Here is a 132,480-nt window from a genome sequence, read left to right as displayed (position 1 = left end):
GATCTCGACTCTCATATGAAAATTCTTCTGTTCCTTTCTTCTTAAACCGAATAGATAAAAGCAGTCCATGCTAATTTCAAAATGATGAAGATTTACCCTTCCATTCCAAAACAGCCCAATTAATCCTGGATTCCCAAGTGTTGTGTATGTTAATCAAGAAGTAAGACTCAAGATGTGTTCCACAGTAAAGTAACATAAGTACAGTGCACAAACAAATGGTTTTCTGTTTTCAGGAATCTCATTACATAAGATATATACTCATCAGAAGCAATCCCTATTTTAATAAGCCTATTCCGTGTTGGAAGTCTGTCAAGAATGGCCATCCAAGAGATAATACTGAGTTTAGGTATGGAGAGGGAACCAGACTATTCTGTGCCAAGGAACCTTAGTTTTTTGTGAACTCTCAGTTCCTCACTAAATCCCTTGCCCTCATTAAACTAGAATTAAGAAGAAGGGGCGAAGCTTCACTCCTTAGTCTGATAAGTTTCCTAAAACACCAGCTATAAGATGGACATTCATTAATCTCATTGAAGTTTTACTTTTAATGACAAACAGTGAATCAATGCTACCCCAAGATCTCTGACCAACAAGTAATTTCAGATTAGATGAACCATGAAAGTTTTGTTCCAAGAGCTAATATTTTTTAACCCTAGTCCACTTTCCGATTTAGGACAACAGATTTTGTCCCAACTGATTCTTGCACCTGAAGCTGCTATATCAGAACCTTTCCAATTGTTCAAGACGTTTAATAACTTTTTGGGGAAGGATAAATTGCCTACACCAGAAGTTGACAACACTGTATAAAACATTTTAATAAGCTCTAGTCTTCCAGCATAACTCAAGAATTTTCCAGCCCAATTATGAGTATTTGCTTAATGTTGTCAATAAGTGGCAAGCATATTTTTCATTTAATTTCCTAGTGACAAGAGGTACTCCAAGATATCTAACAGGTAAAAACCATGCTTGAACCTAGTAGCAAATTTAATAAGATCCATATTCCTAGCAGATATACCAGCAGAATAAAATTCAGTTTTGCTAACATTTAGCTTAAGGCCAGACAAATCATAAAAGTGATTAAGCATAGTCATGACTCCAACAATAGATTCCATATTGCCTTTACAGAAAATTAGAAGGTCATCTGCAAAAGATAAATGGGTAATCAATTTTTTTTACATTTAGGATGGTACCCAAATAATCCTCTAGCAGCAGCAATGTTAAGTAAATTAGAAAGAATGTTCATTGCTATCACAAATACTTGGTGATAATGGATCACCTTGTCTAATACCTCTCTGACCTTTAAAGTAACCTATCAAACTTCCATTAAAAGAATGGAGTATCTAGCTTCTCTGAAACAAGCTTCAGTCCACTTTATTAAGATAAATGTCAATCCAATAGCATGAAGAATAAATAATAAGAAATCCCATGAAGAGAGTCAAAGGCTTTTTGAAGGTCAATCTTAAGAGCACATCTTGGAGAAATAATTTTCCTACCATAATCTTTCACTAATTCTTAAGCCAGCAAGGTGTTGTCATGATATCTTCCTTTCACAAAAGTTTTTTGGTTAAGAAATAAGATTGGCAGTAGAACAGTTAACCTTTTGACAAGAATTTTAGTGATAGAATTGTACACCACAGAATAACAAGAAATAGGCCTATAATCCTTGACTTTGCTTGGGTTTTGAATTTTTGGAATTAATGCTATTATGGTGGAGTTGAAAGCTGGTAAAATATGAGACTCTTGAAGAAAATTTGATAACATTAGTAACTCTTCACCAACCACAGACCATGCTTTATTAAAAAATAGAAGGGCGTAGGTATTAGGGCCAGGGGCTTTGTCATTCCCTTGGTTAAATAAAGCTTACTTGATCTCTTCATTGGTGATAGGTTTAATAAGGTCCAGCAACTTCAGTAGGAAGGTTATAGTTCAAAGGCTCTTAAGGTAATCAGGATCAGAGGAGATAACCTTAGGGTCAGGAGAACCTAGTTGATCTTGAAATAATCAATGATTTCAGAAGTCATTTCAGCATAAGACTCAAGCCTTTTACCTTCATTGTTAACAAGAATTCTGATAGTATCTCTTTTATTTTTGAAGCAATGGCAGAATGGAAAAGTTTGGAGCATTATCACCTTCTTTAATCCACTGAATTTTGGCTTTCTGTTTTAGGAACAGGTATTCAGAGGCCTCAAGATCAATCAGTTCCTTCTGAGTTAAGAATTCATTTTTCATAGAGGAAATACCATAAAGGGTGTCAATCTGAATTTTTTCTAACTCAGTTTTTTCTAACTTTAGCAGAAATATCACTAAAGTGATTTTTATTTAAGTCCTTCAAGCTAGGTTTAAGAAGTTTGAGCTTGGTGAATAAATTCTGCATAGGATTGCCATAACAAGGCTGCTGTCAGAAATTAACAACTTCAAGAAAGTTAGAGTGAGAAGCCCAAAAGTTGAAAAATTTAAAAGGTTTTGGTCTTTTGGTATGAATCTCTTTATTGATCTAAACCAGACCCATACAGTGATCAGAAGGTCCTGGGGCAGTGAATTCAACAAATGAATTCTGAAAAGTGGTAGCCCAAGGGAATTTATAAGAATTCTATCAAGTTTTCTTGCAAGGAATGAGTATTTTTGTTTGTTGCTCCAAGTGAATGTTGGGCCAAATAAGGGTGGTCTTGCAGGAAAAGGTCTTGAATTCATATCAGATGAGAGGTAAGGTCCAAGGAGATCAAAATCAGAGCTTTCTTTGGAGTTAAGGAAAATGTTGAAATCTCCACCAAGAATCCAATGAGAGAAGCCAAAAAGAGGATCAATATCTCTGAGAGTTTGCCAAAGAAGTCTTCTAGTAGAACCACAATTGCTACCATAGATAACAGTGATGAAAAGGGGGAATCATTAAAATAACACTTAGCAGATATACATTGAGCTGAAGAATGGCAGAAAGAAAGATCAATTCCTTTCTTCCAAAGAAGACATATTCTACCATTGAGGGCAAAGTCATAGTTAGTGATAGCATTCTAATCCCTAAAATTAAATTTAGAATTTTTTGAGAGTTTTTAGCTTTGACCCTAGTTTCTAACAAGCATAAGACATCAACATTATACAGTCGAGCTCTGTTTAAAACTTTTTTTTCTTTTGAGGATTATTAAATCCTCTTATATTCCAGAAGCAGATAATCATTGAAGAAGGGAGGAGGATGAATCCTCTGAAGCTCTTTCTGAGGTACAAGTGAACTTAGTTAATTGATCTTTATTTTTGACTTAAGTTCCTTAATTAATTTGGCAACTCCAGAAGCTGCAGGCCTAGGCTTTTTTAATTGAACCTCGGTTGATGGAGAGTCCTCATCAACTTTGGTTAGAATCTCAAAACGATTAGCTGAGCCTCTCATCACTGCTTTGTTTTTAACCTTGAGTGGTCTGCCCCTGCCTCGCTTAGGAAAAGGAGGGTCCCATTATCATTTGAAGCATGAGATAGAACAGACTTGGATCTTTTATCAGAATTAGCACTAGGGACTAAGTCCTGATCCTTAGTGATTTCCTCAGAATTAAGAATGGGAAGAGGATTTGGAGGATCAACTTTAGAAGAGTCCTTAGAGACAACGATTTCACTGGAAACTAAGCTCTGAACCATAGAAATAGTATCACTATTAATGGGAAGGAGATTTGAAGGTTGTTCTTCAGAAGAGTGGCCTAAAGAGGATTTAGGAATTGAAGTAACTCATAAGTCAGTCTCTAAATCTTTGGGAATAATGCTTTCTTTAGATGAAGAAGCTTCAGGCAGTGGAGCTTCTACAACTTCAGTAGATTTAGCTTCAGGGATCTGAGAAGAAGAAGTTTTCTTTCTCCAAAATTTTGAAGTTTGTGGAGCAGTTGAAGTATTAATAAAACAACCTTTATCAGTATGGCCAAAGGTTTGGCATTTGCTACATCTAGGATGATACCAAGGAACTTCAACATAAACAATGGTAGATAAGCCATTTGCCAGAATAACTTCAATAGATTCATGGATTTTCTCTTTAGCACCTATCTCTATGCATACTTTAGCAAAGTGAAGTCGGGTTTTAGCAGCATATAAGAGTCCATAGTTAGTGGCATCCCTATTGCACTTGCTATGTAACTAAGTCATTCTTTAGAGAACAATTCTAAAGGCACATTAAACAAGTGAACCCAGATAGACATACGAGATAAATCCAACTCAAGTATTTGCATGTTTGGTTCCCACTTTCTAAGTATAAGAGGGTTGTTAACAACATGCCATGGTCCATTTTCAAGGATCCAATCACGAGCAGAATCATTATTGAAAGAACAAATGTACAAATTGTTGCTTGCGAGACTTACTTGAACCCTAACCCCTTTCGAAGGTTGTTCCACAGGTTCTCTATGATTCTTTGCAGAGTGATGAAGTTTGGAGCAACCCCCAAGAACTGATCAGGAAACGTTAATCCTGCTAACGTGCGCCCAGAGAAAACGTAACGTGCGCCCCCAGCTAGATAGAGAAATGATAATATACACAGACAAAGAAATGAGAGAAAAATGATTAAATGGGGGAAATTAGTGGAAAACCTCATTTAAAAAAAAATTAAACTACCTGTCTGTTAATTTTAATAGTTTAAAAAAATGATATTTTTAATCAGTTTTAACTTTAAAAATGAAAATAAAAATTTGAAAGAAAAAAAAAAGCAACTGGATGCAGCCACTACAACTGCCGAGTTTTAAACATGTTTATGAAATTCAGGGATTTCCGAATTTCGTAATGTTTTTTTCTTCTATTATTACTTCAAGGAATTCTTGTTTCTCTATTTATTTCAAAGAGACTGATAATGGTGGTTGGTTATTGGTTGGAGGGTGCAGTGTCACCTACTAGATCTTCCATACATCCAAATTCATAGCCGAATCCTATATCTATGAATTATATTATTATTTGAATGATGATGATGATATTCTTTGTCATAACTAATTATAATTATAATTTTATTATTATTATTATTTATTTTTTTATTAATCTGATAAGAAGATTATTGTTCGTCGAAAAATTTTCATTCACATTTTAAACCTCTTTCTATTTTCTGTTGTTTCTTCTTTATTTTCTTGTTCCTTTGATCTTGTTTGTTTGTGTTTTTTCATGAAAGTCACACCATCCATTTGAATTCTTTATTTCAGACGATAAATTATAACAGTTTTTATTTATAAATTAAAAGATATTTAATATTTAAATATATTTAATTTTATATCTTATTGTGTATGATATAGATGATATATCAATTGAATTAAATTTAATTAGTATATTTTTATATATTATATTTATATTGTGTTTTTATAGCTATAGTTACCACAAGGACACGCATAATATTTTATGAGATTGTATTTCTTCTTAAATTTCTGTAAAGATTGGTTTAAAGGTCAAGCTGAAGTGTAAACCTACCCATTGGAATTTTGAAGGAATGATTGCAACGTTGTAGTTTCTGGTATAAGTATTTGAGAGGTCCAATCTAAAATGAAATATTCATTTTTGTCCCCTATATTTCAATTTTGATCAATTGAATCCTCCACTTTCAAATTTGGATAATATCAAGAACTAAAATGTTTTTGACATGTAATTGAATACCTTTTGAGTTTCTTTTACTCATTTCAAATCAATTGTAATGGCATTTTAAAATTTATAGTAGAAAGTTACCTGTGAATTCTAACCCATCACAATGTACTCCTATGATGTTACTTATTGTAACTGTTGTGATTAAAATTAACATATAATTAAAAAGAAGGATTGAAATGAACAATTAAATTTAATTTAGACAATTGTAACGGAATTTAAGCAATTGTTAGCCAACGCCTATAAAAATTTATACCTTCTCGCTTATTCGTCAAAGATTTCCTTGGTCTTGCCTATCAATCACTATCTCCAAAAACGACCGTTTAAAAGAATTTGACATTACCAACAACTTCGTCTACTGAGATGAGTTATTAATTTTTTTTTAAGTAAAGTCAGTGGTTCGAACTTTGAATTTTACGAATGAGCAAATTGAGTTGGGAGGGTCACCTCTATCATAAACCTCTACAAAATCCAATCTTGATTAATCGGTCAATAGATCAAAACTAATGATTAATTAAAAAATGAATTTGGTATTTTTTAATTGTAATTTTTTCACCATTTTCAATAATTATAAGATACATATATTCAAATATTCTTTTAATATTTACTCAAATTCTAAATCTTTTGAGAGAACAACTCTTCTCTTAATATTAATTATTAAGGAGACTAACTTGTTACTTTAACCGTGGTTATGTTAATATAAGAAAATACAATTATCCGTATCCGACTCAGTGGAGTGTAAGTTTTATATTTATTGAATTAGGTCGGGTAACGGCGGTACGTACACAGCTCCGAGTCTTTCAAACTTGGAAAATGGTTCACTTTCTTTCCTTTACCAATGAAAGAGCATCAAGAATAACAAACCAATGTGCACTTTTTGTTCTTTCTTTCCACCTCTCATTTTCCCATTATTCCTTTCCCAGCTATTTGTTTAATCTCTGAAAAAGACGAATTGTGAATGTAAAACTAGTTTGCTTGGCGCCTCTTTACGATCACCAAAAATACTAACAAAAAAAGTTGAATTGATTCAGTCAAATACACCTTGCATTGATGGAACAACTTCAAAAAGCCTTAAACCGTCCTTTACAAGGCCGTTGTTAAAAAAAAGGTGACGGTACCTCATTCAATGGAGATACTCAGCTTAACCATTCTTTTTGGTTCCACACTTTATTGACAGAATATTTTGACAGTCCTTTAAATAAACTTATATTATACAAAGGGAGCTTGCGACTATCGACCTTATGCCCCGTAGTCTCCCAGGAACATCCTTCCACGTTCACAATGAGACACTTCTGTCTCCTTCTCGTTGTATTGGCCATGCTTGTTCTTTCTGAATCGGCTTCTTTCGATTGTTGTAGGCCTCTTCAGTCGACGGAAACAGTCGGGGATGCAACCGGAGAAGCTGTTCGTGGTGTTAAAGTTGTTCGGGTCTTGGTTGAAGATGGGAGGGGTCGGGTTTTAGAAGAGAAGCAAGTGGCAACTATGGCTTCTAGTGCTGGGCCTAGTAGAAAAGGCCCTGGTCATTAGTGATTTATCCGACAGATTCATGTTCATTTTTCCATAGTTCTTGTGGTTTGTAATTGGTGAGGGATGTGGTGTGTATATGTAAGTTCTGAATTTATGTGTACAGTTTTATAAGATTTATTGATTGTTGTCGCGACCGCCTTTCGGGTGGGCCTGAAATTTGGCTTCGACTTAAAATAAAATATTAGAGTCGCCATCGATCATTTAAAAAATATTTAGGTTGATCGGATATCATCTTACATGATCTGCGTTTTACCAAAAATATGTCAGTTACAGTCAATGAATGATTAGCACCCTTGAACTACCCTTTCGGTACCATTTAATTTATCGGTTGTCTTAATTGCAAAAATTAAAATTAAAATTAAAATTTAAAATTTCGATCATAATTATTTACTTTTTTGATCAATTAAAATTATCTCTAAAAATCATAAATAAAGTAAAAAAATAAAACCAACAAAGACAAAGAGTTAGTATTAAAAGATAAAATATAAAATAGGTAAATAAATAAATAAAAGGGAGTGAAAGAGAATTTCTATAAAAAAAAAAAAAATTAGAAATAATTAAAATTCACGGATCGAATTAATTATAGGAATGAGCTGCAAGAGAAAAAACAGAAACTTAATAGATTAAATAGCAAAAAATAAAGTACTAAATAGCACAAACAGAAAATTAAAGGATTAAAGTAAAAGGACCTAATAATAAATATGAACAAATAAGATCCTCAACAATCAATTTAAAATAAATACATGAGCCTAAATTGTAATAAAATCTAATTATGTTTACTAAAATGTAATGAAACATAAAATAATAGCTAAATAAAAATAAACAAGGATCCGAATAAAAAATTAAAATAAAAGTGGCTAAATTCGAAGATTATTAAAATCAATATTTATTTTCTAAACACATAACAAAATATATGACCAGAGTGCAAAAGATATTAAAATAAAGGAGCTTAAAAGTGATTTTACCCTGTTAAGACCAAAGAATAAAACACACTAAACATGAGGTCCTTATGCGTGATTTAATCATTAATATATGAACAAAATATAAAGCTCCTAAAAATTAGTGGCCTGACAAATGATTTAATCAAAATGTTTTAAAGCTTAATATCTTTTCCTTTCTTCCTTCTCTACACGTGAACCAGATTAGTTTTTTTATTTCTAGTCTTTTTGTTTTCTTTTCCTTCACAGAGCAACCATGGCAACCCAAATTTTCAGTGAACTCGAGATCCACACCGACCACTCAACTCTAGACCCGATGACGACGACACCCCTACTCCAACGTACTGAAACAAGGTAATTTAACTCTCTATCTCTATTTTAATTATTTTTTTTTAAACTCATGAATTTTACATTAACTACGAACAAAATTACAAACTAAAATTCTTATTATTAGTTGCATTCGAATTGAACAAATAAATTAAAGAAAACTGAAATATAAACTGAACTACCTTAGGATTGCTGAAAAAAAACTGTATTTTATTGCTATCCCCTTCTGAAAAACGAGAGTAATCCCCTTACAATTGTTTCTCTTCGTTTCTGTTTCCCCCCCTCCTTCTTACATTTTCATTCGGGTTTTATAACCCCTATTTTACATAACTTCCTTCTTACATTTTCATTCGGGTTTTATAACCCCTATTTTACATAACTTTTCAATAAAATAATACAACTTGTGATGTGATCATAATTTGGATTGGATTTCACATGCATCTTTATCTTTGTGAGTTGGCAATGGTAGAAAATATGTGCTCTGGGGCAACTTGGTGTAATACTAGGATGAGGATAAAATCTGGGATCTACAATTGTGCATGGTAAATACCATAGAAAATGTCTCAAAGAATTTGTAGGGTTTTCTAGGGATGTATTTTTCATGTTAAAAAGAGATTAATTATTTTTCCTAATTATAGAGTAACATACAAGTCTCAAATACCGTTTTCATGTGTTTTTGGGTTTGTTATTCCCTTTCCAACTTCAAAATAGGCTATGATTCTTATATTCTCTGTAAATTACAGAACAGACGTCAGGGCTCCATGATTTATGGCATTGCTAAATGAAGTAAAGCATAATGAATCAGATTGGATCTTCAAACGAGCGATCAACGTAGACACCACACTTCGTCCTCTTTTACTATCGGTCCAAAATCGGGCCTGAGCTAGGCCCAAATTAACCCAGCTACACTAAAACCCGGGTCAAACTCACTTCTCTCATGTTTCGGTCGGCCTTTGGTTAGAGTCGTTGGTACATAACATGGCACAAAAAAAATAATCCGATGATCTCTTCCAAGATCTATGTATGATTGATGAATACAATAAGAAGGATATAGAATATTATATTATTTCATTTAAGAATAGAACATTAACTATATACCTGCAAATTACAATCCACTTTGATAGTTGTTGATTATCTACAACATAAAATGAACATAAAACTTTTAATCTTTTGATTTATAATTTTTTTAGATCGCCCTTACTCCGTCCATCTTCGACTGAAACAGTCATTCTCTTTTACAATAGACGTATCATCACTATGAAATTGAGCAGCCATTGAAGGCAATCGTTGGATAACGAGCAACAACAACATTGGACCTGCTGTCCTCTAGTACAACTGCAGTTTGCTGAAGTTGCAAAGCATATTCCAAGTCCCATGCCACATCACGCATGGCAGGCCTATCAACGGCGTCTTCTTGCAAACATTTCTCAGCTATGTCTGCAAATTTTCTTAACGAGCTGGGATTGATATGAGGTTTTATGGACCGCTCTAGCAGTCTTTTTTTCTTGCACAACACTCTCGGTTCGGATAGGTTGATTTGTTCTCTGGGATGTGTACTCACGTTTGTTCATATTCTTTTTAAATATTTTAATTTCAACATTTCATTTTGAGACAAAATATCTCTGATTGGATGAAAATCGTTAATTAATTAATAATTAACGCATGTTATTGATATAGGACTCTTACACGTCCAAAGTGATAACGTGGTGCATGTCACGTGTCTAAATTAATTATGTGGTACTTAGCATATGTTAAAAAGTGATGAAATTGTACATGTTACATTTAGAAAGTAATGATGTGATACACGTTACGTGTCGAAATGGATGATGTGGTGCATACCATGTGTCAAAAGTGATAATATGACACGTCATGTGTCAGAAGTGTTGATATATCAATTTTAATTCAGTAATAAACATTGATTGTTAGTAACTAACGATTTTCATCCAACCAAAACTATTTTATCCCAAAATCAAATGTTAGAAACCAAAATAATCGAAAAATATATATATCACAATATTTATTTTATCAAACGTATGCATATATTTTAATATTATACAATAATTAAAATAGAAAAACAATACGCCAGTGACAACTTATAAAAAAACCACAATGATCATTTAGAGTTCAAGTTAGCTACTTTGGTTTATAGTCACTTTTCAAAACCATAAAGTAAATCAGATGATATAAAAAAATAAAACAAGCGAGAGAGAGCAAAACAACAGCTTGGTGCAGCTCTGTTCCATGGTTAATGTCACATGGAAGCTCCAGAACCGTAGACCATATAAAGTGACTTTAATTTAAGGCTGCATTAATATAAATAGTGAGTCAACTCACAGAGAGCGTTTCTACCATCTCCGTATAGCTAAATGATTATTAAGCAATTTGCCTTGAGATTGAAAACCCAATGCTTTCGTTATCTGTTTGGGGTTTATTTGACACTGCTCGAATTATGAGTTTAGCAGTGCAGTAGTGAAAGTTATAAGGTAACTGTATACGCCAATATTTTCGACAAATGGATACACTACGAAGATACTGTTTTTTCATGCAACAAAAGATACATTCACATTCAACGTCAATACAGTGATAGAGTTGTCACTAAGAAGGCAAATTTTACCAGCTGAATGCAACTATCTGCCACCATCAATCCTCAGCTGGGAGAATACACCACTTTCTGTAGTGTCTGAACCATCATCTTTTACCATGGCCACATCATCTTTTTCGACTGGGTAATTGTTCGAAGGCAACCGCTGAAAAGGTCTCGACGACATGTTGAAAGAAGCATCGATGGCGCTGTCCTCATGCGGCTCTTGGTGCACCGCAGTTTGCTGTAGCTGCAATGTGTATTCCAAGTCCCAGCAGATGTCGAGCATTGTGGGCCTGCTGGCTCCAGTTGGCTTCAAGCATTTCTCAACTATTTCACTGAATTTTCTCAATGAATTGGGATTAATCTCGGAAGCCATTGAAGGATCAATGATCTTTTCAAGTTCTGCCTTGCTTAACCAAATCATTCCCCACTCGGCTAAGTTTATCTCCTCCTTCCTCTGCGAGTTAATGATAGCTGGCCTAGCACAGAGCACTTCAAGAAGTACAACACCGAAAGAATAAACATCGGATTTTTCGGTAAACTGAAGGCATCTAAAATATTCAGGGTCGAGATACCCGAAGCTGCCTTTGACACCGGTGCTGAACCCATCTGGATCAAGAAGGCCAGATTTTGAAAGTCCAAAATCTGCAACTTTTGCTACATATTCTTCATCAATCAAGATGTTTGTGGACTTAACATCACGGTGAATGATTCCTCCATCTGAACCTGTGTGAAGATAGTGAAGACCCTTTGCAGCACCGATACAAATTTCAAGCCTTTGCCTCCATGTCAATAAAGATAAAGAGGATGGTCTCTCTGGATTCCCTTGCAACTTGTAAAGATGATCCCTGAGAGTCCCTTTCTCCATGAATTCATAAACCAGTATCATTTCGGACCCATCATCGCAATATCCGATCAGGGACACTAGATGGCGATGTCGAATCTTGGATAGAATCATGACCTCAGTTTGGAATTCTGGAAGACCCTGGCCATGTTTGGACTCACTTCTTTTGACTGCAACTTTGAGACCATTTCTTAGAATCCCTTTGTAGACTTTACCAAAGCCTCCTTCCCCAATCAGTAATTTAACATCGAAATTTTTGGTTGCCTCCAATATTTCAGCAAAAGGCATCTTTAACTTCAGATTTAAGTTCGGAAAAGGAGAGTGATTGACAGATTTTGAGCTCATGCCGATATAAGGGCTCACTCCTCCGAAAGGAAGGGTACCGTATGAAGCCATTGGTTCCAAAGCTTTAGCTTTTCTTTGTTTCCTGGACAACAAGAAAGCCACCAACAAAGAACAACAGATAACAACAAACCCAGCGACTGAACCAACTGTGATATACACTAAATTCTTCCTTTTTGGTCCACTAATCTCTGGCTCCAAACCTGGTTCGCTGATGAACTCCATGATCTCGAGTCCATTCAGGTAGGCAAAATGATCTACGTTTGAGTTCGCCCAAGGAACAACACCAACACTAAGGAAATCAGATTCACCCGAGTCAACCACGAAATCCAAATAGAATGGAACGGCCAAGTTGACAGTGTACAGGTAAGGATTGATTTGCTGGCTGTAGTTATTGTATATAAAGAGACCGAATTGGACTGTGTTGGCTGATATACTAAGGATGTCGCAGAAATGGACTCGAACAAAATGCCGAGCGCTCTTACTTACATTGAAATGCCAAGTAATGTTACGAGAATTTGATGTCTGATTATCATTTAAGCTTACTTCTTTGCAAGTCCTATAGACACCATCGGGGATAAAGTTTTGAGAGGCTGCATTATAATTTTCAGTACCTAGTAATATTCATCATCATAGCGTAGCGTAATAGTTGGTTGATAAGAACAATTTCTTGCCCAATTTCCAACAACTATGTAGTCACCATCAGTTGCCCATTCTGATGCAACTACCGCTGGGTCACTAATGGATTGGGGTTGGCTTCCAAAAGCAACTCTATGAATTGTTCTAAGTAACTGAGAGGGCAAACCCTGGTAAAGACCCATTCTTCCTGCAGGACTCAGATGAGTTCGATTATCCTTAAGGTTTGGAACATGGAAAACTTCTATGGCGTTTACAAAGGCCAAAGATGATTGATGTGCAGGGCTGAAATTGATTTTGAACTTGGATGAATTGATAGGCACTAAGAAATCTTTAATCACAGGGAAAGAAATACTGTTTCTGACACTGAAATTGGATAGCAGAGACTTACTTGAAGCTGTGACATTGAACAAGGCATCCCCTAGTTGAGCAAAAGGAAAGAAATGGAGGCGAACCACATGTAGGCCCTTGTCAGTGATGTCGAGTTGATAGGAAAAATGGTCACTTGAAAACCTTGCTGTTTGATAAAGAATCCAGTCTGATGATGACAGCTGCGTTGTGTTTTTGATTGGTTTGCCATTGACAACGGAGAAGGAATTTGGGTTTTTGTCCCCAACAAATTTCCTAACTCCTTGTTGTGTGTAGGGAGAATCTGACCCACAGTTGATAAAGTATTTTTCTGGGAAAACATAGGGTTCTGAGAGAATCAAAACAGGGTACAGCTGGAGAAGAAACAAATGAAAAAAAACTGAGTTAAGCAACAGCAGATTTCCCATTGCGATGCGAGGGCGACTAAGAACCAGGTTTAGTGAACAACAATAATGGCTAAAAAGGAAGACTGTGGTTGACGACCTGACTATGATTCATGTTCTATCGTATATATTTCACTCGAAAAGATAAAACGATTCAGGCCGGCTAGTATTGGCAAGAGAAATAGTATTGTCCAAAGGAAATATCTCTTATTTCTCGGCATGTCACTTCTGATCACGGCATTAACAGACACCCATTTGTTTTACCCGTTGATCAGCAGCAGTTAGATAGTTGACAATGAATTTATTAATCACGAGGGTTGATGGTTTCTTGTCGCTTTAAACAATGTATTTTTTTATATTTCTTGCCGCCTTTGATTAAGCAGTAAATCCATTGCATATTTGCATTCCGTCGTCTAATTTTCAGTCATACTACTTCCAAAATCTACAGTTGAAATTTCATTTTATAATGCGTTGGAAAATCTGATGAGTAAGAGGTGGCAAGTTCCGATATTTAAAACATGGACAGAAATATGTAATGTTGGAAATTGGCAAATCCTCAAACCTAAGTTAAACTCAGACGATTATTAGATATAAATTATATACCAGTGGTTGTTGAAGCTCGTTCGTGGAATTATATATGGGAATAGCATTAGTTGTAGTAGTGGGACAGTGAGATGATAAAATATGCCAAGTTTTGCATCATGAAAGTGACTTTCGGATAAATATATTATTTATTTAAGCACCTACTGCATCAATTTTCCCTTTTTTTATTGAGCTGATGTAATTATATAGATTAAAGTTGAAAAAAATTCAAATCCTCAGGAAAAATAAAAAAAATAGTTTATATTTTTTATGTTTTGTTTTATATTTATATTTGAAACCATTGTTCTATATTTTAATAAGAGTAATTTTGAATTTTGTTTTTAAGTTATATTATACTCTTCAAACTTATCATTCTTCTAACAATTAAAGTTTCTGGAATAAGAAGAGATCTTTACCCAAATCAGAAGAGATAAACTGACTATAGTGTTCACAATTCAAATATTACAACTAAAAAAAATCTTATGTTTATTAATTTATTTTAATTATAAATTTTACATGATACTAATAATAATATATATGATGACAATTATTTATAAAATAAAAAAGTATAATAAACATCGATTTTTTTTCTCACTTCTGAAAAACAACAAAGTACGAATTCATAATTGATGGCTAAAATATACAAATATTTAACAACTAGGTGGTATCACTGACCTTGATCAAGGTTCGAGAACTGGTAAAGTGGAAATTGGAAAATTAAAGTGTTTAACTAACAACTATCACTGATTTTGTCAAGGTTGGAGAACTGGTCTAAAGTGGGAACTGGAAAATTGAAGTGTTCAACAGCCAGGTTAATGATAGCAATAAATATATAGTTTTTTTCCCCTCGTCTTCACCTACTATATTCTTACAGTGATTTTGTTTTGTCTGAACCCTGAAATGCATTGTCTTATTGATGACAGACAGGAAGTGGATTATAAAGAGTGATGAAAGGAGGAGGTGAAGGAACTGACTGTGGCATTCAACTGGGATGGGATATGGCCAGGGTGCTGGAAATTCAACCAATCCAAAAGCAAACCATCAACAAATGACGGGACTTCCGCCCTCGAAGAAGATCGAGTATTCATTTAGGGCTTATCTTAATCAAATAGAAGAGTTAAATTTCAATGATCGTCGAGACAAGCTTGCTTGTGTATACGATCACATCTTTGTTTCTTCCGAGCCTAATCGAATTGAGGGTTGTTAGATCAATTGTTACCAACTTCGCTTAAACTATAGTTGTTTTATACCCCTGGAAATAAAAGAGAGATTGGAATGGTGTAAACATTTGAGTTACTACTTATCCATATTCGACATTGTTCTGTAAAACCAGATTTCCAGCACAAGATAATGAAGAACACAGCCATGAATAACGTTCTTTATGAGGAATTACAGAAGGAGAAAAATCCCAAAACAATTTCAGAAACTAAGCAAGCAGCTTCTTCCCGAGCTGTCTTGCCTACACGTGGCTTCTAATGGTTCAAGTTTGGGCATAGTGAGCCCTTGCCTTTCGGTCATGTCGATTATCTTCTCACCCACCCTTTCCCACTCAAAACACTGAATCAGTGGCCCCAATGTCGACCACAACACATGTTGAGCTAATACCATTCCAGGGCAAGCTCTTCTTCCTAACCCGAATGGCATCAACTTATAAATCAGATCACTCGTCTCTTTGCCTTGTTCGAACCTCTCTGGCTTAGAACTTGTCGGATCATCCCATAACTCAGGGTCTCTTTGAATAGCCCAAGCATTCACCATCAAAATTGCATCTTTGGGTATTCGTACCCTCCGATGCTGCAGTTTTCAGATGTCCAACGTGGAGCCAACAGTGGAGCTGCCGGGTATAGCCGAAGAATCTCGGAGATTATGCATTGTAAGGTAATTTTGCGAAATCGTCTTCTTCCACCAGCTTTTCTTGACCTATGTGTTTGTATTGTTCAGCTCTAGCTGTTATCAGCACTTGGGGATTGTTCAGCAGATTAGTCATTGCCCATTCCAATGTTAGTGCTGTTGTGTTGTATCAGTTCCAGCAATTACAATGATCTGCAAAATTTAATTTCAAGCTTATAAAATTGGGTAATCCAAGCGTTATCTTTTTAAACAATCATCGCCATTATGTGAGATAAATAATTGAAAAATACATTTTTATTAAATAAGATGATAATTTGCCTTTAATGTTTATAGTTATTTATTTTGAAATATTTTGATCTCGATATTTCACTTTGGGGTAAAATATCCCTAGTTAGTTAAAAATTGTTAAAGTAAAATACTCCAGTTAGATAGAAACTGTTAATTAATTAATGATCAATGTTTGTCGTTGACGTAATAAGTCATATGTATTCAAAGTGAAGAAATAATATGTACCACGTTATCACTTATGTATACATGACATTATCACACCATCATTAATATACATATTTGTATCACGTCATCACTTTGAATATATATCATGCATCACATCGTCACTTATATACATGTGAAATGTTTCACATTATCACTTATGTATACGTAGAATGTGTTATATCATCACTTTAGATATATATAACTTACAACGTCAACGACAAACGTTGGTCATTAATCAATTAGAGATTTTTTTTGACAAATTCTAAATTTAATCATAATCTCTTACTTAGAGAAGAGGGGAAGAGGGACTCTAGAAGAAGAAACGAGAGTACTCTTAGTAGATCTAGAATCAATGACCTAATCCTAATCAGGCCAAATGTATTTGCTCTAATCAATTAACGATTTTCATTTAATTAATAATCATTTTATTCTACTATAAAAAAATAGAGATAAAAATATTTTAAAAACAAAAATAATATTTTAATTAGTTATTAAAAGTATATTTTATCATTATATCTCAAGAATATTATCCTTCACTATAATATATTAAACTTATTTTATAACTCAATATGTAAAATTTTCGTTAGAGAGCCGTACCTAAGTCTAAATTCAGAATTTATACCACAAAAGTTTAAAAAAATGTCGCACTCTGTATTTAACACAACAATAATAGTCATTAATAGAAAAATAATATGGAATAGAAGAAAAGATCTAATTTTTTGCCGCCGAAGTTGAATTGTTCAATCCTTACTCTAATGATTTCCAGATCCTGAAAAAGCATTTAAATATTTTATGGAGAAGTGATAAAATAATGAAGTTGAAAGTTCCGGCTGACCTGAAAAAGTCCTTTTATGACTATGTTGTATAATACTCGGGTTGTGATTCTTGCAAAGATAACAAATGAGTGATCAGTAATCAACCAACTGCAATACTGGCAAGAAATTGTTGTGAAGTTGAGAGTTAGTTAGCAAGTTTGTTAATTAGTTAGCAGTTGGTTAGAAGTCAGTTAATATGTTAGCTGATGTAATTGAATTGCATATAAATGTAGTGTATTGAAATGGTTAATAAGAATAAGATTTGAGGTATTTTTCCACACGTGTTTTACATGGTATCAGAGGAAGGTATCGTGTGGCTTGACCTTTCTGATTTTTTGCCCTTTTCTTCACTGATTCATTTTCTTTTTTCTCTCCGTTTCTATGGAATCGATCAATTTCACGCACCCTCTCTACCTTCATCCGTCGAATACGCATGGAACTATACTGGTTTCGCATCAACTAACATGAATTGAGAATTACAATCTCTGGAGCCGCTCGATTCGAATCGCGTTATTGGAAAAGAATAAGTTAGGGTTTATCGACGGTGATTATGCTCGGGATGATTTTGTTGAACTCTTGCAATCACAGTGGGATCGGTGTAACACAATCGTTCTTTCGTGGGTTTTGAACACTGTAAGTGCTGACCTCTCTGCAGGATTAGTGTTCGCTTCCACTGCAATACTTGTTTAGAAAGATCTGAAGGAACGCTTCAGCAAGGTTGATGGATCACAAATCTTCTTCTTACATCGAGAGATTGCTCTCTTTACTCAAGGTGATTCATCCGTTTCCACCTATTATTCGTGTCTGAAGTTGCTTTGGGATGAGTACAGTGCATTAGTTCATGTATCTTCCTATAATTGCGTTGATTCTTCGCAAGCCTTGAATCATGTTCTTCAACAACGATTATTTCAGTTTTTAATGGGACTGAATAAGACATATTCTGCAATTCGGAGCCAGATTCTTCTTCTGGATCCGCTCCCTTCGGTTAATCGGGCGTATTTGATGGTGGTTCAGGAGGAGTCACAGAGATATCTATCTTCAGGTGTTTCACCTCTTTCTGATGCGACGACGATGTACTCCAATTCCTCTAATCCTCGTTGTGGCAGGTTTAATAGAGTCTGTGACTTTTGTAAAATTCGTGGCCATAAACGTGAGCAATGTTATAGGCTTAATGGCTTCCCTCTGAGTTCAAGTTCACAAAGGCAAAGAAGTCTTCTTCTGCCATGGTGGTTAACTCTTATCAGAATAATACTCATTCTAAGTCTTCTCCTTTGACTGCTCATTTAGCGCCAATGTTTACGACGAACCAGTATAACCGTCTGCTAGAGCTCCTCAACAAGGACGTTCATGATTCTGGTGATGTTGTTGCTGCCAACTTTGCAGGTATGATTCATAATGGTTTACCTGCTTCTAAACGTAATTCAATTACCTGGATTCTTGACACTGGAGCTACTGACCATATGTTGTCTAGTTTTGAATGCTTGAGTAATCCTGTTGCATGTACCTCACGATTTGTTCATCTTCTGAATGGTAAAACCCTGCCTATAATGCATATTGGTTCCTATTGGTTTGATTCTTCTCATTGTTTACAAAATGTACTATATGTCCATTCCTTCACTCATAATTTGTTATCTGTTTCCAAACTGACAATTGACTTAAATTGTGTTGTTCAGTTTTATCCTGATTTTTGTGTCTTTCAGGATCTCTTCAATGGCAAGATGCTGGGGATTGGTAAGAAACAAGGGGGCTTGTACATTCTTCATTCTTTTGGTGCTTTTCTTAGTATTGCTTCTAAGGTGCCTTTCAATGTTCAAACTCATTGTATGTCCTCTGTTACTAATAAAACTTCTATTTGGCATGCTCGATTAGGACATGCTTATTTCTCAAATTACATCATATGTCTTTGGGTGACTGTAAATTGGATTCCTCTGTAATTCATTCTTGCTTGGTTTGTCCTTTAGCCAAACAAGCTCGGTTGCCTTTCCCGATTAGTCAGTCTCGGTATAGTCGCCCTTTTCATATGATTCATATGGACTTGTAGGGTCCATACAAAATTTCTACTCATAGTGGTCATAGGTTTTTTCCGACAATTGTTGATTGTACAAGAATGACATGGGTCTATTTACTGAAACTAAAGTCAGATGCCATTGATTCTTTAAGGAAGTTTTTTTCTTTGGTCCTTACACAATTTGATGCTTCTATAAAAATCATTTGTAGTGATAATGGGTCTGAATTTTTCAGCAAAGAATGTTATTCTTTTTTCTCTTCTTTTGGTGTTATTCATCAGTCCTCTTGTGTTTATACTCCTCAGCAAATGGGGTAGTTGAAAGGAAGCATAAACATTTATTAGAAGTAGCTCGTGTACTTCATTTTCAATCTCGGGTGCCTATTAAGTTTTGGGGAGAGTGTGTCTTAACTGCTTGTTACTTAATAAATAAGCTTCCTTCTGCTGTTCTTAATTGGAAATCTCCATATGAAATGTTTCATAATAAGCCTCCTTCTTTGTTACATTTAAAGGTCTTTGGTTGCTCGGGTTATGCTACTGAAACTAAGCCTCGTGATAAAATTTTCCCTATAGCTATTCTTTCGGTTTTTATGGGATACTTGGATACTCAAAAGGATTATTTGATGTTCAGTCTTGTTTCTAAAACTTTTTTTGTTAGTAGGGATGTTAGGTTTCATGAGAATTCTTTTCCTTTTCATTCACCTGAATTGTCGTACAGGTTATTTCCTTTTCAACCTGTCATACCTGATTCAGAGTTTTTTGTCACTGACTTGACTATGAAAGATATGTCTTCAGCTCATAATAGTCATTCCAATTTATCTTCTCAGCAGTCTCAATCTAGTCCTAGTGTTGGTAATCAAGTGTTTCCTACATCTGTTACTTCTCATTCTTCTAATGTTCCTATTTATTCGGTTTTCAAGAGGTCTTCCAGAGTGTCCAAGCCTCCATTGTGGTTAAATGAGTATGTTTTTTGCCAATCATCCACTTCTAGCAATTATCCCATTTCAAATCATATTTCTTATTCTCATCTTCCATTTTCTACTCAATATTTCCTTTCTTCCACTTCTATTATTGAGCCTACTAGTTATAGTGATGCTATTAAAGATCCTTTATGGGTCACTGCCATGCAAGAGATCCAAGCATTAGAATTAAACAATACTTGGTATGTAGTTCCGTTGCCATCGGGTAAGGTTCCCATTGGATGCAAGTGGGTGTATAAGGTCAAGTTTCAGTCCAATGGTGAGATTGAACGCTACAAGGCGCGTTTGGTTGCGAAGGGGTACAATCAGCGGGAAAGTGTGGATTTTGTTGAAACCTTCTCACCTGTTGCTAAACTTGTCATGGTACGAACAATTTTGGCGCTTGATTCTTTACAATATTGGTCCATGTTTCAAATGGATGTAAATAATACGTTTCTTCAAGGCAATTTGTTTGAGGAGGTCTATATGCAGCTGCCTCAAGGATTCTGCAGCCAGGGGAGAACATGGTGTGTAGGCTGCAGAAGTCTATTTATGGCCTTAAACAAGCATCTAGGCAGTGGAATATGAGGTTGACTGAAGCCTTGGCTGCTGCTGGATATATTCAAAGTAAGTTTGATTACTCACTTTTTACAAAGAGAGAATGAACAAATATAGTGGTCATGCTTATATATGTTGATAATATATTGATTACTGAAAATAATGCTGCCATGATAGAAGAGTTGAAAGCAATCTTGCATGCTAGTTTCAGATTGAATGATATAGGGGAACTTAAATATTTTCTTGGTTTTGAGATACTTAGATCTAGTGAAGGAATTTTGTTGAACCAAAGGAAATATGCACTAGAGTTAATAGAATAACATGATTAGGAGGTGCTAAACCAGTTTTCACTCCTATGGAACAGAATGTAAAGCTTACTTCTACTAGTTATGATTCTGGATTGATTGAAAATGGTAAAGAGAAGTTAGATGATGAAGTGTTGCAGGGTGATAAAGAAGTTTTCCAGAGATTAATAGGAAAGTTGATCTATCTTACTCATACAAGACCAGATATTACCTTTTTGGTACATCATTTGAGTCAGCTCATGCAACAACCAAAAAGATCACACTTGGAAGCTGCCCTTCGAGTGGTTAAGTATATTAAAAAGAATCATGGTCAAGGAATTTTGTTGTCTTCTGCAGGACAATGTCAGTTAACAGCCTTTTGTGATACTGATTGGGCAACTTGTTTGATGACAAGGAGATCAGTTACTGGTTTTTATGTTAAACTAGGCGATTCCTTAATTTCTTGGAAGTCAAAAAAAAATACTATAGCAAAGTCATCAGCAGAGGCAAAGTACAAAAGTATGGCAATGGTGGCAGCTGAAATTGTGTGGCTAAGAGGTCTGTTAATAGAGCTGGGTGTAAAGGATCTACAACCAGCCAGACTTTACTATGATAACAAGGCAGCACTGCAAATAACAGCAAACCCAGTCTTCCATGAGTGGACAAAGCATATATAAATAGATTGCCATTTCATCTGAGAAAAATACAAGAAGGGATGATCAACACAACTTATGTACCATCAGCAAATCAATTAGCAGATGTTTTAACTAAAGCCTTAGGAGCTCAACAACATGAGTATTTAATTTCCAAGTTGGGAGTCAAATATGTCTTTCGACTACCAACTTGAGGGGGAGTGTTGTGAAGTTGAGAGTTAGTTAGCAAGTTTGTTAATTAGTTAGCAGTTGGTTAGAAGTCAATTAATATGTTAGATGATGTAATTGAATTATATATAAATGTAGTGTACTGAAATGGTTAATAAGAATAAGATTTGAGGTATTTTTTCCACACGTGTTTTATAGAAATCTCCTAGATACGAAGACACCGCCAATTCAGAAAGCTCTCTAATCATCTCCCTGAACCGCCTCCCTTACTTAGAATTCTGGGCAACATCGTCACCAAAATACCGTTTCCCGCCATCATTCTCACGATTATATTAAACATCAGCTCCAAAAAAATTGATTGCAAATCCACCTTGGCGAACCCATCGGCGGAAACACGGTACAATTGGTGCAGCAAATGATTGATTTCGTCTCTTCGAATGTTTAAAGACATGTTCAGACGAGTCGAGGAGAAGATCACGATGGTTGCTAGTTTATGGAGGTTGCGCCAATGGTCCAAACCGAGATTGGTGTAGTTGTAGCTGACGTACTTGCCCATAACGAAGCGAGGGCGGTTGGCTAAGACGATATCGTTCTTGGTGAAACATTGTTGGACGGCGGAGGGTGAGGAGACCACGATGAGGAAACAAGAGCCGAGCTTGAGAGAGAAGATGGGGTCGTGTTTTTGTGAGATGAAAAAGTGTTCGATGGAGGGATTCCTTGAGGAGATGAAGGTGGCCCAGAATTGGAAGAGCCAATGGACTCGGTGGAAGATTTTTGCGTCTTGTGATGATTACATTGGTAGCCAGCTATAGAAAAATAGCTGAAAGCGCGAGTATATAACGATTTCTTCCATTTTCATTGCTCAAAACTAAGATTTGCTGGAAATTATAGTCATATATGCAATATAAGAGGGAGATTGAAGCCGTACAACATTTATTTCTCCAATGAGAATGACGCCCAGATCTAACTGAAAAGACAAAACTCCATTATCACGTTTTGAACTGTCATCAGCAGTGATAATAATACCTATATATTTACTATAATGTTCCTGAATTAGGGTATAACAGCTACTTTGAGTGAAAGATTCTATAAATACTTAAAGTTAACATAAGGTATAATTTGGACACTTACTTTTATATTAATCTTTCAACAAATCAGAATGTTTTGAATAGTTTGTCATGTCCCCGCAAAATGTTGTGTACTTCTCATATAGATCACCAGTAATCCTCGCAAGAACATGAACCATTCGCAAAATGGTGGAACCGATTCCGATCCCTCATTACAATTTTACGGCCAATGGTTTCTTCTGTTTTTGGGTGTTTCAAGTCTCCAGTAAGGAACTCATAAACCCTATTATTCACTTCGATCGAGCTACATCCAGGCTCCTTCTGCACCCCACTGTCTTTCATCAAAGTCCTTATCTTTGCTACTTATTCCCAATTGCCTTTCGCAGCATACATTTTCGAAGCATACATTTTCGAAAGAATAATATAAGTCCCTGAATTAACAAGATTGTGGCTGACAAGATACTCTGCTATTTTCTCTCCCAATTCAATATTACCATCTAATCTACATGCCCTAAGCAATGCTCCCCACAAGATGGGATCAGGCTCTACCTTTATGTTTTTCACAAGCTCATACGCATCTACTAATCGACCAGGCAGGACCGAGAAGGTTTATCATACATCCATAATGTTCAATCTTCGGTTCAATATCATGTTCATCTCTCATTGCATTAAAAAAACTCCATCCCTCTTTGACCAAACCGGAGTGACCACATACACCCAAGACACCGATGAATGTAATATTAGTAGGGCGCAATCCGATCCTACACATTGTTAGAAATTAAACTTGCTTTTTAACAGATTTTGAAAAGTCAAAGGCACTAGAATGATCATAACTAGCAACATGGAAAACTAAAGTGTCGGCAGCACAACAGTACAAAGATTTTTTAAGGAATAAATGAAACACCTGGAATTGTGTAGAATTGGATGTGGCAGCACCTAACTAAAATAATGCTAACCGACATATGTATGCTTAATTATTATGCATATTAAACGTGAATCAAGGAAGTATCTAGCCCTAAATATGTCGGTTTATTACAACTATATATATGTATGAAAGCTATATGAAAAATACAAGTGAGAAGTGAGGAAAAATATGTGAGTAACGAGTGAGAGAAAGAAAAATAAAGAGAATTAAGAGAGTTTAGCAAAGCTATATTTGTGAGTTTGTAAACTAGCCACAACTAGTGTCATAGTATTGTAATATTAAGGTAGTGTTGTTTTAAAGTATTTTGTTTCGTATCAATAAAAATAAGTTCGAGTTATAAATTATCGTGAGCCCATTTACGCTTCCAACAAGTGGCCTCAGAGCTTGGTTCGAGTTCAACGTGGTGGAGAAGATGGCCAATATGATTCAACCACAAATTCCGAGATTAACAAAGACGAATTACGGTAATTGGAGCATTCAAATGAAGGCGTTATTAGGCTCCCAAGATTGTTGGGATATCATCGAGGATGGTTACACCGAGCCTGAAAATGCAGCAGAAGCAGCCCTGGCAAATGAAGAAAAGAAGGTTTTGAAAGAATCCCGGAGAAAAGATAAAAGAGCATTGTTCTTTATTTTTCAAGGAGTAGACGAATCTACCTTTGAAAAAATTTCTGATGCGAAGACTGCAAAACAAGCGTTGGAGATTTTACAAAAATATCTACAAGGTGTCGAAAAAACAAAGAAGGTACAATTACAAACTCTCAGAGCTAAGTTTGAGATGTTAAAAATGAAAATATAGAAACCATCGTTGATTATATTAGCCGTGTGAAAGCGGTCGTAAATGAAATGAAAAGAAATGGTGAATCACTCGATGAGGTTAGAGTGATGGAAAAAATTTTGCGGTCATTAACAAGAAAATTTGATTATGTGGTTGTGGTAATCGAAGAATTGAAAGATTTATCTCAAATATCGATCGATGAGTTTGTGGGTTCACTTCAAGCCCATGAGCAGAAAATGAAACAAAATGAAGATTCTGAAAATTTGGAGCAAGCTCTACAAAGCAAGATGAATGTCAACGAATGAGAAACTAACAACTGATATATACGAGGTCGAGAAAATCGTGGTGGTTATCGTGGAAGATACAGAGGAGGACGAGGAACTCGGGGACGTGGTGGTCGATCATATAGCACCGATCAAATAAGTGAAAGCAATCCAACATTAGGTCGTGGACGAGGATTCAAAGGCCGAGGTAAAGACAGATATCAACAAGGAAATAAATCCCAGGTACAATGTTATAATTGCAATAAGTATGGTCATTATAGTTATGACTGTAGATCTGCTCCTAAACAAGAAGAAAGAAATAACGTAGCAGCAGCTCAAGAAGAAAAAATTGAAAAATCTCATGTATTTCTCACTTATAAAGGAAATGAAGATTCAAGAAAAATATTTGGTATCTTGATAATTGTGCCAGTAACCATATGTGTGGTCAAAGGGAATTGTTTGTGAACTTAGATGAAACAGTCTATGGACGAGTAACTTTTAGAGATGACTCACACGCAGAACTAAAAGGAAAAGGCGAAGTGATGATTACTCAGAGAAATGGAGAAAAGAAATACATTTCAGATGTTTATTATGTACCTGCTTTGAAAATCAATATCATCAGTCTTGGTTAACTCCTGGAAAAAGGATATGAAGTGCAGATGAAGAACCGCTCGCTTGTCATCAAAAACAAAGAAGGAGAATTGATAGCCCAAGTCGATATGACTCGAAATCGTCTATTTACAATTGATATCGAGTCGGGAGAAGTCAAGTGCATGAAGACCGCGATTAAAGATGATTCATGGCTGTGGCATCTAAGATATGGACATCTTGGATTTTCTGGTTTGAAGCTGTTATAAAAAAACAAGCATGGTGAAAGGACTACCAGAGATCAACCCTCCAAATCAAATATGAGGCTTGCATCAAAGGAAAACAACATAGACAAAGCTTTGAAGTTGGTAGATCCTGGTGTGCCCGAAGACCGTTGGAGATAGTACACACAGATATAGTCGGTCCTTTTGACATACCATCTCTTGGAGGTAACAGGTACTACCTAACTTTCATTGATGATTTTAGTAGAAAATGTTGGATTTATATCTTGAAAAAAAGTCATAAGCGCTGGAAAAATTAAAAGAATTCAAAGCAATGACGGAAAACAAAGCGGTCAATATTTGAAGATACTCAGATCAGATAGAGGGGGTGAATATATATCAAAGTTATTTGAAGAATTCTGCAAAGAGCATGACATCATCCATCAGCTGACAGCCAGATACACGCCACAACAAAATGGAGTTGCAGAAAGAAAGAATCACACAATTCTGGACGTGGAAAGAAGCATGATAAAAGGCAAGCAACTACCGAGAAATTTTTGGGCCGAAGCATTTCGATGTGCATTTTACCTATTGGACAGATGTCCAACAAAAAGTGTGAAGTATATGACGCCAAACGAAGCATGGAGTAGTCAAAAACCAGGATTTGGACACTTCAGGATTTTTGGATATGCATTGGATATGCTTACATATTATATAATCCTCTTACCAAGAAGGTAATAATTTCAAGAGATGTCGAGTTCGATGAAGCAGACTATTGGAGGTGGAGCAAAGAGGAAAAGAAAGTTGAATGACTATTTTTTAATGAAGATAAAGATGATGAACAAGCTGATGATCAAGGTCCTCAACAAAATGTACCATCGTCGTCAAGCAGCAGCAGCGATACCAACAACATAATAGAAGATTCTGAAGCACCTCCCACAGAAGTTCAAAGATCCACAAGAGAGAAGAATGCCAGAAAGGTACAACGATTATGAACTAAATAATGTTTCACTTTTCTGCTTACTTGTGAACAATGATCCAATAACACACAAAAAGCGATTGAAGATGACAAATGGAGGAATGCAATGAATGAAGAAATTGCATCAATAGAAAGAAATGATACATGGGAGCTAACAAGACAACTAGAAGGTCATAACCCAATTGGAGTAAAATGGGTTTACAAGACAAAGACCAATAAAGAAGGAAAGGTCGAGAAGCACAAAGCGAGGCTAGTTGTCAAAGGCTATAAGCAAAGACAAGGAATAGATTATGATGAAGTGTTTGCTCCAGTAGCAAGGATCGAGACCATCAGATTTCTCACAGCAGTTGCATCACAAAAAGCTCGGAATGAAAAATCAAGTTTGAGGGAGAGTGTTAGAAATCAAACTTGCTTTTTAACAGACTTTGAAAAGTCAAAGGCACTAGAATGATCATAACTAGCAACGTGGAAAACTAAAGTGTCGGCAGCACAACAGTAAGATTTTTAAAGGAAGAAATGAAACACCTGGAATTGTGTAGAATTGGATGTGGCAGCACCTAACTAAAATAATGCTAACCGACATGTATGCTTAATTATTAAGCATATTAAACGTGAATCAAGGAAGTATCTAGCCCCAAATATGTCGGTTTATTACAACTATATATGTATGAAAGCTATATGAAAAATACAAGTGAGAAGTGAGGAAAAATATATGAGTAACGAGTGAGAAAAAGAAAAATAGAGAGAATTGAGAGAGCTTAGCAAAGCTATAATTGTGAGTTTGTAAACTAGCCGCAACTAGTGTTGTAGTATTGTAATATTGAGGTAGTGTTGTTGTAAAGTATTTTGTTTCGTATCAATAAAAATAAGTTCGAGTTATAAATTATCGTGACCCCATCTACGCTTCCAACATTTCATTAAACAACTCTAACGCAACTTGGCTTAATCCATGCAACGCATACCCTAAAATCATTGAATTCCATCCAACAACATCCTTATCGGAAATCTTATCGAACACTAATCTTGCATCCTCCAAGCTCCCACATTTGTTGTACATATCAATCAAAGCAGTAGCAAGACGAACATTCACTTGAATATCGTTATTATCTACATACGAATGAAGCCATCTACCAGACTCCAATGCTCCAAGCTGCCCACAAGCTGATAGAACAGCTAGTATAGTGATTTCGTTAGGCCTAGTTTTGGCTGCTAGCATTCACCATAAAAGCACCAATGCTTCATTAGGCATTCCATGTTGAGCATACCCATCGATCATCACATTCCAACATACCACATCCTTCTTCACCATTCCATCAAACAGAGACCTTGCTTCCTTGAGCTCCCAGTGTTTCGCGTAACAAGTTAGCATCGTGGTCAAAGAAACTAAACTCTTTTCCGGCATTCTCTCAAACGTGAGACGGGCAGACCCGACGTCACCCCGTCTAGCGTAAACATCAACTAGACCCGTCTTTACATACAAATCCGAATCAAACCCGAGTTTGATAACTTGATAATGAAGCATTTTTCCATGTTCAAGAGAACAAGATTTCAGTATAGATGAGAAAGTAAACTAATTAGGCTGAACACCTTCATATAGCATTTGGATGATAAACAGAGCTTCATGGGAGAGACCACGAAGGGCGTGGCCATTAATGATAGAAGTCTAGAAAAATATATTGGGATTGAGAGTTCGGTTGAAGAGAGCGAGAGAGTAGTCGAGACGGCCTTGCGAAGGGTAAGAGCGTTGAAGCTTGAAATTGAGGATGGGGTGTTGATGAAGGACGTGGCGGAGGAGAGCTGCGTGGATTTGGAGTAAGTGATGAATGGAGTTGGATTTATCTAAAGAGAATAGCTAGCTTGTCTGATGAAGGTGGGAAGTTGGTGACGGCACCGGCGGCGGCGGCGAATGAGAGAGTGCTACGGTTTATGAAGGGTGTTGACAGTGGTGGGATAGTGAAAGGCATGGTTGAGGACATGCTTGAAGGAAGCAAATTCTCAAAAATTCAGGCGCTCACGGAGCTTCTGCTAGACATTTTTATTACAGAGTATATATTCAATAGATTTGCTTCCTTTGTAGTTTTACCTTATCCAACATAGATTTCGAAGAGACACGAGTTGAGTGAAGCCTTTTAATCTGAAAATCTGTTTGCATATATAATTAAGGGTAAACTATTCTCACCGTCATTTAACTATTAATTAAATTATATTTCGGTCACTAACTAGCAAAATTACTTTTTCGTCATTTGGTTAATTTTTTAACCTTAAAACGATGTTGAATTTTATTGAAACAAAAGAAGATACAATCTTAATTATATAATCAATTTAAAAGATAATTTAGGGGCATGTCCACCAAATAACTTCAACATAAAATAAATAAATTGAAATAATAAAATCAAAAGTCGTAATAATTATCAAAACCTTATTTTGAATTTGATGTTCATCATTCATAGTAACCTAGTAATCGTAAATAGTACTCTTTTGTCTTTATCCAATTACATGCTTCAGAGTTGATGAACTCTCTATAGTGGAGAGATCATTTTGTAACTTTTAATTGTTCAATACTCAACAAAAAAGTATTCTATAGTCAGTGGACCATAGTGTACTTTAGCCTAAAAATATTAATTTAATTATTTTTAAAATAGGCATAATATAAAAATTAGTGCCCAACTATACCAATTTTCTCAAAGTGGTGCCTAAACTTTTTTTTTTGTCAATCTAAGTGCCTAACGTACAAATATCATTTTAGGCGCCTCGACCATAACGACCATTAAATAACATCGTTAAATGACACATGTCATATTTATATTATTTTAAAAATTTATTTAAAAACCCTACCAGTTCGCACGAACCAAACGACCTTGACGATAAATGAATTATTGTTATTCTTTGAGGTCTCGGGTTTGAGCACCATTAATACTAGGGGTATGAACGTATAATGTCATATGGTTGAAATTTATTTTTAGATAAATACTACCTTATACTTACCTCAGATTTATCAACAACAAAAAAATCTACTAGCTCCCTCACTGACCACGTCCACTGGCTTCGTCACCTCCTTTGTTAACTGTCATAGCCCATGTCGTCGTGGTTCCATTGGAGACGCGTGGGTGTCGCGATTTGTAAAGTTTTTTTCGGTTGTCGGGTTACGTGGGAGGAGGTGGGTTCTGGGTTTTGGGTGTCATGTCGGGTTCTTCATGTTGCCGGGTGGTTGTTCGGTCCGATGGAGGTTTGGTCGACAACTAACGGCGGCGGCAAACGTAGGTATAGGGATTAAAATTAGGGTTTTTTTAGATTTGAGAAACTTTTGGGTTTTAAAAAATTATTTAATTTTTTTAAAATAAAATTTTCAAAATTATCTGAACGCGACACATGTCACTTAACGGTGAAATTTAATGTCTGTTACGGACTAGGCACATAAGTGGTATCGTTATGCATCTAGATTGACAGGAAAAAAGTTTAAGCACCGCTTTGAAAAAAATATATTTTGAATACTTATTTTTATATTAAAATTTTAAAATATTAAGACATTTTCAATTCAAATGTTAAATTTAACTAAATAAATAATAAATAAAATGACAAAATCTATAAACATTAACAATCAAAATTATCTTCTATACCTATTTTCCTCATTTTTATATTTCGTTGATAAAGCAAATGCATTGCATGGAAACGATCGTGTAATCTAGCGTAGCCAAAGTTAAGTCTAAAGAAATTTCAGTTAGAGTCTGATTAAAATTTTACTTGTTAAGATAATATAATTTCGGTTTGAAATGATAATTAAATTATTTAATTTTATAATGGGTAAACTATGCCGATGGTCCTCTATGTTTTCGGTATGACCGACTTTGGTCAAAAAAAAATTAAAGGAAAATAGTCCCTAACATTATCGATACATCCGTTTTTAGTTTATCCGCCTTAACTTCCGTTAACCCTTAACAGAATTATTACGCAACAATTAAAAATTAAAAAAAAATCACGTACTCCTCCTCTTCTTCTTCACGTCAGTATGCTTTGCATAATTTCGAGAAACCTTGTTCTATGTACTTACAGCTTCCGCAGAAGTACGATAAAAATCAACTACAACTAAAGAATTGGATGTTGGAGATGGGAAAGAATAAAAAATGGCCGAGAAAAAAAGTACAACAGCAATGCGTCACATGTCTTGCATTAGTTACGTGTTCATTTGACAGCTTGTTGTATAAGTAAAGTTTCTCCATTAATGAAGGTTCTTTAGAATCAAGTAGATGGATTATGGAATGGAATTTTTTTACCTGTAGCTGCAGCAGCTGTAAGAGGCACTATATCATTAGATAAACGAACATTAACAGTGAAGCTCACAACCGAAGGGGAAGCAAGATGGTCACGTTCGATTCCCATGGCTTCAGCTGCCTCCACGCATTACGCAGCCACTAATGTTGCTGCTGATGCCACGGCCATGTCGATCTTGGTCGACTGTTCATTTTTTCCCGATGCAGAAAAAGAAGTTGAGGTGGTGGCCACTACAATGGTTGCTAGGGCAGAGGCAATTTCAACGACTGATATAGTTGCGTGGAGCTTTGCATTGCGAGCTCTCGTTTCTTCTTTCTTTTTTCTTTCCTTTCCTTTAACATTTCCCCATTGACTTTGCCTCATTGGATGTATTCACGCCATTACCAGCACTTGCACGATCTCGGCCGTTGAACAAAGGTTGTATGGAGTTGTGGGTACAAAAATATTGCAACTAACGTAATTATAAAGCCATTGGTTTTTAAACATAGGGGTCTGAACTTGCACAAATATCCCTTATAATTATGAGCTATGGTTTATAGTGAGCTACGGTTAATAATAATAATAATAATAATAATAAATAAGACACGTGATTTTGAATTTTGAATTTAGTTTTTAATTGCTATTTTAGAATTTCGTTAAGGGATTAACGGAAGTTAACGGTGAAGGAATTTAAACCGGATAGATCGATAACTTTAAAAACTTAAACCGGACAGACTGATAACGTTAGGTATCATTTCTCCTTAATTTTTTGTGTGACCAAAGTCGATCATACTGAAAACATAGGGGACTATCGGCATAATTTACTCTTTTATAATTCAAATAATCTTTTTACATTATAATTTTTGAAACTCCTAAATAAAAAAAGTTTAAGTAAACATACTATTTAAAAAAAACTTGATATAAAAAAATTCTAAATTATATTAACTTTTTTTAAAGTGGTGCCTAAACTTTTCTTCGGTAAATTTAGGTGACTAAGTTACAAACATTACTACTTTGGTGCATCGTCCATAATGACTGTTAAAAAAGCTCATTAAGTGACACATGTCACGTTCATGTAATTTTGATTTTTTAAATAAAAAAATTTATTTTTTTCTTAAATTACAAAAAAGCCTCAAATCTTTAAAAATCTCAAATCTCTAACCCTAATCTTACCTCCTTTACCGATCACGACCATTGATGCCGCCCTTGACATCTTCCGTGTCGATCGCCATCTCCTTTGTTGTCATGCTCGTTGGATCGCCTAGGTGTCACGATTTTGAGAGTTCAAATTTACTGTTTGGGGTTCAATTTCACCGTTTCCTCCGTCGAAGATGTTGCATTTATGGATTTTGGACTGTCGAGTTTGAGTTGTTGTCAAGTGGAGGTTTGGTTAGAGGTTCGGTCGACAACAACAGTGTCAAATGACGACGACCGGCATGAGCATAGAGATTTAAATTAGAGTTTTCAAAGTTTTAGGTTTTATCAAGGATTTGTAAACTTTGGGAGTTTTTTATAAAAACAATATATAATTTTAAATAAATTTTTTAAATTATATAAATATAACCATCGTTACAATTAAAATACAATGATAATATTTGTAAAGTTTTACACATAAATCACTTTAAATTTTTTACCATGCTAGGACCGGAATCCCCATATTTGTTTTGCATGCATCGTGCACATCAATGATATCATAGCCAGTAGCCACATGCCATCGGATATACGTAGCAAGCTCCTAAAGTCCCCATTAAATAATAGTACGAAAGACAAAGAACGAAAGGGAAGAAAAGAAAAACATCAAAGGCGTAAAAAGAAAAGTCCATGAAACAACAGTGGGAAAGAACGGTAGGCGTCGTTTCCCTATTAGTTTTCTTCTTCAAGCCAGGCTTCTTTTTATTACTAAAAGTCTAAAACCAAAAAAAGGCAAAAGCAAACCTCAGTTGCACGCTAGCTACACCCCAACATGCAACCGGAAGATAACCAGTTTCCGTTACTATCCGACCAGGACTCGGACAATGATGTTGCGTACGGCTCCGGTGAAAAAGTCCACGTCATCGGAATTAATGACCCGGACGATGAAGGTTCATTGGATGTCGTCCCACCTTTTTCCTGGAAAAAGCTCTGTCTTTTCACCAGCTCCGGTTTTTTAATTTCAATAGCGTTCTTGGATTCTGGGAATTTAGAAGATGATCTCCAAGCCGGAGCTATAGCCGGGTACTCTTTGCTGTGGCTTTTGATGTGGGCTATGGCTATGGGGTTGTTGGTTTAGCTGTGGGTGGCAAGGCTTGGTGTGGCGTCGGGAAAACACTTGGCTGAGCTTTGTAGCGTAGAGTACCCGACTTGGGCTGGGATGGTTTTGTAGGTAATGGCAGAGCTGGCTTTGATCGGAGCTGATATACAGGAAGTTATTGGAAGTGCTATTGCTATTAAGATTTTGAGTAATGGCGCTTTGCCTTTGTGGGCTGGTGTTCTTATTACAACCTGTGATTGGCCAGTGTTTTTGTTGATTTTGATGATTTTTTTTTTCTATTTTCGTTTTTCTTTATAGTTTTTTTGTGTTTTTAAACGACACGATCTCTGAGTTTTCAAGGTTTTTGGTTTTTATCTAAAATGGGGACTCGGTGAAAAAAAACTCTTTTTTTTCCTCTGAGAAAATTGTAAAAGGAAGCTTTTTTAATGTTATAGACATATAGTCCTCTCAAATCCTATTTATATTCATTTTTCTCCTTATATCTTCTCACTTGGTTGTTCGTTTCCTTTGCCTTGTTATAGTTTTATCTTCTTGTTTCTTGAGAACTATGGAGTGAGGAAGCTGGAAGCATTTTTTGCTGTTCTTATTGCTACCATGGAGATTCCGTTTGCTTGGATGTTTGGCGAAACAAAACCCAGTGGCACCGAACTTCTTGGTGACAAACTTCCCTCCATTGCAAGCAATTTTCATATAGTATTGCAAGTTGACTGATGCTCTAATGGTTTCATATCCACAGGCATTTTGGTTCCAAAACTCAGCTTCAAAATCATCAAGCAGGCTGTTGGGGTTGTGGGCTGCATTATTATGCCACACAATGTGTTCTTGCACTCTGCACTCGTGCAATCATGAGAAATCGATCGGAACAAGAAAGCCATGGTGCAAGAAGCTCTCATTTATTACTCAATCGAGTCGGCTACTGCACTTATTGTTTCGTTCATAATCAATCTTTTGGTCACCACTGTCTTTGCTAAAGCATTTTACAACACAGAAATAGCAAGTAGTATTGGTCTTGTGAATGCAGGGCAGTATCTTGAAGCAAAATATGGAGGTGGGTTAATCCCCATTTTGTATATTTGGGCTATTGGATTGTTAGCAGCAGGACAAAGTAGCACTATTACTGGCACCTATGCAGGGCAGTTCATCATGGGAGGTTTCTTGAAGCTGAGGTTGAAAAAATGGCTAAGAGCATTGATCACAAGGAGTTGTGCAATTATTCCTACTATTATAGTGGCTCTTATTTTCAATACATCTGAACGGAACCTCGATGTCTTGAACGAATGGCTTAACGTGCTTCAGTCAATTCAGATTCCTTTTGCTTTGATCCCTCTTCTTTGCCTGGTATCCAAGGAACAAATCATGTGTGCCTTCAAAATTGGCAATGTACTCAAGGTATGCTCTTAATTTCCTCTCGCCTATCATTGTTCTATTTTTGGTACTTGCATTGACTGGCATCGATGAAACTGCTCTACTGGGTTCCTTGACGCCATCGTTGTAACTTTACTTGTTTTCTACACTTAGCCGTTAACCAGGTGCCTGTATCGATCCATTATGCAAAGTTGCAAACAATAGGAACGTGCTAGTTTATAAGTTCCACATGTTTGGAACACTCTAGCTTCTTTGTCACTTCTTCCTTCCTAGAGGAATTAAACAAACATATCTGCCGGAACCGTCTTTCGCTTGGGCCCCGAAATTGGGTTTCGACTTGGATTAAATGAATTAGAGTTGCCACCGACCATTTAAAATGAATTTAGGTAGGTCGGACACCATCTTACCTGATCTGCGTTGTACCAGAAACGTGTCGGGTTCGGGAGTCGGTTACGGTCAAAGAAGGATTAGCACCATTGAACCGCCCTTTCGGTACCAATTAAGTCATCGTTTGTCTTAATCGCGAAAATCAAAATTTAAATTGAAATTTAAAAATTCAATTCGAATTAATTATCTTCGATCGATTGAAAGTATCCCTAAAAAGTCAAAAGTGTTAGATTGTAAAAATGAAAATAAACATGAGAAAATAATAATAAAAAATATTAATATAATAATATTAATAAAAATGAAAAATATATATATATATATATATATATATATATATAAAACAATGTAAAAAGAAATAAAAAATATTAAAATTAGAAGAAAATGAAAAAAATATATATAAAGTAAATAAATAAAAAATGAAATAAAAAGAATAAGTCAAAAGTTGTTACATCTTCCATGTTTTGCGTGTAGAGAAACTGGATTTACAATGAAAATGCTCTGTCACTCCTCGTGCTTTTAGATATTGGCTTTAGATCATTCACGGTTATTTTTTTTCATTTTCTTCCCTTAGTTTTTTCAAATCGTTGCCCCTTCCTCTGATTTTGGTTCCACGTTTTTCTTTGTGTCATTTCCTCTTGATGTTTGAGTCTATTTATAGTTTAAAGAAACCTATATTTAGCTCAGATTTAGAGTCCTACTTGGATTCAAAATGTTTCGATTTTAGTGTTTCAATAGGACTCTAATACGTTGGTTTTAGTGTTTTAATAGGACTCAAATACGTTGATTTATTTTCTGAATCTCACTGAATCAGGGTTGTTGAGTGTGGGGCCTAAAAAATAAATAATAATAATAATAATAATAATAAATAAATAAATAAAATATAATAAAATGTTTTTGTAGACCCGGACAAAAACGGGTGTCTACAGTTACTCCTCTTTGCATATTTTTGTGTTAACAAGAATAGGGCAAAGATGAAAAAGACAACAGTTTTTGTCCGGTTCTCTTTGATTTGAGACTTGGTAGTGTTTGTTGTGACACTAAGCCAATCTATTGAGCACGATATCCTTCTTCTTGAAGTTGAAATCGTGGGTGAATCGAAAAGTGACTATTTGTTGCCAATCTTAGTCGACCTTGGTCTTCTTCTCGATTTAAAGACCTGGGTGTAAAAATTTGACTGGAAACTAGTTCATTGCTGATGCAACACGGTTGATACGCCCTCGAGCTGAATGGAATCGAACTCGAAGGTCTTTGGTGACAGATAACCATTCTAGCATTGATTTATGATGTAAATGATGTGCCCTTGAAGCTGAGTGTAATCGAACTCGAGGGTCTTTGGCAGATAGCCCTTCTTGACTTAAGTTATGCTGCAGAGCGTACTCGAACTCAAAAGTCTTTGGTTGGCAGATAACACTTCTCGACTTAAGTTATGCTGCAAATGATATGCCTTGGAGTTGAGCGTAGTCGAACTCGAAGGTCTTTTGGTTGGCAGATAGCCCTTCTCGACTTAAGCTATGCTGCAAATGATGTGCCTTGAAGCTAAGCGTAGTCGAACTCGAAGGTCTTTGGTTGGCAGATAACCCTTCTCGACTTAAATTATGCTGCAAATGATATGCCTTGGAGCTGAGCGTAGTCGAACTCGAAGGTCTTTTGGTTGACAGATAACCCTTCTCGACTTAAGCTATGCTGCAAATGTTGTGTCTTTGAGCTGAGCGTAGTCGAACTCGAAAGTCTTTGGTGGGCACAATTCCCTTCGTCGTGAAGTTGAAATCGTGGATGACCCATTCGTTGTGAAGTTGAGCCTCAAATTGGATATATTTCATCATGAAGTTGAAATCCAAACATTTATGCTGTTTCAAGGCCAATATCATTCGCCGTGAAATTGAAATTGACTCTGAAACTAGAAAGTTGTTTGTTGACAGCCAGTCACCCCTTCGCTGTGAAGTTGAGCTTGTGTTGTCTCGAGTCCAATATCCTTCGCTGTGAAGTTGAAATTGCCTCTGAATGAAACTGAAAAGTTGTTTATTGACAGTCAGCCGCCCCTTCGCTGTGAAGTTGAGCTTGTGTTGTCTCGAGTCCAATATCCTTCGCTGTGAAGTTGAAATTGACTCTGAATGAAATTGAAAAGTTGTTTGTTGAAAGTCAGTCGCCCCTTCACTGTGAAGTTGAGCTTGTGTTGTCTCGAGTCCAATATCCTTCGTTGTGAAGTTGAAATTGACTCTTAATGAAACTGAAAAGTTGTTTGTTGACAGTCCGTCGCCCCTTCGCTGTGAAGTTGAGCTTGTGTTGACTCGAGTCCAATATCCTTCGCTGTGAAGTTAAAATTAACTGAATGAAATTGAAAAGTTGTTTGTTGACAGTCAGCCGCCCTTACGCTATGAAGTTGAGCTACTACCATCAATTTCCGAATGCACTTTTGAATTGATTATCTTTCATCTTGAAGTTGAAGTCGTGTTTTGCCTGCCAATCTGGTCCATGGACTCGATCGTGCCCCATTTGTTTCTTGAGCTTTGGCTTTACAAACCTTTCATATTTGAGACTGTCATGTTTGGAAATGTTTTCCTCATTTTTCTTGTTTTAGGAGGGAAAAAGATAAAAAAAATTGTAAAATATTGTTCACAATTGAATCAAATTATAAACGCGAGTTCAAAGAATATCAAAGGAACCAATAGCTCTTTTAACGCTTTCAGAGTTACAGCTCTTTGAAAAATGTTCAAATGGATGAAGGTTTTGGTCACCCAAAATGTCATTTTTTGAAATATCGCAACATGTTTTTTTTGGTTTGGTATGTTAATCGGGCGCGGACAAAATGATGCAACTAACACGATCAATTACTAGACCTTTTATTTCAGTCATCTGAAATCTTCCATTTGTTCAAGTTTTGTAAGTTCCTCTAACTAAGGTAGTGCAAAAATATCGGTCTAAAAATGAAATTCTTGAGTGCTCGTATGAATTTGACTATAATAGGTGTTCCTTAACTCCCTTAGTCCATCATTACCGAAAATTTCTTACTTAGATAAATTTGATTTAATTTACCATTGTCTGGCTAGCTGAATCCATAAAGCAGGGCGTTTAACCAATTGCTTTAGAGGGACAGCTTAACATTATAATCACTTTTATCAGGTTTAACTGAAGGGTTCATCTCATCACAAAGTCTTCGGCCTGACAAAAGTAGTGGAGCAAACACCGAATTACCAAGTGTCCGAGCAATGTCATGGTTTGAATGCAATCTATTCATAAAACCAGTGCTTTCGAGTTTCCTCTGTAACCAATTGCCTTAGTGGAATAGCTCAGCTTCACGGATTTAATTTCTTAAGATTGTCAAGAAGAACCTGTTATAGTTTAGGTGTTTGTTGAAAGTAAATAATATCATCTTTAGAGTTCAATTTTCAAGCAACTGACCTAAACTAGATTCACTTACTCGACTATTCCATCTGTGAAGATCATTATCATCACAGAACGTCTTAAATAAAAAGTATAATAATGTCATATGCAAAAGGATGCCCTATGTTGTCTGCACCTTATGAAAGGAAAATGTTATATTGGTTAATTGCAAGAGCAGGGTACGCTGTTTGAGTGTATATTCTGGGTAAAGTCAAATTCCTTGTTTTAAATCATGTTACTTCGTCAAAGATATGTAACTTTGAACCATTTACAGAGTTTCTTAATTCAGATGATATTCAAAGAATTGCAAGTTTGCAAATGTGATTCATTGCTTAACATCTTTAAAGTAACATAAATTTATTTAAAAGTCCTTACAAAACTTGAGAGAAAATGAAAAAACAAATTCAAACAGAATGCCTCAAATGATGAAATGATCTTCCTCACTTGGATACCCCCAAGTTGTTGAAGTCGATCTAGTTCTGGTTACGCATCTTCTGCACAATTATCTTGAATACGTAAGAGTTCTCAATTGTGTGCCTTGGGACACCGCCGTGATATTCACAATGAGCATTCTCGTCATACTACCTGGGGTATGGGGGCTTCATGGGTTTCACCGGGTATGGTGACACTACGTGGGTGTCACAAGTTGTTTGTAAAGTTCCTTGTATGTCCTGGGAATAGAATCGAAATGTTCCCATTTTTGATGAGACATGTGAATGTAATAAAAAAAGAGAAAAATAATGTGAAATATGCAGGAATGCATGATGCATGCAATGTTCGAGGCATTGATCAAAAAATGTATATGTTATTATAAATAATCCTCATTGGGGACAAAAGTGTTTTATCTTTTAAAAGACAAAAATATCCTGACAGCTTCTGACATGTTGATTAGTCTTCTGCCTTCGTCTGTCACCGGTTGAATAACCTGTCGAACCGCTCTGGCTTCTCTGGATGAACCATGCAAATGACGAGTTGTTTGCCAAAAAAAGTCTCGAATGATTGTACCTCCGATTTCCACACTCTGCTGAGTCTGTTCCCTAACGACAACACCATTGGAGTCCTCAATCGATAGAAACTATCCGAAGCTTGCTTCTTGAATTCGTCAGCAATGGTATTCAGCTCAGTTAGGGTTTCACCATCTTGTTCTCGTAGTTTTCGAAAGGAGCGTCCGGGTCAGTAACCTTTTCCTAGTCTTGCCCCTGCAACCTTTGCCAGTCAGTTCTTCAAAGACAGACTTTCATTGTGCTTGATGTAGACCCAGTTCATTCCGAGTCCTTTATAATGCAGCAGAGTGATATACTCTTCATTTTTGGGCACCACGTCTTTTAGATTGAATGTGACACATAGTCGCCTTGTAGACTGTCCTCTACATTTTCATTTCTTGTATTACAACCCCTTTGTCTATTAATGCAAATTATTCATATTTAACAAACACATTTTTGGTGGATCAACACCTCTTTTAAATAATGCAAGTGATGAAAATAAAATAAAAGAAAAGAAAAAATGAAAAGAGTTAGTGAGGTGAAAATAGTAAAAAACAATCATGAAAATAAAAGTCCTACCCCACATGCTTATTATTCTTACCCGGACATAATCTCTATCCTGCATGCTAATTTCAAACAAATCATAACCGCATATTTGTCTAGTTCGCATGCTTTGAACAGAAAGTAAAGCAGGAAACAAAGTAGCCTAAGGTTTGAAATGAGGCTTTGGGATGGGCTCTAATTCCCTGTATTCTCCCGGTTTAAGTTCTAAAAAGGTACTCGAATTCTCCTTGCTGGTGCCCCCTTGGGCTTGCCAGACCCTTAGTCCTAAGTCCATTACAAGCTTATGTGGACTAAGTTAAACTCGAGATGAAACATTCCCTTATGCCCATACAGAAAATAAATTCACACGAAGACATAAGGTATATGAATCCTGAAGGTTACTTGCTAGGCCCATACGGAGAATAAATTCCCACGAAGGCGTCGCTTTCACCCCCACTTAAAAAGGTTCGGAGCTCGGGTATAGAGCTTGAGATGACAAATTTTGAACAATCTGAAATCATTAAAAAACGTCAGTACAACTATTTATTTGAAAAATAATCACAGATAAATAATTGGAATCGAATTAATAAATTAAAATTTACCATTTTCGCATAAAAAGACAACCGAAAATTAATTTTGGCCTTACTCACTTACATGTCCCCAGTGGAGTCGCCAAACTGTCGGAACCGTCTTTCGGTTGGGCCCCGAAATTGGGCTTCGACTTGGATTAAATGAATTGGAGTCGCCACCGACCATTTAAAACGAATTTAGTTAGGTCGGACACCATCTTATCTGATCTGCGTTGTACCAGAAACGTGTCGGGTTCGAGAGTCGATTACGGTCAAGGAAGGATTAGCACCCTTGAACCGCCCTTTCGGTACCAATTAATTCATCGGTTGTCTTAATCGCGAAAATCAAAATTTAAATTGAAATTTAAAAATTCAATTCGAATTAATTAACTTTGATCGATTGAAAGTATCCTTAAAAAGTCAAAAGTGTTAGATTGTAAAAATAAAAATAAACATGAAAAAAGAATAATAAAAAAAACATTAATATAATAATATTAAAAGAATATGAAAAAAATAAATAAATATATATATAAAACAATGTAAAAAGAAATAAAAAATATTAAATTTAGGAGAAAATGAAAAAAATATACATAAAGTAAATAAATAAAAATAAAATAAAAAGAATAAGTCAAAAGTTGTTACATCTCCCATGTTTTATGTGTAGAGAAACTAAATTTGCAATGAAAATGCTCTGCCACTCCTCGTGCTTTTAGATATTGGTTTTGGATCCTCCACGGTTATTTTTTGTCCTTTTCTTCCCTCAGTTTTTTCAAATCATTGCCACTTCCTCTGATTTTAGTTCCACGTTTTTCTTTGTGTCCCTTCCTCTTGATGCTTGAGTCTATTTATAGTCTAAAGAAACCTATTTTTAGCTCAGATTTAGAGTCCTACTTGGACTCAAAATGATTCGGTTTTAGTGCTTCAATAAGACTCAAATACATTGGTTTTAGTGTTTTAATAGGACTCAAATACGTTGATTTATTTTTTGAATCTCACTAAATCAGGGTTATTGAGTGTGGGACCTAAATAATAATAATAATAAAAATAAATAAATATAATATAATATAATATAATATAATATAATATAATATAATATAATATAATATAATATAATGTTTTTTAGATCCGGATAAAAACGGGTGTCTACAATATGAAAGGAAATTCACTGAGATGATTGACACACCATTGTAACTCCTGACGGTCGGTTGATTCATATTATTGCTTGTTTGCTAGCCTATGTTGCGTGTAGATACTATTGATCAATAATTTGCCTTGTTTATATTTTCCTCTTTTTTGCAGACAGTTGCATGGCTCGTGACCGTGCTGGTGATAGTGATCAATGTGTATCTTTTACTCGATTTCTTCTCCTCTGAAGTCACTGGCCTATTGTTCACAAGCATAGTGTCTGCATTTACAGGCGCATATCTTGCATTTATAATTTACCTTGTTTCTCGAGGTCGGCACATCAAGTCAAGAGATTGACCTTAGACACAGTTGTTTGTTAAAGCAAGATATCAGAAGCACGAAACACTTACCATATTCGGACTGACTCAGGTACCATCGAACTTTATGTTCGTTGATGAATGCCTCGAGTTTAAGCATCTCTGTATTTGTGTATATGCATATCTATAGCGACTCTATTTACAGAGCAATGTCTCAAACAACACTGTAGTAAACGATATATTTAGCATATCCTGCTGGGTACTGAGGATTGGAGTGATTGTGAGACTGTTAGCAATAACATTATTTTCAAACATTTGAATGAACCAAATGATGAAAATGTACCTTGAATTTTGTTCAAGCTGGAATATATGCGAGAGAGTATTTTGCAATTTCATAGCCGTGTTTAAAGTATTTATATGTATTTAGATTTTCCTATGTTAATAATTTGTATTATATATAGAACCAAATCGTATTTTAATGCATTAAACCAATAATAACAATAATGAAATGAAGTTGGATAATATACAAAAAAAATGGTTGTCCCTTTTTCCCATATGTATGGGGTAAGAAGGAGATAAGATAGTAGGCTACTCCCAACACCAGGTTGAGAGCAACTTCCGTAAGAGACCTCCGAATTATGAAATGCCCTCCGTGAGACTCGATCCCACGACCTCAAAGTTAAGAACCTTGTGCTCTGCCAACTGAGCTGGATGGTCATTTTTGGATAATATACAAAAAAGCCCTCAAAATACAACACCATGTTTAAGTAAACCTCATCCTTATTTTGTAGTTAAACAAGCCCCTAATCTATGATTTTTACCCATTAAATCCCTTACTTAATCTAGTTGGCATTCTTATGATTATGTGGAGGATGCGATGACGAAATGACATGGCAGTAAAGTTAAAATTTATTTATTTTATAGATTTACGCATGTCATATTTTTATTGGTTACAAAGATCCCTAACTAAACACTCAAATGTATGTGATTAAAAACTTTCTTAATATACAAAAATTTTAAAAGAAATCATCTGTAGTTCATTTTGTGTTTGGTTGAAAAATGAATCATATTTATATTTGAATGTAACATTAGTGTTTTTGTAAGAGGGTTGAATTGAGATTTTTTTAGGAATAAAATATTATCCCGTTCAGCTTATAATAATAAATTTACGACTTTTTTAATTTCATAGATTATTCTTATTATGCACATAAAAAAAGAGTTGTATGAGGTGAAAATCTTAGATACGATTTTGAAATAAATAACTTTTGAGTCAAATAAAAACTATAACAGATGTGGTTTTAACCTAAATGTAAATGCCTCATAAAATTTTTATGAACTTGCGTGACTTAAAATAGATCCTTATGATAGAAGTTATATACTCTATAACATAACTAAGAATGAAAGTACTATATTAAATGAATACATATAACTATAATTACGTTTATATTACTATGTCATTTTGTCATCTCATCATCCACATAAGCATAAAATGTGCTAACTAGATTAAGGACTTTAAAGGATAAAAATCATAAATTAGGGTCTTATTTAACTGCAAAATAAGTGGGAGGGCTTATTTAAACATAGTGTTGAGGGGTTTTAAAGTTTCAGTGAGCTAAAAACATCAAACACGTTGCAATAAAGCGAGAAACAAGAACAAGAGAAGGTAAAAACTACTCGGAGAAAAATAAGAAATTTGCGAGCAAATTGCAAAGGGTTTTTATTCATTTCCTCTTTCTGCACCAGAGATTCTTCAATTTCCTGCGTTTAGTTTAGGGTTCTTCTTTTCATCGGCTGCCGGTCGAGGTATGTATATACGCATATATTAATTTATCGTTATTTCAGTTAAATTCATTTATAATTTTGGTTCTATTTATTGATTTTTCGGTGTTTTTTTGTTTTGTTTATGTTGAGTGTTTTTAAAAATATCAAACAATGCAAAAAAGGGTGAAGATCAGGATATTTAGGTTGTTGAGAAAACCAAGGAATTCACTTCGGCTTACAATAATAAAAGGGGACAAAAACGAAAGCAAATTGCTAGGCGAATTTTAGACAAATAAAATTCAGTTTCGTGAGCTTAATTGGTTTAAATATATCATGGTGCGACTAACAGAAAAATGCAATGAAGAATCTTCGGTTCATCTTTTTTTTCTTTTGCAATTTTAACATGTTGGTTATTGACGTTTACATTTACTATGAATGCTTAGGGATTAGTTTCCTTTGAGACTTGAATAGCTGTTTTTAGACCTGGTGCAAGGATGTAAGAACGTGAATTTGGCGATCTCTAGGCGGTAAAGTGTGTGTTTATACATATAATGCAATGGATGCTCTGCTTGGTAACAACCTCTAGGTTTATCTTGAAAGCCTTGTCCTACATTTTTTGTATGATTTGCTATTATGTTGGAACTGATTTAGCAGGGTAGTGCTTTGTACTCTTTATCCCTTAGCTTCGACTGTGTCGGTTGTGTTTATTTGATTACGAATTTTCAATCGAATGTTGTAGGTTGACCCTTAACTTCCTTTGACGGTTCACAAGTATGGCCAGTACCAGGAAACATTTGGAAAATGGTGCTGCATCTTCTCTGATAGAGCAGCTTTGCAAGGCAGTTTTTGAACTGGAAACTTGCAAAGATGCTTCTGACAAGGTTCAGTGGACAGAAATTGAACAACATTTTCGCAATCTTGATATAACATTAAAGAAGAAATATGAAGAACTAGAAGCTAAGGAGGAGGAGTACAAGGAGAAAGAAGGTAATACTCTTGCATTGATTTTGGAGGAGGAGGCAGCTGTTGCTGCTAAGGAACTAGACTTCTTGGATCGAATTCAGGAGCTGAAAGATGCTGCTGTTGCTGCCATTGCAGAGGCACATTCAAATTTCCAAGCAACATATGTGGATCCTCTCGATACGGGGGTCAACAAAGACATCAAGGTAAGCAGCCCTATCGATAATAGAAACTCTCCTGATGAGGACTTTCCTCATAAAACAGGTGAAAATACTGAAATTGTGGCTGCTGATGTTAAGCCATGTCCAGAGCTGACTCAATTTTGTGAGCAAATGGATGCAAAAGGACTTCTTAATTTTGTAATGGAGAATCAGAAAAATCTATCTGGCATTTCTCAGGAACTTTCCTTTGCATTAGAAAGTGCAAGTGAACCAGCTCGTTTAGTGCTGGATTCATTGCAGGGGTTTTACCCTCCTGATGAAACAACTCAAACTGTGGATGCTTCCCTTCAGGGAATGCGCAAATCCTGTGTTGTCCTAATAGAAGCAATGTCTGCCTTTTTGGCCAGAATAGACCCTGGTGCTGAGCACCTTCTGAACCCCGAAACCAAGCAACAAGCCAAGGCAATTGCTTATGAGTGGAAACCCAAGTTGTCTAGTGCGGGCAATGATACTACCAATGGCAAATCATTGAAAGTGGAGGCTTTTCTGCAGCTCCTTGCTACTTTTAGGATTGCTTCGGAATTTGATGAAGAAGAACTCTGCAAGCTTGTTGTTGTAGTTGCTCACCGCCGGGAGGCACCTGAGCTCTGTCATTCCATTGGGTTAACACACAAAATGCCAGGTTGGTGTTCTTTTAATTAACTGACCTAATGGGGTTTGGAGGCTGGACCCTTGCTTCCATAAGATGTGGCTTGAGCCTCGACTTTTGTTAACCTTTTGGTTTAAGCTCTAGATTATTTGAAATATATAGTACTCCACTGTTTGGTGTAGATTTGCTAAACCATGTCTCTCTGTCACAGTTGTTGTTCAATTACTGATTAACAGCGGGAGGCAAATAGATGCTGTACGACTCATTCATGCCTTACAGCTTACTGAAACTTTTCCGACCGTGCCCCTATTGAAGACATACTTGAAAGATTTGAGGAGAAATTCCCAAGGGAAGGGTGGACACTCTGGTGGTGCTGCTGGTCCACAGGTTTGTATTCCGGATGACCAACTGCCTCATGCTTAGAATGCTTTTGATATGTATTTTTTCTATACAAAGATAAGAAATGGTTATTTCCATATACAGGTCGATTTTAATGCACTAGAACTTGCAGCATTGAGAGCCGTGATAAGCTGTGTTCATGATTATGGGCTAGAAGCCGATTACCCACTTGACCCACTCCAGAAAAGGCTTGCTCAACTGGAAAAATCAAAAGCAGATAATAAGAAGAGGCCGGGAGATTTCGGTAAACGACACTCGTCAAAGAGATTAAGACCCAACAGTGGATTCAAAGGGTTACGGAAACCTCCTGGTTGGCAGGCTCCGACTATTTACACCGAGAGTCATGCTTATGTCGGTATGGTCCAAAGGTACCCTCATGCTGTTCCCAACCCCTACAATTTTCAAGTCCCGACCCAACCCGCATATGCTTCACAAGCTAATGATCAAAGATTATACTTCTATCCACAAAACGACAGAGGTCCGGCTCCTTCACACAATGCAACTACATCTAACTACGGTAACCATGGCAGTAGCAGATTGCAACCATCAAACCAGCCATACTTGTAATTCTTGAGAGGCAAAGTTCATTATATAGACTGAATTTGATCAGTGTTTTTGCTCGTACTTGATGCTAAATATCAAGTCTATTACTTGATGCTAATTTTGTAATTTTCTGAACGGGTAACTGGTAAGATAATTCTAGTTCAGGACATGCATTTTAATTTTATAGAAAAAGATGTTGATTTTCAACGGCGTGTAATATAAAATTGAAAATGTCGGTTATTCAGAATAATCTAAACTAATCGCAAGAACATGTTTTTGCTTGCTTATATTTCCTTTATCATATATTTTAAACTTTTAAGTTACTCCAATTATCATATATTTTAAACTTTTAAGTTTATTTGGAATAACATCAGTAATTAAATAGAATATAGTTATTGATTTTAGGTTCGAACAGTTCTAATTTTATGTTTGAACAGTTGTGTCTATAGAATGTGTCTAGAGGCAGAATCACGTGGGGGCAAAAGGGACATGACTCACCCAACTTTTATGGTTTAATTGTATTTTAAACTCTTAAAAGTTTTAAAACCATTAATATTAAGTCTTGACTTTCCTAAAATTTTATAGTTTATTTATTTTTAAAACATCAGTTTTAAAGTATTGTCTAACTTTTTTTTATTTAATTACTTTTTAAGACGTGACAATTTTGAAATTATTGAAATTAAGTTTCAATCCTCTATCTTTTGTCGTTTAATTAGTTTTTAAAATCTTGTTAATTTCAAAGATAAACAATTTAGTCTCTCCCATAATTTCATCCTAATTCCGCCTATGAATGTGTGTACGTTGGTAATGGTTAATAAAGATGATAAACAAATATTATATTATAATCATCTCAGACTATTTAAGAAAAAAAATTATTTGTATACTAATCGTATTTTTATAATGATTGAATTATAATTATTTAATTAAATACTATTATTCGGGAAAAATGAGAAAGAAAATGAAATTTATGTATGTATATTCTCATGGAAAATGCTTTTATTGGATTAGTAAAAAATGTGAGGATATTTAATTATTTATGCCGGATTACTGCTTGTGGCCGATCATAAAAGTATAATTAAAATACATTCCGAAAATTCAAGTCAAAATATTCATAAATAAAATTCCAAAACGACGAGAATCCACCAATCTCCAACTAAGCAACGCAAGCAAAACGATTAAATAAATAAAGAATTAACTAATCCCGAAATAAAATTTAAAAAAAAAAACTGGAAAAAGGGGTAAAAATGCCTGAAGACCCAGCAACAGAATAGCGAAATCTGGGACTAATTTATTTATTTTCTTGGAAAGATCAGCGGACCATCAAAGGGGAAAGAACCCAGAATTCAAAGCTGCATTAAGGTACCTTTTTTTTTTTCCGCGTCTTTGAAAATTTTCTCTTTATTTCTTAAGTTTAATTATCTTTTGTTGTTTATATACGAATTCAGGTTCTTGTTTACTTCTTGGAGTTGGATATTTTTTAAAGAATGAGGAAACCCATTTGATCTAGCTACTTTCTTTATGATCATGTTGTTTCTTAGTATGAGTTTGAAAGGATAAGTGGGTTTTTGGATTGAGATTTTATAGGAGGAATGATGGTGTTTAGGGATTTGTTTGTTTGTTTGCCTTGCTGCTGGGAAACCGCGAAAAACAGCTGAAGTTTGTTCTTTGAACAAATTATTATTACTTTTATATAACTACAATACAAATAGTGACAAAATCATTCAGGTATAAAAGAATTTGAATAATTGTGATATTATTATACCGTTAGTGGGAACTTGGAAAGCACATAAATTATAATCTGCTCCATATAAATGATATTAGAAACCATTTGAAGATAGGTTTTGGAAGTAATGATTCGGGTAAATTTGTTGGTTTCATTACTGCTGCGCTAGTTTTAATCTAGTAGCATGTGGAGTTTGAACATGGTTGCTGTAACGTTTTATGTTTGCTTTTTTTAATTCTTGTTAAGGTTTTCTTATCCTCGAATTGAAACATGCTAATACTGGGTTTAGATCATCGTATGGATGATTCTACATCCCAGTAGTCTTATCTGGTTATTTTTGTTCCAATGATATCTTTTTTTTATTCCAAAAGGTACATCTGAATATCTGATATGCATTAATTTTTTATAGAAGTGTGAATGATAACAAAAAATAGGAACAATATATACAAATAACTAACTGTTAATTTTCTAGATACATGGGCTTTAGTGAAGAGGGACTCTGCCTGTAGTACTGAAGTTTATGAGGCATTGGAGTAAAGATGAATCCATTGAAGGAACAGTTTCAATTATTCCCTAATCTTCATTTATTCCATATAATCTTTGACAAGAATTTGGCTTGATTAGTCAGCTAACTCTCTCCTCGATGGTGGGTGGTCGGGCATCGTGTTATGTTTAATGCCGAGAGGTTGCTTTTGATTATTCTTTTAGGCTTGCATTTTGGCGGTCAATAATATATTTGGTGGTTTAAATTATTCATTTATTATTTTTTATTCTTTATTAGGATTGCTAGTTGGCGAAGATGAGATTTCAAAATACCTGTCTGGTTCTTGTTATCAAGATAGTGTGCTACATAAGCTGTGGTACTGGTGTTCAAAGGGTTTTCTTCAGTTTTATGGACTAATATGGTTTCCAAAGGATCCTTAATCCATCATTGATTTTTTTTCTTCTGTTTAACAAGGTACGTGCTACGTTCTCAATTTTTGTGGGCTTACCTGTTTTACTTTTCTTTTTCTTTTTCCATTTTGTCCCTGTATCAGTTTTGTTATGAAAAAATAACCAGTATTGGTGGTGTTGCTGGCATATGCTCTAGTTCACTGATGATTTTGGTTTAGGTTAAATTGAATGCTAAGAAAGAAAATATTTGTTGAACCAAAGTAATTAGGCTCTAAGCTTCCTGTATTTTCATGACAAAGATATATCATATTGCTTTTATGCTATGCATTGTAGTTATTATTGTTGCTGTTGTTGTTTTTGTCCTTCTCCTCTTTCTTACTTGTGATCTCTCCGACTTCTTTTTTGTTAATCAGATCATATGGAGATATCTTTGTTAAAAGCACTTCTCAGTAACATTTCCTCATTTTTAAATTTGTCATCTTCTGAGAACATCAACTCTGATCCAGTTCAGAAGTATTACCAGGGAGCAGAAGAGATATTAAAGTTGTTGAAGCCATTTCTTAGCTCTATCCTTGATTCAGAAATATCTTCTGATGAAGTGCTTAGTAAGGCATTGGAAGGGCTAAGTCTCTCTATAGAAGAATTGAGAGAGCAATTTGAAAGCTGGCAACCCCTTTCGAGTAAAGTTTACTTTGTAAGTTACCAGTTACTTTAAGTTCATAACTTCACTTAGCAATTTCAGTCAGCTTACGGCTGGAAGAAGTACTTAAGTTAACCTTTTAGGCATCGGCATACACCTGATATCATGAAGCTTTGATCAATTACTAATTTACTCGTCTGAACGTTAATATTTTCATATGAAATGTGTCGTAGATTATTGTTGTAACTTTACAGGTAATTCTTGTGCAATAACCTGTTAGACATATTTTCTGCCCCTATGGTCTATGGATTTGTGCATTTTCTTCTTATTTCTTATGGTTATTAGACCATTATCATGTTGGAATGTATAGCTTTTGGAATATATTTAGCCCCTTAAGCCCTGATTCTTTGATGTTTGCTCATATTTAGATGGAAAATTGCTATAGATGGGTGCCTTTTCAGAAAATAATATTATATATAAGAAGATATTTTTCTTATTAGCTAGCTACTAGTCGATTAGTGTTGACCTTTAATTAAATGAACTTGGATAATCATCTTCTGTTCCACTTGGTCTCTAGGTTCTGCAAGTTGAGTCATTAATATCAAAGATTCGGAATTCTAGCCTGGATATGTTCCAGTTCTTGAAGTCTTCCCATCAGCATCTGCCTGATAAATTGAGGTCAGCATCTGTTGAGGTAATTTATAACCCAAGTTACTTGAGGTTTTATACTTTTATTTGAAGCTTGTACTCTTCATGTTGTGCTCAAGTTTTATAAATACAGCATAATTGTTGTATTCTCACAATTATTACCATATACCAAAAAAAAGCCATTTATTGGAGAGTGAATGTCATGCAAGTATACAGTTTTGAGATGTGAGAAAATATTTAGCTTTCATTTTGATTTGATTTCTGAGTTAAAAAAATGCTAAAGGAGAATCCACATTTCAGGATTTTTAATTATTGCCAATTGATTGCAGGATTGCTTACAGAAAATTAAGCATGTAGCATATGAACAAGCATCATCTGTCATCAGGGAAGCCATACGGGATCAAGTGGATAGTGTTGGACCATCCTCGGACATAATAGTGAAAATTGCAGAGAACTTGAGCTTGAGGTCAAACCAGGAGATTCTGATAGAAGCTGTAGCCCTTGAAAAGTTGAAGGAGAATGCTGAACAAGCTGAAAATACTGCAGAAGCTGAATTTATTGATCAAATAATTGCTCTTGTAACTCGCATGCATGATCGTCTTCTATTAATGAAACAATCTGCAACCAGTAGCCCGGTTCCCATACCTACTGATTTCTGCTGCCCCCTTTCCCTAGAGCTAATGACTGATCCTGTGATTGTGGCATCTGGACAAACCTATGAGCGGGCTTTCATTAAGAACTGGATTGGTCTTGGTCTCACTGTCTGCCCCAAGACACGGCAAACTTTGACTCATACCAATCTTATTCCTAATTATACAGTAAAGGCACTAATTGCAAACTGGTGTGAGTCAAACAATGTGAAGTTGCCTAATCCCATGAAGTCCAGTTTAAACCAGTCCTATCTGCTTCTTGTGACTGCAGAGTCTGGTTTGCCAAGGGATTCAAATAGTTTTGCTCCTAGAAGCAGCCAACCATTATCACCTGAGTCACGGTCTAGAGGTCAAGCTGGTAAGAACCTAGTCACTTCCAGTGGAATTCATCGGGAGGGAACCTCCCCACTGCATCCTCGTTCTACCTCAGGGGGTTCCATGCCAGGTATAGCTGGAAATGGAGAGAGTCTGGATGTTGCAAGAACATCACCAAATAGTTCCGTAGACAGTTCAGAGTTGGAACAAAGGTATAACAATTCTGTTTGCGAACCACCTGTGTCAGCTTCTAACAATGCCGGACAGTCATCTCAGAACCATACAAGATCTGTTTCAGCTTCTAGTGCACTTCCTAATTCAGATTCTCCTCAAGGAGCAGTTGGAGATGCCAATGAGACTTCTGAAACTCATCTCACAGCCTACAATAGTGATGTTTCTGGGGAGGTTAAATCTGACTCACAGCCTACAGTCAGCTCAGTCGTCTCACAGAGAGAACCTGAGTTTCCTCCTCGATTGGTAGAAGCACGATCTCGAAGCCAAACAATCTGGCGCCGGCCATCAGAGCGGTTCATTCCAAGGATAGTTTCTTCTCCTGGTGTTGAGAACGGGGCTGATCTTTCTGGCATTGAAACCCAGGTTAAGAAGTTGGTAGATGACTTGAAGAGCACTTCAGTTGATAATCAAAGAGAGGCCACAACTCAACTCAGGTTACTTGCTAAACACAATACGGATAATCGGATTATAATAGCAAACTGTGGGGCCATTACCTTGCTAGTTGATTTGCTTCGTTCACCGGATACAAAGATTCAGGAAAATACTGTTACAGCACTTCTTAACTTATCAATTAATGATAACAACAAAACAGCTATTGCTGATGCCAATGCAATTGAGCCTCTGATTCATGTCCTTGAGACAGGAAGCCCTGAAGCCAAAGAAAACTCTGCTGCTACTCTCTTTAGTCTTTCGGTCATTGAGGATAACAAAGTCAAGATTGGAAGGTCTGGGGCAATTGAGCCTCTTGTTGATTTATTGGGGAATGGTACTCCTAGGGGAAAGAAAGATGCAGCTACCGCCTTGTTTAATCTGTCAATATTTCATGAAAACAAGGCCCGAATTGTGCAAGCTGGTGCTGTAAGGCACCTTGTAGACTTGATGGACCCAGCAGCTGGAATGGTTGATAAGGCAGTTGCTGTTTTGGCTAATCTTGCTACAGTTCCTGAAGGGAGGAATGCTATTGGGCAGGAGGGTGGGATTCCTGTGCTGGTCGAAGTTGTTGAGTTGGGTTCAGTGAGAGGGAAGGAAAATGCTGCCGCTGCTCTTTTACAACTCTGTACGACCAGCGGTCGGTTTTGCAGTATGGTGCTCCAAGAAGGAGCTGTTCCACCACTAGTGGCCTTGTCCCAGTCAGGCACCCCAAGAGCTAGAGAGAAGGTATACTCCTGTTATTTCCTAAAAATATCTTTCTTTTACCTTTCTTGAAAATTATCATAAGCTGCTGTTGGTTGCAGGCACAGGCACTTCTGACCTACTTCAGAAGCCAACGACATGGTAGTGGTGGGAGAGGCTGAAAGTAGGAAAACAACTTTCACGGCATCCAAGGCATTGGATCTAAGATACAGGTTGCATACATTTAATGTGCCAAATTATTGCATTTGGAAGGTTTGCTCCTTGGATTTACATTTTACAGGGTGTGTAGGAAATCGAAAATTTTAGTTTGTAGAGGATTCAATGGAGTCCTCTTGTGAAATGCTTCTTCTTTTTTATGTGTATTTGTGATTGTAAGAAGGGAATTTCATAAATGTGAGTCTGTCTGGTCTTAACGACGAGCTTGTTGGGGGGGGGGGGGTAATAACACGAATCGATGAATAATGTCCTGGTTTACGCCCCATGGCTATTTATTCTTTCAACTCCACTGTTTTTCAGATTAAACTCGATAGTCAGATTGATTCATAAGTCATGCATTTGCAGGCAGCCAACCAAGACGCGGGCATTTTATGCTTCTCTGTAGTTCCATTTTGTTTGACATTGTCAGATCAAAATCCATTTCTTTTAAATTGACTATTATAATCTCTCGAGAGTTATTTGCTTATGCAATATTTCATTTATCAATTGGACAAACAGCCTTAATTGATGTTCTTTAAGCTGGTCGAAGAGCAGTCTGAATTTTATTTCCTTATTGTTTCATTTTGATTTCGGTTCAGGTTCTTTAAAGCTTTTAAAATAGTTTCCATGTAATATTATCAAGTTTTCTTTCAATAATTTAGATATTTGGCATGTTAAAATTAACTATCAACGTTTATCAAAATGCTCATTTTATCCTATATTCTATTTTTTTGAGTATTTTGACTTCTAATGTTTTATTTTAAGGTAAAATCTCCTTCTTTTTGGGGTATTTTAACACTTAACATTTTATTTTAAATTAAAAAAGACTAATATTTTAAGTGTTAATCATGTATTAACTAATAATTTTTATCTATAGCGGAAGTGTTTTGCCCCTCAAGTAAAACGTGAGGGTCAAAATTCTTTTAAAAAAAGGGATAAAATGGTTATTTTTGTAAACTTTAGGGATTATTTTTGACATTATGCCTAGATATTTTGTATAATTTGGGAATGAAAAAAAAAATCAAATATTTAATTATTGCTTGAAACGCAACGCAACCAATCCGGTTTAGTGAACTTGTACAATCTCGTATTCTTTTTTTTGATTAATTGGTGTTGGCAATACAAAAAAAAGTACTATATAGTAAAACAAATTGTGATTTTATTAAAATAAGATCGAAGAATAAATAAGAAAATGATATTAAAGACAAAAAGGAACGGGTAAATGATGAAAAGCATATGTCCTAAAGCCAAAATACCAAACGAATTGTCCAGAAAACACTAAAGAAAAACTGCAGTCTCAGCCTGTCGAAGTCAAACTATCATTACGCTAAGGAATTACAAAGCAAATGTTGAATGTGGTGAAATCTAGTCTAGAGCACCAGAGCAATGGTTGCCCAACCCAATGCCAACCCGCCAATCTTCTTTATGTTCTTCATTGTCTCTGCTCCACTCTGCATTTTTTATTTCATTTTCCGCATAAAACAATTCAACGATTTTTGAAAACTATAAATGATTCTTTCACATATAAAATAATAAAATTAAAAAGTTTTTTTGAATATATTAATGCAGTGTAAGATCGAGTTTGTTAATGTATGCAGTGTAATGAGTCTAACTGCTCAGATCTGGAAGTGCATTGTTGAACTGTGTAAGATAGAAGAAAACTAGATTGAAATGTAAGTGAAGACAGTAGAATGTACCTGATCGGCAGCAACCGAAGGCCCGGGAGAAGAAGCTTCGAGGCTAGGTCCAGGAGCGCCAGTTGGTGTTGCAGGAGATCCGAGCAAATCGGGAGAAGGAGCGGGCGCATTGTGTTTCTTAGATTTCTTGCTTGGAGCTGGTGCCGGAACCTGAGCAGTAGTCGGTGCCACAACAGGAGCCGGAGGTGAGGCCGAACTCTCTGGAGGAGGACTCGGTGCAGCAACGGGAGGTGATTTGGTAGGAGGAGAACTTACATGTACCGGAGGCGGTGGCGAACTCACTGGAGGAGCAGCCGGAGGAGAAGAAGCAGGTGCCGAACTCACTGGAGTAGCAGCCAGAGGAGAAGAAGCCGGAGCAGATTTAGATGAAGCTGGAACCGCCGCAGCCGGTGGTGAAGAAGTTGATGGAGAAGTGGTAGGGGCAGCCGTGGGAGCCGGTGATTTAGGCTTACTCACGGGAGCAGTAGCAGGAGTTGTCGCTGCCGGCGGAGATTTAGCAGGCGCGACTGCCGGAGTTTGAGCAGCGACAGCGGTCACCACAATAGCAATCAAAGCAACCGCAAATGCGCTTCTAAGATCCATTGTTTGAGATAGCGGGAGAGTGAAGTGGTAAAAGAAACTGGTAAGGTAGTAAGAGAGAGGGTCTAAATATATAAATAAAGTCAGGAAAAAATTGATGTTGAGATCAGAAATAACCGTTCGATGGGAAACCTCTTATGGGGCCATGAGCATCAAAACTATCAAACAAAGAGACAGTGTAACGTGGCGATCCAGAGTCGACACAGTCTGGAATCGGAGCCCACAGAAAAGAGCCATGTTAATTTGCTGACACGTTATTAATTATGTGACAGTCCTAATTAAACTTAACTTTTAATTCATTTTTGTAGACCGCTGAACATGTCTCGAGGAAGAGGGTGAGTTGTGATGTAGCCGCCGGTCGGGTATTTTTTCCCCCCAATGTCACAAACAAATGGGAGGTGGCTGCGTCAGGGAGTAAAGCTGATACGATTAGGACATCGGGGTAAATGTCACTTCAAATTGTAAAGTATTTAAGGGTTCATTTTTTAATGATAATTATGGTAAATGTTTGATCATGGATTAATGTACCTTTAGCCCCTAACTTTGTCTTTGATGTGCCATTTGGCCCCGACTTTTTGTTGGATGCAATTTGACCTTTGGCTTTTATTTGGATGTAATTCTGTCTCCAACTTCAATTTACAAATTGATCTCCAATTCTTTTGTAAATATAAATTAACTCTCAATTAAATATTTGAATTTGTATTAAATTAAAATTTAAAATATAAATATTAACACTTTAGATAATTTTTAATTTATAAAAAATTCATTGTTTTAAAATTTTACCAAAAAATACTTGGGTCATATTAAATAAATAAATAAAACACATATTATCATCATAAAATCATTTGTTAATCTTTTTTCTACTAATAGTGTATCAAATAACAATTCATCCTTAATTGTTATGTTAATAAAGCCAAGAGGAAAGCTCAAAGAAGGTCTAATTTTAAATCAAAAACTTAATTCAGTTTCTTCATAATATATAGAAACGAATTTAATTAAACTAATTTATGTAATCATTTAAAAATCATATTTCACAGTACTAAACTTCATATACAGTATAATTACAAATAAACAACGTTTTTTTTTGTTGCCCTCCCGATTCTCTAGAACTTTGCCATAACTAATTCAAATCGATCTGTGTCGCATACTTGATTTTTTTGTGGGTAGGTCTCCCATTGAGAATTTTCTACATACAAAGTCTCGAACTCAATGCATACTTAAACGATATCAAACTGTATTTAAAACGTTTTAATCACGATGTGTGTGGGTTTGTTTCTTTAAACTTTCTGAGTAGCATGAATGATGCAGCAAATTTTGCATTTACATATTCTTTAGCTACAGTTCAAAGCGAATTGACCATATAAAAATTCCAAGAGGATCAAGTTTTCCATTCCCTTTCCATTCTTCAACTACCCAGGTCCAGAATACAACCAAGCTAACTACTTCATTAGATCTTCCCATTTGCAGTACTGCCCACCCGCTAATGCACGATAAAATCTATCCCTGCAGTACACTGGTCTTCCATCAGCAGCCTCTGCCGCAGCCGCTGCTAGATCGTCATCATCCTTAACCTCTATCGGCAGGCTAAGCAACTCCTCTTCCTACAAAACATATATATGGAAAGCGGTGCTGCAACATACCATGACATTTAGAGAACTTGAGTTTATGTTGATTCTTCATGTGTGACATCCATGTACGTACCTTAGATTGAACTTTGTGTTGGTTTTTGAAGCAAGAACACTTGATGATGCATCTCTTGTGACGAATGTTGTTTTAAAGAAATCCTCCATCGGTGCAGCGAATATAAATAGAAACACCGATGTAACAAGCAAGGACCCTGTTCCAACTAGTGTCTGTTTCAACAACTTGATAACTGGTTTAACCTGGAGTCCATCATACATTTTCTCATGTCTAGCTTTCATGGCCTTGTTTTCATTCATAAAATATGAATATGATATATAGTACCTTATAGGAGCCCAACAATCTGTCACGGGCCAGGACCTGTAAAGGGAAAAGGGATTAAAGATAGCAATATAGTGGATAAAATTGTATCTGCAAAAGCTTTTGACGGTGTATCTTAAAGAGTATGGTGAAAGAATTTTCTTGCTTTAGAAACCAAGAGCCGCCATTGACATATGTACTAACCACAGGTGGTTTTACCCACATTTGACCATCATACCAGCCAGTCTCTTCATACGGTATTACCGCTGATAGAAGTCTATCGCCAACATAACTCCATCCCTGCAACATGCTGAATACATTATTCATGTTTTCAAGGTCACTGAAACTGATACTCAGAATCTTTGTGGTTATGTGAGTTAAATCGATTGTTTTGTTGTGTCATTTCCAAGAAATTTGTGGTGCTAAGATTGCTTGATGAACTATCTTATAAGATTTTTAGTTAAACTGAATCATGCTTTTGTTGTTTCAGCTAACTGACATATTTAATGTTTTTTATATATGCATGGCACACACAATAATTCCCTAGAATGATTGAAAAATGGCCATGGCTGAATCATTCTTAAGCACAACAGCAACAAAAAGGGTTAAAACTTGAAGAAGACGATCATACCAGATATATTCTTAATACAATCAATGACACGAGGAAGAGAGTGCCTGTACCAGCAGCAAGCACAAATCTTAAAGGTTCCTGCAAGTTGCGAATCAGAATGTTATTTGGACCAAGTATATTTGATATGGGTATTCTGAATTTTAGCCACAAGGGTCAGAATAACATAAACAGTGATCTTTTTGGACTTACCCTCGATGGATTGAAGCTTGCAGCTGCTATTGGGGCTCCAAGAACCGTGAAAGTTACTAGCCACAGCCCTCCCAGACGAAGGAAAAATTGGCCTGGCCCCAGCTCGCCCCATGAATACAGAGGACCGTCTTTCAGAGACGAGTACTCATTCACCTATTTTCAGCAAACGCACTGCGTGTTCATATAAGAAATGCAATTTTGAAGAGTATATTAAGATTGTGAACATACCGGCCTTTGCTCAAAAGGGACCTCGATCTCCAAGCCCGGTTCCCAGCTCCGGCCTTGAAAGGCACCGCTCATACCACCGTCCATGTCATCTTTTAACGCCCTCACTGGAACCCCACGAGGCAGCTTGTTGAACTTAGCTAAGCCAGAACCATAACTACTCCCAAGCTTAATATGCGCCGGAGTAGGAATATTTAGAGAACAATGAACATTTAATCTAAGCATCTATCTATCTTTCTCAACACAGTTCGATCCAGGGAGGCGAAGAGAAGAAGAGCTCGCTACAATTAATAATTGAGTTCATTTAAAACAACGTTTAGTCCTACATAATTTGAGTGGATCAGATACAATCAGAGAATTACTTTGTTTTTTTTCTTTCTTTGAAGGATTCTTAACAATGGGGTCTATCTGAGAATTACGTGGATTAAATCGATAAATCGCCATTAAAAGTGCCAATATTTTTTGTGGTTGGAGAAGTGAGAATTGGCAAGGATTGCTTAATGCAACCAAACTGTGGCAGAAATTGACTTGCACGCTATTTTTTTTGTATTGCTCGTGCTTCCACGAGCCAGATTGTGAGGGCCATGGATCGGGGATTGTCCCCTCATGGCTTGGGCCCTTTCGAGGAAGAAAACAGTTCGGGTTGGGTTTCGCTTGAGCTGTAGCTTCAGTTCAGATTCAGTTTCATTTTCAGTTTAAGCATCCAACACTCAATTCAAATCCGGATAGCATAACACAGTAAATCAAAGAATGGTTTCTCATTTTCAGTTCTACAAAAATAACATGTCAGCCATAAAGTAAAGGAAAGAGACCTTATCTCCCTAATCTAAACAAACAGATAAAAGCCCTGCAGAAAGATAATAGAACTCAATTTCAGTCGAGTTATGATTCTCTCAGTGAATCTTTCAAGCCCGAGGCTTTTGCAAAAAATTCCTACTAAAAAAAATATTAACCTTAACAATCAGAGGCCAACTGATGCATTAAGTCGCCTTTAAGCTGCTGCTGCATCCTCTTATACTTCGAAGCTGAACTTGCAGAGCAGAACAAAATTCTTTGTAAAACACGTTCACTTTTGTTGAATAATACTTGCGATGGTATTTGACAGCCATTGATACCGGCTGAAATCTCTTTGCTTGTATTTCTCATGTCGACATCTTGGCAGGCTATCGATCTAACTTAGTTAATCCTTGCAACTTGGAAATAAGTTCTTCCTTTTTGGCCGTTTCACATACCATGCTAGTAATATGAAGGTCAATGGTGACTTCTGTTTAAGCCTTCAGTTTAATCAGCGACTAACGATAGACTCTAGGAAAACCATCAATACTGTCGAAAATGGGATATGAAACAATTATAATTTGTGCCTGTTTTGATAAGGTTGTTTTCCGCACCGTTTTAAAACATGCATGCAACCATCCGCCATGAATAATCCAACTGCAGCAAAAGCTATCATTGTTGAGTTCTCAATGGTCCGATAATAGCCTCTCTGCAACATGAAGAAGCTAGCCAGTTAGTTCATCAGGAAAAGAAAATAGTATCATATATCATACTCCAAATTTTCCCACAAAATTTATTGGGGGATGCTCGAGCTCGTTTTCCTACCCTCAAGTGATCCAAACTAGGGGCAAGCATAGGCCCCATGGAAAACACAATGCCTAAGTCATTCTTAACCAATTTAAGACAGCAGCCGATGAAAGCAGGCTGCAGTGGTGTATTTTGTTTCATACTGCCATTTCACATCTGCATGCAGATGAGCACGGATGCATAAAATAGTCAGGGTCACACCTGCATTAGAAGAAACAAAATTGCTGCATTTGCAGGAGCCAGAGAAAGGCTTATCATTCCTCCACACAGCCCATTTGATACATACCTTCATATACATGATCAAAGCAGAGTAATAAAACTAATTTCTACATATAGAAGGCACTAAGAAAGAAAAGTTACTTTACAACTTGATAAAAGGAAAACATTTGTCATACATGGTCCTCAGTCTTGCAAGTGAAGGCAGATTTAGGCCAATGCAGGCATGGAATAAAAAAAACTGGGTCACCAGAACTCCAATGTCCTGCAATCCAGACCACAAGAACACTGAGGCCATGGCTAGAATAAATACTAGTCCCTAATTTATAAAGTTACAATAATTACAGGGGGACAGCACAAACATACCTGATAATCATAAGCTATAATTGACAAAAGAAGAGCCTGTGTGACAAATGCATACATTATGCAATCCTCAGTCCGAAACGAAGCATCAATAAGCCAGGGAAACACTGTGCTTTCTAACATCCTTGCCCCCAGCATGCATGGATATATCAACCCTAGATACACTTCTCGACCATCAGCCTAACATATAAAATCACCTTCAACATTATACTTCAAAGAATCAAATTTCCTAGAAGATAATTTGGAAACCTAAAGGGAAGAAACACAAAACTGAGTACTAATCATACGTTGTTGAAACAGATACAATCTTACCACCTGTGTAGGGGGCCAACGAATCCAGAAAACTGCAATGGAGTAAGGAAGGCAAGCTTGTGCACATGTTAGTAGCCATATCCTTCTACCTGCAGAAGGCAACACTTAATAACATTTTTTCTTCTTTGGTAAGAGATAAAAACTAAGAGTCAAAGGTAGGGCTTTCAGCAAAACCCAATCATCAATAATGTAGCACCACATTAGTCAAGACAGAAAACAAGAACTTAATGGAGAGGGAGCTTCAGGAAAAAACTCTAATCTACCTTAAATGATTACATGTATTTGATGATGTGACACACATCTGTACATCTATATTTATAACTTTAAATGTTCAGTTACAAATAGGATAATGTCAAAAAGATGCTAAATTTGTGATTTTTAGAAGGTTCTACCGCTATGAGTTTGATGGATAAGACAAGAGAATTAATGAAACTACAAAATGCTTACCACCGAGGATATACGCGTAAAAGGACACCCGATAATCCTTAAATGTCATTGTCTTTGGAGTTCCATCATGATCTCTCGACTTACAGATGATACCCACTATCGCAAGTAAGGAAGCTACAATGGAAGGAGATCCGATCCCTTTCTCCAAATTTCAACTCACCATCCAATTACCAATCACCTGACTTCCAATAAAAAATGCAGAATTGCAGACTCAAAAAAAATCATCAACCAAAATGTTTCATTCGAAATATCTTGCCTATGACCCACCTGAAAAGGAAAAAAGAAATTTTCCATGTCATCATGCTCAATATTCCCTCTTTTTTTCTTAGCAACCAAATAAACATAGCAAGAAAGAACCAAATCTTTGAGGTTTGAGCCAACCTTGTCATGTTCAATAACAGCCCATGTCTCGAAACTGAAGGTAAATATTGATGTTGCCAAAGACAAACATACATTTGCTATCCAAAAGCTAGGACTTGATACAATCATCTTCCATATCCCAACAATAAGGTGCAAGATAAAAAACACCAAACAAATTTTCTTTCGACCCTGCATAAATATAAATAAATAAAGATATACAAATTTTCACAATTTATACAACCTATAAATGACAACGGTTAATCCATTCAATATAGACATTAAAATGATTCAATGAACATGTAAATGCTTAGTTTTACTCACATTAAATCAGAAACGAGACCTAAGAATCTACCAACGAAAAGAGCAGCTCCAAATCCAATAAGCAAAAACGTCACCGTATCTTCCTTGCTTATTCCATAATAAAACAGCTCAAACTCTCCGTACACCGACCATAATCCTTCCAACACTAGAAATACGAAGACGTAGAGATCAGATCAACTCTCCTTTTTAGCATTAAATTAAAACACAACAAACAAACAAACAAAAAAATTATTTTTTTATATGTACCTGAAGCGAGGGAATATATACAGAGAAAGTATAGTTGGAAGCGAAGAGAAAGGGAGGAGGAGGAGTTTGGATGGTCGGAGAAAGGAGGAGACTTGGTAGAGGCGTGTTTGGAGAGATAGAAAGGGAAGAGATAACGTGAGAGGAAACAAGAAATGGAAATGGAAATGAAAACGAAGACGGAGGAACTTGGTTCCCAAACGGAGGTTGCGATTACGATCCCCATTTCGATCTCAGACACGCGCCGTTTTACTGTTCCAAGTGAAACGGTGAGTTTGGAGGTAAGAACTTTTAGACCAAAGATACTAGACTGGGGGCGTAAATGAAATGAATTTGCACTAATAAGGTTGTATTTTTATTTGTTTATTTATTTTTGAAGGTATTTATATTCGGTTTGTGTTCGTTTAATTTTTTAGTTATATTCGTGTTTGTTTATTTATATTTTAGATGTATTCGTGTTCATTTATTTAATGTTCGGAATGTGTTCGTTTAATGTTCGTGAACGTGTTCGTTTAATGTTCATGAACATATTCGTTTAACACTCATTTAACATTCGTGAACATGTTCGTTTAATGTTCGTGAACATGTTCGTTTAACATTTATTTAGTATTCGTGAATATATTCGTTTAGCGTTCACGAACTATTCATTTAGTTTTAAGAACATATTCAATTAAAATAAAGAGAAAGAGAGCTAGGAGAAAATGTTTTTTTTTTTAATAATGGGGAACATGGTAAAACTATACAATTAGTGCTTAAACTTCTTAGGATTCATAGTTTAAATTCTAAATTTTATCATATATTCAATTTAATATGTAATTTTATTAATATTTAAAATATAAAAAGATAAATGAGTTTGTCTGTAAACATAAATGAGTCAAACATACCTTTGCTTATATTCATTCATTTAATATTAAATAAACAAACAAAAAAAACTTATATGTGAACATAAATGAACCGAATGCACCTCTGTTTGTATTCATTCTTTTATTAAATGAACATAAAAAAATTATTCATACTCGTTTATTTAATTTAATAAACGAATATTTAGGGATGATAAAAAACTCGAACCTGATGAGTCCCGACCTCACTCAACCCTATAGGGGCGATTTTGTTTTTGAAATTTCGGTGCTCGGGGCAGATTATGTAGTATATAAGTTTAGGGCGAGACTGAGCCTGGTTTAAGGTAAAAAACCACCGACCCGACCAGGTTAATTTATATTTTTTTTATATAAAATCTATTTAATATTTTAAGAATTTTAATTTTATATAATTAAAATGTTCTTTAATTATTAAAATATAAAAATTGTTATAAAATATATTATTTTAACCTTTTAAAATATAATAAATAATTATAAAATATATTATTATAAAATATTATTTTAATTATTTTAAAATATTAATATATTCGAATCGAGTCGGATCGGATCGGAGTTTTAGTATAAAAATCGGGCGGATTCAGGATGGGAAAAATTAAAAATTCATCGGGCGAGGCGGGGTTAAATACAATAAATATGTTTTCGGGTTGGGGCGGGTGGCCAAAAACCCTCCCCGACCCGCCCCGTTCCCATCTCTACGAATAATATACGAACGGTTCACCAAACGCTCTATTCATTTACACCCTAAACTAGAATGACACCCGTAAGAGCTGAGATAAGTCTAATTCTTCCGGTTCGGTCGATTTTTTTTAAAATTTGTTAAACCATTTAGGATAGTTCAATTAGATTCATTTTACATTTATATATTCAATTTTAAATTTTGACAAAAACAATTTTATTTATGATTTTGAACATTAATTAATTATTTATAGATATTTTTAAGTAAATATAATATATATATATATTATAATATTTTTAAATTATTTTCACTATTTTGAATATAAAATGTTAATTATTAAGTTTGAAAAGTTATATCATTTTATTCATATTCATATATCAAACATAATATTTTAAGAAAGGTAAAAACGAGTGTAACATGAGAAATCAAGGAAAAGGAATTCACAAGCCCAAATTCACCTGTACGAATGCAATGGCTTTATTGTTCTTATCTTTCTATTCGGAGAAAACTGATTATTACAAATATCTACCCTAAATGTGAATCAACAATAAGGGTTTATCTTATTTTACTGATAAATTGAGATCTTTTATTCTTTATCAACACTGTAACATACATTTCTCTGTGTGTGTGCATATATGTATATGAATCACTAAGCAGAAACTCCTAATTATCTTGATCCAAACTCCTCCATTATCCATGGTTGCTTGTAGATGTGACTGAGATTATCAGAGCTGGTTGATGAAGATCAAACCGGCAACGGAAAAGAAGAATCCTATTGCTCGTCTACGATTCGTGCACATTAGTCAGTGTTAAAAGGACCTGAATGATAGCAATTATAAGTAACATTCAAAACAAAACAGCAATGCCAATATGCAACGGCAATACCTTATTCATCAAGTGTATACAGCAGACTTCATCCCATCAGAGCTTTGAAGTGTGCTGTTAACTCGTTAGAAGTCCTATAGGAGTTATCAGTTATCACAATTGAAACAAGCCAAGTAGAAAAAGAGAATTTAAGGGACTATTTGGATTCCAACGGGTATCGGTTTAGTTAAGTCGGGGGCACCAGGTTGCCCCGACCATGCTGATATGTGTTTGGGATACATTTTAGAGCCTAACGCTTCTTGTCCTGATTCAATCATAGATTGGAAGTACTTGTACTATTACCTGCAATCCACATCTGTAGCTTGGTTTACTGACATTGTTTCGACATTGAAAGGCAGCAACTTCTCAGTGATTTTTGCATCTGCAGAATCCGGTTTACCATCCCCCTACAACATCGAAACAAGAAGGGAACATGAATAAACAAATCCAAGTTCGCTTTAAGTGATCAAAAAACCACAGGATGTGGAAGTAAGCTTACACAAATATCATCTTGAACGGACCCGGGCATGCTACTTGAAACAAGGGTGATATACAGCTCCATGGCTGCTTCTGGACTCATGCTCCCGAGTCTTTTCCAGGCATTCCTGTAAATGAAAAATATCAGTTTTGATAATTATCAAAGACAAGGAAAGAATCTAAACTGAACCAACAAAGCAACTGCGAATCATTTAATCAGTTTCATTCCATTCCTTTCAGTGATTATTATGCTTTTCCCCACTTGTCCATATGTTTTTATTCTTTGCTTTCACTCTTCATCAAGTCAATTCAATTCATTATTCTTCATCAAATTTTTATTTATGTTCTTAATCAGATAAAGAAACACATCACCATGTGGATCACACATAGAATAGAATCACTAGATCTCAAATGGGCAACACCCAGGAACTCAATCAAGAGTTTTCTTCTGCAAATTCAAGAGATAATACAAAATTTAAAACCCAAATTCGGAGGTGAATTTTACCACTTTTCACGGGAAGAAAACTTCAATGCCGTCGGCTGAGGCTCATAGCAAGGCCCTTCAGTGGCAATCTTGTGAAGTCCATACAATTGCATCTCTAAATCATTTCCAAGTTTGATATCTTTATTAGCACTACTTTTATACTCCAAAAAATTGACTGCTTTACCAAAATCTTTCTCCAATTCATTTCTTTCGATTCCCTCCCAATCATCATCAGATAACCCCTCCATCAAGCAATCTTTTCCATCCTCTTTTTCACACTCCAAAACCTCAATCTCTTCTTCATCCTCTTTAGCTAATTCAATCTCAGTGGTTTCACTAACAAAATTCTCTTCTCCTTCAACAGTTCCTTCTTTTACTTCTCTTGATCCATCACTTCCATCCAAAAACTCTTCATGATCAATTTCTTCCACAGATTCACCAAAAGCATCAATTTTGACAGCTTCTGAAACAAATCCAATTCCCTTTTCGCATTCAAACACGTGTTTTTCTGATTCAGTTGTGATTTCCATATGTGATCTCGACAAAATTTCGAGATGCTGATCAATGATAGACGAAAAAGAAAGAAGCTTAGAGAGAACGAAGGAAATAATAAAAGAACAAAAAAAGGTAGACAATAACTCGAGAAAAATCTCCATGGAGAAAGAGATTGAATTGTCTTTTGTTGGTTAAGAAACAGTACAAGAACGGGTTGGAGAGGTGGGATTTTGAGAAGCAGAGCAAAGAATATTCTGGTTTTTATATGGAAATGTGTCGGTACCTAATATTTTATCGCCATCTCCTTAAATGACCCTTCGTTTTGCAACTATGGAACTTCGATCCTACTATAATATCAGCTGACAGTATTTCCTTAATTAGCTTAATATCACTTTCTCCTTCATTAGAATAATTATCAATTTCATCTTTCATATTTTCCCCCAATTTATTCATTCTACTATCATTTGTTCTAAAACATTTCCCTTTTCATTATTGTTACAAAGTGATGCGATTCAATAAGATTTTTTCACATGTAATAAAAAAATAAACAGTCTTTTATTTTAAAAAGAGATTTAGATTAATATTTTTTAATTATATTTATTTTGATTTTAAATTCTTTTAATTATATCAATTTTATTATTTAACTGATGTTGATTGTTACAATAATAATATAGTAATTAATAATATTAATATAATTATATATTATACTGACGTGGTAATCCACTTATAAATGTTAATCTTTACATAGAGCATATTTTTTTACCAAATTTAAAAGTATATTAATCTTTATATAAAATTTTAATTTTTTTTAATTTTTTCAAAAATAAAAATTAAAGATTTAAATTAAAATAGAATAAAAATAATTAATATTGAGACGTAATAAATCCGTAATATAAATTATCAAAACATAATTTTTTTTAAAAAATAGATGAAAAAATTAAGAGAAACGCAAAACAAAAGTGCATCCATAGTGGTTTGCTTTTTCTATTTTAGTATTTCATTCTCCCCCCGCTTTAAATACTCCTAATATTTACGTATATATTCTCATCTATTTTTCTTATTTATATTATATTTGACTGAAAACTGATAATTGAGTTTCGAATCCTCTCTCTCCTTAACCAAGTTAGGGTTCATATTCACGCCGAATCGATCAGATATGGGAGGAGGCAATGCACAAAAGTCGAAGATGGCGCGTGAAAAAAATCTCGAGAAGGCTAAAGCCGCTGCAAAAGGTTTCACTTTTCTTTCCCTTATCAGAAACTAGAAAGAATTTTAAAAATTAGGTTTTTTTTTACTTTAAAATGAATTTGATCCTTCTACTGATTATATATATTTTTCTCAGGAAGCCAGCTAGAATCAAACAAGAAAGCTATGTCGATTCAGGTGATTTTGGTGTTCAAATCTTTGTTAACCATGATTAATTTTATTGCCGTTTTGCTAATTCCTTTGTGGGTCTGATTTTAGCCCCCCGGAAAAAGATATTTTGGTCTTTCTCTAGACAGAGGAAATGATTCAAATCAAATTATGTGGATTGTTTTAAAATGTTGTCTGGCTGATTAGTTTTAACAAGGACTTTGCTTTGCAAGAAGATAAAAATGTACAGGAATTCAAAATTTTATAATGTAACGGTTGTTTTTCAGGATCACTTCGCCTCTTTGTAACCTAATCATTGGAATAAAAATGCTAACATCCTTAACCCTTAAAACTAACGTCCTTTATGAAAGTGGCTCTTTTCATGCAAGTAATAAGTCTTCATGTTGTGTTCTTTTTGACCAAATATTAGTCTGATTATAAAATTTTGAATTCTCTTAAGTACTGTTTTTGTTGGGTGTTGGTGTATGGTGGTTTGTTCCACCCTCTCAATTTCTCTCCTATCAGGCCATGGATAGTATGTTGAGTTTGATGTGCAAGTTCTCCATCAGTCCATAGTGGGTTAAGATATATCTGTTTTATATATGAAATATTTGCGTTTGTAAGAACTAGTGGCGTCATAGCAGTATTACGTGAGACTTCCAATAGCATTAAGTTTAAAAGGAGCCTCGTATCATTGTATTGTTAGCGATGAAATGAGGACCATTTTTGGCCAATTGGTTATAGATGAACGACCTAAGCATGTTCAAGATGATATTCATCAGTCCCTTTTATTTGTCGATTTGTAAACCTTTAGCAGATGAGGGCGATAGTAAGAGGAAAGCATCAATTTTAACTTTGGGACCTAGATGATTATTTTTAAGTCCATCCATTCGACGTACCGATGTAGTGGAAGGAATTACTATGATTTAGAATTTGAGCTTCTTATCTGTTTGATCTACTAATAACCGGTGATTGATTGTAACAATTTAATCGTGCAAAATGCAGTGCAAGGTTTGCATGCAGACATTTATTTGCACGACGTCTGAGGTGAAGTGCCGGGAGCATGCCGAAGCAAAGCATCCAAAATCCGACGTGTATGCATGTTTCCCTCATCTGAAGAAGTGAGGTAGCTGGATCAAATATAATGTGCCTACTTTTATGTAGACTTTTAATTTGGATATTAGTAGTGTAAAAGCCTCCATCATGATTTATAGATGCTAGGGACGATTAGTTCATTCCTGCATGAAGCGTTGTTTATTTAGCTTTGTTTCTGGAAAACTGCCTCGTTGTTTTCTCCCATAAAATACTATACATTTGCATGCCATTTGTTCGTACCATTATCTCGAACATTAACCACAAATAAGTTATTTCCACTATGAGGGAATCCAATAACCTTTGAGTTGAGATATTTCTACCCAGGCCAGGAGAATCCAGTACCTATCTGTTGTGTGTCATGGTGGAGGAATTAAAGCATTAGATGTTTGGTGCCTGAGGTCAAGTCTGGATATATGCTTTTCGGATACCGTAATGTGCGTCAATATTGATAATAGATATGGAAAAAATATTATTAGTTTTTACAACTTTTTTGGTTTGAAGGGTAAAAAAGAACCCTGACCTTTAACAATTTTTAGACTATTTTTATCATGTAACATAACATGGTGCTTTCAGAATTTTAAAATTATTTTTTAAAAATTAAAATTTTCTTAAAGTTCTAAGTAATTTTTAAAATTATAATAATTATTAAAATTTAAAATAAAATATTAAATATTAAATATTATAAAATTATAAAATATCTTTCAAAATGAAAAACTATTTAAGAACGCAAAATTATTTTAAATTTTAAAAGATTCAAAAACGTAATAAAAGTATTTCTGAATCTTGACAGCATCAATTTTTAAAAAATATTGAAAATTATTTAAAATTCACTAAATCATCAAAGATTACGTGTTTAATAATGTTATGGTTTTGTTATGATTTTGACAAATTAAACAAACGTTTTCAATAAGGTCACCGTTGGATTTTAATAACATTTAATAAATTTTAGTAATTTTAAATTTGAAAATGTTTATATACATTTTTTATTTTTAGAAAATTAATAATGTTCATTTTTAAAATTTACCTCTTTTATATATATTTTTTAATATTTTTAATAATTTATATTTTTTAAAACATTTTTATATATGTATTTTTTTTAAATCTATAAATAACACATGACAACACAAGTTACACAACATGCCACATGGTACCAACAACTCCAAAAAAAATAAAAAAAACAATTAGAACTTACCATCAAAATTGACCTAAGAACTTGTACAATTTTCAGTTGAAAAAACCTAATTAAATTAATTTTCCAATTCAAAAATCATTTGAGTTAAAAAATGCAAGATTTTAACTGAGTTTTTGTTGTAAAGCGTTTAATTTTCTACCTTAAGCCTAGACAAATTATACTTTCATACCTATCTGTATATGTTTAATATACAAGTGTTTTGACATCACTTATGTTATTTTAACTTTTAATTTACATGTAATATCTGAAACTAACATTTGTAACTGTCATATTTTTAAATAATGAAATCATGTTTGAAATGCATGAAATCCTGAAATAAACTGAATGTATTTATGTTGTACATATGTTCATGTTCATGGACAAATACTTTGAAGAAAATCAGAAATTATAAGCCAAAAAGAAAAAGAAAAGATTTTATGCTCTCAAACAAATAGGCTACTTTATGCAACATGAAGCACGATCAATCTTCCCAGCTGAGTCCGGGCTCTGCAGATATACAAATAAACCCAAAGAGAATGGGTTACTGAGTACGCATCCTGCAACTCTCAGCTGCCCTCACTTGAGAAAAGTAGGGATGGGCCTACACATAACCAAAGAACAAAAATGATCAAGCAAAATGTAGAATGAAATTGACCATTCATAAAACACTCTAGGCTTTCCCAGGCAGACTGCTACAATCTTAGTTTCAGCAATCATGGGTCAAACCCCTCAATCTTAACTATATATATATATAAAGCTTATATTGATCTATACCATGGCTTCTTTTGCAGTTAACCTTTCCTGATGATCGTATCGGAGCAACTTATCTAGAAAATCAATCGCCTGCAAGTCAAAAGAGTTTAAAAATGAATATCAATTACTAATAGGTGTCTAGGCAATGTAACGGAGAATATTATAATCAACTCCAAGACGCTTGCCTAAAATGAAAAAAATTACCTCTGGTGAAACCAGATGCTGATTATCCGCATTAATGAATTTGGACCAGGGTTTTCGACTGTGCCTGAACAAAATATCTATACGTTAATGATAAACCTATTCCACACTATAAATCTCAACTAGAGGGATGTAATCTGTGTGGGAAACTGCATCACCTCGGACTGCGTCTCCATTGTTTAGTGTAACCATAGCTTTAGTTTATAATTTAACGCAAACTTGTATATCTGATAAATTCATGATTAATGTACCTTCCAACAAGAGCCTCAAGTTGAGGATCAAGCTCTAAATGGTATTTGTTCAGATACGAATTCAACTCATCAGTTCCTACCACCTGAAGTTGCATGAATAGCAGTCAAAAGCTCTGTAGCATTCCCAGTAAAATGGAGACATATTGTTAAGAACTTCCTGTTTGATATTTCATGTAAAGTATACCCTTGTACCTATCTCCTATCAAGTGAGAGTCACAAAGAGAATAAATGTTTAAATCAAAACCTACAAGAGTAGTGAATAAACCTATGTTGCTCCAACTCTTCATTTTCTTGAAGTACCCTTGTCTGACATCTGCATCCAATTTATATCCATACATGGATATGGGGATATGATCCTCCAATGAACCTTCAAATACATTATAATCTTGAAAAAACTTGAACATGCCCATGTCTAACACTCATACTCGAGTCCAAGAAACATAGAAATAAAGAACCCTAGCAGGTGCTGAAAAGGTTACAAAGTGATGCACTGATGCTCCAGATGTAGATTGTAAAAACGAAGGTAGATAACTGAGATGGGTGAGGTACAAAGACAGAGACTAATACATTATCCAATAGAAGTACAAACACATAGACTAATACATTATCCCTACAGAGAAGTTAGAAAATGATGCATTATCCAAACCAAAATGTTAGTTTAATAAGAAAAATTATGACAGAAATTTAATCTTCAGAAACAATATTAAAAAAATCGACAAATTAGCAGAAGCACATTCCTTGGCAATTTTAACTAGTTGATCATTGTTGTCATGGCCATAGAAGAATGGTTCCTTCTGGAATATCTACATAATAGAAAAGTACGACAAACAAATCAAACACCATAACTATTCTATTATGCAACCAAAGAAGATCTTTTACATGAAAGTTTAGTACAGTCAATTTAGAATAATGTTGTTTCTCACCATTCCAGCAAACATGCAACCAAGGCTCCACATGTCCAAAGAATAATCATAGTCCTGTAAATCTACCAGAAGCTCTGGCCCTTTAAAGTACCTGACACATAAGGAGAGAAATTAAACTCCCCAAAACTGAATCCAATTGTACATGGCACCGTGAACTGAAAGAATTTCACAGAGCAATTAATAAAGTTAACACCACATAAATCTGTTTATAGAGTTGTTTGGGAAACATTTTAGGTTTTTTCATATTCTAGAAATTTATATATCCAAAAAATTGCATGATTCAAAGAATCTAAGCTCTTTGAAATCATTCAAAGTTTAATGCTAATACTGTGAGTCCTTAAAAATAAACGAAAAGGCAGATTTATTCTTCAAGGAGTACCGTTGGTACTTGTTGACAAGAAAATTAAATGATGTACCATTCTAATTTTCCTTAGCTTGACTTGTTTAATGATTTTCGTGCTAAATTTTGTACATATTTTCATGTAATATAGACAAATTTCAATTTCTATGAGTAAATAATTTCAGGTAAAAGCTAATAAACCCCAAAAGAATCTTTTTTTCTTTTTCAAACGTGGACTAATTCTGTTTTGAAGAAGAAAAAAACTTGAAAATATATAAAGGCTATGAATGGGAAAGTTAGACACATGGTTCATGATGCCATCAAAATATTACCTAGAAGCCACACGGACATTGTACTCTTTGTCAGGATGGTAAAACTCAGCAAGTCCCCAATCTATCAACCGAAGTTTGCGCAGCTCATGATCTATCATGACATTATGAGGCTTGACATCTCTGTGCATTATTCCTTGTGAATGACAGTAATCTAATGCCTACAAAGCAAATAAAGATTTTCCTATCATCCTATGATTCAAAGATGCAAACCAGAACTCCTAATAAAAGCGAAATCGTTTGGAATCCAATCAAGTATACAATAAGACTACAAACAATCACTTAACAAAAGTATCATGATCGAGTCCAATTCTATAAATAAAGAATTTGAATGAGAGGAGTAATTTCACCTTGAGAAGTTCATATATGTAGTAGCGAATGTCATAATCTGTCAACGTTGGATAGAGAACTTTGAAATCCGTATTGTTGACATACTCAAATATCAAGCTAGGCGTCTTGGAGTGCTGATCTCTAACAATATCAAGAAGTTTAACAATATTCGGACCACCAAATAGATTCTGAAGGATTTTTATCTCTCTCTTAATCTGTCAATAGTAATAATAATAATAACAATAACAAAGGTTATATCATTGATGAAGGTGGATATGCCTTATGAAATTACCGCATATAAATCTGCTCAAAGTCTCAATACTTAATCAAATCAGACAGATTAAAATACTAGTAACCTTCTTTTTCTTGACAGGCTTGAGGATCTTGATTATACAGCGCTCGTTGTTATTGACATTTATACCCTCGAAAACCTCACTGTATTTCCCCCTTCCAACTTTCCTAATAACCTCATAATCATCTTGATCCCTGAAATAGAACAGAAATATAATAAAAACATATCAAGTTGATGATCAATACATAGAAATGCTTAAGTTCTGTTAGTATGATTAAGAAGAATCTTTTATTAATTTAAGCTAACTAAAGAATCTTAAATTCGTATCAGCTGATTGTGATTTGTGACTTAATTTAAAATCTAATTAATATTCAAGAACAAACCTAATCAACGTTCAGAGATATTCGAGAACTCATTAATATATTACCCCCATTGAACAGTGAGTGACTCGTAATCCCAGTAATCCTTGGGACGAAGGACGTTGACGTCAGTATAAACGCGAGATTTCGACATCAGTTTCCGGCGATTAGGACAGGAGATCCTTTCGATCTCACGGTATCGTAACAGTCGATGGCGAGCGGAGGGCGGGAAGCGAAGATGGAGAAAAATAACAAGAGGCGGAGTAAAATTGGAGGGATGGTGGTGGTGTCGGGCATACTCATTCATTCAAGCCAAGCCAAGCCAGCCCATTTAATTGAATGAAATTCGGCTAAGCTTAGGTTCGGGTCCTTTGGTTTTGGAGAGAAACGGAGGTTAGTTAAGGGCTTTCGCGCGCTGAGCTTAGCTGAGCTGGGACCTAATCTATTTGTTTCGGGAAATGAAAATATCGGGGTGGAGTTTTGAAGGTGATTTTTTTTTTGGGTGGGTGGGTTGGTATTGGATATGGAAATGTGGGGTGTGAGCGGAGAATATGATGACATGGCATGTCTTATTGGATTGCAAAAAATATATTTTTTGACCTCTTTGTTTTGCAAAAAATATAAAATATTTATGTTGGGTTAATTGTTACAAAATCCTTAAACTAGCCATATTCTAATGGTATCTAAATTTCAATATCTATCTAAATTGGTATCAAAAAACATCTGGTAAACCAGGATCCATTTTAGTCCATTTAAAATTTAACCATTATCTAGTGCTTATTGTGTATTATCCTTTTTTCTTTTTTAAATCTATATATATAGTGGCTTATATAAATATGAAATGAAAAATAATATGAAATATATATATAAAAAAAAGTAATTTGAAATACAACATGTAATCTTCTTCAACTGCTAACAAACCATTATACCGACAACATTCTTATTATAAATCGACTCTTCGTGATAGACTCGGTGAACATTGATTATTGATAAAATATAAAAAATATATTTTAAAAACTTTAAATCAACTAGTTTTTAAATATATATTTTATAAAATTTAATTATCTAAAATATTTAAAATGATCATAATTAAAATTTAAAAAATTTTACTTTTGAAAAGTCAATAAAAGACATCGAAGGGAAATATAAATAAATCTATTAATAATTATTTATAACTTTAAAAATTTCAATGGTGAAAAAAGGAGTTCGAAGACCGTTGGCGCAGTTTACCATAGAAGTTCAAGTTTTGAATATGGAAAAAAAATGAAATAATCGACTTAATTGTTTAATTAGATTCACTCATTTCAAGGAAAGAAGTAAATTTATTGGATTTAAAACTGAAACCAGCTCCCTACTCCAAAGCGAACAATAATATAGGGAAAAATTTGTGATACATCTCATTGTATGATCTAAGGGTATCGATTGATTTAAGCTTTCACGAATTACTCCCTAGATATTACACAGATTTAGGTGAATTTGCTCGAAATCGAAACCTCAAACATAAGACGCCTCACATCTGGCTTCCCATACACTGTGTATGAAAGTCCATGGAGGGCCTGATTAACAGCAGTTGTGGCAGGGTTCGGAGTCTTCGATTGTGCTCGTACGCATCTTGAACTTGCTCCGAGTAGATGATAAATCGATGGAGATACTTTTCCCGCAAATACCTCCCACAGAACTTTTCATAAGCACACGGCGATGCTTCTCTTGCAACCATCTTCCCGGGGCATCTAGATGCTTCATCAGCAACCTCTCGGCCATAACAAGATCCTAAAGGATTCAAAAAAGAGAAAAACCTACCGTATCAGACTGAGTTACCCATAAAGATCTTACTCTTGTATCATTCTTGCTCTTCAGTGTCATCGAATAATAGATAGGTAATATAGGCCGAACCATGCGCCCATCATTGAAAAAAACTGCAAAAAAAAACCATACCTGTATCTTTTTGACCGACATATTCCAACCGTTCAAGCAAAACCGAGATGTTCAAACTTGGATTTTGATGGATGCATAAAACAAAGCTGTATACCATTATCGAAAAAACATGAGGAATCAAGCAGGAGACAGATCAGTAAATAATTTCTTGGATATAAAGACGAGAATAACAGTCAAATTACCTGTAGCCCAAGTCCGAGTTCAATGTTCCTGGCTTCAGTAATTTCGGGAATTTCATCCTTAACTGCCAAGGGATACCCCAGTGTCTGCATCACTTGAGGTTTGCAGTCATAATCCCATATATTTCCCCGGAACCGGTGCATACCTGGGGGAACACAATCCCTGAATAGCCTTGGATGAGCAAAAAGAGCATCTTCAGGTGGCTGTAATAGAAAACGAATTAGGTTAAGTTCCTGGTACTATCAATGCGAATGAAATGCTTACTAAGCCTCCCATACATAGAAACATTGTTGTAATATATAATCCGTTTACTCTATCTATTTTCTTTGACTAAAAAACTATCTACAAATGAAGGATAGAAAATCAGAGCTTGCCTTATAAGTAGCAACATCGTGCCAGCTGAGGTTATTCCCTTCGAATTCAACAGAAACATAATCTACATCTTCAAGTTGTCTCCTTAACCGTGGCTGGCAGTCCTCGATTCTGGATCCATTCCAAACACTTCAAAAGAACACGATCACTTCTGGCATACCAAAACACAAGTATATTGCCCCAAACATAGCCAGAAGACGGACCTGGACATAAGAACTAAATTCGTAGCCAGTAATATGTGTTATTGTCAGTTACAGATCTCACAAATCCCAACCAATGCATCGACTGTATGCTTTCAAGATGCTTATGCGTATTTGGTACATGCAGCATGTCATTACCTATCCACACTTAAAATGGTTCTCATATGAAACCCACACAGTTCTTGCCAGTAAGCCAAGGCCTACTGGCATATATGGCCTATCAAAATACAAGGTATATATAACTATATATCATCGACTGAACTATAGCAATACAAGATATCCATACACTGTCATTTTTTTTGTATTGTTGACACCGATATTAGCAAAGTTCCATAATTTCTGAACTTTTGAATCTTCTCCCCTGATGTTATTCTAGCCATACATAATGCATTTGTAGTTTCATCACTAGAAGATAAGAAATTTAAAGAACGTCTAGTAAAGCAAATTGTTAACATATACTAGTAAATTTGGTAGCTTCTCACTAACAGATAACAGAGAATAATGATGGGAGTCCAATCTTACCGCAGTCACCTTAATCGGACAGCAGTCCCTATCATATGCTTCCAATTTGATTCAGGCTCTATTTTATCTAGAGCACACAACAAACATAGTGCAGCATTTACCAAGTCCAACACTCGGTATGGTTAAGCAAGTTCGAGCTTCAACTATGTATACTCAAGATATACGTTTGAGCATCATGCAACCACCAAGCTGCTAACTCGAACTATGTACATATCATTTTCCTAGCAAGCATGGCTAGTCTATTTTTTAGTCACATGCTACAGTTCCAAATCACATTGCCATCAATATCAGTAGTGAACCAAGAATATGAAACCCTATAACCGAAGAACGTGCCTACTGCAAATTGATGCCTCGCTTGCAAAAAGCACAGCACCCAAACTAAAAGCTATGTTACTTAGACTCAGGTGCGACGCTTCGGGCCATGCAGTTATGAGTCCAACACAGCTAAAAAGCATAGGAGTAAATCCTGAGCTAACCTAGTCTGGATTCAAGAAACTAAAATTATACTTGATGATACATAGAAAGAAGAACAACACAGGCAACAAAAAGATGGGTCAAACCATCCTATAGCTAAAGGGGTCTTTAATGGATTTATTTATATGCATGTATGTAACACCAATTGCCAAATGCAAATCTAGACTCATTCAACATTTTGGAACTTGAAATACCAACAGATGATCAGCCCCAATGTATCCTCGAGTTTAGACTAATACACACACACAAAACACTTCAAAATTTTATGAATCCTACACATCATATATATTATGCACACAGTATTCTTATTATTATTATTATCATTGGATAATTATAATGCACACAGTATAAGTCAAATGATAAACAGAAAAAACTCACTTCACAGGAGGTTCCCGGTCTTTCCTAATCAATTTATCCATATCATCAAAAGGAAATTAGATTCTGCAAGCTAGCAGCTTTAATCCACTTAGGCAAATTCCTCTTCCCAATCAAACCAAACACTCTCTCCCTCATCGGCCCCGGAGACTCCCTGGGATACCTCTGCAAGAAAAACTCCGCCAGAGCCAACTCCAGCACATACTGACCCAAAAACGAAAGCCTCGAATGGGCCGACCTAACGTGCCTGGCGTTAGTCCTATCACAAGAAGGATGCTGAAACCCAATACAACAGAGTATCAAACTGTTTCGCCGGCTTATCATCCCCCAACTCTTCAGATTTCTCCAAAGGGTACCCCAGTGCTTGCTTAGCTTCGAGCAATACTCGTCTATCCAAGTCTGGTCGCATTGTTAAGCTTTGACGAAGGCAAGCAGAACTTAGCAAAGGAAGTGTTTTAAGGACACTGGGCTGTTCAGGAATCTCTCCGTCAGTTTTTTGTCATCGAGGGGAGGTTTTAGTATGAATCTTTTTGGGGGTACTTTTTTCCTCGGAGCTGTGGTCTTTTTACGCTTGGCAAGCTCTTTTAGGAGTCGTTGGGCTGTTTCTAGGAATATCTTGCGATGGGTCGACAGCAACAGCGAAGACGCGGAGATTATTGCGTTTTGATGGTTTTGGTAGAGTTGAGAGAAGGAAAGGAGAGAGAGAGAAGAAAATGAACATCGGAGAGTTTTCTGGGGAAGGGTGTAAGAGAAGAAGAGTTCCATTGAAGGATTTGTTGAATTAAAAGATTGAAGCATATTTTTTAAAGCGTTTGATGAATGGGAAATGGAGATGTTGGGTTAGGTTGCCATGGAAGAACGGGATTGATTGCAGGGGTTTTAGGGGGCTTGGATAAGGTGAAGAAGCGTGGCTGATTTTGCACACTCTCACCGGCGAAGGAGATATTTTGTTTTGTTGTTGCTCTCTGTTTTTTTTTTCTCTCTCTCTCTCTTCTAACATTACGGCGTCGTTATTAAATTGGGTAATTTGCATTTTGGATTGTGGTTCTCCAAAGCTCCATTTTTTGAAGACCCTTAAATTTGAAACAACAAAATAGCAGTGCAAACATTTAAATTAATTGAATAATGGCTTATTTAACAATATTTTTTTTGCTTAAAGAATTTCAAGATTTCTCAGGTTTTTTAGAAAAATGTCTCCTAACAGTAAGCCAACCTTGACAAAAACAGCAGGTAGCCTATGGGAGCTTCAACAAAAGCTTCAGAGCCTTGTTTATGGTATTGTTTTCCTGTCCAGATATGCTGCCAAAAACAAATCTCTCCAACTGAGAAGTAAGCTTTGACATTCTTTCCCTTGTCAAGGACAGGAACCACTAGGATCTCACTCCCCACCAAGAATTGCTGGTACTCAAGCTTGACCCGTTCATCGTCCTCCGGGTACTGAAGAAACAGGTGTCAGCAGATCGGCAAGCTCTCTCGGCTCCTTCCTGTTTTGTTCCCACCCACACAATTATGTATGTATGTATGTATGTATTACACTAGTGCTGTATTTGTAGCATTACCTTAACCAGTTGGATCCTGTAGAACTTCCAAGCTTTGTACACTTACTCATGCGTGCAAACTGTGATAGGGTTTTATCATTGGAGTAAAATTGGTTGTTGCATGAAGGTTTGTTTTGTTGCGGAATACGACTATCAGATAGAGCAAAATCGCAACTAATAATTGAGAAAATAAAAATATAAAAGAGACAAAATTTACGTGGAAAACCCCTAAATAATATAGGGTAAAAACCACGGGCAACGGTAGAAGAATTTCACTATGAGAAAATAGGAATTACAACTTCTCTCAATCTACCAAGGAGAAAACAATGATAATTCTCTTCCTAAAAAGGAGAAAACACTCTCAAGAAACTCTCTAAATTCTCTCTAGTATTGAAAGAAAGCTAGAATGCTTTGGATGATTTTGAAGCTAAATGAGCTAGGGTATTTATAGTTGAAGCTTAAGGACTAATTTGTAAATACCCTAAATTTAGTGACTAAAAATGATTTTACCATTTTCCAAAAAAATCAGCAAATGCTAGCTAATTTTCGTGTCATTAATTATGCACTTTCGGTGTCATATGCACCACCTAGCTTGACTTTTCAACATCTCTCACTTGAAGATTTAATTGGAACAATCATATCTTCACACCATTCTTTCTACCTTGTACCTTCATGTTGCTTACGTTTCTGACAGGCCACAAGAGGATCGACCAAGTAAATTTATCAGCATTGATCGCCTTCGTCATGAAATCTGTTACGTTGTCTTTGGTATGAATTTCTGCATATCTACCGTTCCTTATTCCACCTTTTCACGAATGAAATGGTATTGAACTCGTATGTGCTTTGCCCTTGAATGAAATGCTGGATTCCTTGCTAGATGCAAGGCGCTTTGACTTCACAAAATAGAGAGACATATTCTTGATTGTGCCCAAGCTCCTCCAATAGCATCTTTAACCAAATTACTTCTTTACTGGCTTGTGTAGCTGCTACATATTCTGCTTCTGTTGTGACGTAGCCATAATTGACTGTAATTTGAAACCCAGCTTACAGCTCCACCAGCAATTTTGAACACATATCAGTAGTAGATTTATTTTTATCCAAATCCCCTGCATAGTCAGAATCAACATACACTTGATAAGTTTGATCCTCTGTAACATAATGCAATATTTGAGGTCCCTTTGATGTATCTCAGGATCCTCTTTATTGTATTCCAATGTTCTTTGCCTGGATACGCCATGTACCGACTAACCGCTCTCACTGCTTGTGCAATGTCTGGTCTTGTACATATCATAGCGAACATTAACTTCCCCACTGCTGATGCATACGGTACTCGAGACATCTCCATCCTCTCTTCTTCACTGCTAGGACTCATACTGGAGGATAATTTGAAGTTAATAGAAAGAGGGGTAGAAATTGGCTTACAATCTTGCATGCTGAATCGTGACAAGATCTTCTTCAAGTAATTCTTTTGTGAAAGCCAAATCTTTCCTATTACTTCTATCCCGTAAATTTACATCCCTAGAATCTTGTTTGCTGATCCCAAGTCCTTCATTTCAAATTCCCTAGCCAGTTGTTCCTTCAATTCTTCATATGATCTTTGTTGGGTCCTGCAACCAACATGTCACCCACATACAACAACATAACAAAATCGTTATCATCAACCTCTTGAAATAAGCACAAGGGTATGCATTAAGTCTGTTGTATCCAAGCACATAATGAATGAATCAAATCTCTTATACCAACACCTCGGCGCCTGCTTTAGACCGTACAAAGATTTGTTCAACCTGTAAACCAAGTTCTTTTTTTTTCTTCAAAACCTTCAGGCTGAAGCATATAAATATCTTCTTCAAGATTTCCATGAAGAAATGTTGTTTTAACATCTAGCTGCTCTAGATGTAAGTTCAATGTAGCACACATTGCCAAAACTACTCGAACTGTTATTAGTCGAACCACATGAGAAAAGATTTCATTGAAATCAATACCTTCTTTTTGAGCATATCCTTTTACCACCAGTCTTGCACGATATCTCTCCACTTGATCGTCACTATTTCGCTTGATTTTGAAGATCCATTTGTTACCAATTGGCTTCCTTCCTTGTGGTAATGGCACAAGGTCCCATGTATTATTTTTATGAAGGGCTTCAATTTCTTCGTGCATCGACACATCATAATGAAGCATCGAGTTGTTTATTGCCTCCTGGTATGTTGATGGCTCATCGTCCTCTGTTAAAAGGCAGTATATAATATTACCTTCTATAACGTTATCTGAGTGTCAATTGGGACGTCTTCTCACACGATCTGATTGACAAGTTGTTGGAGCTTCAAAACTCTCTGGTTCATCATGTGTTGGTTCTGCTTCAGAAGAATCTCCTTGTTCAAACTCCTTTTCCACATTTATCTGTGTAGTCTCTGACTTTTCAGTACTATCATCGTCTTCTTTTCTTTGTAGTTTATCCTCTACAAAGATAACATCCCTGTTGATAATCACTTTGCGGGCAGTGGGATCCCATAAGAGATACCCCTTTACACCATCATCATACCCCAAGAATTTGCATTTCCTAGATTTTGGATCAAACTTTGAAATTTCTTGGGAGTTGTACATCACATACAATACTTCCAAATACATGGAGGTTTGAATATCAGCTGGTTTACCAGTCCATATCTCCATTGGTGTCTTCACCTATTGTAGTTGATGGAGCTCGATTCACCAAATAACAGGCGGTATTGACTGCTTCTGGCCAGAATGATTTTTCTAGGTCTGCATCCCTCAACATTGCTCTTTTCTTTCTAACAAGGTTCTGTTCATCCGCTCTGCCACTCCATTTTGTTGAGGAGTATTCGCCACTATGAACTATCTTTTGATGCCTTTTTTCCTACAAAAGTCATCAAATTCTTCACTTGTATATTCTCCTCCATTATCTGTTCTGAAACACTTGATTTTATTTCCATAATCAAGTTCCACCCGCGCTTTGAAATTTTTGAAAGTGAAAAACACATATGACTTCTTCTTAATAGCGTACACCCAACATCTCCTGGAGTAGTCATCAATAAATGAGACAAAGTATTTTGCTCCGCCTAGGGATGTAACTGGTGCTTGCCATACATCAGAGTGATCAAATTCTAGAACACTTTTGGCTCTAGAATTTGACGTGTTGAATTTCAACCGGTGTTGCTTACTTGTTATGCAATGCTCACACAAAGGAAGTGATACCTTTGTTAAGCCTGGAAGTAGCTTTTTCTCCACAAGGACTTTCATTCTTTGTTCTGACATGTGTCTAAGTTTTTGTTGCCATAGCATTGCAGAATCTGAACTACATTAGGCAAAAGAGGCTTATGCTTCTAGCGAAGTTTCTCCCTTCAATATATACAAGTTTGCAGCTATATTTTCGCCTTTCAGCACCATAAGCGCTCCACAGAACACCTTCATGATTCATTTCCGTGTTTCAATCTTACATGCATTATTATCCAACAATCCATAGGATAATAAATTTTCTTCAGGCCTTTCACGTGCCGCACATCTCGAACAACTTTAATTGTTCCATCATACATCTTCAATTTGATGGTTCCCACGCCAATGATCTCTAAGGCATGATCATTGCAACTATACACAGATCCTCCTGAGACAGGTTCATAATGATTGAACCATTCTCTTCTTGAGATCATGTGATATGTTGCTCCCGAATCAATGAGCCATATGTCTGCATATCTTTTTCTACCTTCCACGGTGTTTGACGCTTCACAGCTTAGAGCATCTCCATCATCTGAAGTGTTTACAGTATTGCCTTGTGGATTGGAGTTTTTATTTAGACTCCAACAATCCTTCTTCAAGTAACCCTTCTTTCTACAGTTGTAGCACTTTAAATTCTTCTTGCTTCTCGACTTCGATCTACCATGTTTGTGACTGCTGCTTTGGCCACGTTCTGTTGATCTCCCTCTCATCGTTATCAACGCTTCTACTTGTTGCAGATTTACTTGTATGTCTTCCTTGTTCTTGTACCGATTTTCTTCTTGTAGAACAGCATCTGCAACGTCATCGAAGACTAGATTGGTTACATTACTGTTTGTCAAGTTGATGATGAGTTGATCATACGAATCCGGTAGACTTTGAAGTAGAAGTTCAGCACGTTCTTGTTCTACTATTTTACAGCTTAAGGATGTAAGCTGAGAAAATAAAGTGTTCAATGTGTTTAAGTGTTCCGTCAGTGAAGTAGATTCTGACATCCGGAGAGTGTACAATTTCCTCTTAAGGAAAATTTTACTGTGCAGCGATGTGGCCTCGTACAGTTTGGTGAGATGATCCCATATCTCCTTAGTTATCTTCTTCTCCTCGATGCTTGACAATACTTCATATGCTAATGCTAAATGAAAGTTTGACATAGCATTCCCGTCCATTTCGATCCATTTGTTGTCATCTGTGAAATCCACCGGCCTTTCACTGATAGCTGCTAGATAACCGTCTTTCCTCAGGATGACATTCATCTTTAATTTCCACAATAAGAAATTTCTCCCATTGAATTTTTCAATATCAAATTTCGTTGCCATAGCTTCGTTTACGGATAGCTCACACTATTTCACTATCGTGAATAGTTTTTTGGAACCTTGAAAGAATGGGTAATAACTTCTTACTTCTTATGTTGAGGATCCACCTTTTGGTGGCAACCACAAAGACAATAAGCAGATATTACACACTCTAATCTGGCTCGGATACCAATTGTTGCGGAAGACGGCTATCGGATAGAGCAAAATCGCAACTAATAATTTGAGAAAATAAAAATGAAGATAAAAGAGACACAAATTTTACGTGGAAAACCCCTAAATAATATAGGGTAAAAACCACGGGAAGCGGTAGAAGAATTTCACTATGAGAAAATAGGAATTACAACTTCTCTCGATCTACAAGGAAAACAATGATAATTCTCTCTTCCTAAAAAGGAGAAAGCAACTCTCAAGAAACTCTCTAAATTTTCTCTAGTATTGGAAGAAAGCTAGAATGCTTTGGGATGGTTTTGAAGCTAAATTAGCTAGGGTATTTATAGTTGAAGCTTAATGACTAATTTGTATACCCTAAATTTTAGTGACTAAAAATGATTTTATCATTTTCCAAAAAATTCAGCAAATGCTAGCTAATTTTCGGTGTCATTAATTGTGCACTTTCGGTGCCATGTGCACCTCTTAGCTTGACTTTTCAACATGTTTCCCTACCAGAAGAAATATCGATATCACCATTTTGTTCTATAACTGAATGAAGCAATCTTGACCCACAAGTTAGAGGAGTAGCTTGTGTTGCAAGAAATTATTAGACGTTCAGCTATGAATCCTTTTAGTGATCATGGATGTTTAGGGAGTGGGCTCTGTTTTCAACATATCTCCTGAGTTCGAAAAACTACGGTGAATGCATTCAGCTCCATCCATCTCATAAGCAACTCTTCGCTTCGACGGTACTTGATGATCGGTTAATTTAGGTACAGTAGCCTCCTATATCTCTGTGGTTAAAAGCAAAACAGGAAAGTCTACTACTCAATAGGCCAACAACGCAGCTCTTTATCCCATCATTGGCTTGCCAGCTTACCATCTGGTCACATTCCCAAAACAACATCCCCCACTCTGGACTACCTCTGAAACCAGCCCTCATGAAAAAACACTAAGCTCTCTTCTTGTTTCGGGTCTTCTCCCTCCTTTACAGTATGTCGGTTCTTCTATCCGTAGACGAATTCACTATTTATTAGTGCCCATAGTTCAGGGTATTTATTATGGGCAGAAATAGGATCTTTACCTGAATATAGTACATCATCCAATGGCAAGCCTTCACCAAAATCAGCCATCCATCCTCTGACTCCTCCATCCACCATTTCCTGCAAAATCTACTTGAACCAACTTGCAGTGAGTGGGCAAAAATAGAAAGTTTGCGGTTTAATGAATTAAAACTCATGTTGCTCCCATGAGAGGGGTCTACTCTTCATATCCCATTACTCACATAATTGGACCCTAACAACTTGCCTGACCCAAAAGTAGTAAAATATAACCTTAGCCCAAGCCTGTAAAATGACAACGGATAATTGAGCAGCCATCAGGCAATAACTTGGAGGCAAAGAAACTGGCAGAGCCATGGTCAACTCGCACATCCAAACAAATATTACATACATGAAACTGGTCAACTTATCTTAAATTGACAATAACAATGAACTTGAACCATAAAGTTTCATGCTAAGTGTAGGTTTCAAGCTAAACCAATACAACATACTATTATCGTGAGCTGAATCCAACTTTTTCACCAAATTAACATTTATAACGTTCATCTCAAGCAGCCAAAACTACCAATCCTAGCTAGCTGCAACAAAATCAAATGGCGGCTATGATCCACTCAGTTTCTCCCTCTCCGGTAACTTATATTGGGGACTTTTTCTAATAAAACGCATACATGGTTGCTTCAAAATTGATGTAAGTCACACTTCCATAGCAAGAAAACTACCCCTGATCATATGTATAAAAGAACAATATCCACCATATACTATGCATCAAAACCAGTGATCTTCGCATAGTTCATATCTTCATTCACTGCTTCACCTTGATCATATCTTCAATGGCTCCTGTTTATTCTAGCTACGTTTGCATATTTATATCCACTTTATTCATGTTAATGGTGGCAAGTTCTCATGTAAATACTGCTGCGGTAACTTCGACTGCCATACTAGTAACAGTCGACCAATCGGGGAATGGAGACTACGAGAAGATACAAGACATCATCAATGCAGTGCCATCTGATAACAGAGAACTCGTTTTTATAAGGGTTAAGCCTGGCATCTATAAAGAAAAGATTATTATGCCCGCAGACAAGCTCTTCATTACCATAAGTGGCTCCAAGGCGAATGGCACTATAATAACTTGGAATGATAGTGGGGAGATATTTGAATCACCTACCTTCACTATGTTGGCTTCAGATTTTGTAGGCCGATACCTCACAATTCAGGTATCTCATAACATGGAGATGATACTATATTTTTAATAGAATAGGCTGCTTTTTCAATAGTTCAATAATGGGTTGGTTTTTGATAAATAGAATACATTTGACCCGGAGCTAAAGCAATTGCTTTAAGGGCATCATGAGATAGGGCAGCTTTATTCGGATGCAGAATTTTATCTTATCAGGATACATTGCTAGATGATACTGGAAGACATTACTACAAAAGCTGTTACATTGAAGGAGCCGTCGACTTCATTTTTGGGAATGCTGCTTCTCTCTTTAAGGTAATTAATTATAAATTCACTAAATATATACACTATAACCTGTTACTTGCTTGTCTATTTAGCTGAACCAGTAACTTACATGTGAATTTCTTTTAACATTATTGTTTCAGATGTGTCATTTGCATTCACTCTCAGAAGGAGATGCAGCTATAACAGCCCAACGAAGGCAGTCTCCTTCGGAGGACACATGATTCACTTTCTTGGGTTGCAAGATAACTGGCGTAAAGAGTGTTGTACTAGGAAGGTCATGGGGTGCATATTCCAGGGTGGTTTTTGCCCTAACTTATATGTCTAATGCCATACTTCCCCAAGGCTGGGATGACTGGGGAGACTCATCCAAGCAAAGGTATAACAAAGAAACTTCAGACAAAGACCAACCAATTCATTTTCTTACATTATTAAGTGTAGAGTTTTAAGACTGAACAAATTGTTTTCTGGGTTTTTTTAATACTGCAACACGGTGTTCTACCGAGAATATAAGTGTTATGTACCTGGAGCCAATACAAGGAAAAGGGTTGAATGGTCTGGAAAATTGACGGATAATGAGGCGGAGCTTCTCTTGACAAAGAACATGATTGGTGGTAAGAGTTGGATTAGATCTACACCAACTCGTTTCAAGAAAGCTTCGACTAAACATGCTTGATCATCACCAACAACATTAATTTAAAAAAAAATAGTTTGCTGATATAGTGATGTCAATGTCTTTAATGTTCTTGCGCATTTACCTGTTAAAATATTTTGTTTTTTAACCTTATTAAATTTATTCTTTTATTTATTTGTAATTACTTCAAAATAAATGACTGTGAATTACCCTTACATCATTTGTGATGATATATATATATTAGTATCGACGATCTAATAATCTCTTAAAATTAATTAATTAATTAATTAAAGTGTGCAATTGTGCATCTCTAAGTCTTTTCATAAGTTTAAACTTGTGGTCTAATAAAATTTTAATGGGTAAACTACACTTTTTTACCTAAATTATTATTTTTATTTTGTTTTGATATCTAAAATTTATTTTTTTCAAATCATATCTAATTTTTACTTTAGATTTTAATTTGGTACTCTATCGTTAAAAAATTAACGATTAGAGTTGTATATCCAGAAAAACAATTAGGGTCTAATAGAGGCTCAACTAAAGGCATATAACTCAAGCACAAGTGAAAAATTGGGTATGTTAGGCTTTTGGCCCAATGGATAAACTTAGGTCGTAAATACAAAGGTTATTATAATAAGGCTTGATTTGTTTTCTAACTTTGCACTCTAGAATATATTTTTGAATTTCTATTAAAATATATCTTTTAGTTCACCCGTTTAAATACTTTTCTGATATTAGTTTTGACCCTTTAATAAACGGGTGCTAAAAAGAATTAGTCAATTAATAATTGTCATATAAATCCTTTTATTATACCCATTTTTCGTTTAAGTAAACTATTTTTTCTCGTTTTGTATCATAATTTTTTTCACTTTAAATATTTTCCAACTTTGAAACAATGGCATCTTTATCCTTAAGAGCATAATTTTTAGGTCTACGTAGTCATTAATTTTCAGAATCACGACAACAACCCCTTGGATAGAAATCTAGGAATGGATTGAGAAAAGTTAGTGGGGGTAATTGTTTCATAAATATTTTAAATTTTTTTATATTTTTAACTATAATATTATTTATTTATTTTAAATTTATAAATTTAATCTTTTAGCCTAAAATAATGAGTAAGTCTCTAATAGCATAAAGTTTACATACTTCCAAGTTTCAGAATAATAATTTACCGTTTATTGTTATAATTGGATGGTTGATTTTTGTTTTGGGGTCGGGCGACCAGTCTAATCACTTATCACGTGCTAGCTTCTTCCTTAAGCATTTCATTTAAGAGTGTATTTGGTTCATGAAATATAGTATTACTTTCGGGAATATAATTATTAAAATGTAATATTATCTAACACACTACTGATAATATTGTATTGTTGTGTTTGGTTCGTTTAGCAGGAATGTAAGATTGCAGTGTTTGCTTAAAAGAATAAAATATTATTGAAATGTATATTTTATCAAATTATCCTTATTATGTATTTGTTTTTATAACAAGTTGAATCCTAAATATTCAAATGAAAATATTGGAATGTAAGATCAATGAAAATATATAATTTTACTATAAATAATTTATATATTTTCTTTAAAAAATTTAAATTCCTAAAATTTGTTTTACAAAATTTAAAAGATAAACATGTTTAATAAAATGGTTTAATTTTATTTTAATCCCTAAATTTTATATAAAATTTTAAATAGACATTTTTTGTAAATCTAAAATAGTTTAAAGATAAATTTGTAATTTAACATTCGTATAATTTTTTATTCAAAAACAGAATAATGATATTTTTAAGAAAAAAATTATGTTAAAGACATTTTAGTCTAAAATGCTGGGAATGTAACAATACTTAAAGGATTGCAGGAATCACATTTCTAGTAATAAACTCCCAAAAAGTCACTATTAAGAATGATTTATTATCGAGTTAAGAATCTTTACAATCCAAACGAAATTACATTACAAAAAAAAAAATATTATCCCAATAATCCTACGTACTCTCATCCAAAAAAATCAAACAAATGACGTAAATTAGAGTCAAAGGCTTTTGTCCATGCTACTCTACATTCTAGACTTGCCTGCCCTTATTATCAGCGGTAAATTTTACATGTACGGTTCTTCAAGAAACATGACAAACACCCACAATATCAATAAATCTTTTTCTACAATTGATGTTGAATTTTACTTGTAAACTACATATTTACTATCTTAATTATTATTATTATTATTTTTTAATTATTTAACTATTATTTTACAAAAATTTATATTTAATATTATATTTTAGTTTCATTTTAGTTATCTATTGTTACACATATATTAATATGATATTTTTTAAATTTTTTAATAATGATATGACATTATCTTATAGTAATATGCTAATATCATTATTATTTTTCAATGAAGAATGATAAAAATAAAATTAAAACATAATTTTAAAATAAAAATATTTTAAATATCGTAACAGAACAAAAGTAATAGTTGAAATATTAAATGTATAGTTTACCTATGATAAAATGGCATGATCACCTTCATCGTTCTGTTTTTTTTTTATCTTCTTCTTTTATCGTACATATGTTATAGCTGAAAATTCAGTCTTTTCTTCTTATTATACGACCCAGCTTTCTTATTTATTTTTAATGGATTCCCCGATAGTTTCTTAGTGTTTTAAATTCTTTATAATTTAATTGCACAAAATTAACGAACAAACAATTATACAGCTGATTAGTCTTATAAACCAACGAGACTATAAGGCTGGATAATGAACAACATCCACGAGTGAACCCGAACCCTATATATGAGATCAACCGAAATATTTTAGATTTTACATGTCATCTTCTCCTTTGCCTTCCAATTTATACCTTAAAACATTTTAGTGTGGCTCGAAATATCAACTATAACTTCTAAATGATAAATATTCAATCGAGTCTAATCGAACAGAAAAAAATCAAATAAATCGAGTCGATAAGTATTATTTGTCATTCTATCTTATTGATTTTTCCCCCGAAATGAATCGGATATATTTATTCAAGTTTTTGTTCAAATTCAATTTTAATTATTTATAATGTTATGATACCGATTTATTTCATTTAAACAACTCTCCTTAACCATATACAATATACATATATTTATTCATATTCTTTTTCACATATATAAACAAGATTTGTAATGTTAGTTGATAAGTCAAATACTATATAATAGTATATTTCTATTGTTATTTTTAAAGTATATTTTAAGGATAAAATAGTGATGTGAGTATTAAAAAATTAAGGAATTGGTGAGAAAAATAAATGTAGTTTGAGGACTAAAATGACTAAAATGTAAAATTGAAGGATTAAATTGAATAAAATAGAATATATATGCATAGAAGGAATTGAAATTATACATAAACGAAGAGCAAGTGATTCAAATCTCACTAAAAACATACTTAAAATAAAATATGACTTGAAGCAACAAAGAAATCAATGACCAAATGATAAAACAATCAAATTACTTAATTAAAGTTAAAATCCAAAACAACATAGTTTTAATATTAATTTTTTGGTTATTCAAACTTTTAAAATTCAAACTCAACTCAAATCCGAAATTAGAATGATCACTTTGAATTGATTGATATAACTGGAACAACTTAACTCAAATAACTTGAAATTTAAAAAAAAAAGAATTGAATTTGATCACATAGTCCCCATAAAATGGTAGATTTATGTATAAATCCCTTGAAAAAATATAAAATATAATACATGATAAATTATATTTTTGATCCCCTAATATGATAAAATTATAATAAAATCCTTATAAAATTGTAAAATTATAAATTGATATAATGATAAAATTGTATTTTGGTCACATTGAAAAATAATAATTTAATTTCAACCCCTATTTTTGGCTTCACCGTTGCATTCGAATGAAACTAAACGATTACAACGAGAGGCAAATCCGACGCTCAAAGAACACAAACAATTATGATGAATGAAATAGAAGACAATAATGGTAGTGAATTTTCATTTTGTAGGGAAGAAACCTGGTCCATTGGATTGAATTTCTTCTTCTTTTTCATTATTCATCTTGACTTTTCTTCTTGACCAGCTGCAATAAGTAACCCAATCTTCCGATTTGCATGATGATGACAACCCCAATTATATGCTTTTTTTTTAAAAAATCTGGTCGATCATATTCACCATAATCTATTTGCAATTATCTCACAGTAAAAGTCAATAATGTCTTGATCATTCATCACCGATACGTCCCGTGTTTTCACCGTCTCTTATTGACGTCTTCACTTCGAGTGTGCACTAACTCTGCATGAAGCAAGGAAAATGTGACAACTGATCTGATGGGCAGTGCTTAATGCATTTATGATTTTGAATTCCAAATTATTTGTTTAAATGTGTATAATTTGATGGGTCTATTATAAAACCGTGCACATGGGATGGGGACAACTCTTGACGTTAGGGTGTCTACTTCCTTTTGAGGGGTTCACCATTATTTTTGTGGCTGAAAGTTGAAGCAAATTTTTTTCCCAGCGGAATTAAAGTGAATATGGAGACAGATGATAGCCTGTGGTGACAGGTCCCAGATCATACATGTGGTGGGACGATGGTGTTTACACGAACAGAAATCCCTTTGTTTTTAGAGGGTTTTTTTACAGTAAAGATCTCAATTCTTAAATTATATTTAAAATTGTTTGTTTTAACATTTGTATATAATAGCCAGGCTCGACAGACCGGACAATTGCCTGCAACTAAATACAAAAATCCTATTAATGTTAGTATAACCACGAATTCCAATGAATGGGGCCGGGAATAGCTGTAAAATATAAACCCCATTAAGGTACTGGATTGCAGATCAACTGATTAATTATCTGTCCAATGAACTATCGACGTTAAGAAGGGGACCCTTTAATTGCGTACAATTGATGAACATCAATGATAGATAGGTATAAAAGCTGATGTTTTTCATTCATATTTAAGTGACGCATTTGTTGAGAAAAGAACCTCTGCTCAACTGTATCAGCTTTGCAAATTGAAACTGCGTAGGGACAGATTGATAACACATCATTTATCTTATATAGTAAAAACAACGAGCTCGAAGTTTGAATCTTAACATTTACAATGTCGTTTGAAGATTCATACCATCGCTGATGGGATGCATTGGAGAGTTGAGTTTAATGTGAAATGTAAATCAATAGAGAAGTTGAGAGATGGGAAATTTTGTGGATGGGAATATGTATGTACCACTCAGAAGCTTTCAACCTTTAGCCGCTAAGGAAACTGAAGCCATCTATCTCATCTCTTTAACCCCAAAAAAACAACGCTAAAATTTCCACACCACATACTGTTAATCTTCATCTATTCGCCTCATTTCATTCCACAAATACCCAAATTGCCACTCAGTTTAAACGTTGCCCACCTTACGGACTGTCTCTCTAGTTCCCTTGAGAGGCCTAGTTTTGGGAATTCACAAGTTCTGATGATTGTTGTAAGGCTGAAGTTAGATAATGCGGTTCTCATTACGAGAACTTCAGCTTGACTGTTTCAGCTTGTGTTTCAGCTTCTCATTTAAGCATTTAAGGTGCAAAAACAGACAAAACAGTGAAGGAAGTGACATGTTTCTGTTGTTTCATTACAACCTTGTAGAAGCTATAAGCGTCGTGTCAGAATTTCTCTGTGCCTATATTCTCATCATCTATTGTGTAATGGAGGTAGAGATAAGATTATTACAAAATTGCTTCAGTGTCTTCCATGGTGGATCTTAAGAAGGAAGAAACCGCACACACCAGTCTTAACATGCCATCTAAAAATGAGCTTCTTTCCAGATATGAAGAGAACCAGCGAGTGGTATCATTAATATTAACCCTTTTTTTCATTAGAAGGTATTGATTTGTATGAGTTTGGCTGCTTAAGTTGATAATTTGATCCTTTTGTTTCCAGTATTTTCTCACAGGAGATTCCCAGTGATGTCACAGTTCAAGTTGGAGGAGTTTCTTTTTCACTGCATAAGGTAAACCTATGATTCTAAATTCAGCCATTAGAATGACGGGAAAACCAAGTTAGCATCTAGATTTTGTTGAATTTATGACATGAGTGTGCCATTTTTGAACTTATTTCCTACGTGAATTCCAGTTTCCATTGGTCTCCAAGAATGGTTACATCAGGAAATTTTTATCAGAATCCAATGATGCTGATCTTTCAGTTATAGAAATCCCCAATGTTCCGGGTGGAGCAGATTCTTTCGAACTAGCAGCTAAGTTCTGTTACGGGATAAATTTCGAGTTAAGCACTGAAAACATTGCGATGCTAAGATGTGCCTCCGAGTACCTCGAGATGACCGAGGACTATGCGGTCGGAAACCTAGTGGGAAGAACTGAAGCCTACTTGAATGAAGTGGCACTTAAGAGCCTAGCAGGAGCTGTTTCTGTGTTGCATATGTCTGAAAGCCTCCTCCCAATTGCAGAGGAGATTAATTGGTGAGCCGGTGCATAGACGTTGTCGCGCTTTTAGCTTGCAAAGAGAGTCAGTTTTGTATGTCTAGCAGGTCTGATAGTGTCAATGGTAGTGCCATTTCTTTAACAATCGCTAGCTCAAAACCTGTAGTCGATTGGTGGGCTGAAGATTTGACTGTTCTTCGAATCGACATCTTCCGACGAGTTCTGATTGCAATTATAGCAAGAGGTTTTAAACAATATGCACTTGGTCCAGTGATTATGCTTTATGCACAAAAAGCTCTTAAGAGGTTTGGTGAACCCCATACCGACATAATTGACTTGTTTACCAGATAATATGCTTGATGTCTAAAAGTGCAGATCCCTTTTTCGTGCAGGAAGTATTAGGAAAGGGGAGAAAGAAAATCGAGCCACGACAAGAACACGAGAAAAGGGTTGTGTTGTAAACTTGTTAAAGTATCGTTAAAAGTTAAAAGTTTGGCAATTAATTTTGAAAAATGGTTTTTAAAGTTTGGTAAATATTTATTTAAAATGATTTTTCAAAGTTTGGTAGATGTTTGTTGAAAAATGATAATGGGATAATTACAAATAGTTACTGCACTTTAGGGTATTTACAAGATTAGTCATTAAGCTTCAACTATAAAATACCCTAGCTTATTTAGCTTCAAAATGATCCAAAATCATTTATTTCTCCCAATACTAGAGAGTTTTCTTGTGAGTAGTGAGTGTTTTGTAAACACTTGTAAATTTTCTCTCTTAGTAAAAGATCTGCAGCAGTCCGAAGACGTAAGCAAATTGGCTTAATTCCGTTATCAATTTCGGGTATTATTTTTCCGCTTTTATTTCGCATTCTCACTAATCTGGTTATAGGGAAATTACTTGTTCTCGTTTATTTCCCAACAACTGGTAATCAGAGCTTTTGGTTGTGAATCTTGTCAATTTTTTGCGAGGTTACTATTCATTACTATTCACGTGAATAGTAAAAATTTTGTCGGTGATACGAATTTGTCGACGGAGGTGTTCTAACACACGGTGGTTCGCAAGAATGATCCAAACGAAGCCAGATTCGAGTGGGAGCGATGGTTGCAGACGAAGGGAATGTGAAAATTGAAAAGTTCGATGATACGAACTTTGGCTTCTGGAAGATGCAGATTGAAGATTTTATGTACCAAAAAAATCTATATCAACCTCTCTCAGGAAAGCAACAAGAGGGCATGAAGAATGAAGACTGGGTTATTCTCGACAGACAAGCCCTCGGAGTTATCCGACTGATGTTATCTCGCAATGTTGCTTTCAACGTAGCAAAGAAAAAGACAACGACGGGTCTTATGGCGGCTCTCTCCAGTATGTATGAGAAGCTATCTGCCTCAAACAAAGTTCATTTGATGAGGCGATTATTCAATTTGCGGATAGCGGAAGGGGCATCAGTGGCTCAACACCTAAATGAACTCAACACAATCACAACCCAGTTGAGTTCCGTGGAAATTGAATTCGATGATGAAGTTCGAGCTTTAATTCTCTTATCATCTCTAGCAGACAGTTGGAATGTACTGTTACAGCAGTTAGTAGCTCGTCGGGAAACAACAAATTAAAATTCGACGATGTTCGGGATCTGATATTGAGTGAAGAAATTCGACAGAGAGAATCAGGTGAAGCATCAACCTCCTTAGCCTTGCACACGGAGTCTAGAGGGAGAACTTCAGAAAGAAATTCAAATCGTGGCAGATCGAAATCCAAAAGGGGAAAATCAAGAACTAGAAAGAAAGATTTTACCTGTTATAATTGTGGCAAGAAGTGTCACTTTAAAAGAGATTGTCGAGCACTGAAGAAAGATACCGACGTACAGGAATCTGCAAACATGGCAAAGGAGACAGGTGATGCCATGATTCTAAGCGTCAATAGTCTGATTGAATCATGGATCTTGGATTCAGGGACATCTTTCCACTCCACCCCATGCCAAGAAATCATGGAGAACTATGTCAGAAGTGATTTTGGGAAGGTTCATCTAGCTGATGATGAAACCTTGAAGATCGTCGGAAAATGAAACATCCGATTAAAGTTTCCAAACCAGACCACCTGGAAGCTGAAAGGAGTGAGACATATTTCTGGCCTCAAAAGAAATTTGATTTCTGTAGGACAGCTTGATGGAGAAGGATATATCACAACCTTTTCAGGCTGTGAATGGAATATTACCAAATGAGCACTCGTCATTGCTCGTGGTAAGAATACTGGTACTCTCTATATAACCTCAAATTTAGAGAATATCATTGTTATAGCAGATGCTGATGGAAAATCAAACCTATGACACCAAAGGCTTAGCCATATGAGTGAGAAAAGGATGATGACACTTTTGTCAAAAGGGAAGCTGTCGGATCTTAAAAGTGTAGATGTTGGGCTATACGAGGATTGCATCTTTGGAAAACAAACAAAAAATCAGTTTTGCAAAGATTGACAAGACACCCAAGGCAGAAAAGTTAGAGTTGGTTTAATACAGATGTATGAGAACCATCTCCAGTTTCATCTCTTGCATGCTCACTATATTATGTCACCTTCATCGATGATTCTACAATGAAGGTGTGGGTTTATTTTTTGAAGAATAAATCAGAAGTCTTTGACACCTTCAGAAAATGGAAGACCATGGTGGAAAATGAGACTAGTTTGAAAGTCAAGCGGTTGAGGTCTGATAATGGAAGAGAGTACAGAAACAGTAGATTCAGAGATTTTTGCGCAAACAATGGGATCAAGATGGAGAAAACAATTCCCATGACACCGCAACATAATGGCGTAGCAGAGCGCATGAACATAACTCTGAATGAACGTGCAAGAAGTATGAGGATACATGTCGGCTTGCCCAAATTTCTATGAGCAGAAGCTATTAACACTGCAGTTTACCTGATCAACCATGGGCCCTTAGTTTCCCTGGATGGTGGAATACCATAGGAAGTTTGGAGCAAGAAAGAAATAAATCTTTCACACTTAAGAGTGTTTGGTTGTATTTCTTATGTACACAAATTCTGCTGAAAGAAGTAAACTTGATGCCAAGTCCAACAAATGTGCCTTTGTTGGTTATGGTGGTGATGAGTTCGGTTATCGGTTTTGGGACTAAGAAAATCGGAAGATCATCAGAAACAGAGATGTCATTTTCAATGAGAATGTGATGTACAAAGACAGGTCAACCATAGAATCAAGGAGCTCCAATACCAGCTGAAACAAAGAAATTTGCTGAGTTCGAGGAGATTTTTGGAAATAATGTTCAGATCAGTCCTGAAGCAGTTCAAGAAGAACCAAGCACACCAGAAATGAGACGCTCCTCCAGAATTCCTAAACCAACCCAACGTTATTCGCCTTCTTTGCACTACTTATTGTTGACTGACAATGGTGAACCAGAGTGCTATGATGAAGCAATGCAGGTGGAGGATTCAGTCAAGTGGGAGTCTTTCATGAAAGATGAGATGGACTAGTTTATGTCAAATCAGACGTGGGAATTAGCTGAATTACTGCCAGGCAAGAAAGCACTCCATAACAAGTGGATTTACAGGATCAAAGAAGAGCACGATGGGAGCAAACGCTACAAAGCAAGATTGGTTGTCAAAGGTTTTCAGCAAAAAGAAGGTATTGACTACAATGAAATTTTCTCTCCAGTCGTGAAACTGTCTACAATCAGACTGGTATTGAAAATTGTAGCTACAGAGAATCTATATCTTGAGCAGTTAGATGTGAAGACAACTTTCCTTCATGGTGATTTGGAGGAAGAAATCTATATGAGGCAGGCAAGAAAAACCTGGTATGCAGGTTGAAGAAGAGCTTGTATGGTTTAAAACAAGCTCCTAGACAGTAGTACAAGAAGTTCGATAGTTTCATGAGTAGCAGTGGTTTTACCAGATGCCAAGCAGATCATTGTTGCTACATCAAGAAGTTTGAAAATCAACTTCATTATTTTATTATTGTATGTTGATGACATGCTTGTTGCAGGTTCAGACATGCAAGAGATTATAAACTTTAAGAAAAAATTGTTGAAGCAGTTTACAATTAAAGATCTGGGAACAGCAAAGCAGATTCTTGGGATGAGAATCAAGAGAGACACAAAGTAGGGGACTTTGATGTTATCATAGGCTGAGTACATCAACAAAGTACTCTCCAGGTTCAACATGCAAGATGCTAAACCAGTAAGTACACCTTTAGGTGTTCATTTTAGACTCTCCAAAGAACAGTTACCAAAGACGGAGGAAGAACGTGCACACATGGTGAAGGTGCCGTATGCCTCAGCAATTGGAAGTCTGATGTATGTCATGGTTTGTACTATACCAGAAGACCAGATATTGCTCATGCAGTGGGAGTTGTTAGCATATACATGAATAATCGGGGCAAGGTACTATGAGAAGCAGTCAAATGGATCCTCAGATATCTGCGGGGTACTACAAACAAAGCACTTTGTTTCAAAGGTGGAGATACGATACTGACAGGCTATGTAGATGCTGACTTAGCCGTAAATGTTGACATCAGAATGAGCACTACAGGGTATGTCTATACTCTAGGAGGTACTGTAGTGAGTTGGGTTTCTCAACTACAGAAGATAATTGCTCTTTCCACAACTAAAGTAGAATATGTCGTTGTTACGAAGTCAACAATGAGATGGTTTGGCTCCAAAGTTTCTTGGAAGAGTTAGGCAAGAAACAAGAAAACAATGTCTTGAATTACGACAGTCAAAGTGTTATCCATCTAACAAAGAATCCGTCTTTTCATTCCAGGACAAAGCACATACAATTGTGATATCATTTTATCTAGTCTCTTCTGGAAGATGGGATTTTGAAACTTAAAAAGATTAGTAGAGCTCAAAATCCGGCAGACATGTTGACAAAGACGATGACCACGAAGAAACTGAAGTTGTGTTCAGCTTCATTTGGCATGCTAGAATAACAAGACTAGAAATGTTGTTGCATCGATCGAGGTGTGAAGACAGATAAAATCAGTCTTCAAGTGGAAGATTGTTAAAGTATTGTTAAAAGTTAAAGGTTTGGCAACCAACTTTGGAAAAATTGTTTTCAAAGTTTGGTAAATGTTTCTTTGAAAGTGGTTTTTCAAAGTTTGGTAGATGTTTGTTGAAAAATGATAATGGGATAATTATAAATAGTCACTACACTTTAGGGTATTTACAAGATTAGTCCTTAAGCTTCAACTATAAATACCCTAGCTCATTTAGCTTCAAAATGACCCCAAATAATTTATTTCTCCCAAAACTAGAGAGTTTTCTTGTGAGTAGTGAGTGTTTTGTAAACACCTGTAAATTTTCTCTCTTAGTAAAAAATCTGCAGCAGTCCGGAGACGTAAGCAAATTGGCTGAACTCCGTTATCAATTTAGGGTATTATTTTTCCGTTTTATTTCGCATTCTCACTAATCTGGTTATAGGAAATTACTTGTTCTCGTTTATTTCCCAACACATAATAAGTCTTCTGCCTAGGGAGAAAAATGCAATGTCCGTGAGCTTTCTATCTGTGTTGCTTCGTGCAGCGATATACCTTAAAACAACCGTTGCTTATCGACATGATTTGGAAAAAAATGGCCTTGCAATTAGGACATGCTGTTTTAGATGATCTCTCGATACTTGCCTATTCTTTTACCGGGGACACATTGTTTGATGTCGACACATTCAACATATCTTGACGAACTACATCGAATATGATATCGAGGGCAGCCATTTTGGCTACAAAAAGAAGAAGAAGAAGAAGAGTACATTCTCCCCCACCAAGTGACTTGGAAAGAGTAGGAAAGCTAATGGAGAGCTACCTAGCAGAAATAGCGTCCGACTGTAATCTATCTGTCTCAAAATTCCTCAGTCTCGTCGAACTTATTCCAGAACAATCGAGGGTAACAGACGATGGGGTGTACAGAGCCATAGATATCTACCTCAAGGTACATCTCTTTTTGATAGCAAGGTATACCTTTGTAAATGTTGTCATTTTAGTCCGGCCTTTTGATTTCAATCATAGGCTCGTCCCACTATAAGTGACTTGGAGAAGAAGGAAGTTTGCAGCTTAATGGATTGCCAGAAACTCTCACGGGAGGCTTGCGCTCACGCCACTCAAAACGACCATCTTTCGGTCCAGACGCTGGTTCAAGTCCTTTACTACGAGCAGCAATGCCTTCAAGATGTTATGAACGGAAGCGTATCCAGTGGAGATTCCCCTGCTGTCATCTCTTCCAGGGTGAATTTATACCCTAGTGATATCCACCCGGTTTCAGATGAACTTTCCAGCTTGAAAAGAGAGAACGATGACCTGAAACTAGAGCTAATGAAAATGAAAATGAGATTAAAAGAGAGAAAAATCAACGTCAGCAAAATCGGGAGTAAGCAGTCCTATCACCTATGGGAAACATTACGCCATCATCTGATAAGCCTCCTTTGCCTCGAAAATCATTCATAAATTTCGTTTCCAAGAAACTCGGACGGCTTTATCCTTTCGTCGGAGTTTCAGGTGCTGGTGGCAAAGGTCGAACAAGACCTGCCAAAGATAGGAGACACTCCATATCTTGACACTACGTGTTGCTTTTTGCCTAAATTTACCATTACCATTTTCTGAAGTTGTTAATGTCTGTGTTACTTATAAGGCTTGAGACAACTTGTAGCTCTCTTTCTTCTTCTTGTATGTGTACTAAGATTTTTGGACCCCCTCCCCCTTCCATATCTGCTTCTTCTGTATGGTATTGCTGTAAATATTATCATCTTTATGGAGGTTCTTGCCACTCCTCTGAAACTCTGATCAAGACATAGCATAGTCGGAGCAGTAGACTCTCAATCTCGAGTTTAACTCAATTGAATTATGTATTCTATTAAGACTACATCTAGCAACTCTATAAATTGAATTCTGAACATCTGTAATACTTTTTCGTATCTAGAATAATAAACACTTAGTATTCAAATAAAAAAATTAGATAATTACGACTTAATTTGCACATATTTATATTGATAAGGATTAAAAAGTCATCAAACAAAAGAGTCATGCAGTACCACTCCCAAACTCTATATAGTTTCGTCAAGTGAATATATATGTTAATATAAAATGCTATTTTATAAAATATTTGAAAACAAAAATAAACTATAAAAATTACATGTAAACTTTAGTCGAATGTACAAATCATGCATGAAGTTTTGATTTTGTGAAGTTTTTATTTTATTCAATTTTCTCACATCACTACTTTTTTTTTATCGATATGCAATCATTTTACTAAATATTATATGCATAAATAATTATATCCATCCAATATGAAAATAATGAATATATTTTTATCTTCAAGTCAAGTTGTGAAATCTCTACATTGATCTTCAAGTTGAACGATTTCAAGTCCAATTGGACTAAACGGAAGCCATGAAGTTAGTCCTTACCCCAGACGTAGATTTCAACTCTCTCTCACTAGTAAAAAGTTGTCTATGCTATTTGAAATCAAGCTTGATTTACGGGTTTTTTTTATGATGACTGACAGATTGACAAAGATGTCTGCTTTTGATCACTATCGAATTTCATTGCTTGATTTTGTATCACCGAACATCCAATCGGTTTTCAATGGATATATCAAGACTTCCGTAATATAAAACTATTAGTACTTAAATCATTGACTTGAAGTTAGCTTCTAATTCAAAAGAAAAATTGTTAAGATCTCTTCTGATCTCCATCAAAATTGAAATAAATGTGAAGCAAAAATTAAATTTAACGTTCTCATCGGAAAAGAACGTGCCACCTTACGAAGAGTAGTGGCCAATGATATTGTTTCTTTAATTATCAACCAATATCTATATAAAATCTCTGGGCCTGGATTATTTGAAATTAGACAAGAGAAGAAATTGGTTAATTTGTTTTTCAGCATTTATGGCTTAGCTTTGCCTTTTTATTTTCCTTCTTTTAATTCATTTTCTTGGGTATTGCTTAGGTATGCATTGAAAATTACAAACTTGGCAAACACTCTTGACATGGCCCATTTTTGGTGCACCCCTTCAATGTATAATATAATATTTAGAAAATTTAGTTCTAATTTATCCAACCATGAATTTAATACCTCACTAGTTCTTATATTATTGCAACGATATCTACAATGTCAAGCAATTGTTTATTTACGTAGAGTTTTATTTCTATGACATAAGATTAAGGCTTAAAAGCAATTTGATTTTTTTGAATTACTTCTGAATTTTAGTTTTGATTTTTTTTAATAAGAATTACCTTAAAAATTCTATTATGATACCGTTTTAAAATAAAGGACAGGGCTCTCTTAACTAATTTATTACTGACACATAGAGGGTTAAATCAAACTAAACTATAATTTAAGAGTTAAATAAGAAAACAAATATATATTTATATATATCAAAGACTTACATTGCAACGAGATCGAGGTTGCTCCAGTCATTTTATTCTAACTTCTTGACCTGATTTTTATATTAAATTTATCGTCATTAATTTTTTACTTATAACTTGTTATTAGATTTTTGAGAATTTTTTTTTTAAATCACAAAATCAAGATTAATTTTTATCGAAAATTTCATTATAACTTATCATCTTATTAAATGTCTTTTGATCGTTGAGATTTAGTATAAAGTATTTTAAAATCCCTTCATTAATTAAAATTTGGAAGGAAAAAAACAGAGAGAAAAATATAAAATATTTAAAACTGTTTTAAAATTTAATTTTCAAACTATAAGTTTTTTTATTTTATTAATTTAGATAAGTATAAGATAGAATTTATTCAAATGTACTCTTAACCATTTGGCATTAATTATTCATACTCTTGACATTCTTAGTGTTCGTACCCGAAACCTCAAGAAATAACAATAATTCTTTTACTACCAAGATTGTTTGATTCGTGCAAACTATAAGTTATTTCGATGTTTCATTCCATGTATTACATCATTTTAAGATTAAAAATGAAAATTTGAATAGGGTATAATTTAGGGGCAAATTAAAATAAATGGTATTATAGATTTAAACACTTTCAATTAACTAATTTCTTCTCACAAACATTCGTTATTCTAAGTATTGGATATTGGGTCACGTTTTCATGGGGATTCAGAGTTGATTGTGAAAATCCAAGTTGTTGGGCAACGAGGGGAGCAGTTTGAGTTGAGGAAGGCGGCCATTTACAAAGCCAAATAAAAGCATCCATATTTCTTTGAAGCTCCCCCACCATTTTCTCTGTTATTTTAAAAGAGTTATACCCACTCTTTCTTTGCTGGTAAAACAAGATTCCTCGCCCAACTGGCTCTTTCAAGCTTCTTCCCATTTTTTTCATTTTTATCTTTTCATCAATCATTAACATTTTCAAAACTTGTCTCTCTCTCCCTATATATATATATACAACACTTTGCATGTTCTCTTTACTAGCTTTTATCATTTTATGCTCATTGTTTCTCAGTTTTGTTATCAAAATGGGTCGGTTCATCAACCTTGCAGTTCTCCTGTCCTTTTCTCTTAGTTTCTGTTTGTTTCCTGACACAATATCTGCTCAACTAAGACAAAATTACTACGCCAGTTCTTGCCCCAATGTAGAATCCATTGTTAGAACAGCAGTGGCCAAGAAATTCAAGGAAACTTTCGTCACCGTTCCTGCAACTCTCCGTCTCTTCTTCCATGATTGCTTCGTCCAGGTTTTTTTTTTCAACGTTTCAAAGAATACCCTTTTCTCTTCAATCTATTATCATAAGTTGCATTGTATTGTTTCTCACAGGGATGTGATGCTTCGGTTATGATTTCATCCTCCGGGGGCAACAAAGCCGAAAAGGATCACCCTGAAAACTTGTCATTAGCCGGAGATGGATTCGACACCGTGATCAAAGCTAAAGGGGCGGTCGATGCGGTTCCGAGTTGCAGAAACAAGGTCTCTTGTGCTGATATCTTGACAATGGCTACTCGTGATGTTGTTGCTCTGGTATTGTTCCTATCACGGTGATTGTTGACATTGTTTGCAGATTATGCAAGTGAATATGATGTGTTTTGTATAATTTCAGTCTGGTGGACCTTCTTATGCTGTTGAATTGGGAAGACTTGATGGGCTAAATTCAACAGCTTCTAGTGTTAATGGAAAGCTTCCTCAGCCATCTTTCAACTTGAATCAGCTTAACTCGTTGTTTGCAGCAAATGGACTCAGCCAACCAGACATGATTGCTCTTTCAGGTTTTACCACAGACTTGAATGTCTGAATTTCAAACATAACCTATTCTTCTTAAATAGTCTTTTGTGTGGCCATAATCCGAGAAATAAAATAGTAAAATAAACATTTTGTTGTTGTTGTTGGTTTTTTGCAGCGGCACACACAGTTGGATTCTCTCATTGCAGCAAGTTTGCAAACAGAATATACAGTTCCGACCGTCAAAATGCAGTGGACCCGACGATGAACCGGACCTATGCTGCTCAACTTCAACAGATGTGTCCCAAAAATGTGGATCCATCGATTGCCATCAACATGGACCCCGATACACCCAGGATATTTGACAACGTCTACTTCAAGAACCTGCAGAAAGGGCAAGGCCTTTTCACCTCGGACCAGGTTTTATTCTCGGACCTCAGGTCTAGACCGACCGTGAACGCCTGGGCCACCAACTCACTGGCTTTTAACCAAGCTTTTATTACTGCTATGACTAAGCTGGGTCGGGTCGGTGTCAAGACCGGGACGAACGGCCACATTCGTAGAAATTGTGCTGCCTTTAACTGAGAAAATGACTTGGTTCTTGAAGCTGAAGTCTTTGCTACAAAAATTTGTCATGGTTTGAGACATGTTTTCTTTAGTTTCCGGTAAGACAATAACTAATGTTGTCTAAATATACTTTGGTTTATTAATTTAATAATTCATAAATTATTCAGTTAATATATGTGTGAAAATTGATCATGATTATAATTTCTAATATATTTTACGATTGCAGTGTTTTCTCAACTGAATCGTTAATTATATTTTATTTTGCCAAAGGATAAGATGGTCCCAAATGAGACGGTTATCTGGAATAATGCACCAGAAAATGGATTTTTATGGTTGAGAATAAACTGAAGGGTCAGATACATAAGGGTACATATGGTCCAACCAGACAAATTCTTTGCTGGGGTCTGCAATCCATTTTTCTACCATGTTCGAGATATATTGTTCCGACTTTCGTTTTTCTTGAAAGTATTTGTCTGACATATATTCATATAACTTCAAAGTTATCATCCTCCGAATACGTTAAATATACCGACGCCGGACATCAAGCAGCATAGGTGTTAATGTCTGCAATAAAAACACAATATCAACGCAAAATAGTTCAAACACATTGAGAATGGTCTACATTGCCACAAAGCAGAGAGAGTGATGTTCAAGACTTGTCTTAAAAGTAGCATTTATGATCCAAATAAGTACATACCTAACATTACAAGAGAAAAGAAAAAGGGAAAAGTAACAAAATTCATCAAATCAATCAAACATCAACTGCACTATGATCTTCCAGCTCACTGCAATAATTGGTTCCATATTTCTCATATCTGATCCAATTCAATGGATTAACCTGCAACTCACATATTCTGCAAGAAACTATCGGGAGATGGTGGAGTATCGGTATACATAAGAACCAGCCGAGTATTCGGCATCCATAAGATATCGTCACCTAATCAACCTTGATGAAAGGATGTCATAAGAAAAATGATATTTGCAGAAAAGAACAAGTAGCTTCACAGGAAATTTTCAACAACAGCAGACCAGGCCAGAAAAATCGAAGATATGCATTATTATTATGAAAACAAGTGTTCGCTAAAACGAAGCTATATAGGTAGAGATAGTTGCTAGCCCAAGTGTCAATATAGTTGGATTTCAGATAGTTGAGACATCACACCTCCGGGGTAAATCAGAGCCATGATATACTTACAATACAATCAGCTTTATCCAAAACTCTAGTAACCTTTTTACTTATTTACTTCATCTATTCTATAAAATGGTATGCTTGATATCGATGTTAGTGTGAACGTCAAAATTGAACGAACTCAAAATTGCTATGCCTGGAATCTGGCTGAACTCGAATCATGAAGCCAATTAGTTTTGGTTCTCGCTCTTCTGCAAACACACCTTCTCGAGCTGTGTTGGCCAGTCTACTCCAAGAATCAATGGATTCATCTCAATCGCAACTTGAAAGTCTAACATTGATGCAGAAACGGGACCACTTAGATTGGGTGCATATCTCGCAGGCTGCATCCCTTTCAAATAGGCCATGGACTGATTCTGGCCTCGGTTAATAACTTTTTGTCTGGACCTTGTACCAGCCAGTTCCAAACAAGGTTTTATCAATGTCTTCATGTAAACATCGATGCTATTGTTCAACAAATCAACACAATCTACTGAGATATTCAATCCCTCCGTCTCTAACTTCTTTTCCAACCTCTTCCTCAAAGAACCAGTATCAGGTAGTTCACCACGGCAATAACAAGTCTCGGAAGCAGATGCCGATCTATTCCATAGTGCTTTTCGCATTCCTTTAGCATTCAAAGTGATGCCAAGTGGAGCTCTCACAGGGCTCCTACTGTAAATGCTCGGACTTCCTGTAGCTTGATCAACTTCTTCTCCATCCTCAACAGAGGCAGGCGGTCTGCTACCCAAAGAAAGCAACTCGGTAGCACTCTGCTGTTCTTGAACCTTAGGAACTGCATCTTCACAGGCTGTATTATGGCTCTTCCCATGAGGCCCTAAAGGACTTGGGCGGTCCCTCAACTTGCGATCTCGAAGATTCGGAGTCCTACTCTTACGAGGAGATTGAGGAAAGTCTTTGCACAGTGACTGAAGATTACTTCTTTGATACCCATTTGACACTTTAACACTCAAAGAACCTTCCGATTTGTTTGCTATTTGCGGAGGAGTCTTTGAAAGCGAAGCATTCCTAATAATTGATCTGAGGAAATTATTATGAAGACGAGCATTTTCTCTCCCTATTGTACTGATGCACAGCTTATCGAACTCGGGTTTGCAAATCTTAAGATTCAAAAATCTATTAAGCAGATGGAAGTACATATCCGCTTTTATACGTCCAATCTTCCTTACAAACTGGGATTTCAGCTCTAAAGTGTCTACTCTACAAAATTTCCGACCGGCCGGCACTTCAGATTCTGAGTTCATCACGATCATCCGAAATCTAAAATTCCAGTCAAAAATGGAAAACCATCAATATCCATGAAACATCAACTTAATTCTAAATAAAGAAATAATCATAAAAAAAACGTAGTGTCATGTCTTCTATTAACATATCAAGACAAATTGGGATCAAAAACAGTTTTTACTGAAATAATCTAATTCAAGCGAAATTAACAAAACCCAAATAGAAGAAAGTAACTTCATTTAACCATCATCAATCAAATCAAAACCAAACAGAAACCCAGACCTACAAATCTACAAAATTAAAGATTACCAATCTCAAATCAAAGCATACGCTAAAAGAAAACATGTTAAAGAAAACAAGAACTAATTCAATTCACTAAAATATCCCGCTTTACCCATAAAACCTCATGACCAAAAAAAACCCAGACAGTAAAACAGAAAGAAGGCAAAACTCACCTCAAATAACGAACTATGAAACTGAATTAATCACTGAATGAGAAAGTAGAAAGAAAAGATATTAGGGCATGAAGCAAGCAAGCAAGCGAAGAGTTGAGTCTTTTTTTGGAAGCTTCTTTTGGAGTCGTCAGGTCAATGTAGCACGTGCGGTATTTAAAACGAGTTTAAAGTGTGAACTAGTGCTGGTATAGCTTTGTTTTTCGTTGAGCGTTGGGCTTGCCCGATCATGTAGGCGTTTGCATTTAGTTATTTTTTTTGTCCAAATATATATATATCGAAAATCAACATTAATCGATCCTTAATGAAAAAGAGTAAATAATCAACCTATCATTACACAAATTATTTTTTTAATTATAGAACATTATTTTTTGATTACTTCAATTATTAAAAGTCACATAATAATTTTATGATTATAGGATGTTATTTTGTTTAATTTAATACTATTAAAAGTTATAAAATGACTATCTGATTATTCATATATTTCAAACTCATCTTTTTTCATTTAAAAAATTGACAATCAACTAAGTTGGACGTTAACTTAGTGATTAATATATAATAAAATCATATTTCAATTATGTTCATTGGTACTAAGCTCGATGATATAATATAAAAAATAGATAGTCGATCCAAAAAATACAATTCAAATGATTTTGAGATCATATTTTATCATATCTTAGTCAACATGTTAAAATCCGGCTTAGTCGACCGTCAACTTTTTAACGAAAAATGATGAACTTATAACATATTAATAGTTAAGTGACAATTTTGAAAGTTTTGATAATTAGATATTCAACAAAATAATATCTTATGGTTTGGATCTACTCTTATATAATTAGCAAAGTAATTTATTCCATTAAGGGGCTGTTGGTTTACTGTCGAACGGTTCAGCATTCAGCGTGTTTGATTCTCACTTCTGAATGAAGACTATGCTAAATGAAACAGCAAAACACTGCTGAATGATTCAGCATTAAAGTACATTCTGAATCATTAAGCACCCGGTATTTTACCATAATACCTATTTTTTCACATGTTGTTTTATTAAACAATCATATCTTATAATATAATAAATCACTATGAAGGTAAAAATGAAAATATTCATAATTCATATTGTACATTCAGAACCATTATCAAACAACATGTCACATTCAGAGTCAATTCATACAGAGCCTTTGAATCGTTCAGGCTATTGAATCATTCAACGCTTAATCATTTTATTTTATCAAACAACCCTTAGTTTCGTCAGTTATTTTAGTTACTTGTTGCAATCCAACAAATTTAACTAAAAATCATATGAATAAGGATCAATCTTATCTATTAAGACCGTTTTCCCTCTATTTATTAAGGATTAACTAAAGATGAATTCATTAAAAGGTTTCTTAAACAGCAAATAAATAATTACAAAGCAAAACAATAGAAGTGAAAATAAGTTGTCTGCTACAAAGTCGATGCGGATGAGAGCCAGGGGAGCCTTGACACCCTTTGTTAAGTCTCTTCAAAATTGTTTAAAAATCACTAATATTTTTCAAATTTTTGAAAATTTTAATTAAAAGCTAAAACTTTTTAAATAAGTCTCATTGAATATCTCAAAAAGTTTTAAAATTTTGATTTGACCTTCAAAAAAAATTAAAAATTGATTAAACTCCCCAAACTATCACGTTAAGATCTGTCACTGTGCAAGATACGTCATACTAAGGGAGATCTAGTGATCACTTGAACATGCAGGTGTCAAAGTCATCTTAGGTAGGCATAGTGAGAACTCACAGAGACGAGTGTAGATAAAAAAATCAGACCAATCAAAATATGGTACATCATACTTCTAAATAAATTTAAATTAATTATACGATAAATAATACATATTATATTATAATCAATTTAATTAAGTAACAAATATGTGTCTTATCGCTAATTAATTAAATTAATATGAGAAACAATAAATAGAAGATATTAATCATTATAAACCACTCGAATGACGAAGTTGTAATTTAACCCATCACATTAGCACTATAAAAATGGATTAGCCCCAAGCGATTCACAAGTGAGTAGACTGGAGATATGCAGAAATAACAATTGAATAGAAGATTTCAAAGGATCAAAGCACAAATCTCCAAAGAACTAAAGAAACACCTTATCAGTTTTCAAGTATTCTTTGAAAGCTAATTTTTGATATTTGCCAACCGATTGAAAAAAAATGGAGAAAGGCTAAAACATGTTTTCAATATTAAGTCCAGAAGACTTTTAAGGTGGACTCAGCCGTCCAAGGATAAGTCTCCACAACACCTGGATCAAACTCTATATGATTCAATTGCATCAACGCAAAAATATAATAAAATACATTTGTTCTTCAATATCAACTTTTGATGACTCCTTGAAGACTCACCGACCCAATATCTCTCAAAATTCATTGGATACATATCAAGTAATTGACTTCTTAAACTTATTTTTTAAGATTGGTCTAATATACAAGAAAGTGTCCAAATTATATAAGTTTTCTTAAAGTGATATCTAATTTTTTTCCGGTCAATCCAAGTACCTAATGTTACAAACGTTATCACTTTAGGTGTCTCGACCATAATGAACGTTAAAAAATTATGTTAAGTTATATGTGTCGCATTTAGTTAATTTTAAAAATTTTATTTTAAAAAACTTAAAATATTTATATTAAAAAATCCTATTTTTTCTAAAATTACAAAAAAAAACTATAAAATCCCTAAAATCAACTCCAAATCCCTAACTCTAAATTATCATCCCTTGTCGGCCACTGCCGCCAATACATTTTTATGATGTTAATATGTTTTTAAATAATTCATTTAATTGTATAAATAATTAATTTCAAAATAAAAAATATTAAATTAAATAATGTTTACTTATTAAATTTTATGAAAAATAAAAATTATTTTTATAATAATTTAAAATTATGTAAAGATTTTAAATTGATTATAAAATTAATATGTATCATTTAAAAATAAATAAAAACAAATGTAAATGACTTTTCTTCGTTGGATCATCAATATGAACCAAACCTACCAGCGCTACTACTCCACAAACAAACACAGATATTTTGATTTAATAGAATAAAATAATAAATATTTTAAATAAAGTTTAGAATATAAATAATAAAATTATAAATAAAAGAACAGAATAGGTCTAGAATAAATATATAATACGATAAATTAAATATTTTTAATAAATTTAAATGATATAACCCTTTCAAAAATAAAATAATTGATATCGATTATATATTTTTATAGAGAAAAAAAGAAGCATTTGTGCGGTTGTGTGATGTAATGAACTCTTGGCGAATCCAAGGTATCCTTCACCCCCTGCCAATTAGTACATTGTTACGCCTCTTTGCGCACACCAAATGCCGCCTGCTGCGATCACCTATATGTCTGTCTAGCGCCGGAAAGGCCCTCATTGCCTGGAAAATTCTTTCGTTTTTCTTCTTCTTTTTCTATGTGAACTCTAGATGTTGTGGATGGATAAGTATGAGGATAAAAGTAGATGAATGACGCCATCTGCATGTTTCTTTCTTTTATTCCTCTACTCGCTGGTATTGGAAAGTGGGGGACACGATGCTACAACTTTGGCTCTTGAGGGGGATAAACGGATGACATTCAAACGTTCAGACCTCACGCTCTACCCTTTCCTGCGTCCAAACATTTTGGCTGTCTTTTTCATTTCCCAAATGAAAAGGGCCGCATACACTCATCGCCACGTATTTGCAGTCAAACTGTACAGTTATTTTATTCATTGATGGGTTAGGATGCCATTTTCCTATTTCATTTTACAGGAACAAAATATAATCAAATAATATTAATATATTTCAATTAAAATAATATTTAAAGATAAATTATAATTTATGTAATATTATAGTCCAACCTATGAATTTGAAGATTTCATTAACAATTTTATTTTTAAATCGACTTTTAATTTCAGAAGTGAAAAATTAGTTTATTGTTCATTTAATCTTAAAAGATATAGTCCAGACTATATATTCTCCACGCTGATTTGCCTACACTTCATAAACTTCTGTCATTGGTTTAACAGACAGGTTTAAAATATAATTCAGGTTGGACAGCAGTAACTATGATATTTATAGGTATTTGATTACTTTAATCAAAACTATAATGTAGGGAAATTTTGTAAATAAAATTTGATTTATTCGGTTCTTACATTCAGCACAAGACACGGTGAACAAAAGATTACAAAGTAGAAACAAAAAATAGAGATGATCTTAGGAATCACCGATCAACTCTCATTTTTCTCTCCCGTTTAACACTGTAAAGTAAAAACAAAAGAGAGAAATCCAGTGCCGGTCGTTTACCCAAAAAAAAAACCTCGCCGGAAAATTTCATTCCCGGGGAAAGCCCTCCCCCAGATTACAAAAAACATTATCTAAACCCCTCGAAAAAGATGCGGAGGGACAGGAGAATATTACAACAAGACCAGATCATTTCAATGTTAGATTCACCAAGAAAATAGAACTTTTGTTTTCTTTTTTCATTATCTCTTCAGACAAACAAGTTCAATAACTTTTTATCTGCTTCTTCTGTTTGATCTGCAAACCCACTTGGAAAACATGTCGTCGTAACTGATTCCTCCGAGTTCAACGACGGAGTACCGGGTCGTCTTTTATCCGAGAGGCGGCTTCCCCCGGAGCTTGGAGTCAGGCAAAGATCTAGATCGGATGGCTGAAATTTACCGAATTCTTCCACTCTTATACGCTTAGGTGAAACCTTAGATCTCGAGCAGGAAAATCGACAGTTTGAGTTAAAATTCGTTACCGTTTCTTGCAACTTCGACATGTACGTAATCGTAGCTTCCGATGTTTCATCGGATCGTGGTGTGGAAGCCACAAGTTCAGGCATCGCCCTTATAGTTCCTCCTCGTAAGACGGTTTCAACCGCAGCTTGACAAACATGCCAGTTTCCCGTCCATAAAAGCCCGACGGCTCCGTTCACAGGATTCACCGTTCTCCCACAAGCTTCGAACAACAGCGATTGGAATAAAGCTGATATATATAAGTATATAAAATAAACCGATGAGAACTCGAAATCAAATGAAAACCCAGAAACAAAATATTAAGAAAAGAGAAGCTGAGCGCGGATACCAGGACGTTGAAGTTCTGGAACGGCGGATATAAACGACATGAGTCCGGCACGGCCAAAGAACTTGGCGACGAAGACTGTCGCATGGCCTTGAGCTTCGGGGGTGTCGATCCATTGCAAACATGGACGCAAAATACATGATTCGCTGCATCCTTTTCGTAAGACTCGGCAACCGTTGCAACTCATGGCTCAACAACAAAACACCAACTAACCGCTGTTCCCTCCCCTTCGCATAAAAGATGAAAACCCAATATTTCCTAAACTTCACAAGGCTTACCGGCTGACCGTTGCCTTACGAGAAACAGGTGAGAGAGTAAAAATGGGGGAAATGGAACTATCGAATGTACGGGAAGAGGAAGAGGAAGAGGAAGAGAAATTAAGGGTGGGAAGGAAGAGATTTTGGAGGGCTTTAAAGGGACGAATAGGGGTTGAAATCAAACTCAAGGGTTAGGAGGTTGGGTTACTTTGCCAGTGGGTGTGTTCTGATTATATATTATATTCATTTTTTAATATTTAATGTCTAATCTTAGTTTTTAAAAACTAATTTTATTTATTATGTATTATTATTTGAATAAAATAAATTATTTTTATTTTCAAAAATAAAGCCGATAACAAACTATACTCAAGTAAAATTATAAATATTAAATATTAACAATAAAACAAACATTTATTACTTATAAATATAATAAATAAATTTATAAATATCTGAGGTGAGTTTACATGTAAATGCGGTGAACTGTTTGCTGGGATTGAGAAATAGAAATGGCGTGACGAAGGTTAAATTCCGAAGTCTTAGGCGAGAGCGGCTCCTTGTTTCCGCGGATGGTCGTCGCACCAACATTGTATTTCTCTCCTTATCTTTTTTTAATTAAATAAAAGGATATTGATCTTAGTTATTTTAAGTCAGTATAAATAAATATTTATTTAATAATATCTATTCAAGATACAATGTTTCTTTAAAGAGAAAATAAATTCAAGGATCGAAAATGTCTTATAATATACGATTTTAATCAATTTTTTTGAATTTACGAAAATGACCAATAAATTCACAACGCGAACTCCAATTCCGCAACATAGTTTCCAAATTCGCAACACAGAAGTCAAATTCGCAAAGCGCGTTTATTTTCGCAACGCGAATTTTATTTTCGAATTCGAAACACAATATTAATTTCGTAACACAAATGTAAACAGTATAATCGCAACTCATAACCTAAAACCCAAAATCATAACTTAGTCTCATCTCCATCTCTCACTCTCTACGGCGAAATTCGTTTCGTCTCCGGCGAAATTCGTTTCATCTCCGGCGAAATCCGTCTATCTCCATCTCTCAGAGCCAGCCTCACAACCATTCACGACCACAAATAGAAAATCAACCACCGAGGGTTAGTTTTTTTAATTATTTTTATTTTAAAATTTTTGTATTATTATTAGATTTTTCATATTTAAATTGATGATAAATCTACTGGTAATTTCAATATATATTAACCATTTCACTTAGATTGCTTAGTAAATTCATTCAATTGCTACCAATACTGCTAAACTGTTTAGTCTTTACCCTGTGAAGTTAGTATTTGTCTTTGTTTTGTCTTTTGGTTGAAGTAATGCAATTCATTCAAATTTCAATTTGCAGAAGAATAGTTTTTGAAACTTAAATTCGCAACATGAAAATGAAATTTGCAACACGAAAATGAAATTCGCAACACGAAAATCGCAACGCGATTTTAATTTCGCGTTGCGATTTTCATTTTCGCGTTGCGATTTTAAGTTTCAGAAACTACTCTTCTTCTGCAAATTGAAACTTGAATGAATTGCATTACTTCAACCAAAAACTATGATAAATAATGACTTGGTGAATACCGTGCTAGTTTGAAACATATTTGGCTTTGTTTTCACTGTTTAATATCATCTGTTTATAGTGTATAATTTGTAGTTTTTGGTATATCTAACTTGGTATGTTTGTTTTGTTAGAAATTTTTTTCGGCTTCATTGACTCTAAGGATTAAATTAAGCCTAACCCCACTACAATAGCATCGACACTTACACTTGTACAAATAAAATTATTTGAGGATACTTGCTTCGGGCTATGGTTGAAAGTACAACATCCAGGTGGAGATGCTATGTTGACCCATTTGTTTCTTCAGACAATGACTAACGATATACCCGAGAGGATACAACGTGGTGATGAAGAGATATGGTTTCATTTCTACACCGTCGTATACTTGTTTTGGGCGGAGGAGTTTTGCTTAATCACTGGTCTACGTTTCAGACACGATGAAGTAGGTCGGTACACTAATCATATCGCCCACCCATCATGGTTATCTCGGGTTTTTCCTGAGCTGGCAAAGGCGAAGCCCAGTTTATACGTTGACGACTTGAGAAGATTACTTCTTAAAGATGGTTTTACTTGGATGGATGACCCTGATGTTGTCCGAGTATGCATTTTATTACTTTTGAATGTAGTCTTTTTAGGCAAATAGGCCAGACAACCTGTTTATGATGACCTAATATTATTGGTAGATAACCTAAATGCATGGAACGTGTTTCCGTTGGGTTCATATCTATGGAAAGCTACTTGGAAAAAGTTGTCGTCTGCATTTGAGAACCGTCGTAGTTTGCGTGGCAATGGTTCCAAATACACTTTGGTAGCCTTTATTTGGGCCTTTAAGGTAAGAATTTCTATATAATGTTTCCAAATTATTAATAATATTTAACAATTACTAATGTTTGTGTATTATATTGTTTGTAGATTTGGATATTTGAGGCTTTTCCCAGCATGCATACATATGCAAGAAAAAATTCAAATGATATTCATAGGGCTATTACCTGGAGGAGGATCCGACTGTTGGATTGGGAAGACTTACTACCATATACGATGATGAATGATGTAAGTTAGCAAAAATACTACCATATATAAACAAGTTATTACTAGTAGTCGTTTAACCTTGTTTGAGCTTTTATATTGTTACTAGTAGACGTTTAACCATGTTTGAGCTTTTATATTATTAGGAGGTCAACTATCCATTACAGAGGTTGACACCTACAGAGGCTGAGCTTGCCACTGATTGGTGGCGAGCTAGTAAGCGTTTTTTTGATGGGACGGATGATGAGCACCCCCACTTCGAGAGCCATCACCTGATCAAGTCAATTCTACAGCTCGACACCCAGAGCTATCACATGATCGAGCCGATTATACACCTCCACAACGAGAGCCATCACCTATTCCATTACATCATCGAGCCTCTTCTCCACCATCACCTCATGATAGGCGATCGGAAAAGATGCCATGACATTTATCTCTCTATTCTCAACCTCCACAGAATGAGTTAGGGGAGTCACGTGATGAGGTCAGTGCTTTGCGTGATGAGGTCGGTACTTTACGTGACGACAATGGTGCATGGCGTGATGAGGTACGGTCTTTTTACGTGGTAGTAGATTTTACTCGATGACAATGGTGCTTTACGTGGTGAGGTATCTACTTTATGTGATGAGCCGCTCTACGTGAGATTGTTTCATCGTTGCAGAATGAGGTTCATACTCTACGCAAAGAGGTAATTTGTTAATACTATACTAAAATGCAAAAACATTTTCAGAATTATTTATTTATTTATTTACTGATTTATGATTAATTTATTTTTTAGCGTTAGATAAGGTAGATGCTTTACGTCGGGTTTTTCTTGCACGACGGGGTTCACGCATCCGACGTCGTGCATGTGTCATTACGTCTCCTTTCACCCCAATAGTTCCAAGACTCCATAAAAAGAAGCCAGATTCACATGTCATCATTCAAGAGGCCCCTCCTATCGTTCAAGAGGCCCCTCTCATCGTTCAAGAGGTCCCTCCACCGTTCAAGAGGCCCCTGTCATCGTTCAAGAGGTCCCTCCCACCGTTCAAGAGCCCGATTCACATGCATACTATGTTGACATATTGATAAACCCCCTCACATGCCCGAATGATGGATGAGAGCTGGCTTTCGTATGTTACCCCGGCCACCATTCCACAGCAGGAGATGAGAACACTACCGGACACAATTATGGATAATACCCTTTGTGCTAAGGCCGCAGTTGATTTTTATCTATATGAGCGAGCCAAGGGTGTTACGCTGACATATGCAAAATTGACGATAGTATGCATTTGTTTCTTATCGGTCTTGGTGGGGTGTTTTATTAGGGGTTGAAGAGAATGGCTATTTCGAATGAGGTATGTATTATGTTTTTCTTATATTGAATTTTGATTATTTTTTTAAAAAATTTATTAAATTCACTAATAATGTATTTTTTTATCCACAGCATTGATGTATGGGTGTCACATCTTCTGATTATAAGGAAATTGAAGAAAATAAAAAAGACGTGATGGACTATTATGCCTTCGTCTTTTCACGTAGCTCACTTGAAGGAGAGATGCTTCATATACGTTGGGTAATGGAAAAGCTACGCTTTCCCTGCTTGTGGAGGTCGATAAGGTTAGTATTTATTTTTGAATATTTTAAAGGTGTTCATAACTTTTATTTGACGTGCACAATTGAATTATTATTTATGATTGCAGTGTTTATCCTGTTATGGAACGTCATCATTGGCTTCTCGTCGAGCTTCAGCTCCCATCCCTGAAGACGATAGTATGATAGCATGTTGAAATTACATACCATTGTCTGATTTGAAATATATTATTTGTAAGGGATGGAGCATTCATTTGGCTAAATACTTCGATGCGATTGATTATTGGACTAATTCTAGAAACAAGAAGCCAAAAAGTTCAAAGTTACAATGATGAGATGAGACAGCGCCGCAACAAACGGCTGGAGCCATAGGGGATTGTGGTCCTCTTGTATGCATGTGCTTGGAACGTTTGACGACATGAGTAAACATTTCTACCTCCCACAGATGAGATAGAGCATTAGGGTTGTAGTTTCGTCATTTTATGGCAAGAGCGATATATTCGAGACGTTGCCTACTTGCATCCGCGTACTGAAAGTGTACATAAACACCATTTGTTATTGGTAGTTTGAGCAAGTGTTGTTAACATATATACTCTTTGTTGGTTTGAAAATGTTTGGTTAAGTACCTAGAATTCATATTTGTTGTTTGTTGGTTTTAGATGTGTAGAAAGTGTTGTTTGAGAAAATGTTTGGTTTCTGCAGGTTAATCCTGAAGTGAGCTGCGTGAAATTGATGTATTTGTGCATAAACAACCAGTTGTTATTTGTAAGTTTGTGCAAGTGTTGTTAACTGTTATATACTTGTTGGTTTGAAAATGTTTGGTTTAAGTACCTAAAATTCAATAATTTTGTTTGTTGGTTTTAGATGTGTAGAAAGTGTTATTTGAGCAAATGTTTGGTTTCTGCAGGTTAATCCTGAAGTGAGCTGCGTGAATGCATTTGGATGTAAGCTCCCTATTTAGGAGTATTTGGATGTATTGTCTGGCTAATTTCAATGTGTTGTTGATTTGTTTTTTAAGATGTGTAAATAAGAATTGTTTTTTTCTTGTTTAATTGATTTGTAAAATTTGATTTTTTTGTTTAAGAAAATTTCAATTTGCATTATGTTGAAGGCAAAATAGAACTGTTGAAGGTATATTTTCGCAACGCGAATTTGACTTTCGCAACAAAAAATCGCAACGAGAATTTGACTTTCGCGTTGCGAATTCAAGGAAACCACCTTTAAAAAGATAACAAATAACAATCTAATAAGTGAAAACAACTGAACAGATCATAGCAATGTTCAAACTCAATTTACTAATGCATGTCTAACTGAAAATGTATGCATTCACACATAATACAACATTTGCATTTAAAAATCACCTAAGTTAATAAGTCCCAAAATGTGAAGCCGGTTGTGATTGAAATTTTTTTTATTGCGATTTTGATTTCTTTTTGCTTGGCACCATATGAGCTTTAGATTTTGATGAGGATCCATATTTTGGTAGATGAAAAGATGATTGTGATGGCACTGGTGATCCACAAGTCAACCTTGTATTACCACTTTCCTTGCACCGACTACATGTCGATATCCTCTTCTGTTCACCCTGAGACGGTATACGATCGTGATTTTTTGGTCGGCCAGGTAGCATGTTGTCCATGACTGGTGGCAAAACTGTTTGTAAGTCATCTGGTATGTCCCACTCAGAAGGATGTAAAATATGGTAGACCATCTTTGCATAAGTCTGTCGATATACTTCTGTAGTGTAGCAATCCATAGCGTATGCGCTTTAATCATCTTGGTTGAGATGAAGAGCAACTTTTATAACATGGTCACACGGATAACCAGATGTTTGTCATTTTATACAACTACACGTCTTTGCATTTAGATCTACAAGCTCATTTAAGTTATTATCCAATACTTCAAACAAAGTGTTTGAACATGGTTCAACTCTCCATGACGTTGACTTCACAACACGTTTCGTTATCTTTTTTTCAGTCCATGGTGTAACACGACGTTCCAATGTTCCTGTAATTTAAATAAATAATACTTAGTAAAATATATAAATTTGATAAGTTACAAATTTAAATAAATAATATCTGCACGGTTTCTTTTCTTGTAATACCACTGTTGAATAGAGGCTCGAAAAAACTCATTAACATAGTAATGGGTAATTTTTGGGAATGACGACTTAGAGCGTTGATTGATTCTACACTATTAGACGTCATGAAACCATATCTTGCTCCAAGTTGATGTACTCTTGACCATCTGTCAAACCCGACATCTTCTAGTGTTTGGCACATTGAGGCAAACACGTCTTAAAAAATTTATATGCTTATTAAAATCCACTTCCCGATAAGCTGTTTACAGTCTTCCAGTATGTCCATTTATGATTTTTTATACCAGCAAACCTTGATTTTAGATTTATGTACAAATGAACACCACAAAGTCCATGAAAAGCATATGGGAAACACCTTCTAACAGCGTGTCAATTGAGTTTACCCTATCGGATATGATTGTCAGATTGCTAATAGGACCTATACAATCCCTAAGATACCCCATAAACCATGTCCATGATAAGAGTTTTAGATTTGCCAACCCCGTAAGCTATTGGCAGTATCCATTGTTAGCATCCATGGCTACTACTAATAAGTTTACTCCAAGGTATCGACCTTTCAAATGTGCTCCGTCAACTATAATAATTGGGCGCATGCAAGTAAATGAATGAATCTACACAATAATATACACAAAATATAATCATTTAAATGTGAAATGCATGTAACTAACAAAAATGATCAACAAATTATATTGATTTACTAACCGCAGCACCAATGGTGATAAACAACACTCAAAGCTCCATCTCTATCTGTTTTTATATGATTACCGACCAGGATATTCAGCTTTAAATTGTGACAATAAGCCGTCAGTTGGGCAAACGATGCTTCTGGAGACCCCCTCAACAATTCCAAGGCATAACATTTGGCTCTCCAAGCTTGAGAATATGAGATACTAATCTTGAACCGAGCATTCATGTCAGTCATAACTTCATGTCCCCAATATACCCTGCCATTCAAAAACATTAACTCTGCCAGAAAACCACCCAACACCTTTTGTTTGCCTGTCTATGGTGAGGAAACTTGGGTTCTTAACATGTATGTTTATCAATAAAGTCCTAACTTGAAACATTTCGCAATCTTTTATCCTCTTTGCAATCATACGCCACGTACAATTTTGTCAATCATACACTTGTTTCGAAACGATCTTTGCTTGATTTGTTAACTTTAGTTGATAGCCATCTTCCACACATTTCGTATACAAATCTATCTTCAAGTCTTCCTTTGTACCAAAACAATCATCTTTCTTGATATGAATAACTTTTGTGTAACAATCAACTGCTATCTTTACCAACTCTTCTTCCGGTATCTGAAGTAATTCTGGCATATTCCAGTTATACTCTCGTGGCATTTTCTTCTTTTTCCTTTTTTTTTTTTCGAGGACTTCTTCTTCTTCAGGGTTATATGGATTACAAAATGAATGTTCAACATGTTCATTCACAATCGTAACTTCCTCCCTCATTATTATCAACAACATCTTCCTCGACAGCGGTTGTTTCATCATCAAAATTCGGGTATTGACCAATATCAAAATTACACGCAGGTCTGTTTCTTCTTCTGAAACATCAAAATCCGAGTATTGACCAAGATCATGTCCGGGTATTGACCAAGATCAAATTTCGAATACTGACTAGTACTCATAATTTTTCTGTTGGCTCATAATCGTAACTGGTCAATACGAAAACCAGAATTTGGTGCTTAAAGTTGATTGGGATTTGGATTAGGAAAAGGTTGTGGGTTTTGAGATTGTGTTTGGTATTGGAAATGTGGTGAAACAAAATTTTCTTGGTGATGAAATTATGGTAGAACCATTAAATTTTGAGGTTGATAACAATGTTGTACATTGTGAGCACCATAAACTGGGGTTGAAGAACTTAGCTGATTACTACCCGCTACTGACCCAACTTCACTACTTCTAGGTTCAATAACATACAATGTAACATCATCTTCTTGCGAAACACTAATGTAAGCAATGAATCGTTCAACATCTTCATTGTTGGTTAACAAATAAACTTTACATTTTCTCTAATAAGATAGCCTAAATCCACTTAGAGGCTCTAAATTCAATTTCTTTGCAACACGTAATATTAGAGTTTCATAAGTTAACTTTTTTAATGACAGTTTTAGTTGAAGATTCATGGGTAAAGGCATATGTAAAACACCATGAACATTTTCTCATGACCGTCCAAAACACAATCTATCCAAACATGATCAACATTAGATGATTTTCATTCTACAAATTGTAAATTAATTTACTAACAAACGAGCTATAAATTACATATCATCATTAACTTAGAGAAAAACATACCTTTATTAAGTTGATAGTTGATAATTTGGGAAAGAAATCATTGAAAAATTATATAGAAATAAAATTATGTAATAAAATTTGAGATGGGGAAGGATGTCGTTGGATATAACGGATGTCGTCGGAGATAGTGGATAGATGAGATGGAATGAGTTGTGATTTAGGGATTTAGTTATGAGTTGTTGTTGTGCTAGTTTATACCCAAAACATTTGTGTTGCGAAAATAAAACCTGGTGCGAAATTAAAATTCGTGTTGCGAATTCGAAAATCGAGTTGCGAAAACAAAATTCGCGTTGCGAATTCAGAAATCGAGTTGCGAATTTGAAATTCAATGTTGCGAATTTGGAAACTGTGTTGCGAAATTGGAGTTCGCGTTACGAATTTGTTGGTCATTTTCGCAAATCCAAAAAAAATTAGTTAAAATTGTATATTATAAAATTTTTTCGGTCACTGAAATTATTTTCTCTTCTTTAAATATCTATAATTTGTCAATTTAGTTTATGATTTGAGCGAATATTGATTATTGACGGTCCTTCATTTTGTTTATTTATCTACTTTCGTTCTTATTATAATTATGTTTTAACAATAAAAGTGTTGAAATAAAGTAGTATTGGGTCAAGGGTGTTTTAAAATAATGAAAGTGGTTTGATTTTTTTAATGGTGGTGATGGATGGATGGTATGGCAAGGCATGGCATGCACATGCATTAAAAATATTCTTGGAGTGGATGAGAGGTGTTATATGTAAGGCTAGTGGGAAGGGATATAGTATTTTTTTAAACCTATTATGATGGTTTTGAGTGAGATTAAGAAACACAACAATCTCTTCGAGTACGGTTTAAAAAAACGTGTCTCACTAGAATCAATTATGATCGCATCATACATGGTAAAAAAAATAGAGATAATTTTAATTAGATCCTTGAATTGATTATCTTATAATATAGGTATTAAAGTATTTATATTCATCACAAACAATTTGTTCTTTAGTTGTGATAAAATTATTTATTAATATATTTATTTTTATGTTAATGTTAACAGTGTATATATTTTCACCACTAACAATAATGTTTGTTTATATTTTTTTTGAATCATTTGATTTGATTTTTTATTTTTTTTATGTACAATTATATTTTCATTATTTAATAGTTAGATCGTGCTCTTTAATAATTTGATATAAAATGATATGTTGTGTGATTTATTTATTTATTTGATAAACTACTTAGTTATATTTTTTCTTTTATTATTGAACAAAATTAGAGGATTGGTTAAGAAAATTTTAAATATATCACATTAGTGAAACGGAAGCAGATTTCAATCTTTTATTTGTTTATGGTAGAGAATATTACATAATAATAGTAATTTTATTTTAAAATTGAACCGAACTAGAACCTCACAATTTCCGAATTTTGGTTATAAAAAATTGTAATTAGATGTGATCCTCATCCTATACAAGCGATATTTCAATATGCACATAGGAAATATTTTAACTGGCTTTTAATAATTTAATTAAATTATCCTCAAGATAAATACATTAATCCTAGATGACATCTTCATCCAAAAACTAAGTACAATGGTTTTTCCCCCCATGAATTTAATCACTTTTGGGTTGAGGTATATTCTTAGCTCTTTGTTTCCCAACAAATTATTTAAAGAAGTCAATTCGATGCTTGAAACTAAAGTTATATTCGTTTTAATGAATACTACACAATAAATTTTATATGAACTTAGTATGAGAATAGATATTTATTACGAATTTTTAACAACTTTTTGTTATTTACACTTAAATCCAACATTATATTAATATTAATTATAAAACCCATTAATTTTTTTGGTTTAGTATGTAGAGAGTAAAACTCTAATATAACTCAGCTTCTTCTCGCGTATCCTCGATACCACTGCTTTAGAAGTATGTATGATTTTTTTAATAGAAAATCTTTAGTATTATTTAAAAAATATTCATAACTACAAGTTTACGGTTATAATCATAAATTAAATATGTAATTAAGATATTTTTATAATTATTGACACAAGAAACCATTTGATATTATATAAGGGTCATACAAGGAAAAAATTAAAAACTAACAAAAAAACTTGAACTAATAATAGATACAAACAAATCTAAATACACCATTAAATGAGCCGCAAAAGAGGACCAAACTATTGAAAGTCCATCGATAAACTGTAAAACAAAATTGAGTGACGTGAAAAACTATACATGAATTCATAAAGCTTATCAAAATCAAATTTAAAGCAGAGAATATCAACAAGATAAATAATAAGAGTCATACTGATTAGTCAATGAGATGTCAATTCAAACCCTGATAAAAAGATGGGTAAACTACACAATTCATCATCGAACCTTACTCTCTCTTATTTCACTCATTGTACTTTCATTTTTTCCAATTTACTCACTGAACTTTCGAATTACTCTTGTTTTGGTTACTACTAATTATTTTTTATTATTATATAATGTGACATTTTTATTATTAAAATATGAAAAAAATTAAAATAAATTATAAAATATTTTTTTTACTTTTCTACCATATACAACATCATCACAACCCCTTCTCGACTCATTCGACCTTTAAAATTAGTAACTGTTTGATCCCAAATTGTGCCAAAAGACTTGCTTTGATATATTGAGTTTGAATTTAGTGGTTGATCATAAAACATCCCAAAACTCATGAATATCGACTGAAACATTTCAGTTTCCTCATTTTCGATATCTTATTTGTGAACTCCAGAGCATGTTTCAACAAAATAGAGGTCATATTCGAACTCAATGGGTCGAGGCGAAGAGACCCATGAAATATGAGACCGAACGACCACCATCTAAGACGATTAAAGATGACCAACTTTTGGTTTTCTCACTTTTGATTGGATTTATAGCATGTTTCGACAAAATGGAGGTCGAATTCATACTCAAGGTCGAGATGAAGCCCAATGAAATTTGAGACTAAACGACCACATCTACGACCATTGATGGGTATCCAACGCCGACAAATAGTGGACGACCCCATCTATTTTAGTATATTTTTTAATTTTTTTTATATTAATAATAATAAATATCAAGTCATACCAAATACAAAAATAATACTAAAATAATTCAAAGTGATAAAAAACATGAGCCATTTGAAAGTTTAGTGATAAAATTGGAAAAATTAAAAATACAATGAGTGAAATAGGAGAGAGTGGAGTTTCATAAGAATGATGTAATTTACCCTAAAAATATAAACAAAACTAAACAAAATGACTGATTACTTACCAAAATACATAATAAAATGCCATAAAAAAGAGAAAAAATGTAAAATTATTAAAAACAAAACAAAACATAAAACAAAACTGTGATATGAAAAGTAAAAGAAAACAAAGAATACATACAGTCGGTAACCAACACTAAGGTTAATGTTGTTGCATGGAAATCAACGAGAAAAACAAACAAACAATTGTATGAACTTGAGCACACCATTTGGAAGTAGGGATAAGTATGCGTCGTGTTGGGTTGAATTTTCGGTTAACTTAACTCGAACCAAAAATTGAACATTGTTGAGTTAATCGATCGACGTAATAGGCCAAGAGGGGGTGAATTGGCAATAAAAATTTTGGTGGAAGCTTTTGCAGAAAATTGAAAATATTTGCACAGTGATTTAGAGTGGTTCAACTTTCTCAACCAAAGTCTACGTCCACTACCTTAGCTATCCACACTAGGATATCCACAAATTCACTAATTTGTCTTTCTTTTGAGGACAAAGAGTAACCTTACAATTCCCTCAAGAATTATACCCCAAATTCTTGAGAACGCTCTCTCCCAAAAAGAACAATACAAATTTTGCAAACTTACAAGAAAATTCTCACAAGGCAAGATGTTTGCACAATTCTAAAATAAAGAAAGAACACTCAAGAATAATACAATTGAGCACAATAAGTGTTCTTGAAAGCAAAAATGAATATTGAATTAAATAAGCTTGAAATTGCTCAAATTTGAGTTTTGATGCTTTCTCTTTGATTCTCTAGCTTTTCTTCTTAATTGTTGTTGATCAATGGCTTCTAAGCTTGTTTAAATACACCTTCAATTGATTCTGAACGTTGGGGGATCATTAGTGGAGTCAATAGAGTCATTTTTGTGTGAAAACAATTAATAAAACAGCTTGGAGCGTGGGGGGAATCGGTACCCCTTCATAGGGAATCGATTCCTGCAGTGTAAAATTCTAAATATTTCAACCGTTACACAGGGGGGAATCGGTTCCCTCCGAGCAATTTGTTATTTCTCGGAGCCAACCATTCAGGGGGAATCAGTTCCCTCCTTGGGGGAATCGGTTCTCTCTGGGCAATCTGTCCATTTTTTGAGATTTATTAAGAAATGATTTTTGATTCGATTAAGGCTCGAAATACTTTGTAAATTTGTTTAAAAGATTAAAACATATTTACACTTGAGTAAGGATTTGAAATATACATTTGTAAAACTTGGAGTAATATTTTGATATTCGAATAGTTGTATCGAATATACTTAGAAAATCATTTGTAAAATCTTAAAATTCATTTAACTTAATTTGTTATCGAAATATCAAAATGTTTTCAACAACCTCCCCTTTTTTATATAACAAAACATTTTAGTAATTTTAAGATTTTCTAATTGAAAATAAAATTTTGAAATCAAGTTTTGAAATTACTCCCCCTTACTTTAACACTTCTCCCCCTTTTTGTTAAATCAAAATACTTTATAAAACGTTTATTAAACAATAAATTTTGATAGTTAAGCCAATTGATAAAAATAAAGCTGCTAAGATCACAATCAAGAGAAATGTAGCCATTAGTTTTCATATTTCATAATCATATTCATATAACTCAGCTTCTTCTCGCATATCCTCGATACCACTGGTTCAAAGTGTATGATTTTTTTAATAGAAATCTTTATTATTAAAAAATATTCAAAACTACAAGTTTACGGTTATAATCGTAAATTAAATATGTAATTAAGATATTTTTATAATTATTGACACAAGAAGCCATTTGATATTATATGTAACACCCCCAACCTGTATCCGACCCGATTACGAGTCTAAGGTGTCACATTGACTTTTCAAACTTTGACTCTTGACAAAATTCAAAATTTAAAACTTATTAAAATAAAAGCGGTTTATTTACATGAATTGACCAAAACAACCAAAATCGATCTGAGCATTCGTAACTGACAATTTTCTTACATGCCAACACTATACCCGACAAAATACATACTTTATCAGTTACTTCTGATCTGATCTTCTAGTACTGATGTTGATCTTGCCACCCCTATTTTTTTTCTTTTGGATTCTTGGTACCTACGCGTAAATCACTTACACGCTAAGTCACATACTTAGTGAGGCTTAAATAGACATATCAATAATATTACGAACATACATTTATATCAATCCACTAGGATATTGTGATGCACATGTAATACCACATTATGACATTTGAGTAGGAAATGCATGAATAACCAATTATATTTCATAAGAATTTCCTTTAATTTATCTTTGGATGCACATGTACATTATTGAGAACATAAGGTATGCGAGTACACTGAGGTTGTGCACAATGTTGTCACCACAGCTCGAATAAAATCCCACTAGGGGCATTGAATATTTGTCCCGAATGACCACTATGTCCCGAAGGATCAATGATTATCCCTCGACTCTTGGCATGCCAATTATACCTATAGCTCTCACATTAAATAACATGGGCTTAATTATAAATACATTTCTCATTTCATATCTCTTCCATCACTGTCCACATAAGTCACTTCATATAATCATTATTATTTCAAATAACTGGGAGGGTTATCTGATAATGGCACTTGTTCATACAATATCATGTTAAATCATGAATGAATTATATGGAATCACTATAACATTAACACATATATATGTATGGATGTGCTGAATATGAAATCATAAATTCAATTATAAGAGATAGACTTATTGCAAGTCTTATCTCAATACAATTCTATATAGGATATGCACTCACATTAGCCTTGTTTACTTTGACTCAATTCAATCCTTCGATTGTTCCGGAACAATATTACGTTTATATCTACATAGCAATACATTGATACATATCAGTATACTAATTGATATATTCTAAACTATCACTCCTTAGGCTAAAAAGAAATCTATTTTATCTTTTAATACAGGTGCTCGATGCACTCTACAGTGTATCGATGCATTCCGTAACGTGTGCATTGATGCACTACTTGTGCATCAGTACACAAATCCCATTTGATATTTGTATTTTAAGGGGGTGCATCGATGCACTAATGACATTCGATGTTCATTTATTTGAGAGTGCATCGGTACACATTGAATGTGCATCGATGCACACAACCCAGAATTGATACTTTGAGCACGAAAATCCCTTATTAATCCTCTCAACTCTTCATATTTCACCCCTTTTATATTCTTAACTCTTATACACCTATTTAAACTAGTTAATACCCATTCAATATCTCTCAAACTTCAAAATTCATTCCTCCACATAGAATTTAAGAATCTTACTCAAATTCCCACATGTTCTAAATATGATTCTAACCCTTCATATCCCTTAATCAAGTTGGTGACAAGTCAAATTCAACTTCCAATTCTCATTATGAACTTTATTTCGAAATTTCATTCAACTCCAAATCTTTAATTCTTCCTACCCCTTCATCTTATTGTTTTAAAGCAAATTAAGCTTTCCTTAAGCTTAATTAGCATATAAGGAGCAAAACAAACTTAAATCTCAACTAATAAACCACTAATAAGAATTCTTACCTTTACCTTGGCTCATACGCACAAAGAAGAAATGAGGAGAAGAGTTGTCTGGAAGCTTGGATATTTGCTTCCTCTCATACACGTGGCCTCCATATATATATCTAACCAAATTAATTATTTTCCTTGCAAATGACCATTTTATCCTTCTATTCATTCTTCCTTACAAATTAACCCTATACCAAATTACAATACTATTCAATTATTCTGCTTTAGTCACCAAATTATGAAGTTTTATAATTTAGTCACTAACCCGATATTGAGGCTGTTACAATATAAGGGTCATACAAGGAAAAAGTTAGAAAATAACAAAAAACTTGAACTAATAATAGATACAAACAAATCTAAATATACCATTAAATGAGCCACAAAAGAGGATTAAACTATTGAAAGTCCATCGATAAATTGTAAAACAAAATTGAGTGACGTGAGAAAACTATATATGAACTCATAATGCTTATCAAAATCAAATTTGATGGTTTAAAGCGAGAATATCAACAATATAATAAGAGTCATACTGATTAGTCAATGAGATGTCAATTCAAACCCTGATAAAAATATGGGTAAACTACACAATTCATCACCGAACCTTACTATCTCTTATTTCACTCATTGTACTTTTATTTTTTCCAATTTACTCACTGAACTTTCGAATTACTCTTGTTTGGTTACTACAAATTTTTTTATTATTATATGATGTGACATTTTTTATTATTAAAATATGAAAAAATTATAAAATATTTTTTTTTACTTTTCTACTATACAACATCACCACAACCCCTTCTCGACTCATTCGACCTTCAAAACTGGAAACTGTTTCCCCAAATTGTACCAAAACTTGCTTTGATATGTTGAGTCTGAATTTAGTGGTTGATCAGAAAACATCCTAAAACTCATGAATATCGACTGAAACATTTCAGTTTCCTCATATTCAATATCCTTCGTGGACTCCAGAGCATGTTTCAACAAATATTTTGGTTTTCTCCACTTTTGAACGGATTTATAGCATGTTTCGACAAAATGGAGGTCGAATTCGTACTCAAGGGTCGAGACGAAGCGGCCAGTGAAATTTGAAACTAAACGACCATATTTACGACCATTGATGGTGGTATCGAACTCCGACAAATAGTAGACGACCCATCTGTTTTAGTATATATTTTAATTTTTTATTTTTATATTAAATAATAATAATAAATATCATGTCACACCAAATACCAAATATATATAAAATAATCCAGTGATAAAAAATGAGCCATTTGAAAGTTCAGTGAGTAAATTGGAAAAATTAAAAATACAATGAGTGAAATAGAGAGAGAAATTCATAAGATGATATAATTTACCCTAAAAATATAAACGAAAATAACAAAATGACTTATTACTTACCAAAAGACATAATAAAAATGCCATTAAAATAGAGAAAAAATGTAAAATTATTAAAAACAAATCATAAACAAAACTGTGATATGAAAAGTAAAAGAAAAACAAAGAATAGATACAGTCGGTAACCAACACTAAGGTTAATGTTGTTGTTTGCCAATCAAAGAGAAAACACAAACAATTGTATGACTTGAGTGCACCATTTGGAAGTAGGTATAAGTATGCGTCGTGTTGGGTTGAATTTCGGTCAACTTAACCCGTCCGAAAATTGAACACCATCCACCCGATTCGAAAAATGCATCTTTCACCCTATCCGATCCAAAATAATATTTATAAAAAATATGACTTGTTAAATAAAAAATAATTAATTGAAAAATATAGAGGGATATTATGGTAATTATTTCTAATATATAAGGTAAAATGATTTATTTGGGCCGGGTCAGATATTTTCACCATAAACTCGAACTAGACCCGATCCAATCCTTTTTTTATTTGACCCAATAAAATGGAGTCAGGTCAAAACCCGTCAAGTTCGATTCCCATACCTATCCCTATTGGGAGTGACCATGCATACTTAGGAGGCGTTTGGTTCATGGTATCTTACATTACCAGGGGAATGGAATGTCATTCCCCCATTTGGTTGGCAAACATTCCTAATCCCCGGTAATAATTATTCCCAGCAATGGTATTTTGGGGTATATTACCGGGAATGTGATTACCTCATTCCCTTAGGTATTGTTACATTCCCAACGTTTTGGACTAAAATGCCCTTAATTTTTTCCCCCAAAAATATCATTTTTCTGTCATTGAATAAAAAAAATTTACGAAGGTTAAATTACAAATTTATCCTTAAACTATTTTAGATTTTAAAAAAGTCCATAATTAGAATTTTATATGAAATTCAGTGGTTAAAATAAAATTTTACCATTTCATTAAACCTATTTATCTTTTCAATTTTGTAAAAAAAATATATATATAAATTTTATGAATTTTAAATTTTTAAAGAAAATATATAAATTAATTATAGTAGAATTCAAATTGTTAAAAAAATAAATATATAATAAGGACAATTTGGTAAAATAAATATTTCAATAATCTTTTATTCATTTAACAAAACACTGTAATCTTACATTTCTGCTAAACGAATAAAACACAAAATACAATATTCCTAGTAATTTTATTCTCGCCGGTAATCCTATTTCCACCTGTAATCCTATTCCCGTCGATAATTATGTTTCCGCCGATAATCTTACATTTCGTAAACCAAACGCACTCATAGTACATATGCTACTTTGTTGTCGCTCCTCGTTGTGTGTTTGGTTTGCATACTCAACTCTTAAATCAGCATTACATCAACGTTGTAGAATAGTGAAATTTCTTTCATTATCTGATTCCTTACGAATAAATTTAATGACTTCACTGCTATTTCATTCCAATTGGATTTGCTTTAATCTCTCTTCATGCATCTACCAAGTCATGATCACAGGAAATGCTTGCATCCAAATAATGTTTAATTTTCTCGATTAGCATTTAGGGAAAAATACCAATAATATCAAAAAAAAATAATGTCTATCAATTAACTTTGTTTTTTTATTATAAAAAATGGAAATCATGATTATTATGCCCAATCAAGTGAGAATTAATAACCTTATCTTTCCACTATTCTTTTTGGATTTTGGGTCTGACAACTGGTATGAAATAATTATAGAATTGCATAATAATCTTATCATTGACAATTTTAAATAGTAATTTTTAAAAATTTAATTTTAGAAAATATAATACAAGTATTAATTTTAAATTTCATTAAAAAATATCATGTCGTTAACTGCTATTAGTTGTTGTTAAGGAGATGTTACGATATATTACAATTAATAGACAATTTTTTTGAAATTTTAATTACAATTCAAATTTTATTTTGATATTTTTAATTAAAAATTAAAAGTGAAAAAATTAAAACTAAAATTCTAAAAAATATTTTTTTAGAATTATAATTTTAAGAAAATCTTTTACCAGTCATAAAATTTAATAAAATCCTTCACTATAGCTCCAAAACAATATGCATATATAATATCGTACCAATTGCCTTTGTGAATTGTAAATTTAATTAGTATTTAAATATTTGATTTAATAAAAATCATTAGATTAAACTATTAATAAAAATTAACTCGGATTTGGTTTAATAACAAGGATGATTCTATAAACAAAAGTTAAAGTTCGAGATTTGAGGTTTATTTTATATAATTCATGTGTGTGTTTTAAAAATTTTATGACGTAAATATATTTTATTTGTGATTATATTTATATGAAGAAAACGTTAATAAACTTTGTTTGTTGCAGTCGGCATCTAACAAGATGAATGCAACAAATTTTGAGTGCTCAACTTCTCGTGAGATCATTCACCAGCGCATATATATCAAGATCCTAACCGATATTAAGTTAAATATCCCCTTGAACGATGGCAGCTTTGGGGTTTTTTTTTTATAAATAATGTTATTGCTAGAATGAGTTGTTGTTCAAAATAACTAAATGGCAATAGGTGTATAATTTTATTTTAGAGAGCGAACTTCTAAACTTTAAGTTAAGATAAACTTATAAAATTTTAAAGATAAAAACGAATCATCAATAGAAAATATTTAAAATATATAATAATTTGAATTTTTTTGAGTACGGTAGGAGGATGCAACCTATAAGAAAGATATTGGTGCATGCAAATTTTCCTTCCTAAAACAATGCTTTGGTTGCAGTTGCATAAGATGCTCTGGTTTCCTGTGCATATAAACATTCCTCCAGAAGTTGGATGACTACTGAATAAACTTCTTTTTTAAGTTAAGAAAAAAAGGTTAAAAATATGCGGCGCGTGATTGGTGAAATCGTGAGGAAATGGAAACGTCATGGCCTCCATTGACGTGGCATCCTCATCCTCTGTATCTAGCATATGGAACACTAAAGCTGTAAATCATGGATCCAAGAAGAAAATAGTTTTTTTTATTTAATTTGGTGGGCACAATGGATTGATTTTTTTTGTGCGTGTGTGTAGCTGTAAAAACAAGCACGGATGTCACTTTCCTAAGAAAATTGGTCGGTAAAATCCTCCCTAATTCCTGCACCCAACACGTAAAACTCTCCTCGGCTAATGTTTTCTCCTCAACTTGTTTTCATCATCGCCACGTGTCAACCCTTCATTTGATATTTTCCTGAAAAAAAAGACCCAGAAAATTTACTATTTGTTTTTCCAGCTTCATCTTCATTAAAGACAAAAAAAATCCCATAGGTTGTTTTCTCGGATCACCTCAAAATTCAATGGTGGGAATCATTGTTATCCGAGTCATGATTATTATTTGATGGTAAAAATAATCGTTTAAACTACGTTTAAATTTTATTTTGGATGTATAAATAATTTTTCCTTAAAAAAGAGTTTTTATTTTTTTCTTCCAATTTTAAAATTTCGTTTTGATTAATCGGATTGACCCGCATTACACATTTGATTTTGACGGGTAAATCAAAGAATCATAAGGTAAGAAGGACTAGTGGGAGTCATGCCCCCCCCCACAATAAAATATTTACAAAAATAATATATATAGTTATATATTAGATTCAAACTTTTTTTCAAACTCGTACATAATGTTTAGTTTAAGATTCAATTTGACACTCTCATAAAACCTTAATGGTGACACATCAGTATTGATATTTGTAAAAAAGCCACATCAGCAATTCTGCTAATTTTTTTAACGGTGGAGTGTCAAATTGAAACCTAAATTAAACGTTAGGTATAATTTTGAAAATAAATAAAATTTAGGTATCAAAATGGAATAA

The 132,480-nt window shown here is 34.7% G+C and overlaps 9 protein-coding genes, 1 long non-coding RNA gene and 9 pseudogenes across 13 annotated transcripts; 8 read left to right on the top strand and 11 right to left on the bottom strand.

Moving 5' to 3' along the window:
• Positions 1-10,854: 10,854 nt before the first annotated feature.
• On the bottom strand, positions 10,855-13,717 carry LOC120126640 (annotated as a pseudogene).
• Positions 13,718-15,528: 1,811 nt separating this feature from the next.
• On the bottom strand, positions 15,529-22,881 carry LOC120126666 (annotated as a pseudogene).
• A 227-nt stretch (positions 22,882-23,108) lies between these two features.
• On the bottom strand, positions 23,109-28,313 carry LOC120126665 (annotated as a pseudogene).
• Positions 28,314-32,812: 4,499 nt separating this feature from the next.
• On the top strand, positions 32,813-42,070 carry LOC120126733 (annotated as a pseudogene).
• Positions 42,071-44,165: 2,095 nt separating this feature from the next.
• Positions 44,166-46,564, top strand: LOC120126725 (FRIGIDA-like protein 3). Its single transcript, XM_039144831.1, has 3 exons — positions 44,166-45,448; positions 45,627-45,802; positions 45,899-46,564. The coding sequence occupies exons 1-3, from the start codon at positions 44,419-44,421 to the stop codon at positions 46,379-46,381; spliced, it is 1,689 nt and encodes a 562-aa protein (XP_039000762.1). The 5' UTR covers positions 44,166-44,418; the 3' UTR covers positions 46,382-46,564.
• Positions 46,565-47,459: 895 nt separating this feature from the next.
• LOC120126723 (U-box domain-containing protein 4-like) lies at positions 47,460-53,063 on the top strand. 2 transcript variants are annotated; one of them, XM_039144829.1, is made up of 6 exons: positions 47,460-47,716; positions 48,862-49,038; positions 49,388-49,668; positions 50,192-50,308; positions 50,592-52,619; positions 52,697-53,063. In XM_039144829.1, the coding sequence occupies exons 3-6, from the start codon at positions 49,393-49,395 to the stop codon at positions 52,754-52,756; spliced, it is 2,481 nt and encodes an 826-aa protein (XP_039000760.1). In that variant the 5' UTR covers positions 47,460-47,716; positions 48,862-49,038; positions 49,388-49,392; the 3' UTR covers positions 52,757-53,063. The 2 variants fall into 2 exon arrangements, with proteins under 2 accessions (XP_039000760.1, XP_039000761.1); XM_039144830.1 differs by lacking the exon at positions 48,862-49,038 and having other exon boundaries at positions 52,697-53,062.
• A 946-nt stretch (positions 53,064-54,009) lies between these two features.
• Positions 54,010-55,122, bottom strand: LOC120126730 (lysine-rich arabinogalactan protein 18-like). Its single transcript, XM_039144836.1, has 2 exons — positions 54,488-55,122; positions 54,010-54,241 (listed from the first exon to the last, which is right to left on the bottom strand). The coding sequence occupies exons 1-2, from the start codon at positions 55,067-55,069 to the stop codon at positions 54,161-54,163; spliced, it is 663 nt and encodes a 220-aa protein (XP_039000767.1). The 5' UTR covers positions 55,070-55,122; the 3' UTR covers positions 54,010-54,160.
• A 1,294-nt stretch (positions 55,123-56,416) lies between these two features.
• LOC120126729 (protein CONSERVED IN THE GREEN LINEAGE AND DIATOMS 27, chloroplastic-like) lies at positions 56,417-58,403 on the bottom strand. Of its 2 annotated transcripts, none has more exons than XM_039144835.1 (7): positions 58,056-58,403; positions 57,828-57,980; positions 57,639-57,716; positions 57,212-57,307; positions 57,032-57,067; positions 56,768-56,949; positions 56,417-56,695 (listed from the first exon to the last, which is right to left on the bottom strand). In XM_039144835.1, the coding sequence occupies exons 1-7, from the start codon at positions 58,275-58,277 to the stop codon at positions 56,668-56,670; spliced, it is 795 nt and encodes a 264-aa protein (XP_039000766.1). In that variant the 5' UTR covers positions 58,278-58,403; the 3' UTR covers positions 56,417-56,667. The 2 variants fall into 2 exon arrangements, with proteins under 2 accessions (XP_039000766.1, XP_039000765.1); XM_039144834.1 differs by having other exon boundaries at positions 56,417-56,667; positions 58,056-58,401.
• Positions 58,404-58,970: 567 nt separating this feature from the next.
• On the bottom strand, positions 58,971-62,128 carry LOC120126726 (annotated as a pseudogene).
• Positions 62,129-63,913: 1,785 nt separating this feature from the next.
• Positions 63,914-65,945, bottom strand: LOC120126727 (acyl-CoA-binding domain-containing protein 3-like). 2 transcript variants are annotated; one of them, XM_039144833.1, is made up of 5 exons: positions 65,296-65,945; positions 64,813-64,918; positions 64,617-64,720; positions 64,335-64,408; positions 63,914-64,268 (listed from the first exon to the last, which is right to left on the bottom strand). In XM_039144833.1, exons 1-4 carry the CDS (start codon positions 65,928-65,930, stop codon positions 64,363-64,365), a joined length of 891 nt encoding a protein of 296 aa, XP_039000764.1. In that variant the 5' UTR covers positions 65,931-65,945; the 3' UTR covers positions 63,914-64,268; positions 64,335-64,362. The 2 variants fall into 2 exon arrangements, with proteins under 2 accessions (XP_039000764.1, XP_039000763.1); XM_039144832.1 differs by having other exon boundaries at positions 63,914-64,232; positions 64,335-64,412; positions 64,618-64,720.
• Positions 65,946-66,814: 869 nt separating this feature from the next.
• Positions 66,815-68,446, top strand: LOC120126732 (uncharacterized protein At2g23090). Its single transcript, XM_039144837.1, has 3 exons — positions 66,815-67,001; positions 67,112-67,152; positions 68,128-68,446. The coding sequence occupies exons 1-3, from the start codon at positions 66,926-66,928 to the stop codon at positions 68,245-68,247; spliced, it is 237 nt and encodes a 78-aa protein (XP_039000768.1). The 5' UTR covers positions 66,815-66,925; the 3' UTR covers positions 68,248-68,446.
• A 1,364-nt stretch (positions 68,447-69,810) lies between these two features.
• On the bottom strand, positions 69,811-73,465 carry LOC120126731 (annotated as a pseudogene).
• Positions 71,043-71,270, top strand: LOC120126735. The gene is made up of 2 exons (XR_005516482.1): positions 71,043-71,174; positions 71,210-71,270. It is a non-coding gene; the product is annotated as an uncharacterized LOC120126735 (long non-coding RNA).
• Positions 73,466-74,526: 1,061 nt separating the features above from the next.
• LOC120126678 lies at positions 74,527-78,185 on the bottom strand (annotated as a pseudogene).
• Positions 78,186-85,341: 7,156 nt separating this feature from the next.
• Positions 85,342-86,649, top strand: LOC120126664 (annotated as a pseudogene).
• Positions 86,650-92,117: 5,468 nt separating this feature from the next.
• On the top strand, positions 92,118-99,562 carry LOC120126719 (annotated as a pseudogene).
• Positions 99,563-102,413: 2,851 nt separating this feature from the next.
• Positions 102,414-103,749, top strand: LOC120126721 (peroxidase 73-like). The gene is made up of 4 exons (XM_039144827.1): positions 102,414-102,658; positions 102,739-102,939; positions 103,019-103,184; positions 103,316-103,749. The coding sequence occupies exons 1-4, from the start codon at positions 102,440-102,442 to the stop codon at positions 103,720-103,722; spliced, it is 993 nt and encodes a 330-aa protein (XP_039000758.1). The 5' UTR covers positions 102,414-102,439; the 3' UTR covers positions 103,723-103,749.
• Positions 103,750-104,735: 986 nt separating this feature from the next.
• On the bottom strand, positions 104,736-106,674 carry LOC120126720. Its single transcript, XM_039144826.1, has 2 exons — positions 106,573-106,674; positions 104,736-106,153 (listed from the first exon to the last, which is right to left on the bottom strand). The coding sequence occupies exon 2, from the start codon at positions 106,144-106,146 to the stop codon at positions 105,064-105,066; it is 1,083 nt and encodes a 360-aa protein (XP_039000757.1). The 5' UTR covers positions 106,147-106,153; positions 106,573-106,674; the 3' UTR covers positions 104,736-105,063.
• A 4,324-nt stretch (positions 106,675-110,998) lies between these two features.
• LOC120126722 (LOB domain-containing protein 39-like) lies at positions 110,999-112,125 on the bottom strand. The gene is made up of 2 exons (XM_039144828.1): positions 111,683-112,125; positions 110,999-111,583 (listed from the first exon to the last, which is right to left on the bottom strand). Exons 1-2 carry the CDS (start codon positions 111,864-111,866, stop codon positions 111,084-111,086), a joined length of 684 nt encoding a protein of 227 aa, XP_039000759.1. The 5' UTR covers positions 111,867-112,125; the 3' UTR covers positions 110,999-111,083.
• Positions 112,126-132,480: the final 20,355 nt, after the last annotated feature.

This window comes from Hibiscus syriacus, unplaced genomic scaffold, assembly GCF_006381635.1.
Source record: "Hibiscus syriacus cultivar Baekdansim isolate YM2019G1 unplaced genomic scaffold, ASM638163v2 tig00110461_pilon, whole genome shotgun sequence".
NCBI lineage: Eukaryota > Viridiplantae > Streptophyta > Magnoliopsida > Malvales > Malvaceae > Hibiscus > Hibiscus syriacus.
Note: the sequence above shows the minus strand (reverse complement) of the source record. Positions and strands in the feature narration are given on the sequence as shown.

What these genes read in the sequence shown, in the direction of transcription:
- LOC120126722 (XM_039144828.1), bottom strand. Translation starts at nt 111,866, where the DNA reads ATGAGTTGCAACGGTTGCCGAGTCTTACGAAAAGGATGCAGCGAATCA. An exon ending in TCCAGAACTTCAACGTCCTG is followed by an intron (nt 111,584 to 111,682) that starts GTATCCGCGCTC and finishes TATATATATCAG; the next exon opens with CTTTATTCCAATCGCTGTTG.
- LOC120126727 (XM_039144832.1), bottom strand. Translation starts at nt 65,930, where the DNA reads ATGGAGATTTTTCTCGAGTTATTGTCTACCTTTTTTTGTTCTTTTATT. An exon ending in CCGTTCAAGATGATATTTGT is followed by an intron (nt 64,721 to 64,812) that starts GTAAGCTTACTT and finishes TCGATGTTGTAG; the next exon opens with GGGGATGGTAAACCGGATTC. An exon ending in AGCTACAGATGTGGATTGCA is followed by an intron (nt 64,413 to 64,617) that starts GGTAATAGTACA and finishes CTGATAACTCCT; the next exon opens with ATAGGACTTCTAACGAGTTA.
- LOC120126723 (XM_039144829.1), top strand. Translation starts at nt 49,393, where the DNA reads ATGGAGATATCTTTGTTAAAAGCACTTCTCAGTAACATTTCCTCATTT. An exon ending in TGAGGTCAGCATCTGTTGAG is followed by an intron (nt 50,309 to 50,591) that starts GTAATTTATAAC and finishes AATTGATTGCAG; the next exon opens with GATTGCTTACAGAAAATTAA. An exon ending in CCCCAAGAGCTAGAGAGAAG is followed by an intron (nt 52,620 to 52,696) that starts GTATACTCCTGT and finishes TGTTGGTTGCAG; the next exon opens with GCACAGGCACTTCTGACCTA.
- LOC120126730 (XM_039144836.1), bottom strand. Translation starts at nt 55,069, where the DNA reads ATGGATCTTAGAAGCGCATTTGCGGTTGCTTTGATTGCTATTGTGGTG. An exon ending in CTTCGGTTGCTGCCGATCAG is followed by an intron (nt 54,242 to 54,487) that starts GTACATTCTACT and finishes TAAAAAATGCAG; the next exon opens with AGTGGAGCAGAGACAATGAA.
- LOC120126725 (XM_039144831.1), top strand. Translation starts at nt 44,419, where the DNA reads ATGGCCAGTACCAGGAAACATTTGGAAAATGGTGCTGCATCTTCTCTG. An exon ending in GTTAACACACAAAATGCCAG is followed by an intron (nt 45,449 to 45,626) that starts GTTGGTGTTCTT and finishes TCTCTGTCACAG; the next exon opens with TTGTTGTTCAATTACTGATT. An exon ending in GTGGTGCTGCTGGTCCACAG is followed by an intron (nt 45,803 to 45,898) that starts GTTTGTATTCCG and finishes TTCCATATACAG; the next exon opens with GTCGATTTTAATGCACTAGA.
- LOC120126720 (XM_039144826.1), bottom strand. Translation starts at nt 106,146, where the DNA reads ATGATCGTGATGAACTCAGAATCTGAAGTGCCGGCCGGTCGGAAATTT.
- LOC120126732 (XM_039144837.1), top strand. Translation starts at nt 66,926, where the DNA reads ATGGGAGGAGGCAATGCACAAAAGTCGAAGATGGCGCGTGAAAAAAAT. An exon ending in GGCTAAAGCCGCTGCAAAAG is followed by an intron (nt 67,002 to 67,111) that starts GTTTCACTTTTC and finishes TATTTTTCTCAG; the next exon opens with GAAGCCAGCTAGAATCAAAC. An exon ending in AGAAAGCTATGTCGATTCAG is followed by an intron (nt 67,153 to 68,127) that starts GTGATTTTGGTG and finishes TGCAAAATGCAG; the next exon opens with TGCAAGGTTTGCATGCAGAC.
- LOC120126721 (XM_039144827.1), top strand. Translation starts at nt 102,440, where the DNA reads ATGGGTCGGTTCATCAACCTTGCAGTTCTCCTGTCCTTTTCTCTTAGT. An exon ending in TCCATGATTGCTTCGTCCAG is followed by an intron (nt 102,659 to 102,738) that starts GTTTTTTTTTTC and finishes TGTTTCTCACAG; the next exon opens with GGATGTGATGCTTCGGTTAT. An exon ending in AGACATGATTGCTCTTTCAG is followed by an intron (nt 103,185 to 103,315) that starts GTTTTACCACAG and finishes GGTTTTTTGCAG; the next exon opens with CGGCACACACAGTTGGATTC.
- LOC120126729 (XM_039144835.1), bottom strand. Translation starts at nt 58,277, where the DNA reads ATGCTTAGATTAAATGTTCATTGTTCTCTAAATATTCCTACTCCGGCG. An exon ending in TGTGGGTAAAACCACCTGTG is followed by an intron (nt 57,068 to 57,211) that starts GTTAGTACATAT and finishes TTCCCTTTACAG; the next exon opens with GTCCTGGCCCGTGACAGATT. An exon ending in GATTGTTGGGCTCCTATAAG is followed by an intron (nt 56,950 to 57,031) that starts GTACTATATATC and finishes GATGGACTCCAG; the next exon opens with GTTAAACCAGTTATCAAGTT.